This window comes from Haliotis rubra, unplaced genomic scaffold (assembly GCF_003918875.1).
Source record: "Haliotis rubra isolate DU_JTF1 unplaced genomic scaffold, ASM391887v1 Scf1172, whole genome shotgun sequence".
In the NCBI taxonomy this organism is placed as follows: Eukaryota; Metazoa; Mollusca; class Gastropoda; order Lepetellida; family Haliotidae; genus Haliotis; species Haliotis rubra.
In genome coordinates, this window is record NW_025765084.1 from 1 (window position 1) to 144,179 (window position 144,179).

Below are 144,179 nucleotides of genomic sequence, written 5' to 3' on the forward strand. Positions count from 1 at the left end.
TGCGTCGATGGAGACCTTGTTTATAAGTCCACGTTACTACAGTAGGGAGAGGGAGTGGCACAGAGACGCACGTGATGTTGACGCCGTGTATGGGACAAAGGGGTGTGTTTGACTGTGTAAAGGATGGTATGTGGTCAGGTGTTGATAATAGGGGGCAACACCATGCTTCATATAGCCAGTCACGACGAGAAAGGTGACATAATGGAATATAACTAGAGACATCTTGGGACAATGCATGAGAAATATTCCATTTTATACTGTTGTAGTATTTTTTCAGTTTGTCATTTTGGAAACATTCTCAAGGATGTTGTATGTTTCATGAATAATCCTGACCTTTGAATATAGTTACTCAATGCATCTGAAGACTCATTGTTGATTTTAAAGTGTGTTTAAAGAAATAAAAAATGAAACATTTATGGCATCAACAATAAATGTGTGAAAAAAGATATTCAAAGTTTTATGTGTAACAGAAACCTAATGGTTACCAAAGACTACAAATGGCACATATACTATTTCTAAATCAAATAGATATTTGTTGAAATATTAGCACATTTCTGTTTGCCTTCAACGTGCAGTTACATTGGGTCATTGCACACAATAATCAGCAAAAGGCCATTTGTACCGGTAATGCATTTAGTGAAAATGTTAACACAATCAGTACTCTGTTATATGTCGAAGTACATTTAGTTGATTGTTAATACAGTATAGTGAATGTTCCAAGACATACTTTCCATGTTCTGTGCTCTTGCTGTACATTTACAAACACACAGAGTATGTACAGCATCTAAATTCAATTAAACACAAACTGGCATTGCCAGGGTAACAGAATATAGTGGAGTGAGTTAGTTCAGTTTTACGCCACTGTTAAACATATTCCAGCTATATCACGGCGGGGGACACCAGAAATGGGCTTCACACATAGTACCCAGGTGGGGAATCGAACCCGGGTCTTCGGCGTGACGAGCGAACGCTTTAACCACTAGGCTACCCCACCGCCCGGTATACAGAGTATAATTTGGTACAATTATTTGCAACTCTAATGTAGTAACAAGAACAGTAAGAACAGTCAGATGTCACCAAAGAGCATAATTTGTATTACAATAGAACTATAAAGATCGTTCACTGTTAATTCCTGAGACCCGGTTCTACATGATATTCACTTTATAAAATGCAATTCATAGACAATATAGATGGTGACATGCATTGTTCGCAGAAAACAGTGACATTAATTAATGTATGTTTGGTTGTACGTGAGCCATTGTCCTTTATACCAAAATAAACTGAAAGAAATTAACTCTAAAGTATTTGTGAAAAAAGCAAAGAATGAGGCAGTTACCACCTACAATCACTTCGTGTATATATTAGTTTAATATGATTTGATATGATATGATACCAGTATTTTCAAATAATTTCCACACAACACATTTCAGGAGCTTTTCAAACAGATCCAAAGAGAGTAGCTAACAGTGTTTTTTACACAGTTACACTCAGTATATTTCATTTCAACTGGAACATATTTATTTAACACACGGGCAATATCAACTCCGGTCCAGTGTATGAATAAAACAATATAACGCAAACAATTTATAATATTTAAGTATTTCTTTCTGGTTTTCAGACAATATATAAAAATATTTGGCAAACATGTTTAAGCGAAATTCTTTACGTATGATATAATCACGTTACTGGCCAATATATGTTTTTATGTTGGTTAACCAGCCATATTTGAATGTCTTTTACAAAGCAAAGAAGCACTTCACAAATATGTGACAGCATTTCCGATAACCTGTTCACCAGTCCAGTTACATATGCATCTATTGGAAGGTGAAGATCCTCTGTCTTCATCAAATCACCATGTTTAACAGATCGCCAGCATTCATTTTGATGTTTTGAAAGAAATAGTATGGTTTGATATTTTTTTCCTTTGGGTAAATTTGTAGCTGAGATTTACTGCCCTTGAATTAACATGTAGGGCTATCATAATTTATATCATATTATCTTATTGGTTTCAACTTAAGGTAGTGAAAGGTTACAGTCGTGAGCGCCCGAACCTTTCATCCCAACAGTGGTTGCCTGACTTTGGTGGATGGCGCTCTCGTGCTTGTCAAGCGTTTGTGTGTGTAGTGAAATATTTTCGTGTTTCATACTAGAGTTAAACATAAATATGTGACAGTGTACTTATGTAACTGTGCTTTCTGTCACGACTAGGTTAAAAACCCGCCAGTGGCTTTACATTAGTAACTCACTCCAGTGTTACACCGGTATTTCACAGAAAGAAGACCTGTTCCAGTTGCAATAATAGGTCCCTATGGACCCATGATACAGGAGTCACCATCCATCAATTTCTATTCCAGTTTGTCCATGGAGATAAGTTGAACCGTCCGTCCAGGTGACTGCTCCACCCACCCTTTGCAGACCAATATGCGCTGTAATGAATGAAGAAACGACATGAGAAAAGTCAGTTCAAAATAGATAACCAAACCGGCAACAGCCTTGCCACTAACAATTCTAGAAACTACAGATTATTTGCCCCAATTGTCTACAGATCCCCACTGACAGGGTGTGGAAAGAGACTAACTATTCGTACACAAAATTAGCAAGTCCCCTATAAAATAGAACCTTCAAAATGAACTGATCCATTATCTATGGACGAAATCCAAAAAGGGAAATGCTGATAATCGTTTTCCAACAAAACTGAGCCCATTCTGAAAACAACCGAGCAAATTCTGAATACATCGGAACCCATTCTGAATACAACCCAGCTCATTCAGGAACAGTGCTCTCTTCGATCTATGGAGCAGCACAGGCGAACGGACGTTGGTGAGGTTTCTGTTAACACGACTCTCAAAAGAGGCAGACATAAAGACCAACAGGTACGTATCCGTCAGCTGGATCCTGTAGGCTTACACAAGTTGTCAGCAATATCAAATCAAATACCTTCAGTTGCTGGCGATCAATAGCCCATTTTACCTATCAGCCCACCTATCAGACTACCTATCAGCCTAACAATCAGCCTCACAATCAGCCTACCTATCAGCCTCACAATCAGGTTACCTATCAGGCCGACAATCAGCCTACCTATCAGCCTCACAATCAGCCCCACAATCAGTCTACCTTTCAGCCTCACAATCAGCCTACCTATCAGCCTCACAATCAACCTACCTATCAGCCCCACAATCAGCCTACCTATCAGCCTCACAATCAGTCTACCTATCAGCCCCACAATCAGCCTACCTATCAGCCTCAAAATCAACCTACCTATCAGCCTCACAATCAGCCTACCTATCAGCCCCACAATCAGCCTACCTATCAGCCCCACAATCAGCCTACCTGTCAGCCCCACAATCAGCCTTCCTATCAGCCCCACAATCAGCCTACCTATCAGCCCCACAATCAGCCTACCTATCAGCCCAACAATCAGCCTACCTATCAGCCTCACAATCAGCCTACCTATCAGCCCAACAATCAGCCTACCTATCAGCCCCACAATCAGCCTACATATCAGCCCAACAATCAGCCTTCCTATCAGCCCCACAATCAGCCTACCTATCAGCCTCACAATCAGCCTATCTATCAGCCCCACAATCAGTCTACCTATCAGCCTCACAATCAGCCTACCTATCAGCCCCACAATCAGCCTACCTATCAGCCCCACAATCAGCCTACCTATCAGCCTCACAATCAGCCTACCTATCAGCCCCACAATCAGCCTACCTATCGGCCTCACAATCAGGCTACCTATCAGCCTTACAATCAGCCTACATATCAGCCCCACAATCAGCATACCTATCGGCCTCACAATCAGCCTACCTATCAGCCTCACAATCAGCCTACCTATCAGCCCCACAATCATCCTACCTATCAGCCCCACAATCAGCCTCACAATCAGCCTACCTATCAGCCTACATATCAGCCTACATACCTGCGCAAATTGGGATTTTTTAACGTTAATGAACGTGTATGATCCCTTTTTTATCATTGTTTCGTTGAAAGCGTTTAAATTTTTTTTTAACCGCTATCGGTCTCTGGTTAACAAATCTCGTTCAGAAAACGTTGTTTTAATTGCGGGTAAAATAGTAGTTACCTTTAACAATCTGTCGTATCTTATGAAAAAAGAGTTTTGAAATTATCTATGAAGATTTTGTCTGATCCAGATCATGTGTTACACAGTGAATTTGGCAGGCTTCCTTCTGGAAGGAGATATTTATTACATCGTTTTAAAACCAATAGAGGTCAAAATACATTGATTCCTTTCGGCCTTCGTCTTTTAAATGATCATTAAACATACTTATCTTACCTCGCACATAAATATCGCTTTCTGATTGGCTGAGCGCTCTTATATTATTTTCAATGTACCCCGCTGACAAGCTAGTAACATTTCAATGTACCCCGCTGTCAATGGTAACTCATTTGTTAATTCGTGGTAGTAATTCTTTATCTCGAATTACATTGAATCACGTATATGATGTACGGAAATTACCGATGTTTTGCGAATGCAAATCGATGGAAGGGAGATAACTCTAAATCTGTTTTCTTGTCAGCAAAATCTAGCGATGGCTACAAAAAGATTTGTACCCGTGCTTCAAACAATTCAAAATTAATATTGAGGTGTTCGGTAAGATAAATACGTTGTTCACTGGTCCCTCGGGGCCCATGGGTTGATGTTCCCTCGATGTTTGTTATGTTCCCCTCGCCCTTCGAGCTCAGGGAACATAGACAAACATCGAGGGTACATAAACCTATGCCCTCATCGAGACCAGTAAACAACTTATAATGTATGCATCGAGTGCGCTTGTGTCATGTATTACTTGTGGTGTTGCTTTTCCTTATTTCTTTTGTACAATAGCGCTGTACTAATGCAAAATGAATTCCTTTCTACGTAATAAAGTATTAAGTGTTACCGATTAAGATGAAAATGAAGCAGAGAGGGATCGGGTGATCCTGGCACAGTCAGGCTGGTAAGGCTCATCGTCAGCTCAGGACCCTTGCCCCCTCTACACGCAGCCCAGACAGCGAATGAGACTTCTCCTAGGAAACGCTGCCTAGTCGAACCTACCAAAAACTTTCCGGAGAATATGTAGCTATTTTAAAAAGCTTTTCGCTTGATTTCACCTTGTTCCATGTAGTGTCACATCAGCCATTCGTGAAGGGTTAATTCATCACCAATTAAACCATTTCTGCAGACCTTCCCTCCAAGATGGAAACTGGAAGACAAAAGGTAAAATCAAAAACATTGAGGATAAATTATTCAGAAAACTATTATCATAATAACCCTTTATTTGCATAATTATATGTTAACGTGCCATTGCTACTATAATAACAAACTATTTCAAATTATATATATTTTTGTGTGTGGGTTTTTAGAATACATTTCTTTGTAGGAAATTGTAGCTCAGTCCAGTCCATAGTTCACTAAAGAGTACTTGGTCACTCTCAATAGAGCATTAATGTCTTCTATTTTGGAAATGCCCTCCCGAACTACCATAAAATCTTTTGAAAGTTTTACCATAGATATTTTTAGAACTTTTTTTTTCAAAACGTTACATATTATATTTTTGCGTGATTTTAAATACATTTCTTTGTTGGAAATTGTAGCTCAGTCCGGTCCATAGTTTTCACAAAAGAAATACTTGCGAATTGCCAACTCACAATAGGACAGTGAAGGGAAATGTCCTCCCGAACAATTATATAATCTTTTGAAAGTTTTACTATCGAAATTATTTCACGTTGTTCCTTGAAAGGTCACATCAACCATTTTAATTAATGTTTAATTACTTTTTTTTGCAAAATTTTACATATTATATTTTTTCGTGTCTTTTTTATAGATTTCTTTGTTGGAAATTGTAGCTCAGTCCGGTCAATAGTTTACAAAAAATACCTGCCAACTCACAATAGGGCAGTGAAATTAGTGAAGGGAAATAACTAACAACTTTAAAATCTTTTGAAAAGTTTTCTATCGAAAACTTACATCTTACACCATTGATCAAACATCCTGATCCAAATATGTTTCGGAAAAATCAGCTATTAATACTATTTCATAAGCATTACAGAAGCCGTGAATTTTGTAGCCGCGATCAAGTTATTGTTACGGTGCAAAACGTCTGCTTAGATATTTTCATAAAGTTTTACTTAGGCTTCGAATGTGATAAAATTCTATCAACTTTCGAACATTATTTGTATGATGCTTGAACATTGGCTTATAATATCATAGCATAAAAATCTGTGTCATATCCATGAAACATGTGTTCTTTGTGTCCATGGTAAAGGATATGGATTATTTCTGAATTTCTGAAGATTTTGAATAACTCACATATGTTTCAGCATACACGATTTGGTGTAAAGCCGGTCGCCTTTGCTTGAAATACCGAGGTATTACACATACGTCCGCATATGACATCGACAAGTAAAATGTGTAAAGGGAAGTTGTTGTCAGAAAGCACAGTGTAAATAAATAAAATATAATAAACGTTATCTGTGAGCTCTTCAATACATTTGATATGATATATCGGGTCTCGGCAATATATTTAATACGTTATCTGTGAGTTCACCAACATATTTCAACGTTATATGTCAGCTCTTCAATATATTTGATATGATATTTGTGAGTTCGTCAATATATTCGATTCGTTATCTTTGGGTTCGTCAGTATATTTGATATGTCATCTGCGAAACTCATGTATTAGACATTTTCTCTGTTAGCACGTGTATATGCTTTATACATTTTCTCTGTGACCAAACATACCAGCATGACAATGAGCAACATCAATTCTTGGGCTATGAAAATGATGGGGTTTTAATTTCTCATCATATCTGTACAAGTGAAAACTGAGAACATGCCACAACTGAGAGAAGCTCAACGTAACAACACCATCGGCTGACTGCAGGCGAGTGCGAGTGAGTTTAGTTTTACGCCACACTTAGCTATATTCCAGCTATATGGGGGCGGTCTGTAAATAATCGAGTCTGGACCAGACAATCCAGTGATCAACAGCATGAGCATCGATCTGGGCAATTGGGAACCGATGACATGTGTCAAGCAAGTCAGCGAGCCTGACCACCCGATCCCGTTAGTCGCCTCTTACGACAAGCATGGTTTACTGAAGGCTCATTCTAACCCGGACCTTCACGGGTGCCGACTGCAAGCAGGCGACTCGCCTGCGGCCATAGCTTGGTATTATAGCAGCTTTATGTGCACAGTTAAAAAAATGTGACACAACGGCTTCGGTTGTGATTCAGTTTTTTCGATGATCGAGTAAATACTTGTATGCATTCTGTGAGTGCTGCATTCTGTGAGTGACTCTCTGTGGTGAATGAGGTTCAAGTGATGGTTAAAATGCATGCAAGCAAAGAAGAACAAAAGGGTCAGCCACTCAACCAGAACATTGGTCCTGGGTGAAACAAAGGAAGTGACAGGGTAGTGACTGACCCAAGCATAGCCAAATTAAATTTTTTAAGGTGAAGCATCAAATAGTGATATTAATACTAATACTTGTAACTTATACTAATACACTATTATCAAGTGCTACCCGTGAAGGTCCGGGTTAGAATGAATCTTCAGTAACCCATTTTTTTCGTAAGAGGTAACTAACGGGATCGGGTGGTCAGGCTCCCTGGCTTGGTTGACCAACATGTCAACGTATCCCGATTGTGAAGATCGATGCTCATGCTGCTGATCACTGCATTGTCTGGACCAGACTTGATTTTTTTATAGACCGGCTGGAATATTGCTTACAACTAACTTCACTCACTCATTATAACCAAGTGCTAATATTAATACTGAAACTAATAACTAAGCTAATATTGAAACTAATTATAGGATGTTTATATATCCTTTACATATCCACGCAACATGCTAAAGGCGCTGGTATTTATTCCTTGATCATTGGATGTCAATCACTACGGCACATCGTATCATCAACCTCAACACATCATGGATCATACAACTCTTGCAGCCACTAGGCGCACCAAGTTATTGCAGCTTTCTAATCCTTACGAGGTACTCATTCACAGCTGGGTGGACTCGGACACGTAGTCACAGTACTTTATCCAAGTTTACTGCACGCTGCTGTACCCGCAACTAGGTGTTTGCACGTATCCCTTGTGGGCTTACGATCTGGTCATATACCAACGGGTTCGTGGGTTCTTTTGAGTGCACAGGGTTGTGTACTGTACACTATGGATTGTGACAACACTGAAAGAGTCTGCACACAAAGTTGACTGCAAAGTTTTTACACACGGTCACAGGTGGGTTCGATCCCGACACCTCAAGCTCGCTGGATCACTAGCCTGGCACCTTAGCCAACTCACCAACCATGCCACCGTGTAAACTTTAACAACTTACATGATGGCATTAGTATATTCACAAAGTTTCTACTGGACATAGATTTTTTGGAATAGTTAAATAGTCCTCTGAAGTTTAGCATAATTTTAGTATATTTGATAAAACATTCTCAAAACATATCGCGAAATGTTCCAGGAATGGGCAGTGTTTACAGTGTTTATCATCGGATTTTCCATCAGATTGGCAACGGATGAAAAGAACACAATATTTGATAAACATGTACTAATAATAATGACAAAAAAAATGTTGATCACTTGCTGCTAAGCTGGCAGAATCAACGTCAGACACATTCAAAGAATTTTCTTTTGTCCAAATTCATACAATCAAAGCTTTTTCTTTTGTCCGAATCTACACACATCTATTCGTCGTAACGATGACCAAACACAAAGCACCAGTGACACTGATCCCGACACACCAAGGAACATTCGCTTCCTGGATGATTCCATTAAACGCCTATACACATTTGTAAAGCCACATTTCATTAAAGCTTTCACCCTGACCTATTTCCATCAACAACCACGTTCAGTTTTGTAAAGGTTTGTAAACAGTACATTCAACTCAACGTTTCATGTCACTACCCACCTTGTCGCTGTGTATCACTTCCGGGTTTGCTGTTATGTCGTCTCCGTGAAGGTTGTGTCTGTTGGGCTTGGCTGGAGAACTGGAAATATAGGTGGATTATTTCATAACACGGTACGTTAACTACACAAAACAACACAAGGGCCACAACACAAAAATTGTCCTGTGTGTCCTTCTTTTACACGGCGATATTGCTGATCTGCTCTACGTTCTGTCACTTCCGTATCTTCTCCTGCGAATAAAATAAATGTAACCACAATATCACTCATACATTTTTTCTTCAACATATATAGTGATGTCAACTTGTGTAAGATGTTAATGCCCGTTTTCATCGATGATGTTCCTCACATGATTATGTTCCTATATTGTATTTTCACAGATACCATCTGTTCGCCGTTTGTCACCGGTTGTCATGATGTGGTTGGCTGTGGTGCTTTTGTGTGCGAGTTTTGGGACGTCAGGTCAGTGGCTAGCATACGAGTGAACTATATTGAGTTCCGAATGATCAATGTAGAAGTACATAACATTTTATGATGCAATGATACATGTTCCAGCGCCTGCCACTATACATCTGACGATCTACCCGCAATCTGCCGTGGATGGAGCCGAGGTCACACTGTCTTGTACAACCACAAATAGCGGTGGGTTGATAAGTGTCAACTGGTACAGAAACAATGTTGAAATGTTCAGCACAAGCAGTGATGCCGACGTATCTACTTCCATATTCAACCCCACCACCAGCTCCAATGAGTCCCGCGCTGTGGCAGGACGTGTCACTGTCAGCTCCTCCCTCCAACAACACAACGTGACACTCAGGATCAACTCTACACTCGACCAGGGCTCTGTGTGGAAGCGCCAGAATGGGAATCGTTTCAGCAATAACGTCACTGTGGAGATTACAGACAACACTGAAGGTACAAGCGAAATAATACGTGATGCATCTTTTAGAAATGGCAGCTTCAAATACATACAATACCCACATTCTTGTTGATTCATTTCCCGACTTATGTAACTCGTTTTGTCGTAAGGCCGTACTCAGCAATATTTCACCTGTATAAGGGATCGTAAAGGATTCTGGACGAGGAACATAGTATCCAATAGTATGAATCATGTGACTCCACTTAAGGATAGAAAGTCTTGAAAGAGTGTGGTTGACAACCCTCCAACAGACAAATTCTCCTTATTTCGGATATATTCCAGCACGTAAACATTTGTCATCTACTTTCACAACTTTTGAGATACCTTAGAACATGCTTAATTTCATCTTTAGTCAGAGCTTCATACTACTCTTACTCAAAGATGATGGGATAATCGTATTCACTGCTTCAGGAAAGCTTACAAGATGCTTTATGATAGACAGGTGGAACATTTTTCCAGACTCGATGACTCCAAAATCTTTCCAATGTAATTCCTATTTTGACTTCCAATGATTTTCAGGTGAAAAATTCACTTAACCTGCACCATTCCTAACGTATCATACATCATACACATCCTCATGATCGTATGTAATACGTTGTTGCTTTGAGTAGTGGCAGTAGTCGTAGTCTTTGTTGAGGTAGTCATAGTCGTAGCCGTAGCATTGGTTGTACTAATAGCAGTAGTAATACTATTCCACGTCGCAGCGGTGGTAGTGGAAGAAATAGCAGCAGTCTACAGTCCAAAGTCCAAACTGCAAAATGTCCCAAATTCGAAATCTACCAGCCGAAGTACACTTACTATTGTACAGTCACTTATACTTAGGATATATCTTATCATGACTTTTGTGAGTTGAATCTTCGCAATTTGACCATATGTTGATTCATTGTGATTTGAAACAAGCATATCTATCACTCAACAACTACTCTCTATTCTTTGTTAAAATCATGAATAATCTGTTTGGAGATGTGGCGTGGGCCGACACTTCCAGCAATAACATCACTATTGGCACCAAGATTTAATTCAAGCCAGTTCACTTGGAAAATATCACAGTGGACTTTCCTGTGGAAACAATAAGTCAAAACGGAAACAATAAGTCAATCCAGAAATCTGTTTGCAAACTAATTCAAACAAAAATTAATAAAATGTTAGACGATGAATCATTAGTATTCTAAACTTATCCAGCTTTTCAAATCAATACTTTTGTTGGTAAAGTGTTCACAACGACGGTAAACAATAGATCCCGAGTTGTCCAGGAATGTCCACTCTGTGCCGAGTCGGCCAATAGCTGTTCTGGCAGATCGAAGATTACACTTGAAACCGAAAGCTAAAAAGTATAATAAAATCTATACAACTGTTTACATGAGACAGTAACGCATTCCTGACAACTAGTTATTGTTAAGGCACAATGTTACGAACTTCGACTGCATCTTATTAAGCACTACAATTACAACAAAACTGAGACTTCAGTATACCATGGATCCTCCTAAAGTAGTAGAGTGGGGGTGTACAAAAACATGACTGAAGAAGATCTTGCAAACTAGCAAAAGATAACAGTGTTATATCTTGGAATATATGTGTGTGCAGCAGTATATCATTTGTAAATAATAGTCCATTTTCAGCTTCTACCTCAGTGAAAGCAACACGAAATCCAGTCAAAGGTGGACAGATCCTAACACTGACTTGCGAAAGTACAAAAGACATCAAGGAAACTGTCTGGTCCAGAAACTCAGTGAACATATTCAAGACCATTCTACAAACGTCCATGTTGGTGTACGATACCACCTCCCCCCCCAGTACCAGTCTGTTGCAGGACGTGTCACTGTCAACTCCACCCTCAAACAACACAACGTCAGTCTCAGGATCAACTCTACACTCGACCAGGGCTCTGTGTGGAGATGTCAAACTGGAGACCTGTTCAGTAATAACGTCACGCTTGACGTGGTGGAATATATACGGGGTAAATAAACCTTCCGTGTATAAGAGTGTTATGAAGATTAGACTGAGACATTAAACTCAGTGATGTCATAATGTATAACACATTGCTTTCATTACACTAAGTCTGTAATTTCATAATATATATAACACATTGATTTCATAACATGTAACGCAGGGATTTCATAACATGTAACACAGTGATTTCATAACAGTTAATACATCGATTTTATAACATAGAACAGTGATTTCATAACATTTAACTCAATGATTTCCTTGCATTAACTCAGTGATTTCATACATATAACTCAGTGATTTCATAACATATAACTTAGTGAATTCATAAAATTTATTCTGTAATTTCATAACATCAAAATCAGTGATTGTCTGTCTGCAGGGGATAGTAACCACTATTAGAACCTCTGAAGGTATGCCATTACATTTGCTCATGACGATATCATGTGATAAAAGGATTGTGATTTGTGACTTAACTCCTCGTTGTAGGTATTTTATCTTTTTATCTATTATCAAACATACCACCCACGATCATTATGGTGATATTTTTCTTTGTAAGATAACGCAACGACTTACGACCTTTAACGCATAGTCTACAGTTTAAAACTTTCCGAAATATCTTCACGCATGAGAGAAATATTGCCGATGTAACGTTGTATCACCCACCCTTCTTCTGTCTTTGAAAAGAGATGTATGCTTCTCCAGGTTTGATGTTTCAGCAACTGATTCAACGTAAAAAATCGTTGGCAACATTTTACCAACGCCGCACTGAACAATATTCCTCTATGACGGCGGTCTGTAAATAATCGAGTCTGGATCAGACAATCCAGTTATCAACGGAATGGGCATCGATCTCAGCAGCCGATGACATGTGGCAGCCTCTTACGACAAGCAATTGTTGAAGAGCTCGGATCTTCACGGGTCACCCAGACTGTTGGGGGAATTATTTTTATAACGGGTGTATTCAAGAGATAAATATCTCCTCAGAGTTAAATATCCGAGGACCAGGTCAACAGTAAATGTTTACGTCTATATTGGACAGAGTCATAGCTGAAGACGGTAGATTCATTCTATATTTCACTAACAACTCCAAGCTTCATATTTCTGGAAGGTCAATGACGTCATTCATTGCTTATTGACAGTACCATCATTTCATAATACATTTGGTTAACTTTGAAGTATATGTTACGAATATCATACGGAGAAACAGATTTTAACTGGAACGTGTTCAAACACAGATTCAGAAGTACGCAGCTGTAACACATATTTGGGATTATACCTTCTCAGTAAAGTACAGATAGCATTTTTTTTGGTGTGTGTGTGTGTGTGTGTGTGTGTGTGTGTGTGTGTGTGTGTGTTTGAGTCCCACCTGGGATTTGAACCCACACCCTCAGAGTCAGGCACCTAATCGCCAGCACACAATGTCAGACGCCTAGATCGCTCAGCCACAGCCACTCAGTCAGTATAAGCGTCTGACTTTGTGTGCTGGCAATTAGGTGCCTGACTCTGAGGGGATGGGACTCAACCAGATGGGACTCAAACACCCCCACCCCCACCCACTAAAAGTCCTAAATTTAAGTGGGAAAGTGTAATCCCAAATTTACATGTTGCATCACTTTCTAAAATGGCATTGTGCATTTCATACTCCAGCTGTACCCTTGATGCAGAAAACTGAATGTCATGGCAACAATGACTGATACAAACATTCAAATGTAGTTGACAGTGTGAACTGCGTTTCAGATGGAAGTATTTTACCCCTCACCGCTGCAGTTGCCAGCATCATCGTCGTCATCGTCATCATCGTCGCCAGTTTTATCTCTGTGTTACTGGTCAGGAAGTATAAGAAGGGTACGTGATTTCTTTTCGTAATACACGAGGCTCTTTCTGTCCAAATTCGCATTCCACCATGGCATTGTGCCATTGTGTATGATAAGAGGTGATACACCGAATGTTTGCTGAATACATTAAACAGGGGATAGAATTTCTGACATATTTGGACATATATTGAAACAAATAGATCGTTTGAATATATGAAGTTAAAAAGAAACTTATAATTGAAGTGGTTTGCTCTCTGACATATAAATAAGCAACACTTCTTAAAAAGGGATTATTTCATTACGTGTCATATTATGTATTGATTTTTTTAATTGTTTGTACAACATGTTTCTGACCTTTCAATAACTACGAACTATTTTCACATTCGGCGGTCGTAATGGATAAAGAATATTCTGTAGATCATTCCTCTGTATTACTCATTAGTGGTTCTAAACGTTTTCTTCTGTGCATGGGGTATATTTCATCATCACCGACAAAGTCACATGTTGTTCCAGACGTCGCAGAAAGCAACAGTCAGATGTACAGCACCATGTCACGTGACCCTGACACTGACAACAATTACTCTGAGTTGGGTCCTGGACTCACAAGTAAGAGGCTTCCGGCTTCTCAGCCTGTCACCACAGAAGAGTCCGTGGCCTACTACAACACAGTATCCGCTGACAGCCAGTATGAAAACCCACCAGCTTCTACTGAGAAACCGGATTCTTCATACAGTGAGTGAGTGAGGATCTGAGTTTAGTTTTACGCCGCTTTTAGCAATATTCCAGAGATATCACGATCTAGGACACCAGAAATGGGCTCCACACATTGTACCCATGTGCGGAATCGAACACAAGAGAGCAGTGACCCCACCGCATGTCTTCATACAGAATGATACAGTCATCTTACACAGTCATTTTACACAGATGATGCATTCAATGTTGTTTCAACCAACTGATTGAGGGTTCGAGTCACTGGCCAAGTCATACCAAATTACGTGAAAAGATGTATTTAATGTGGCCCTGCCTGGTGTTCGGATTGAAGAGGATAAAACTGGGGCCAAATTTAAATATTGCTAATAAATGTGACACCTGTTACCTAGCTTGGGGTTCGACAAGGGAGTAATACAAGGACCATTCAGCTGGGACTTACAACATTATATCTGACTCTGGTATCCATGGTAACATGCGGCATGACATCTCTGGGAGTACGCATGAGTAATGCCAGCATTAGTCAGAACTGTTAATCATGTATCTATTGCTATTTAAACGTGATAATCTGAAGGTGACGTGACGTAGCGTTCATCTCTCCGAATACCCATCGTGATGTTCACCACGGCTCTCTTGTGTTGGGCCTATGATACAGTTGACATATACAATTTAGATTACGACATTGATCATAAACATTTGAGTTTCATATTGATCTCATTTTGAATATCTCATTGAGATAGATAGCTGTTCGACGCTGTACATTACTATTTTGTGACATAAAAATTGCCTGAATGGTGAAGTGGGCCTCTGTAGACTGATTGTAGCTTCTGTGCAGATATAGAGTTCTGGCTTGATTATACTTATCACAAAACAAAAATACATGGTTCTCATCTTCATTAAGGTTATGATTACAAAGTTCACAGATGGGGTTGATTGCCGTTGTATCTTTATTGGTTCTTAGCTTGTTTATCTTAAAGTTTGTTAGCGAAGCTCTAAATTTGAAGTAGACTCTTATTAGTTGTTTGTTCCTCATGTTCGTGATATATGATTCTCTTTCCAGTGAAAACTTGAATGAAGCGTAGTGGGTAAGGAAACTTGAACTGTTTATCTCATAATGCCAGTTTTGGTGTGATATATCTTTGAGGCGCTGTTTTAAACATGATAAGAAATTATTTACATCTCCGACATCCTGTGCGATCCATACATGTGAGAATCTATCTTGGACAATGTTTCTCTAATATTAGAGGTCCAGTTTCTTTTCCTACATCATCGAGTGATTTAAGCATTCGGTAACACTGGTGTGCGTGGCGATCGGTTGTCATTCGTAGAACTTTTATCCAGTACTTGATGGCCTTTACTTGTGTTGATATATAAATCAAATGACTTCCAGTGTCTCCAAGAATTGCCTTGTTTGAAGCAAATTTTCGAACTTTGAGAAGGTGTTTAAAGTAGTTTAACTGAACTTTTTCAATTGAAGCTGAATACTTGCATCCCCACACTTCTGCTCCATAGAGGAGTATTGGTAAAACTTTAGTGTCGAATATCGAACGTGCAGTTGAAAACGTTACTTCTTTATTTTTCTGTATGAATCTATTTATTGCGAGGCATGCCTTACTAGCTTGTTGTGCGAGAGTGTCACATGCTTTTGTCCATACCAGTCGTGATGAGAAGATAAGTCCAAGGTATTTGTAATAGGTGACGGTTTCGATAGGCAGTCCTTTATAAGTCCATTTTTCATTCTGTGCCAGTTTTCCACCATTTCTAAAAACTATAATCTTGGATTTATTAAAATTCAGTTGTAGTCCTGATTCTGAGCAGTAGGATTCCAGTGTGTTTAGCTGTCTCTGTAAGCCGATGATAGTAAATGAAAATAACACAACGTCATCCGCAAAAAGTAGGAGCATCAAGTCTTCAATATCTTGACGAATATTCCACTTGTACATGATCTATACATGGCTGTTACAAGTTCATTTATATATAATATAAATAACACTGGGCTGAGAATGCAGCCTTGTCGAACCCCTGCAGATGTTGAGAATATTTCAGTTGAATTTCCTTGCACCTTCACACACGCCTTGATCGATGAATACATGTTCTTGAGAAGAGTAATGACTTTTCCATGACATCCTTTTTGAAGCAGTAGAGTTAACATTCTTTTCCTGTCCACAAGATCGAAGGCCTTTCGGAAGTCTATAAAACAACAATAAAATCTACCCTTTGGTTTACAAAGATATTTTGAGCATAGTGACTGAAGCGTGAATAGGTGATCTGCTGTAGAATATCCGGGACGGAATCCAGCTTGACTCTCTGAAATAAGTTCGTTTGTTTCAACCCATCGTCTTAACCTTTTTTCGATAATATCAGAAAATATTTTAACCATAACGTTGAGAAGTGAGATACCCCTATAGTTGTTTGGATCCTTTGGGTCTCCTGATTTGAAGATGGGGATGACCATTCCATTGTTCCATTCTTCTGGGAAAGTTCCACTGTCAAGTACTTTATTGAAAAGCTTTTTCAGATATTTGAGGAAAAAATCACTAGTCATTTTGAACAGTTCTGGGGGTATACCATCTTGACCTGGTGATTTACCGTTGACAAGGCCGTGGATTGACTGTTTGATTTCTTCTTCCTTGATTTCATCCTCTAGAAAGGCATCGCTATCAGCTAAGCCATCACAGTCTTCGCATGAGTGTTGGTCTATGAAGTGGTTTATAGCACTTGGGGATTTGTCTCCTGTCGTAACATCGGGGTTCAGTAAGTTCCTGAAATAAATCTGCCATTCGCTTGTGTTTATTGTATTACTTGAAAAAGAGTCGAATTGACGTTTCAGTTACAGTTCTTGGCAGCGTTTTCTACTTCGTCTGCTACTTTTCTGTCATGAAGTGTCTTTTTGAGTTTACATCACTGTTTGAAATTTCGTTTTGCTGCTAAGTATTGGTCAGTATTAAAGGCGCACTTATATCGTCTCATTTTATGTAGCAGTCTGTATTTTTCCGATTTCAAATTCTGGCAATCCACATCAAACCACGCAGGTTGCATCCGTTTCTGAGTTGACTGCAGGCCAGGATAAATGGGTTTCCCAAACGTTGACACAATATCCGTAAGCTTACCTACCGCTTTATTAACATCATATTCAAGAAGATTCACAAATTCACTGAGCATATCCTGAGCATGTTTCTTCCTTCTCATACAGTGATTAATTATTTTCCTTGAAGAAATTTGTTTTGATTTTTTGTAATGTTGTTGACGGTCGTTAAACTCTGCCTTCAATACAGTCAAATGATGATATATGTTTTGACGGATATATCGATGTATTCGTACTTTGCGTTTGTTTTTCTTGAAGACAGTTGCTTGTAGCAAAGTTGTGTACGGCCATTATACTCTGTCTTCAATACAGTCAGCTGATGATGTGTCTTGACGTTTTGTTTATAGCCCACAACACGAGGACTAAAATCGTGACCAACCATAGGAAGTGATACTTTCTTATTGTTACATTACGGCGTACTACGGCCCAGCAAGCAAAATGTTCATTTTCCTGCTTTGAATCAAAACCACGCAGGTCCATTCAGATAAAGACAATGGTCGTGAGGAAAATACCTCGCCTTGATAATTAAACGCACTGTGCAGTTTTTTCTTTTAAAAACACAACTGTCAATGCAAATATGTTGTGAGTAGGGGTGTTGACATTTCTTGCAGTTTCAGATTTGCACAGTTTTTCATGTTAATAACTCAAACTGTCAATAACAATATATGTAAATAGGGGTATTGGTATGTCTAGTAGTTGGTATATTTTCAAATTTAAATGACAAAACTATAGTGAAAGGTGTGCCGTTACAAACTCATGATATTGTTTGTGTCCTTGTTATTCAACGCCGCACTTAGCAATATTTCAGCTATATGCCTGTGATCCCTAAACCCCTCTGCCCTTCCGAACTACCATAAAATCTTTTGAACGTTTTACTATCGAAATTATTTTTAAAAGCTTTATCAGCCTACCTATCAGTATATCTATCAGCCCCACAATCAGCCTCACAATCAGCCTATCTATGAGCCCCACAATCAGCCTACCTATCAGCCTCACAATCAGCCTACCTATCAGCCTCACAATCAGTCTACCTACCAGCCCCACAATCAGCCTACCTATGAGCCTACCTATCAGCCTACCTATGAGCCTACCAATCAGCCTTACAATAGGCCTACCTATCAGCCCCACAATAAGCCTGCCACCTATCAGCCCCACAATCAGCCTACCTATCAGCCCTACAATCAGCCTACCTATCAGCCCCACAATCAGCCTATCTATCAGCCCTACAATCAGCCTCACAATCAGCCTACCTATCAGCCTCACAATCAGCCTACCTATCAGCCCCACAATCAGCCTACCTATCAGCACCACAATCAGCCTACCTATCAGCACCACAATCAGCCTCACAATCAGCCTACCTATCAGCCCCACAATCATCCTACCTATCAGCCCCACAATCAGCCTACCTATCAGCCCCACAATCATCCTACCTATCAGCCCCACAATCAGACTACCTATCAGCCCCACAATCAGCCTACCTATCAGCCTACCTATCAGCCCCACAATCAGCCTTACAATCAACCTACCTATCAGCCCCACAATCAGCCTCACAATCAGCCTACCTATTAGCCTCACAATCAGTTTACCTATTAGCCTCACAATCAGCCTACCTATCAGTCCCACAACCAGCCTACATATCAGCCCCATAATCAACCTACCTATCAGCCCCACAATCAGCCTCACAATCAGCCCCACAATAAGCCTGCCTATCAGCCCCACAATCAGCCTCGCAATCAGCCTACCTATCAGCCCCACAATCAGCCTCACAATCAGCCTACCTATCAGCCCCACAATCAGCCTACCTATCAGCCTCATTATCAGCCTACCTATCAGCCCCACAATCAGCCTACCTATCAGCCCCACAATCAGCCTACCTATTAGCCTCACAATCAGTCTACCTATCAGCCTCACAATCAGCCTACCTATCAGCCCCACAATCAGCCTACATATCAGCCCCACAATCAGCCTACCTATCAGCCTCACAATCAGCCCCACAATCAGCCTACCTATCAGCCTCGTTATCAGCCTACATATCAGCCCCACAATCACCGTACCTATCAGCCTCACAATCAGCCTACCTATCAGCCCCACAATCAGCCTACCTATCAGCCTCACAATCAGCCTACCTATCAGCCCAACAATCAGCCTACCTATCAGCCTGAAATCAGCCCCACAATCAGCCTACCTATCAGCCTCACAATCAGTCTACCTATCAGCCTCACAATCAGCCTACCTATCAGCCTCACAATCAGCCTACCTATCAGCCCCACATATCAGCCTCCACCTATCAGCCTCACAATCAGCCTCACAATCATCAGCCCACAATCAGCCTACCTATCAGCCTACCACAATCAGCCCTACAATCAGCCTACCTATCAGCCCTACAATCAGCCTCACAATCAGCCTACACCTATCAGCCTACAATCAGCCTACCATCAGCCTCGTTATCAGCCTACCTATCAGCCCTACAATCACCTACCAGCCCCACAATCAGCCTACACAATCAGCCTCCTACAATCAGCCTACCTATCAGCCTCACAATCAGGCTACCTATCAGCCCCACAATCAGCCTTACATATCAGCCCCAATGCCTCAGCCTACCTATCAGCCTCATAATCTCACAATCAGCCCCACAATCAGCCTACCTATCAGCCTCATTATCAGCCTACATATCAGCCCCACAATCAACCTACCTATCAGCCTCACAATCAGCCTACCTATCAGCCCAACAATCAGCCTACCTATCAGCCTGAAATCAGCCCCACAATCAGCCTACCTATCAGCCTCACAATCAGCCTACCTATCAGCCCCACAATCAGCCTACATACCTGCGCAAGTTGGGAACTATTGACGTTACTGAACGTGTATTATCCCTTTCTTATCATTGTTTCGTTGAAACCGTTTTAATTTGTTTTAAAACTTTTTTGTGCCAATGTTGGTTCGGCTCCTTATCTCTGGTTAAGAAATCTCGTTTAGAAAACGTTGTTATAATAGCGGGTAAAACAGCCGGAGTTTCCTTTAACAATCTGTCGTATCTTTATGATATAAGAGTTTTGAAATTATCTGTGAAACGTTTGTTCGATCCAGATCATGTGTTACACAGTTGGTGAACCTTGGGTGAACAGAACGAAGCAGAGTAAAGATGATTCCATTCTGTGTTACATGTACGTGTATCCTGTACTTTTCAAATACACCGTATACTTTTTATGAAAAACAAATCATTGATCAATCAGACATACGTATCCAGCTAACACAAAACTGTGAAAAAACCATTCCCATTTCGCGAAACGTTCCAGGAATGGGCAGTGTTTACAGTGTTTATCATCGGATTTCCCATCAGATTGGCAACGGATGAAAAGAACACAATATTTAATAAACATGTACTAATAATATTGACAAAAAATATGTTGATCACTTGCTGATAAGCTGACGGAATCAACGTCAGAAACATTCAAAGCATTTTCTTTTGTCCAAATTCATACAATCAAAGCTTTTTCTTTTGTCCGAATTCATACAATTAAAGCTTTTTCTTTTGTCCGAATCTACACACATCTATTCGTCGTAACGATGACCAAACATAAAGCACCAGTGACACTGATACCGACACACCAAGGAACATTGGCGTCCTGGATGATTCCATTAAACGCCTATACACATTTGTATTGCAACACTACATTGAAGCTTTCACCCTGACCTATTTCCATCAACAACAACGTTAAGTTTTGTAAAGGTTTGTAAGCAGTACATTCAACTCAATGTTCCATGTCACTACCCACCCTGTCGCTGTGTATCACTTCCGGGTTTGCTGTTATGTCGTCTCCGTGAAGGTTGTGTCTGTTCGGCTTGGCTGGAGAACTCGAAATATAGGCGGATTATTTCATAACACGGTACGTAAACGAAACAAAACAACACAAGGGCCACAAAACAAAAATTGTCCTGTGTGTCCTTATCTTACACGGCGCTATTGCTGATCTGCTCTACGTTCTGTCACTTCAGTATCTTCTCCAACGAATAACTTCTTGCTGGTCTCAGTAAATGTACCCACAATACCACTCATACATTTTTCTTCAGCATTTATAGTGATGTTAACTTGTGTAAGATGTTAATGCCCGTGTTCATCGAAGATGTTCCTCACATGATTATCTTCCTATTTTGTATTTTCACAGATACCATCTGTTCGCCATTTGTCACTTGTTGTCATGGTGTGGTTGGCTGTGGTGCTTTTGTGTGCGAGTTGTGGGACGTCAGGTCAGTGTCAAGCATAGGAGTGAACTATAATGAGTTCCAAATGATCAATGTAGAAGTACATAACATTTTATGATGCAATGAGACATATCCCAGCGCCTGCCACTATACATCTGACGAGCTACCCGCAAGCTGCCGTGGATGGAGCCGAGGTCACACTGTCTTGTACAACCACACAGAGCGGTGGGTTGATAAGTGTCAGCTGGTACAGAAACGATGTTGAAATATTCAAGACAAGCAGTGATGCCGACGTCTCTACTTCCATGCAGAAACCCAACACCACTTTATCAGAATACCGCGCTGTGGCAGGACGTGTCACTGTCAACTCCTCCCTCCAACAACACAACGTGACACTCAGGATCAACTCTACACTCGACCAGGGCTCTGTGTGGAAGTGCAAGAATGGGAAACGTTTCAGCAATAACGTCACTGTGGAGATTACAGACAACTCTGAAGGTACAAGCGAAATAATACGTGATGCATGTTTTAGAAATGGCAGCTTCAAATAAATACAATTCCTAGATTCTTGTTGATTCATTTCCCGACTTATGTAACTCGTTTTGTCGTAAGGCCGTACTCAGCAATATTTCACCTGTATAAGGGATCGTAAAGGATTCTGGACGAGGAACATAGTATCCAATAGTATGAATCATTACTCCACTTTAGGATAGAAAGTCTTTAAAGAGTGTGGTTGACAACCCTCCAACAGACAAATTCTCCTTATTTCGGATACATTCCAGCACGTAAACATTTGTCATCTACTTTCACAACTTTTGAGATACCTTAGAACATGCTTAATTTCATCTTTAGTCAGAGCTTCATACGAATCTTGCTCAAAGGTGTTGGGATCATTGCATTCACTGCTTCAGGAAAGCTTACAAGATGCTTTATGATAGACAGGTGGAGCATATTTCCAGACTCGATGACTCCAAAATCTTTCCAATGTAATTCCTGTTTTTGACTTCCAATGATTTTCAGAGGTGCAAAATTAACTTAACCTGCACCATTCCTAACGTATCATACATCATACACATCCTGCCATGATCGTGTGTAATACTTTGTTGCTTTGAGGTAGTGGCAGGTAGTCGTAGTCTTTGTTGAGGTAGTCATAGTCGTCAGCCGTAGCACTGGTTGTACTAGTAGCAGTAGTACTACTATTCTACGTCGCAGTGGTGGCAGTGGAGGAAATAGCAGCAGTCCACATTCCAAAGTGTCCCAAAATCGAAATCTACCAGCCGAAGCACACTTACTATTGTACACGTAACTTATACTTAGGATATATCTTATCATGACTTTTGTGTGTTGACTGTTCGCCATTTGATTATATGTTGATTCAATGTGATTTGAAACAAGCATATCTACCACTCAACAACTACTCTCTACTCTGTTAAAATCATGAATAATCTGTTTGGAGATGTGGCGTGGGCCGACACTTCCAGCAATAACATCACTATTGGCAACAAAGATTTAACTCAAGCCAGTTCACTTGGAAAATATCACAGTGGACTTTCCTGTGGAAACAATAATTCCAAAAGGAAACAATAAGTCAATCCAGAAATCTGTTTGCAAAATAATTCAAAGCAAAAAATATATAAAATGTTAGACGATGAATCATTAGTATTCTAACCTTATCCAGCTTTTCAAATCAATACATTTGCTAGTAAAGTGTTCACAACGACGGTAAATAATAGATCCCTAGTTGTCCACGAGTGTCCACTCTGTGCCGAGTCGGCCAATAGCTGTTCTGGCAGATCGAAGATTACACTTGACTCCGAAAGCAAACAAGTATAATAAAATCTATACAACTGCTTACATAAGACAGAAACTAGTTATTGTTGAGGCACAATGTTATAAACTTCGACTGAATCTTAATAACTACAATTACAACAAAAGTGATGCACCCATGGAGCTATCATGAGGAATTAAATTTGATCTGATATTACCAGCTGACTAAACACAACTATGTTATATCTTGGAATACATGTGCGTGCACGTTATTAACCTACTGTTTTGTGTACTAACAGTACAATCGAACAATCGCCTCGGATTTTAGAAGATATTTTAATGAGTGTGGTTAGGAATTTCTGGGTATATCTCTTGGCCATTATTTATATTTTATGATGATTGATTACAGTTATAGCTCAAGCTGAATAGTTTACACTTACAACACATGGTTTCCCACCTTATTAAGAGGACTTATATTATGTATTCTACCATTACTTGAGTAAATGCTGGATTGTGATTGGTTAATTTAAGTCATTCAGAGGCATATAATCACGTTATATGCCCCTGATTTTCTAACACGGTATGCATTTTAAACAAAATTCTTAATAACGCGTTCGGTTTTCAATCAATTTTAGAGCTATTATAATTTCGTTATATATCTCTGATTTTCCAGCACAGTATGTTTATCTCTGAAGTGTAGCCTTTGACACGCACTTTCAGCGTCCATCTCAGTAAAAGCAACAAGAAATCCAGTCAAAGATGGACAGATCCTAACACTGACTTGCGAAAGTACAAATGACATCACAGAAACTGTCTGGTCCAGAAACTCAGTGAAGATATTCAAGACCATCATACCGACGTCCATGTTGGTGCACGACACCACCTCCCCCCAGTACTAGTCTGTGGCAGGACGTGTCACTGTCAGCTCCTCCCTCCTACAGCACAACGTCAGTCTCAGGATCAACTCTACACTCGACCGGGGCTCTGTGTGGAGATGTCAAACTGGAAACGTGTTCAGCAATAACGTCACGCTTGATGTGGTGGAACATATACGGGGTAAACCTTTCGTGTATAAGAGCGGTATATTTAATGAAGATTAAACTGACACATTTCATAACATAGAACTGAGTGATTTCATAACATAGAACTGAGTGATTTCATAACATAGAACAGTGATTTCATAACATTTAACTCAATTATTTCCTTGCATTAACTCAGTGATTTCATACATATAACTCAGTGATTTCATAACATAACTCAGTTATCTCATACATATAACTCGGTGATTTCATAACATATAACTTAGTGATTTCATAACATATAACTAAGTGATTTCATAAGATATAACTCAGTTATTTCATACATATAACTCGGTGATTTCATAACATAAAACTCAGTGATTGTCTGTCTGCAGGGGATGCTGTAACCACTATTGCAACTGTTGATTCACCATCAACCTCTGGAGGTATGCCATTACATTACTCATGACGATATCATGTGTGAAAATGATTGTGATATGTGACGTAATCCCTCGTTGTAGTATTTTATCTTTTTCAAACATAATTCATTATGGTGATATGTCTGTACGCAACAGAATAGGGTGCAATTGAATACCTATGATGTGTATCAGGTTGATAAGAGATGGTTACTCGGAATGTTTAAACTGATTCAACCAACACTTGCAACATTTTACCAATTGAAAACCCTCTAATATGAAATGTTTTAAGATAACTACCACCCACGATGGTTTGGGTTTAAAGTGATGACATATGGCTGGAACGTATGGCTTGTAAGATAATTAAAGACCTAATATATTTCAGTCGACTTACGACCTTTAACGCATAGTCTACAGTTAAAAACGATATGAGTGAAATATTGCCGATGTGACGTTAAGTCTTAAATCACCAACCCTTCTTCAGTCCTTGATAAATGCTAATATGCATATCTTCTCCTGCAAGTTTGATAAAGTAGCCATTCCAAGTACCCAACGTAAATCCAAATCGTTGGTAGCTTGGTCAGTTTGTTTATCAACGCCGCACTCAGCAATATTCCAGCTATGTGGGGGCGGTCTGTAAATAATCGAGTCTGGACAAGACTCTTACTGCAAGCATGGGTTGTTGAAGACCAATTCGGATCTGATCTTCATGGGTCACCCAGACTGTTGGGGGATTATTTTTATAACGGGTGTATTCAAGAGATAAATATCTCCTCGGAGTTAAATATCCGAGGACCAGGTTAACAGTAGCTATGTTTACGTCTATATTGGACAGTGTCATAGCTGAATGTAGATAGAAGGTAGATTAATTCTCAAGTACACTTTGAAATATTTCACAAACAACTCCAAGCTTCATATTTCGTTAAGGTCAATGACGTCATTCAATGATTATTGACAGTACCAGCTTTTCATAATACATATGGTTAACTTTGAAGTATATGTTACGAATATCATACGGAGAAACAGATTTCAACTGGAAGGTGTTCAAACACAGATTCAGAACTAGCCAGCTGAAACACATGTTAAAATTTGGGATTACACTTTCTCAGTAAAGTACAGATTCTAGTACTCTTTTGAGGGGTGGGGGTGGGGACGGAGATGGGGGTGGGGGTGGTGTGGTGGTGGTTGGAGTCCCATCCCTGATTCGAACCCACACCCTCAGAGTCGAGCACCTAATCGCCAGCACACAATGTCAGACGCCTAGACCGCTCAGCCACAGCCACTCAGTCTAGGCCACCGACTTTGTGTGCTGGCGATTAGGTGTCTGACTTCTGAGGGCGTGGGTTCGAATCCGGATGGGACTCAACCAACCCAAAAAAAAATAAAAAATTAAAAAAATACCCCCAAAAATAAAATATAGTACTACAATCTGTACTTTACTGAGAAAGTGTAATCCCAAATTTAACATGAGTTACATTTGACCACTTTCTAAAATGGCATTGTGCATTTCATACTTAGCTGTACACTTGATGTACAGAAAACTGAATGTCATGGCAACATTGACTGATACGAACATTCAAATGTAGTTGCCTCTGTGAACTGTGTTTCAGAAGGAAGTATTTTACCCCTCACCGCTGCAGTTGCCAGCATCATCGTCGTCATCGTCATCGTCGTCGCGAGTTTTATCTCTGTGTTACTGGTCAGGAAATATAAGAAGGGTACGTGATTCTTTTCGTAATACACGAGGCTCTTTCTATCCAAATTCGCATTCCACCATGGCATTTTGCCATTGTCTATGATAAGAGGCGATACATTAAACAGGGGATAGAGTTTCGGACATATTTGGACATATACTGAAACAAATAGGTCGTTTGAATATGTGAAGTTTTAAAGGCAATTATAATTGAAACGGGTTTCTGTGACATATAAATAAGCAACACCCCTTATTCAAAAGGGAATATTTCATAACGTGTCATATCATGTATTGAGTTTTTAAATTGTTTGTACAACATGAGTCTGACCTTTCAATTACTACGAACTATTTTCATATTCGGCGGTCGTAATGGATAAAAATTATTCTGTAGATCATTTCTCTGTATTACGCATGAGTGGTGCTAAACGTTTTGTTCTGTGCATGTGATATATTTCATCATCACTGACAAAGTCACATGTTGTTCCAGACGTCGCAGAAAGCAACAGCCAGATGTACAGCACCATGTCACGTGACCCTGACACCGACAGCAACTACTCTGATTTGGGACCTGGACTCACAAGAAAAAGGCTTCCGGCTTCTCAGCCTGTCACCACAGAGGAGTCCGTGGCCTACTACAACACAGTGCCCGCTGACAGCCAGTATGAAAACCCACCAGCTTCTACTAAGAAGCCGGATTCTTCATACAGTGAGTGAGTGAGGGCCTGAGTTTAGTTTTACGCCGCTTTTAACAATATTCCAGTGATATCACGACCTAGGACACCAGATATGGGCTCCACACATTGTACCCATGAGGGGAAGCGAACCCGGGTCTTCAGCGTGACCCTAGGCTACTCCACCGCCCTCTTCATACAGAATGATACAGCCATGTTTCAAATGCTCTGGCTTTACACAGATGATGCGTTCAATGTTGTTTCAACCAAGCGATTGATGGTGCGATTCACTGGCCACGTCATACAAAATTACCTTAAAAGATGTATTTAATGTTGCCCTGCCTGGTGTTCGGATTGAAGAGGATAAAACTGGGGCAAAGTTAAATAATGTTAATGAATGTAGACATTGTTACCTTGCCTGGGGTTCGACAAGGGAGTTATTAAAGGACCATTCGGTTGGGACTTACAACATTATATCTGACTCTGGTATCCATGGTAACATGCGGCATGACATCTCTGGGATTTAGCATGAGTAATGCCAGCATTAGTCAGAACTGTTAATCATACAAACAATATCTATTACTATTTAAACGTAATAATCTCAAGGTGACGTGACATAACGTTTAACTCTCCGACATTCATCGAATACCCATGACAAATGTTCATCATTGATCTCTTGTATATAGTTTAGACGCGGATATCCCGATGTATTTGTCTTTGGACTGTTTGATCACTTCCTTAGTTTAAGTTTTCTTCATTCTCATACAATGAATCCATTGGTTTCTTGAACAAATCTGCTTTTTGTAATGTTGTTTACGGTCTTTAAACTCTGTCTTCAATGCAATGACATATGTCTTGACGGATATCTCGATGTATTTGTCTTGGGCACTGTTTGATAACTTCCTTTGTTTCTGTTTGCTTCATTCTCATTCAATGACTCCATTGTTTTCTTGAATTCTTTTTCGTAATGTTGTATACGGTCGCTATAATCTGTCTTCAATTCAGTCAACTGATGATATATGTCTTGACGGATATCCCGATGTATTTGTCGCTGTTTGATAATTTTTTTTTCTTTCTTTAACATATTTGAACTTGTTCAGCTTGTTGAACTCTCGATGTACAATATGTGACTGTTTCATATATAAAATGCTATTGTCATACCATGACGCAATTGTTTTTCTTGAAGAAATTTGCTTGTAGCAAAGTTGTGTACGGCCATTATTCTCTGTCTTCAATACAGTCAGTTGATGATGTGTCTTGTTTATAACCCACAACACGACCAACCATAGTGATGCTTTCTCGGTGTTAAATTACGGCGTATTACGGCCCAGCAAACACAATGTCCATTTTCCTGCTGTAAATAAAAAAACGCAAGTCAATTCAGATAAAGACTATGGTCGTGAGGAAAATACCTCGCCTTGATCATCCAACTCACTACAGTTTTCCTTTTAAATAACAAAACTTTCAATGAAGAAACATGTGAGTAGTGGTATTGGCATGCCAAGCAATTTCAGACTTGTACAGTTTTTCATGTTAATTACACAACTGTCAATGCAAATATATGCAGGGGTATAGGTATGTCTAGTAGTTTCAGATTGGTATCTTCTTTTATTTAAGTTTTCTTTTAAACAACAAAAACTGTCAATAAAAATATAATTAAATAGGGGTATTGATATGTCTAGTAGTGTCAGATTTGTAGCTGATCTACTCCAGGCATTAATATTCCTCCCTCTGACTGTGGATACCGATATAGCCACATACACACATAACGCCAGATTCTATGTGACACTGTATGTGTACGGTGAATCATGGCAGTCAACACGTTACATTCAGCCACATTGTATACATGTATGTGCAACACAGGATACACTTCCACACGATGAAAGGAGCACTGATGAATATAGATAGAATTGTCAGGTCTCAGGAAAGTGCACATCCACTGACAATAAGTGATGTGTTTGTGTAAATTCTGTTTGTAGCGGTTGGAAATAACCAACCTGGTTTAGACAGGAAAGTTGTGTTATCAGTGTTATTTCCTGTCAATACGAGGTCTACTCGGCTGTATTACCGGCGGTAGAGATTCACACATGATCCCACAACAATTCAGCTTTATTTGTTTGGTGTAACCCATCGAGTACACATTATGTCAATATCTATGTACCTGTTGTCGCTCTGTTGTACCGTGTAAGAGACGACTAACAGGATCGGGTGGTCAGGCTCGCTGACTTGGTTGACACGTGTCATCGGTTCCCGATTGCGTAGATCGATGCTCATGCTGTTTATCACTGGATTGTCTGGTCCAGACGCGATTATTTAGAAACCGCCGCCATATAGCTGGACCGCTGAGTGCGGCGTAAAACTAAACTCACTCACTCACTGTTGTACCGTCATACATTTGTCCCCTCGCTGTTCAATCCCTGAAGCAGCATCGTAAATATTTAATCGGAAGTGAGTTGTTCTCCTTGATTCAATGAAGTTCGAATGATGATGTGAAATATTGATAAAATAGACAAATAACAACATAGGGGAAAAACCCGAACAAAATGAGTGAAGCATGGGTGGCACGGTGACAGCCGTGTTGAACCACACATCTGACTCTGCCATATTCGAGAGCTAGGATAACAGGAAGGGCTTATTTGCAATTTAACATAACAGCTTTGTGATTGAATAACACATACATAAAGCACAATGTGCAGCCAGCAGGTAGACATGCTCTATTTAGGTCTTGTGAACAAAACACTGCACACAAACAGGCCTGTATTGCCTACCCGCACTGTCACAGCATATCACGTCCTGGTGTGGTGTCCATGATGAGTGTACCTGTATATCTCACTTGATATATATTTGATCACACACTCACTCGGGCGACAGAATTCACACATTCCATATATTTAGGCATCTATATATATTTCATATCCCCAAATCACGGGTTAATATCTTTTATATGACGAGGCTAGTTGCCTGTGAATAAAACACACACTGTCATTTTTACTATATTATTATATGTAGCTTTATTTAGCTTCTACGACCACACAACTCAAACAGGTTCTGTGTTGCCTACCCGAGCAGTCACTTGAAACAGTTCCTGGTGTGGTGTTACAGGCGGGACTGTGTCTCCATGATGGCTGTGTCTGTACGTCTGGGCTGAGTATTGGATATGAATTTATGACCATGGGCAGTTTGGTTATTCACAAGGTAAGTTAACGTGACGGTCGTACCTATACGTATGACCCGTTAGGGTTAGAAACTACCGAGTTCATAAAATCGAATCTGTACTTGCGCAGATTTTACCTCAACGTGCCCACACATATTTTAATGTCATCCGTCGGTATTGTGGACGTCAGTTGCATCTTATTGTGATGTTGGCTTGAAATAACGTTACACTGGTGTTTCATGTAGATTCCCACATGAAGTATATTTTACAATATATTGTATTCAAAAGTGAACACTACCGTTAACCCCGCGATCGGGTGGGCAGGCTCGCTGACTCGGTTTACACATGTTATCGTATCCAAAATATGTAGGTCGAAGCTCATGCTGTTGATTACTGGATTGTCCAGTCCAGACTCGATTATTTACAGACCGTCGCCATATAGCTGAAATATTGCTGACTGCGTCGTAAAACTAAACTCGCTCACTCACTGAGTTAAAGTTAATTTCTAAGAGACATAGGACACCGCCTTCATTGCCAGTACTTTAAATAACTACCATGTCATTGTACGTTTCCACATCAAATGACTGTACTTACGTAAATTTCATAAGAATGACTCGATACTTACCTTTTGTCGGTTACTATATATCACGTCGATGTCTGCCATGTTGTCCTTACTTACATGGATATATCCTGAAGTGCACGAAGTCGCTGTCGTTTGGAATATTTAAATAATTCCTGGCTGGTGTTTGTCAACTTGATCATTATGTTTCTATTTTACTATCCTCAGGTGTCACCCTCTCGCCGTTCCAATGAGATAAGAACATCACTGGTGGCAATGTCGTTGTTGGCTGGAGTATTTTCTTGTGCAGGTGATGGGGTGTCAGGTAAGTGTCTGAAATATGGGTGAAGCACAATGGGTTCCACTTGTTGTGGTCAAGTGATCATACTGTACAAGAATTTAAGATGTTACAATAAGGTCAAACAATATATATGTTCCAGTATCTGTCTGTCTGACAAGCTACCCGCAAACTGAAGGAGTCGATGTTTCATTGTCCTGTACAACCACAGAGAGGGGAAACTTTATAAGTGCCATCTGGTACAGAAACAATGTTGAAATGTTCACGACAAGCAGTGATGCCGACGTATCTACTTCCATACTCAACCCAACCACCACATTCAATGAGTCCCGCGCTGTGGCAGGACGTGTCACTGTCAGCTCCTCCCCCCTACAACACAACGTGACACTCAGGATCAACTCTACTCTCGACCAGGACTCTGTGTGGAAGTGCAGGAGTGGGAGTCGTTTCAGCAATAACGTCACTGTGGAGATTACAGAAAACACTGGAGGTACAAGCGAAATAATACTTAACACCATAACGTGAGAAGACCTTTAGAAATAGTATGTACTCTTAAAATAGATTCTGTTTGATTCATTTCCCGCCGTATGACACTCGTTTTTTCTTAACGTCGTTCTCAGCAATAAAACATGTGTATGTAAACGGATCGTAAAGGATCGATTATGGACGAGGAAAATCGGGGTTTAATAGTAAGATCATGTGACACGGCTTTAGGGTTCAATGACATGTGCAAAGCCCAGAAAGAGTTTGAAGACAAAGTCGAGAAATATTCTTTTAGGAACGTTAGGATATGCCCTGTTTTTCGGAGACCTTGCACAGGCTCTTGTCAAAGGCGCTGGCATCGTTGGATTCAATGCCTCAGGGAAGTTACAGGATGCTTTATGGTAGACAGGTTGACTTTATTTCCCGATTTGATTACTCAAAATTGTTCTGGGATGCAATTCGAGTTTTGACTTCCAGTTGAGTTCATGGCCCCGTTCCACAAGCAATCGTAGTGTTTCGACTGTGGTAACTTAAAGTATAGAAGATTTGACCTGTATCATTCCAATTGATTCCATATTTGATTTGTTTGCTTTGTTGCTTTGGGTAGTGGCAGGAGAAGTTGAAGTCTTGGTTGTAGTCGTAGTCATAGACGTTGCCGTAGCGGTTATACTAGTAGGAGTGCACCAATTCTCACAGAGAATGCCCAATTTGAAAGACACAAATCGTAAAATAACATACACAATATTTCTGTCACTTGTTGTTGCTGTTTTACTGAAGAAAGTGTCACGAACTAAAATCAGAAATTGTAGCACTCAAAGCGAGCTTGTAAAACTTCCATCACATCTCATACAATACCACCCTGCACGATCGTTGTAATCTACGTGACTGTTCTTTATGATGGCTGCATAACACATTGAAGGGAGATATCATTCACAAAGTTCAGTCGTTAATCCCAAAGTTGTGTTTCGTTAAGGAAACAGCATTACATATAACATCCTCTCCACTCAGTTGAGTTTCCTATCATTATAACAATAAAGTTGATCAAGTCAAAGCTCTTGACAATATAACTTTATGTTATATTGTTAGATGCAGTTCTTTACGCAAAAGGAGTCGACAAAAAGAATCGACATCTGAGAGGTAATATCATGAACTTCACTGACAATACAACAGCATTTATGAAAGGTAATATTATTGATCAGGTTGTGAATGAATGCCTTTGTAACGTTGATTACAGATTTGCACAAAAACACTTGTTCACATGAATAACATTCATTCCTTCTTTCTCCCTATTCCCTTGTCTGTAATCTCGCTGGATCTCGGCATGCGTCTTGCTCATTGTCAGAATTCAACAATGATATTTTTGTAATCTACGTTACCAAACTGTAATCTACGTTACCTTACAAACTATTTCATTGGGCGTAATAATCGTCCTCATATAGACTGATTTTACAACAACTTACCATATATGAAAGTCATTATTGTTACTTGATTAGCAATAGATAAAATATTCATAACAGCTACCGGAACATGTGATACTTATGAAGGTATCACTTTATTCATTGCAATCTACGTTACCATACTTTGAGGATCGAGTACAAAACTGAGGTGAAAGATATATTGCAGTTTTCTTAAGAGATCGAAATATCATACGTTTAGGGTCAATATCAATATGTCTAAAAATATATGTGATATTAACAGAACTGATATAAGCTTTACGGAATACAACTTTTGTCAAACTTTTGAAATGATGGCTAACCACACCCAAATATAGTGATTATTTCCAAATGCTTCTACCGAAGAAATTCTCAACAGTAGAACAATTGTTTTGAAATATTGTGAAACTATATCCCTATAATAAAGTTAATTAACAAGCATTCTTACCTGTTTCACAGGGAATTTCCCGAATAAAGATGAAGTTTCCCTTCCAAATTTGAATTTCGTGAAATTTCACTGAAGTGCTGCGATCACGTGACAGCAACCGGTGGCAACTGTTGTAGGTTATCAAATTATATGCCTGGGTTCTCTGACAATGCTACGAAGCGAAATCTTCTATCTCCAGTAATATTTTGTAAGATTCCATATCAGGTGGTAACGTAGATTTCATAATGTAGATTACTTTCACTGTTTGCAAACTACCATGATCTTGACTGGAAGCATATTGCACTCCCTTTTCGGTTTTATTACTCTATGAAAACACAAAGCATTCATTCTAATCACTTTTATAGGTAGCTATTATTCATGTTTCCATACAGTAATGGTAACCTAGCTTTCATGCTTAACACAACTACTAATATTCTTTGTATACGGTTTTATATGGTACGATGTGTTCCAAGATGACACTTTTTCTACATATAATATATCCAGTAAAAACTTGAGAGCTTTCAAAACTAATGTTTGTCAATATGTATGCTTTTTACACTGCAACTTACGTTCGGTAACGTGGATTACCGCTATTGTGGCGACATATTTCGTAGTGTCACATTTGTTTTGTTTATTATGATAATCCCTTCATTTTTTCATAGGTTTTACATTCATGTACGTACAGCCTATGGGAAGTGATTTTAAACGTCTATGATGGTAAACATACTAATTGTATCCATTTGTTTAAACACTACAGCTTTGCCGACACCAAGAATGAATAAATTGTGATACATGTTTTGATTGTTACAAACAAAATAGTGATTTCCAGTTGATTTCTACGAATTATGCCATGTTTACTTGGTAGTGCTGGATGCGTATTTGACTTTAATTCGTGTTTATTCGTCTGCTAAACAAGTACAAATCAAAACGACAGAAGAAATAGGTAATTGGGCATTCTCTCTGAGAATTGGTGAGTGGTAGTACTGTTCGTCGTCGCAGTGGAAGTGGTGGTAGTAGTAGCAGTAGTAGATGTGGTGGAGGTGTTCGTTGTAGAAGTAGTAGCATTCATCGTCTTAACGGTAGTAGTATAAGTAGTTGCAATCGCAGTAGTAGTGTGTGAATGAGTTTGTAGCAATATTCCAGCAATATCACCGAAGGGACACCAGAAATTGGCTTTACAAAAGGTGCATGTGTGGGGAATCGAACCCGGGTCTTCGGCGTGACGAGCGAACGCTTTAACCACTAGGCTACCCTACCGCCCCACAGTAGTAGAATAGTAGTTGTAGCTGTAGAAGTAGTTGTGGTAGGAGTAGTAGAAGTAGTAGTAGTAGTAGTAGTAGAAGTAGTAGTTGTAATAGTAGAAGTAGTAGTAGTAGTAGTAGTAGTAGTAGAAGTAGTAGTAGTAGGAGGAGTAGTAGCAGTAGTAAATGTAGTAGAAGTAGTAGTAGTAGTAAGAGTAGTAGTAGTAGTAGTAGTAGTAGTAGTAGTAGTAGTAGTAGTAGTAGTAGGAGTAGTGAGTGAGTGAGTGAGTGAGTTAAGATTTTAAGTCACATCGGCAATATTTCAGCCATTTCGTGACTACAAACAAGCTATAATTTTACAATAAATAAAGGTAAATTATAAAAAAATCTGTCAGCGAAAGACAGTTAAAACTACTTGGTTGTCACAGATTTCAACTTAAAACTAATACTTAACACTAAAACATTTTAACATTTCAACAGTCGAGAGCGCCACAGAGTCCAGCTCTGCGATCTATAGTACAACACTGACGACTGGAGTACGACATACAGGTGTGTTTGTTTAGACAATCTTTTGCAACGTATTATGCGTCTTTCACTGACCACTTAACTCTCTGCAGTGTCATGGCCAATTGCGCTCCTTTGATTGATTTGAACTCAAGCATAAGCAATATATAATCATACACCTGTCATAACATTTATGTGATTTGATTCTATCTATGTTTTGATTGTTACAAACAAAATAGTGATTTCCAGTTGATTTCTACGAATTATACCATGTTTACTTGGTAGTGCTGGATGCGCATTTGACTTTTATTCGTGTTTATTCGTCTGCTAAACAAGTACAAATCAAAACGACAGAAGAAATAGGTAATTGGGAATTCTCTCTGAGAATTGATGAGTGGTAGTACTGTTCGTCGTCGCAGTGGTAGTGGTGGTAGTAGTAGCAGTCGTAGATGTGGTGGTGGTGTTCGTTGTAGAAGTAGTAGCATTCATCGTCTTTAACGGTAGTAGTATAAGTAGTTGCAATCGCAGTAGTAGTGTGTGAATGAGTTTGTAGCAATATTCCAGCAAAATCTCCGAAGGGACACCAGAAATTGGCTTTACAAAAGGTGCATGTGTGGGGAATCGAACCCGGGTCTTCGGCGTGACGAGCGAACGCTTTAACCACTAGGCTACCCTACCGCCCCACAGTAGTAGAATAGTAGTTGTAGCTGTAGAAGTAGTTGTGGTAGGAGTAGTAGAAGTAGTAGTAGTAGTAGTAGTAGTAGAAGTAGTAGTAGTAGTAGAAGTAGTAGTAGTAGTAGTAGTAGTAGTAGTAGTAGTAGTAGTAGTAGTAGTAGTAGAAGTAGTAGAAGTAGTAGTGGGAGTAGTAGCAGTAGTAAATGTAGTAGCAGTAGTAGACTGACTGACTGACTGAGTTTGGTTTTACGCCGCTTTTAACAATATTCCAGCAACATCACGGCGAGGGACACCAGAAATAGGTTTCACACAATGTACCCATGTGGGGATTCGAACCCGGGTCTTCGGCGTGACGAGACAACGCTTTAACCACTAGGCTACCCCACCGCCCCAGCAGTAGTAGAAGTAGTAGTAGTAGTAAGAGTAGTAGTAGTAGTAGTAGTAGTAGTAGAAGTAGTAGTAGTAGTAGTAGGAGTAGTGAGTGAGTGAGTGAGTGAGTGAGTGAGTTAAGATTTTAAGTCACATCGGCAATATTTCAGCCATTTCGTGACTACAAACAAGTTATAATTTTACAATAAATAAAGGTAAATTATAAGAAAAAAAAAAAAAATTGTCAGCGAAAGACAGTAAAACTACTTGGTTGTCACAGATTTCAACTTAAAACTAATACTTAACACTAAAACATTTTAACATTTCAACAGTCGAGAGCGCCACAGATTCCAACTCTGCGATCTATAGTACAACATTGACGACTGGAGTACGACATACAGGTGTGTTTGTTTAGACAATCCTTTGCAACGTATTATGCGTCTTTCACTGACCACTTAACTCTCTACAGTGTCATGGCCAATTGTGCTCCTTTGATTGATTTGAACTCAAGCATAAGCAATATATAATCATACACCTGTCATATCGTATGTGATTTGATTTTATCACACTTAGATAATATCAATCGTACGGATACCGAAGCGTAGTAGGGCCACGGTGAAAAAAAATGTTGGTCTAACTATCTCCTTCGTAGTACTTAATATATCCTACGTAGGACTTCGTATCTCCTACGTAGGAGTTAGAATCTCCTACGTAGGATTTAGTATCTCCTACGTAGGACATAGTCTCTCCTACGTAGGACTTAGTATCTCCTACGTAGGACTTACTATCTCCTACGTAGGACATAGTATCTCCTACGTAGGACTTACTATCTCCTACGTAGGACATAGTTTCTCACCTACGTAGGACTTAGTATCTCCTACGTAGGATTTACTATCTCCTACGTAGGTCTTAGTATCTCCTACGTAGGAGTTAGTATCTCTTAAGTGGGTATCCCCTACGTAGGACTTAGTATCTCCTACGTAGGACATAGTATCTCCTACGTAGTACTTAATATTTCCTGTAGGAAATGATCGATATACGTGTATATGGATTAATCTGAAACGGTCGACTTAAAGCCCCCACACACACACAATCTCCTGTTTCACTGTTTCAGTCACTGTAAGAGTCTACAGTCATTCGTTTCATTCACTATTAGAGTCTACAGTTATGTGTTTCATTTACTGTTAGAGTCTACTATCATGTGTTTCAATTTACTATTAGAGTCTACTGTTTCCTTCACCATTAGAGTCATGTGTTCAACTAATTGTTGCACATTAGTACTGTGTTGGACCGACTGTTATACTTTACTGCCTTGCGTTCAGTTTGCTCTACGATTATGCGTTGCAGTTAGTTCACTGTTATATGTTGCACTTTGTTACACTTTACTATTATGCATTGGATATTTCAGAGGTCGTTGCACATGAATCATAATCTGCGTGTACAGACGTGTCTTAGACTATCGGTGGCAATCTATGTGTACGTATCCCCTTATATTTATACAAATAACTATAATGACAATTCTTTGCCTTTTTGAATTTCGTATTGTTTTACGCAGCACTCAACACTTGTCAGCCCCAGTCAAGTCAACCTGTAAACAATTACGAATAAAACCGCAAACGAGCGTTGCATCCGATCCAACCTAGCCCCATCAAGACAAGCAACAACTTGCGGAGGTCGTGTTATAACCCGAGTTTCATATCACAACCTCACCCAAACCATCCCACCCACCTCTGTGTGTGTGTGTGTGTGTTTGTGTGTGTGAATAGATGTATGTATGATAGATTAAACATAACCATACCCAAACCTCCATAGCTGCAATTAGAACAGGGTCCACGTCACCCTAACGTAATATACACACAATAACACTGTATAGTAACACTGCGTTAGTGTCATGAATATTCACTGACTCACATTTCGACTATCTAACGTCCTGCATAGCCAAACATTTCTCAACTAAATAACCATCCTTAAAAAGGAAATATTAAGTACTACGTAGGATATATTATGCCCTACGTAGGAGATAGTAAGTCCTACGTAGGATATACTAAGTCCTACGTAGGAGATACTAAGTTCTACGTAGGGGATACTAAGTTCTACCTAGGATACACTAAGTCCTACGTAGGAGATACTAAGTCCTACGTAGGAGATACTAAGTCCTACGTAGGAGATACTAAGTCCTACGTAGGAGATAGTTAATCTACGTAGGAGATACTAAGTCCTACGTAGGAAACATTAAGTCCTACGTAGGAGATAGTGAGCCCCAAATGAGGTGAGCTTCCGTACAACCGCGCAGTATTGTTTGATTTAGTGAATTCAAAATTAGTGTGGCACTCACACACTACGACTTTATACATACAGAATTCTATAGTGAAATACTTACTCCTGTATGTCTCAAGGTTCCATCACGACAGTTTCGATGACATCGGCCCAGACGGAGTCTATAAAACGTAGGTATCAACTATAAAGTAATGCAGTCTGTATAATCCGATCGAGACATCCCGTATACAAGGCTTTGGGAATCAATGAAATATTGTTATCGTAGAATGACTACAATGATTTATTGATCAATGGCATAAATCGTGATTAACTTGCTTTTCGTATGAATTTTCGTCACGAAATAAACAAGGGTCATCGTACTTTCTGTCACTTATACAGGTGAAATTATCTACGCTGTCGCTGGCTCCGTGGGTGGTGTGGTGGTCGTCGTTGTCATCATCTTCGTTGTACTATTGTGCACACTATGCAGAAGAAGAGGTAAATATTAATAATAAATTATAAAATGCACACCAACATTCTTCTACTCCATATTTTATATAAGGCTCATAGCTTTTTGGTGAAATCTAAGCGCAATCCCACCTCAACTCACTCATTGGCGATGTGTGTATGAACTGAACACAATCAAGATTGCATCTTTAATTGTTAATTTTTTTCCAGAAAATGCAAAGGAAGAAAAACACGGGTAAGTGATTGTTGTTATATTTCTCGACACTAACCTGAATGCATAGTATTACCTATATGTGGTAGTTGGAATCAGCAACGTCAAGCAAGACACGGTGGTGACCTATTCGTAAACATGAATCAAGCTAGATACGGTATAGGACGCTTGCTCCATCTTTGTCTCTGTAAAAGATTTGAGTGAGTGCGTGAGTGATTTTCGTTTCATGCCGCTTTTAGCAATATTCCAGCAACATGACGGCGGGGGACACCAGAAATGGGCTTCACACATTTTACCAATGTAGGGAATCGAATCCGGGTTTTCGGCGTGACTTGCTTTAACTACACTGTAACTACTAGGCTACCCCACAGCCCCTTAAAGGATTAGAGACGAAACAGGACAATCGTGTCTCTGCATGGGTCTGTGATAGGTGCCACCTTTGGCAAAGGAAACGCCCACCTGTCGCGAATGAACGAGTATCATTCATTAACAGTGATACATAAACACATGCTTCTGATACAGTCAGAATGGTAAACACATTTAAAGACATATTGCCATATCCCATACATCCACGGTATTACAACTGGACCTTTTTGCTTTTTGACCGAGATAACATATTTGTGATTATTCTGTTCCTTGAATATTCCAGCAAAGAAGGGAGATTCAATGAGGATTCTAAAAGAGAGACGGTCGGTATGATTATTTTTTATCAGAACCATTTATGAGTCAATACATACTTTATATCTAGATTTATTTCTCAATGATATTGTTTCGTAAATTTATTTATGATCTGGCAAATCTCAATAGACTATTAGTGCATTTGTTCTCTCTTCAAGTGATGGAAGATAACGATCTCTACAGACAATATGCCGACAAGGGTGTCGACGGAAGTGAACACCAGGTGTCAACAGAGAAACAAGAGGTGCCAGGTAGGCTACAGTGTGTAATGTTGAAGTGTTTTATATAGAGATCCATTACAGTAACATGTTTGTGTAGGGAGGTGGGGATAGCCTAGTGGTTAAAGCGTTCGCTCGTCACGCCTTAGACCCAGGTTCGATTCCCCACATCGGACACAATGTGTGAAGCCCATTCCCGGTGTCCACCGCTGTGATATTACTGGAATATTCACTCAATGTTTTTGTATCGATATTTTGTACATGACGTCACTATCGCGTATGATAAAGTTACGTGTCACCCACGTTATTTGACAGTATGGTAAAGCAATTATATAGTGTATTTATATGCATGAAAAATGTTAGTCTGTTTGAAATTCGAATAATTCAATAATAATTACATCAGCACCTGCGTATATAACATGATTATGTATTGCAATGTATTTTTAAAACACACAATCATACAGTCTAAGACTGATCCAAGCCATATGTTTATTCCTATATTCCGTATATTTCCTATGTTCAGTGATGGAAGATAATGTCGTGTACCACGGATTTGTGAAAACTGAAAGTCAGAAACCCGCAGAGAAGCAGCAGGTGCCAGGTTAGTTATACCTTGTGATGGATTTCCTTTGATAAGATGTGGCTAGTGACAATGTTTATCTACATTACCTGTGATTGGATTACCCGGTAACTATGTACGTAACCCCGCCCCCGTTCATGGCCCTGGACTGGCATTTCAACATGACAACGCTACAACCATATTGTAGTTAGCAACTTCTCCTGTAACGCCTGTGATGATGTCATGACAGTTCCCGAGATTTGAACCCGATCGAACACGTCTGGGAAGAGATTGGAGACGAGTGATAGCAGATTAGTCAACCTTTCAAGACCTTGGGCAAGCCCTCGTTGACGAATCCGCCATCCCATAAGGACGGCTACGGCCGTTGTAGGGGTCACACTAAGTCTTGTTTTTGACTGCTTCTGTTTAAGAGTTCGCGTTGGAGGATGGGACAATCATGTGCAGTTCGTTTCTACTGTTACATGGATGAAAGCAGTGTGATACACTTCTGTATTCACACAATGCACTTATTCGTGTGTGTGTATGTGTGTGTGCGTGTGCGTATGCTTGCGTGCGTGTGCCAACTATGATAGTATCACCCACAACATTTGTATGTACAGTAACTGTTTTATTTTACTCTGACGTGTTTTCTCATCAACATAGACGAAATAACAATATTTGAATATATGCCTAAGATGCATTCGGAGACGAGAACTAAAATGACCTTTGTTCTCCATTTAAGACGTGTATACAAAGGTCAACAAGGTGAAGAAAAGCAACAATGCAACAGAAGTACAGATCACTCTGAGTATTGAAGACCTGTATGCAAAACCCAACAAACCAGCAAACGGAAGGAGTAAACGTAAGCCCACACATAAAATATGTTCTCAAGTGTCATCTGTATTGATAAATATTTATCAACAAGGTTGTACACAAAATAGTTTGCACAGCATAAAAACTGCTCACGTCAGAGTAATTTAACCTATACCATGGCATTGCAAATCTCCTAGCCATTTATGTAACATTGAGTACAAATCTTACAACAGAAGTGACAATCTCCCATCAATCATGTAACATTATCATACCAAAAGACGTTAAAATGTGGTACCTGTTGTTCCCTGCCTTCGTTTAGCATTACCATGGAATGGTCGGCTCGGAGTATAATGTGTCTGAGTTGGGTAATCATGCCTAACTGCGGAATGGTGTCTCAGTGAGCTAGCACTATAAAACCAGCTTACGTCTGGGCTCGTACAAGCAATACCTCACCTCACCTCACCTCACCTCACCTCACCTCACCTCACCTCACCTCACCTCACCTCACCTCACCTCACCTCACCTCACCTCACCTCACCTCACCTCACCTCACCTCACCTCACCTCACCTCACCTCACCTCACCTCACCTCACCTCACCTCACCTCACCTCACCTCACCTCACCTCACCTCACCTCACCTCACCTCACCTCACCTCACCTCACCTCACCACCTCACCTCACCTCACCTCACCTCACCTCACCTCACCTCACCTCACCTCACCTCACCTCACCTCACCTCACTCCTCACCTCACCTCACCTCACCTCACCTCACCTCACCTCACCTCACCTCACCTCACCTCACCTCCCACCTCACCTCACCTCACCTCACCACCTCACCTCACCTCACCTCACCTCACCTCACCTCACCTCACCTCACCTCACCTCACCTCACCTCACCTCACCATTGAGTACTAGTCCTACCCTGACACAGACAATCTGTTATGTTAGATGTATCGGCATGATAAATACCTTAAAATGTGAGCAGGCGCAGAAGCGAGGGACACACCCTATGATTGTCAGGATGGAGGATAATGTTAGCTATACCTACGGTCTATGGCAAAACGTATTTGTTGACGTGTCTATGACGTTTTCACCACAGTAGCACTGAAGTATGGCATCATCGTAGCCATGGTGACAGGGTACAGCACATCCTACCAAGGTTTGCTGAGACCCAACTGCTTATTCTTTCAGCGTCATCCTAAGTGTCATCCTACCAGAACATGGACGTCAGCACCCCAGACTGACCGACACACGTCATCAGAAGCAGTGGTCGTTGTGGACTTCCAATCCAGCGATGCTGCAAGGGAATCTTCCATATGATACGCCGTCATTACACCAACACCAACGTGAAATATACACACAGTCATACATCTTAATGCACCCTTATGTATTGTCACTAAAACCCAAGTTATTCAAGCTGTATGACGGTTTCCTGTGAGGACATCCAGTGATGTATTGAGATCAGCGATTTGCCCCTGATACCATGACGCTCACATTTGTAGGCTCACACGACCCAAGTCGCTTGGGATGTATTTCAACAGGAATGTTTTTGTTGAGTACAATCTGATACAGTTTACTAACATGTTATGATGATTTTGTTATTACTCACTGTTTCACTTTGCATCATTGTTGTGAATGCTGTATATCCCCATAGAATGACTTTTGCCATTTTCTCCCCAAAATGCACAGTGAGAAATGACCGTCTCAAACTCACAATAAGCGGAGAATAGAATGGACTAACTTAAAACATACCCTAATTCATGAAATACTATTAGATACATCGGGGAACAGAAATGAACCAAGCATTGTTGAGTATGAAAGGAAAAACATGATTTTGGAACAGAGGTTAGGGGAGCGAATAGATGTAAATAAGTTACTATCGTGTCTCTATTACACTTATGATATTTTTTGTATTAAAATCATTGTGTAGTAAAACTATATGTAAGCCTGTAAAAGGCTCTTCTGTGCCTGTTATGGTTTCAAGAAAGCCACTGACTTTGTGTGAAGGGTACCAATTCACGTACATATCTTTTAGAGTCATCATTAGATGTTTGCCAAGGTTGCATTCTGAATCCCTTGTTATTTACTTTCGTTATTGATGAATTGGTTAAACTGTGATCAGTGAATATTTGTCATTGAGCACATCAATATACTGCTAAATTTGTTTGCTGATGATTTCCATATAAAGTGTCAACTCTACAAAAACAATTGATTATTTTAGAAATGTTTCGTAACACATTACAACCACACTTTACCATGGGTGAGTCTAAGCTAATGTATTTGAATAATGCTTGTTTCGTTTGTATACATGAAAAACGGGTCTTCTGTTATAAACTGACGGGCAAAAGTTAGTATAACGTTTTCAATTTGGTTTGGGGAAATTGAGCATGTCTAAATTCCAATGAAACATCCAAAGCAAACATTGTCAAAGTCACGAGAATATTGCAGAATGGTAGTGATGTCAGTAGATGTAGCACGAGAAAAAGGTATAACATGTAATCTTTGAAAATCACGAACATGCACGTGCACCACACACTGCCAGAGAGACTCGCTACTTTCTGCAACAGAACAATGTTGACGTCCTGCCCTGGCCAGCGTGCTCACCGGATATGAACCCGATCAAGCACCTCTGGGATCATCTGGACAGGAAGATCAGAGGTCGGCAACAAGTTCCACAGAACAGGCAACAGCTAGAGCAAGCACTCAGAGAGGAATGGAACCGCATTCCCAATGACGTCATTCGACGTTTGACGACGTCAATGAGGAGACGTGTGAGGGCATGCATTGACGCAGCAGGGGGTCACACACGATACTAATGTGCACAAGATCCTGTATTCAAGGAATGCCCCTGCTACTGACTCATAAACTCAGATTGTGATAATCGATTTATGCAAAATTCCACCCCTTGCGTGTTTACTTGACAGCGGCTCACAAACTCCTTGAATGAAATTGTTGATTTTTTGTGATTTACAGCTCAAGTGTTTTTTCATTATGATGCATTAAATATTTTTGGGAAATTTCGGTGTATGTCTTTGTTACAGGACGTTCAAAACGTCATATACTAACTTTTTCCCGTCAGTTTAGGAACATTGAAGTTTAGGCTTACAACAAATATCAAACTAACAAGTTTTCATGTTGATGTACATGTAACTTGTGAAAAGTTTGGATACGTAATTTATTACATTTAAACAATATAAATATAATCGGTATTCCCCAAAAGTATTGCTCCTCCAAATTTATGTAAACAACAACTTTTCAATATTGCACAGTGCACGTAGCAACATAAAATCACAGCTGTTGCAACATGCTGTCAAATGTGACTTCAGCATGAAACTTTGCAATTATTTAAAGCTTTGTCTTGTAGGCTTTTCATTTTTGCTTGTAGAGTGTTCATAACTGGAAGCTGAAGACACTGCCTGGTACTTATACGCTTGGCCATTTGCCTCATTGCTAATTTCAATTTCAATTCTTTATTCTCATAAACCACCTTGGTGGTACAAGAGCATATATTGTAAACATATATACAAATACAAATTCAAATTCAAGATGGCAGTTAACAACATATTAACATTTTTTCTGACAAGAGATGATAGATGTAGGATATATTTTGATAGATTTACTATGTCTCGAGATGTTTTTACAGATAATATTTTCGTGAACTTTGTTTCATTGGGAAAAGAGGTTAGGTGGGAGGGTAAATATTCTTTCCTCAAAGTATCTAATGCTTTGCAATGAAAAAATATAGTGGTATTCATCTGCGATGCTTTTAGAAGTACATAGTTGACACGTTCTCTCGTCCCTTGGAATATTATACCAGCGGCCCGTCTCAATAGGTAAACTATGGTTACATGTTCTAAATCTCAATAATGGTAAAGAAATGCGTTTTGGAAGGAGGAGATATACATCAAAATTGGGAAATGGCTTTAGGTGCTGATAGTGTATACCCTTAGGACTAGAAATAATGTCATTGTGCCAGTTTTGGATAAATTGATCTTTAAGAATATGTTCAACTTTTGAGACCAGCCACTGGGTAGTACAAATTGAGGGATTTTCAAAAACATACGAGAGTCCAGTATTGTCTAATATATTTTTAACGTGCGAGAGCCAGGGATTATCTTTTTTATCTATTGATCTTTGAAGTGATAAATACTTGTAAATTAAGTTCGTAAGCTTAAAACACCTTCTTGGTAAGTTAACTTGTGCCAAAAGTTTAATAAACGTTTATAAATCATAATTCTAATTGGGAATCTTCCTAGTTCCCCATACAGCATGAAACGAGGGGTTGAATTTCTTAATCCTGTAATGAGTCTTAAGAATTTTAAATGAATTTTCTCCAAAATTTCAAGGTTTTCGAAAGACCAGACTTCTGCACCATAGGTCAAGACAGGTACTACCATTAAGTCAAATGCTAACAATAAACAGTCTAAAGGCAAGTCTAATTTTCTAGCTTTTTTCACTAAACGATACATTGCTTTTGAGGCACTATTGCTTACAGTTTTAATACTTGATACGAGTTTTCTATTTCTATGGAGCGTTATACCGAGGTAGGTATAACTATCAACTATTTCAAGTAATTTTCCATCCAAATGAAATTTATTTTTTGTGCTTTTTGATGGTCCTGCCCTGAATATTACTATTTTAGTTTTGTTTATATTCACTTTTAGCTTCCATGAATCACAATAGTCCTTAAATGAGTTCAAAGCATCTTGTAGTCCCTTTGACGATTCATCAAATAATATTGTATCATCTGCATATAATAAAATAAACAACTTTACAAATATCACCAAATCTTCGTCTTCAATATAGTTTAGATTTACACTATTACAGTCTGAAGTAAGTAAATGAGTTTCAATATCATTTATGAAAATGGAGAATAGTAAAGGTGACAGATTTTCCCCTTGTCTGACGCCGTTGTGACATGAGAAGTAGTTTGATACATCATTATTACATTGTACAAGTGATTTGATATTGCTATACAATGATTTGACAAGATTCAGAATTTTCCCTCTATACCAATCGTTTGCCTTTTTTTCCCTAATCCCATTCGCCAAACAGTATCGAAAGCTTTTGTAAAATCTATAAAGGCACAATAGAGTTTTTGTTTCCTATCTTTCAAAATTTGCATCAGATTATAAATTATAAATACATTGTCAACAGTGGAGAATGATTTTCTAAACCCGGCTTTGGCAGGTGTTAAAACATTATTAGTATCTAATGAAACATGTCCGTTTGTTGGAGCAGTTTTTCACGTGCCAAAGAGCTACACCAAATTACTATCTTATATTCTACTGATGTATCATATGTTATGTAACAAGTGTTTAATAAATGATAACTGAATTATTCGCCTAGGTGTAGTTATTGGCAGTACGTATTTTTTACTGCCTTATCAGAATTGGTATCAAACGGTTATGTGGTTGTCCACAACTGTGGGAATGACTCGGGATGTAAATACAGCTACGTAATATACGCGGTAGAAACGTACGTTGTCTTTACACTCTGTTTAACGTTAGACCCGTGAAGATCCGCGTTGGAATTGATGTTCAGTAACCCATGCTTGTCGTAGAAGGCGACTAACGGGATCGGGTGGTCAGGCTCGCTGACTTGGTTGACACGTGTCATCGTATCCCGACATCGTAGATCGATGTTCATGATGCTGATCACTGGATTATCTGGTTCAGACTCAAAATATTTACAGACCGCCACCATAACAGCTGGAACACTGCTGAGCGCGTTAACCAACAACAAATCAATCAAACAAAACGTTAATGGTTAAATAGTTATGTAGTGTACATAAGAAACAAAGCAGATATTCACTGCAATGTTTACTCGTCAATTTACATGTTGTTTTTGGTTTTGTGTTTAATCAAGTTGTAGCTGAGTAGTGAGGAAAAATATTATACAGAAAACTCTATCGTGACATCAAGTTATAAGAAACACTGTCCTAACGTCGTTGTGAAGACCCAAAAGAATAACGTTTCACAACGTAAATTTGCAACGGTGTTATTACCTTGTGAAATAACATTGCACAGTGTTTACATTCCCACAATGCATATAAGTTGTAGAATGAATGAATTCACGTGTTTGTTAAGAATGAACAAGTAGTTCCGTCACAACGTGACCTAACTGAGAGGCCATCGGTTATCAAATCAAATCCTTACAATCTCAGGTCAAGTCGTTACGACACAGGTCAACGCGAAACGACACTCGTGTGACGTACGATATTAGTATGCAACTACCCATGCGTTAAAAGCGTGGGTAATAAAGGTTTGTATTGCCTACCCGAAATGTCACAGCATATCACGTCTTGGTGTGGTGTCCGTCATGGATGTACCTGTATATCTCACCTGAGATATTTGATCACACACACACACTCGGGCGACAGAATTCATACATTCCATATATTTATGCATCTATATTTATATTTGATATATCCAAATCACGGGTTAATATCTTTTATATGACGAAGTTGGTTGCCTGTGAATTAAACTGTCATCTGTACTGCGTTATGAAATGTAGCTGTGATCACACAGCTAAACCGGTTTTGTATTGTCTACCCGACCTGTCACTTGAATCACTTCCTGGTGTGGTGTTACAGGCGGGAGTGTCTCTATGATGGCTGTGTCTGTACGTCTGGGTTGAGTATTGGATATGCATTTATGACCATGAGCAGTTTTGTTCTTGACAAGGTAAGTTAACGTGGCAATGTGACGGTCGAAAGTAATGTAGGGGTCATGTACAAACATACATACACGATTTCATATTCCACTGCGAGTCAGGGAGGCCTGTGTTTATTCCTGTAGGTTGCACACCGTTTGCTTCTTTACGAAAGATAGTGCTGAATTAAAGTTAACTTCTAAGAGACATAGGACACCGTCTCCATTGCCAGTACTTTCATTGACTACCATGCTATTATACGTTTCCACATCAAATGATTGTACGTCCTTAAACAATGACATGTTACTTCCGATTTGTCGGTTACTATATATCACGTCGATGTCTTCCATGTTGTCCTTACTAACATGGGTATATCCTGAAGTGCATGAAGTCGCTGTCATTTGGTATATTCTAATGATTCCTGACTGGTGGCTGTGAACGCGATCTTTAGGTTCCTATCTTACTGTTCTCAGGGACCGCCTCCGCGGTGTAGTGGTTAGAGCGTCCGCCCGGAGAGCGGAAGGTCGTGGGTTCCATCCCCGGCCGCGTCATACCCTTAGACGTTAAAATGGGTACTTGTTGGTCCCTGCCTGGCGTATAAGAAGAACTGGTCGGCTCGGAGTCAGTATAATGTTTCTAAGTGGGGTATTCATGTTTAACTGGTATCTCAGTGGGCTAGCACTATAAAACCAGCTTAAGTCTGGGCTAGTAGAAGCAGCCACACATATACACACACATGCACGTCGTCAAATGAGCGAAACTTTCTTAATTACGACGTTTTACCCATTTCACCTCACCTCACCTACCATTCTCAGGTGTCACCAATTCGCCGTCCACTTGAGATGAGAACATCACTGGTCGCCATGGCGTTTTTGGCTGGAGTACTTTCTTGTGCGGGTCATTGGGCGTCAGGTAAGTGTCTGATATGTGAGCGAAGAAAAATTAGTTCCACTTGTAGTGGTCAAGTGGAAATACTGTACAAGAACATAAGCTGTTACCAAAAGGGTCAAATCTATGTTCCAGCATCTGTCATTGTCTGTCTGACAAGTTACCCGCAGTCTGCCACAGAAGGAGTCGAGTTCACACTGTCCTGTACAGCAACACAGAGCGATGGGTTGATAAGTGTCAGCTGGTACAGAAACAATGTTGAAATGTTCATGACAAGCAGTGATGCCAACATATCTTCTTCCATACTGAAACCCAACACCACTTTATCAGAATACCGCGCTGTGGTAGGACGTGTCACTGTCAGCTCCTCCCTCCAACAACACAACGTGACACTCAGGATCAACTCTACACTCGACCAGGGCTCTGTGTGGAAGTGCAGGAGTGGGATGCGTTTCAGCAATAACGTCACTGTGGAGATTACAGACAAATCTGAAGGTACAAGCGAAATAATACGTGATGCATCTTTTAGAAATGGTAGCTTCAAATAAATACAATACCCAGATTCTTGCTGATTCATTTCCCGACTTATGTTACTCGTTTTGTCGTAAAGCCGTACTCAGCAATATTTCACCTGTATAAGGGATCGTAAAGGTTTCTGGACGAGGACCATAGTGTCCAATAGTATGAATCACGTGACTCCACTTTAGGATAGAAAGTCTCGAAAGAGTGTGGTTGACAACCATCCAACAGACAAATTCTCCCTATTTCGGATATATTCCAGAACGTAAACATTTGTCATCTACTTTCACAACTTTTGAGATACCTTAGAACATGCTTAGTTTCATCTTTAGTCAGAGCTTTATACGACTCTTACTCAAAGATGTTGGGATAATCGCATTCACTGCTTCAGGAAAGCTTACAAGATGCTTTATGGTAGACAGGTCGCGCATATTTCCAGATTCGATGATTCCAAAATGTTTCCAATGTAATTCCTTTTTTGACTTCCAATGATTTTCAGGTGCAAAATTCACTTAACCTGCACCATTCCTAACGTATCATACAGCATACACACCCTCGTAATCGTATGTAATACTTTGTTGCTTTGAGTAGTGTCAGTAGTTGTTGTCTTTGTTGTAGAGGTAGTCACAGTCGTAGCCGTAGCACTGGTTGTACTAATGGCAGGAATGCCCACTCTGTGCCGAGTCTGCAAATAGCTGTTCTGGCAGATCGAAGATTACACTTGATTCCGAAAGCAAACAAGTATAATAAAACTATACAACTGTTGACACAAGACAGTAACGCATTCATGACAACGAGTTATTGTTTGGGAAACTTCGACTGAATCTTAATAACTACAATTACAACACAAATGATGCATCCATATAGGAGCTATCATGACGAATTTAATTGGATCTGATATTGCCAGCTGACTAAACACTACTATGTTATATCTTGGAATACATGTGCGTGCACGTTATTAACCCTAATGTTTTGTGTACTAACAGTACAATCGAACAGCCGCCTCGGATTTTAGCAGATATTTCTAATGAATGTGGCTAGGAATTTCTTGGTATATTTTCTTTCTCCATAATTTATATTTTATGGTCATTGATTACAGCTCAAGCTGAATAGTTTACACTTACAACACATGGTATCTCACCTTATTAAGAGGACTTATATTATGTATTCTACCATGACTTGATTAAATGCTGGATTGTGATTGGTTCATTAAAGTCAATCAGAGGTATATAATCAGGTTATATGCCTCTGATTTTCTAACACGGTATGCATTTTTAAAAAAAGATATTATAACGCGTTCGGTTTTAAATCAATTTTAGAGCTATATAGAATTATTATTTCGTTATATACCTCTGATTTTCCAGCACAGTATGTTTATCTCCTAAGTGTAACCTTTGACACGCACTTTCAGCGTCCATCTCAGTAAAAGCAACAAGAAATCCAGTCAATGGTGGACAGATCCTAACACTGACTTGCGAAAGTACAAATGACATCACAGAAACTGTCTGGTCCAGAAACTCAGTGAACATATTCAAGACCATCATACCGAGGTCCATGTTGGTGTACGACACCAACTCCCCCCAGTACCAGTCTGTGGCAGGACGTGTCACTGTCATGTCCTCCCTCCTTCAACACAACGTCAGTCTCAGGATCAACTCTACTCTCGACCAAGGCTCTGTGTGGAGATGTCAAAGTGGAAACGTGTTCAGCAATAACGTCACGCTTGATGTGGTGGAACATATACGGGGTAAATAAACCTTTCGTGTATAAGAGTGTTATATCTAATGAAGATTAAATGGACACATTTCACTATGATGTCATATGTATAACATTGCAGTATATTTTGATTTCATAAAAAGCCGTGATTTCATAACATGTAAAGCCGTGATTTCATAACATATAACACAGTGATTTCATAACAAAGAACTGAGTGATTTCATAACATTTATCTCAATGATTTCCTTGCATTAACTCAGTGATTTCATAACATATAACTCAGTGATTTCATAACATGTAACACAGTAATTTCATAACATTTATTCTGTGATTTCATATTATATATTACACAGTGATTTCATAACATAGAACTGAGTTATTTCATAACAGGTATGAACATTACTGATTTCATAACATATGTGTTCAGTTGTGATTCATACATATAACTCGGTGATTTCTTAACATATAACATTTGGTGATTTCATAACATCAGACTGGAGTGATTTCATAACATTTAACTCAATGATTTAATAAGAGAATGAACTCAGAAGTGATTTCAAAACATATAACCCTCTAGGTGAAGTGTTTTAACATAAACCCTCAGTCTGGATTGTCTGTCTGCAGGGGATGCTTGTAAGATAACCACTAATATTGCAAGCAATTGACTCGCCATCAACCTCTGAAGGTATACCATTACATTTGCTCATGACGATATCATGTGTGAAAATGATTGCGATATGTGACGTAATCCCTCGTTGTAGGAGTTTATCTTTTTCAAACATAAGTCATTATGGCGATATTTATGTACGCAACAGAATAGGGTGCGATTGCATAACTATGGTGTATATCAACATCATAAGAGATGGTGACTCGGAATGTTTCAACTGATTCAACCAACACTTGCAACATTTTACCAATTGAAAACCCTCTAATGATTTGTTTTAACATAACTACCACCCACGATGGTTTGGGTTTAAAGTGAGGATATTTAGCTTTAACGCATAGCTTGTAAGATAATTAAAGGCATGCTATATTTCAATCGACTTACGACCTTTAACGCATAGTCTACAGTTAAATACTTTCCGAAATATCTTCACGATATGAGTGAAATATTGTCGATGTGACGTTAAGTGTTAAATCACCCACCCTTCTTCTGTCCTTGATAAATGCTAATATGTATATCTTCTTCTCCAAGTTTGATAAAATAGCAATTCCAAGTACCAAACGTAAATCCAAATGGTTGGTAGCTTGGTTAGTTTGTCTTTCAACGCCGCACTCAGCAATATTCCAGCTATGTGGCGGCGGTCTGTAAATAATCGAGTCTGGATCAGACAATTCAGATATCAACGGAATGGGCATCGATTTCAACAGCCGGGATGCGATGACATGTATGGGTTGTTGAAGACCAATTCTAACTCGGATCTTCATGGGTCACCCAGACTGTTGGGGAAATTATTTTTATAACGGGTGTATTCAAGAGAAATATCTCCTCGGAAACATCCGAGGACCAGGTCAACAGTAGCTATATTTACGTCTTCAATGGACAGTGTCATAGCCGAAGGTAGAAAGAAGGTAGATTCATTCTCGACGACTTTTTGAAAATATTTCACAAACAACTACAAGCTTCCTATTTCGTTAAGGTCAATGACGTCATTCAATGTTTATTGACAGTACGAGCTTTTCATAATACATTTGGTTAACTTTGAAGTATATGTTACGAATATCATAAGGAGAAACAGATTTCAACTGGAAGGTGTTCAAACATAGATTCAGAACTACTCAGCTGAAGACTCGGTATACAGAAAACTGGATATCATGGCAACACTGACTGATACAAACATTCAAATGTAGTTGACTGTGTAAACTGTGTTTCAGATGGAAGTATTTTACCCCTCACCGCTGCAGTTGCCAGCATCATCGTCGTCATCGTCATCGTCGTCGCCAGTTTTATCTCTGTGTTACTGGTCAGGAAGTATAAGAAGGGTACGTGATTTCTTTTAGTAATACACGAGGCTCTTTCTGTCCAAATTCGCATTCCACCATGGCACTTTGCCATTGTGTATGACAAGAGAGGATACACCGAATGTTTGCTGAATACATTAAACAGGGGATAGAATTTCTGACATATTTGGACATATATTGAAACAAATAGATCGTTTGAATGTATGAAGTTATAAAGAAACTTATAATTGAAGTGGTTTGCTCTCTGACATATAAATAAGCAACACTTCTTAAAAAGGGATTATTTCATTACCTGTCATATTATGTATTGATTTTTTAAGTGTTTGTACAACATGTTTCTGACCTTTCAATAACTACAAACTACTTTCACATTCGGTGGTCGTAATGGATAAAGAATATTCTGCAGATCATTTCTCACTATCATGCATGAATGGTGCTGAACGTTTTGTTCTGTGCATGTGACATACATGTATTTCAGCATCACCGACAAAGTCACATGTTGTTCCAGACGTCGCAGAAAGCCACAGTCAGATGTACAGCACCATGTCACGTGACCCTGACACTGACAACAATTACTCTGAGTTGGGTCCTGGACTCACAAATAAGAGGCTTCCGAATTCCAAGCCTGCCACCACAGGGGAGTCCGTGGCCTACTACAACACTGTTCCCGCTGACAGCCAGTATGAAAACCCACCATCTTCTACTAAGAAACCGGATTCTTCATACGAATGAGGGCCTGAGTTTAGGTTTACACCGCTTTTAGCAATATTCCAGTGATATCACGATCTAGGACACCAGATATGGACTCCACACATTGTACCCATGTGGGGAATCGAACCCCGGGTCTTCAGCATGACGAGCGAACGCTTTAACCTCTAGGCTACTCCACCGCCCTCTTCATACAGAATCATACAGTCATCTTTTAAATGCTCTGGCTTTACACAGATGATGCGTTCACTGTTGTTTCAACCAACTGATTGATGGTGCCATTCACTGGCCATGTCATACAAAATTACGTTAAAAGATGTATTTAATGTTGCCCTGTCTGGTGTTCGGATTGAAGAGGATAAAACTGGGGCAAAGTTAAATAATGTTAATAAATGTAGACATTGTTACCTTGCCTGGGGTTCGACAAGGGAGTATTACAAGGACCATTCGGTTGGGACTTACAACATTATATCTGACTCTGGTATCCATGGTAACATGCGGCATGACATCTCAGGGAGTTAGCATGAGTAATGCCAGCATTAGTCAGAACTCTTAATCATACAAACAATATCTATTGCTATTTAAACGTAATAATCTCAAGGTGACGTGACATAACGTTTAACTCTCTTACATTCAGCGAAAACCCATGACAATGTTCATCATTGCTCTCTTATATTTAGTTTAGACGCGGATATCCCGGTGTATTTGTCTTTTGGACTGTTTGATCACTTCCTTAGTTTAAGTTTTCTTTATTCTCATACAATGAATCCATTGGTTTCTTGAACAAATCTGCTTTTTATAATGTTGTTTACGGCCATTAAACTCTGTCTTCAATGCAATGACATATGTCTTGACGGATATCCCGGTGTATTTGTCGCTGTTTGATAACTTCTTTTCTTTGTTTGATAACGTGTTCCTCGATGTACAATGTTGACTGTTTCATTCTCATACAATGACTCCATTGTTTTTCTTGACGAATTGCTTGTCGCAAATGTTGCCCATTATACTCTCGTTTTGACGTTTTGTTTATAACCCACAACACGAAGACTAAATCGTGACCAACCATGATGATATTTTCTTATTGTTACATTACGGCGTACTACGGCCCGGATGTTATTTCCTGCTTTGAATAAAAACAACGCATCAATACAGATCGACTGGTTTGGAAAATACCTCGCCTTGATAATCCAACGCACTGTTCTTTTCTTTTACAATCAATTGAACGTGTTGAGTTTATTGAATTCTCGATTGCAATATGTGATTTGTTTCATATATAAAAATGATATTCTCATACCATGACGCAAATGTTTTTCTTGACGAAATTTGCTTGTAGCAAAGTTGTGTACGGCCATTATACTCTGTCTTCAATACAGTCAGTTGATGATGTGTCTTGACATCTTGTTTATAACCCACAACACGACCAACCATAGGAAGTGATGCTTTCTCGGTGTCAATTCTGATAAAGACAATGGTCGTGAGGAAAATACCTCGCCTTGATCATCCAACTCACTACAGTTTTTCTTTTAAATAACAAAACTTTCAATGAAGAAATATGTGAGTAGTGGTATTGGCATGCCAAAGCAATTGTAGACTTGTACAGATTTTCATGTTAATCACATGCAAATATATTGTGAGTTGTGGTATTGACTTTTCTAGTAGTTTCAGATTTGTACAGTATTTCATGTTAATAACACAAACTGTCAATAAATATGTGTAAATAGGGGTATTGGTATGTCTAGTAGTTTCAGATTGGTATGTTCTTTAATTTAAGTTTTCTTTTAAACAACAAAAACTGTCAATAAAATAGGGTATTAAATATGTAATGTCTAGTAGTGTCAGATTTGTAGCTGATCTAATCCAGGCATTAATATTCCTCCCTCTGACTGTGTGATACCGATATAGACTCATACACACATAACGCCAGATTCTATGTGACACTGTATGTGTACGGTGAATCACGGTTGTCAACACGTTACATTCAGCCACATTGTATACATGTATGTGTAACACAGAAAACACTTACACACGATGAAAGGATCACAGATGAATATAGATAGAATTGTCAGGTCTCAGGAAAGTGCACATCCACTCACAATAAGTGATGTGTTTATGTAAATTCTGTTTGTAGCGGTTGGAAATAACCAACCTGGTTTTGACAGGAAAGTCGTGTTATCAGTGTTACTTCCTGTCAATACTGAAGCTCTGAGGTCTACTAGGCTGTATTACCGGCGGTAGAGATTCAATACTGCACACACGATCCCACAACAATTCAGCTTTATTTGTTGGGTGTAAACCCATCGAGTACACATTATGTCAATATCATCGAACATGTACCTGTTGTCGCTCTGTTGTACCGTGTAAGAGACGACTAATGGGATCGGGTGGTCAGGCTCGTTGACTTGGTTGACACATGTCATCGGTTCCCAATTGCGCAGATCGTGCTCATACAGTTTATCACTGGATTGTCCAGTCCAGACTCGATTATTTAGAGACCGCCACCATATAGCTGGACTATTACTGAGTGCGGCGTAAAACTAAACTCACTCACTCACTGTTGTACCGTCATACATTTGTCCACTCGCTGTTCAATCCCTGAAACAGCATCGTAAATATTTAATCTGAAGTGAGTCGTTCTCCTTGATTCAATGAAGTGTGAATGATAATGTGAAATATTGATAAAATAGACAAATAACAACATAGTCAGTTTGAGAAAGTCAAACTTATGTTTCAAGTAATGGCAACGCATATGAGCATTGGTGACACGTGTAAGTATAGAATATATACTATCTAAATCAATGAATCAATGACTCATCTATGCCACCTGGTAAAATGGACAGCATACAAGCAGTTGTAATTTAGACATTCTAAGATTTCCCAGTGTGTCTTTACAAGCATAAAACTATAGTGTGAATACATAATGCCTTAAAGAAGATAACTGATTTGGTGACTTTTATATTTGGTTGTGGAAATATACTTCGGTGAGTGGCTTAGATCGCTGACTTTGTGTGGTGGCGATTCTGTGCCTCACTCTGACAATCTGGGTTCGAATCCCGGATCGGACTAGAATCTACACTTGACTTAGAATCTGTGATTACACATCTATAGTATGTTATATTTATATGTAGGAATACAAACTAATCGTTACCCAGCAATGACGAATTATTTGTGAATATCCAAATATGTTATGTCCACAGGTTGTGCAAAGAATACCCAACGAAGAGGAAAAACCCGGACAAAATGAGTGAAGCATGAGTGGCACGGTGACAGCCGTGTTGAACCACACATCTGACACTGCCATATTCGAGAGCTAGGATAACAGGAAGGGCTGATTTGCAATTTAACATAACAGCTTTGTGATCGAATGACACATACATAAAGCACAATGTGCAGCCAGCAGGTAGACATGCTCTATTTAGGTCCTGTGAACAAAACACTGCACACAAACAGGCCTGTATTGCCTACCCGAACTGTCACAGCATATCACGTCCTGGTGTGGTGTCCGTGATGAGTGTACCTGTATATCTCACCTGAGATATTTGATCACTCACTCGGGCGACAGAATTCATACATTCCATATATTTAGGCATCTATATATATTTCATATCCCCAAATCACGGGTTAATATCTTTTATATGACGAAGTTGGTTGCCTGTGAATAAAACACACACTGTCACTTTTTACTACATTATGAGATGCAGCTTTATTTAGCTTCTACGACCACACAACTCAAACCGGTTTTGCATTGCCTACCCAAGCTGTCACTTGAAACACTTCCTGGTGTGGTGTTACAGGCGGGACTGTGTCTCCATGATGGCTGTGGTTGTACCTCTGGGCTGAGTATTAGATATGCATTTATGACCATGAGCAGTTTAGTTCTTGACAAGGTAAGTTAACGTGGCAAAATGACGGTCGAAGGTAATGTAGGGGTAATGTACAAATAAACATACACGATTTTTATTTATTACGTTTTGTTGGTTTGAATGGTTTAATATGTGACGTTTGGGAGGAATTAAGTGACCTCAAATGCACCAATTGTTTGAGAGAAGCACGAGTTACGAATAGCAACTTCTTGTTGTGAAGGATCAAGCATACACTCCTGAAACGTCGTGTTATTCACAATAAAGAAGCTGACGTCCATAAATCTTGCTTTTCTTATGCATTCCACTTCTAAATGCCCTTCTAAGATTTGACCAGTCTTTTATTTGGACCTATTAGTAGAGCCTCTGGCTCTGAGTGACCATTTCACATTATTTTGTTATTTTTGTTAGTTTCATAATGGGAAATATGCTATCATAAAGGTCAAAGTCTTATACATTTTGTAGGACTGTATAATGACAATCTAGTCAAGGATCTTAGTTACTGGAGGTCACATGAGATTTTAAGCTCAAGTAGTTCACCTAAATCATGTAAAACCACTCACTTTTTGTTTTCATTTTACAACAGTTCATGTTAACACATGTTAATACTCGGAAGTTGAATCTGAATGAATCACTGACATACAGTAACAATAATTACATACTGCATTGAAGTGCATTCTGTTGAAGCAAACAACACTGACCATGAAAATCATGTTATACTATTACCTGTATCATTATGTTCGGAAAACTTTGTTGCATTACAGTACTTCAGTTAAACATTCTACTTTAAAGCTCTATACTATTTTATTTATCTGTAAACCATTGGCATACATTCATACACAATGGGGACGGGTAGCCTGAAAGTATGGTGTAACAGCAACTAAGAAGATGATGTCGCACACAGAGAGCTATTATGAATTCATGATGTACGCACTTGGACAGAAACATTCCAGTCAATATATCACAATATGTATTGCAATATCTCTTAAATGATTGCAATATATCGCGATATGAGAATCAGCGCAATATCCAGCCTTAGTTCTCAGGGACACCACCCGTGGTGTAGTGGTTAGAGCGCCCACCCGGAGAGCAGAAGTTCGTGGGTTCCATCCCCGGCCGCGTCAAACCGAAAGATGTTAAAATATGGTACTTGTTTGTCCCTGCCTGGCGTACAATAAGAACTGGTCCGTTCGGGAGTCAGTTTGTTTCGAAGTGGGGTATTCATGTTTAACTGGTATCTCAGTGGGCTAGCACTATAAAACCAGCTTAAGTCTGGGCTAGTACAAGCAGCCACACATACACACACATGCACGTCGTCAAATGAGCGAAACTTTCTTAATTACACCTCACCTACCATTCTCAGGTGTCACCCATTCGCCGTCCACTTGAGATGAGAACATCACTGGTCGCCATGGCGTTTTTGGCTGGAGTACTTTCTTGTGCGGGTCATTGGGCGTCAGGTAAGTGTCTGATATGTGAGCGAAGAACAATCAGTTCCACTTGTAGTGGTCAAGTGGAAATACTGTACAAGAACATAAGATGTTACCAAAAGGGTCAAATCTATGTTCCAGCATCTGTCATTGTCGGTCTGACAAGTTACCCGCAGTCTGCCACAGAAGGAGTCGAATTCACACTGTCCTGTACACCCACATATAGGGGTGATTTGATAGGTGTCAACTGGTACAGAAACAATGTTGAAATATTCAAGACAAGCAGTGATGCCGACGTATCTACTTCAATACAGAATCCCAACACCATTTCATCTGAATACCGCGCTGTGGCAGGACGTGTCACTGTCAGCTCCTCCCTCCAACAACACAACGTGACACTCAGGATCAACTCTACACTCGACCAGGGCTCTGTGTGGAAGTGCAAGAGTGGGAAGCGTTTCAGCAATAACGTCACTGTGGAGATTACAGACAACACTGAAGGTACAAGCAAAATAATACTTAACACCATAACGTGAGAAGACCTTTAGAAATAGTACTTACTCTTAAAATAGATTCTGGTTGATTCATTTCCCGACGTATGACACTCGTTTTTTCTTAACGTCGTTCTCAGCAATAAAATACGTGTATGAAAACGGATCGTAAAGGATCGAATATGGACGAGGAAAATCGGGGTTTAATAGTATGATCATGTGACACGGCTTTAGGGTTCAATGACATGTGCAAAGTCCAGAAAGAGTTTGAAGACAAACTCTATGTCGAGAAATATTCTTTTAGGAACGTTAGAATATGCCCTGTTGTTCGGAGACCTTGCGCAGGCTCTTGTCAAAGGTGTTAGCATCGTTGGATTCAATGCCCCAGGGAAGGTTACAGGATTCTTTATGGTAGACAGGTTGACTTATTTCCCCATTTGATGACTCGAAATTGTTCTCGGATGCAATTCGATTTTTTGGCTTCCAGTTAAGTTCAGGGCCCCGTTTCACAAGCTGTCGTAGTGTTTCGACTGTGGTAACTTTATGTTAAAGTATAGGAGGTTTGACCTCTATCATTCCAATTGACGCAGACACATACTTATAGTTGATTTGTTTGCTTTGTTGCTTTGAGTGGCAGGAGAAGTTGATGTCTTGGTTGTAGTCGTAGTCATAGACGTAGCCGTAGCGGTTATACTAGTAGCAGTGGTAGTACTGTTCGTCGTCGCAGTTGTGGTGGTGGTAGTAGGAGCAGTAGTAATTGTGGTGGTGGTGTTCGCTGTAGAAGTAGTAGTATTCATCGTCTTAACGGTAGTAGTATTAGTAGTTGCAATCGCAGTAGTAGTGTGTGAGTGAGTTTTTGGCAATATTCCAGCAATATCACTGCGGGGACACAAGAAATTGGCTTGACAGAAGGTGCCTATGTGGGGAATTAAACCCGGGTCATCAGTGTGACGAGCGAACGCTTTAACCAATAGGCTACCCCACCGATCCACAGTAGTAGAATAGTAGTTGTAGTTGTAGAAGTAGTTGTGGTAGGAGTAGTAGTAGTAGTAGTAGTAAATGTAGTAGCAGTAGTAGAAGTTGTAGTCGTAGTAGTAGTAGTAGTAGTAGTAAATGTAGTAGCAGTAGTAGTAGTAGTAGCAGTAGTAGAAGAAGTAGTAGTAGTAGTAGTGGAAGTAGTAGTAGTAGGAGTAGTAGTAGGAATAGTAGTAGTAGTAGTAGTAGTAGTAGGAGGAGTAGTGAGTGAGTGAGTTAAGATTTTAAGTCACATCGGCAATATTTCAACAATTTCGTGACTACAAACAAGCTTTAATTTTACAATAAATAAAGGTAAATTATAAACAAAACTGTCTGCAAAGGACAGTAAAACTACTAGTTTTGTCACAGATTTCAATGTAAAACTAGTAATTAACACTAAAACATTTTAACATTTTAGCAGTCAACGTCACAAAGCCCAAATCTGCGATCTATAGTACAACACTGACGACTAGAGTACGACATACAGGTGTGTTTGTGTAGACGATCTCTTGCAATGTATTATACGTCTTTCACTGACCACTTAACTCTCTACAGTGTCATGGCCAATTGTGCTCCTTTAAAAGATTTGAGTGAGTGAGTTAATATTTAACGTCACATCGGCAATATTTCAGCCATATCGTGACGAGAACTTTTGATATTGAAATGAAATATATGTATATTATAAAAAACCTGCCGACGAAGGACAGTAAAACAACTAGAATATCACAGATATGTATGTAAAACTAGTAATTAAATCTAAAACGTTTTAACTATAGAGGAAAAACAATACATTATAAAAATGGGCTATAAATCGCCAATAACTGAAGGTAGATCACCATACCAGGGACCATGGGGACTTACATTACTTTTGCTACCTGCATGGACCCTAGTTGGATTTATACCATCCCTTCAAACATTGGCGACAGAAGAGAAATCTAGCCATAAATGAAAAGCACACATATTCTACGATTAAAAACGTGGCAAGCCTAAATTTACTCTAAATGTTTTGGGACTTACGTATGATTGTTTTGAACTCAAGCATAAGCAATATATAATCTTACACCTGTCATAACGTATGTGATTTGATTTTATCACACTTAGATCATATCAATCTTGCAGTATTGTTTGATTTAGTGAATTCAAAATTATTGTGGCACACACACCTACCACACACGCACGCGGGCACGCATGCACATACACACACACACTACGACTTCAGACATACGGAATTCTATAGTGAAATACTTACTCCTGTATGTCTTAAGGTTTCAGCACGACAGCCCCGATGGAGTCTATAAAACGTAGGTATCAACTATAAAGTAATGCAGTTTGTATAATCTGATCGAGACATCCCGCATACAAGGCTTGGGAATCAATGATATATTAATTATCGTAGAATGACTACAATGGTTTATTGATCGATGGCATAAATTGTGATTAACTTGCTTTTCGTATGAATTTTCGTCACGAAATAAACAGGATCTTCGTACTTTCTGTCACTTATGCAGATGAAATTATCTACGCTGTCGCTGGCTCCGTGGGTGGTGTGGTGGTCGTCGTTGTCATCATCATCGTTGTACTATTGTGCACACTATGCAGAAGAAGAGGTATATATTAATAATAAATTATAAAATGCACACCATCATTCTTCTACTCCATATTTTATATAAGGCTCATAGCTTTTTGGTGAAATCTAAGCGCATTCCACCTCAACTTACTCATTGGCGATGTGTGTATGAACTGAACACGATCAAGATTGCATCTTTAATTGTTAATTTTTTTTCAGAAAATGCAAAGGAAGAAAAACACGGGTAAGTGATTGTTGTTATATTTCTCGACACTAACCTGAATGCATAGTATTACCTATATGTGGTAGTTGGAATCAGCAACGTCAAGCAAGACAGGGTGGTGTAAACATGAATCAAGCTAGATACGGTATAGGACGCTTGCTCCATCTTTGTCTCTGTAAATGATTTGAGTGACTGCGTGAGTGATTTTCGTTTTATGCCGCTTTTAGTAATATTCCAGCAACATGACGGCGGGGGACACCAGAAATTGGCTTCACACATTTTACACATGTGGTGAATCGAATCCGGGTTTTCGGAGTGACGAGCTTTAAATACACTTTAACTACTAGGCTATCCCACCGCCCCTTAAAGGATTAGAGAAGATGTACAACGAAACAGGACAATCGTGTCTCTGCATGGGTCTGTGATAGGTGCCACCTTTGGCAAAGGAAACGCCCACCTGTCGCGAATGATCGAGTATCATAATTCATTAACAGTGATACATATACACATGCTCCTGATACAGTCGGAATGGTAAAAACATTTAAAGACATATTGCCATATCCCATAAATCCACGGTATTTTTGACCGAGATAACATATTTGTGATTATTCTGTTCCTTGAATATTCCAGCAAAGAAGGGAGATTCAATGAGGATTCTAAAAGAGAGACAATCCGTATGTTTATTTTTTATCTTAACCATTTATGAGTCTCTCTTATATATAATTTATATCTCAGATACTTTTTGTCAATGATACCTGAACGCCGGGTGTTATTTACGATCTTACAAATCTCAATAGTTACATTCAAATTGCATTTTGTTCTCTCTTCAAGTGATGGAAGATAACGATCTCTACAGACAATATGCCGACAAGGGTGTCGACGGAACTGAACACCAGGTGTCAACAGAGAAACAGGAGGTGATAGGTAGGCTATATAGGCTATATTGTTCAATGCTAAAGTGATGTATATAAAGATCCATTACAATGCTACAGTAACATGTTTTTGTAGGGAGGTAGGGAATCCTAGTGGCGAAAGCGTTCGCCCGTCACGCCTTAGACCAAGGTTCGATTCCCCACATCGGACACAATGTGTGAAGCCCATGGTGTCCCCCACCGTGATATTGCTGGAATATTCACTCACTGTTTTTGTATCGATATTTTGTGCATGGCGTCAATATCACGTATCATAAAGCTACGTGTCACTCATGTTATTTGACGGTATGATGAGGCAGTGTAATGTATTTGTAGGCATGAAAAATGTAATTCTGCTTACAAAAACCGAACAAGTCAATAGTTACATCTGCACCTGCGTATATAACATGATTAGGTAATGCAATAGAAAACACTCATTTAGACAGTCCAAGACAGATCGAAGCCATATGTTTATTCATATAGTCCGTCTACTTTCTGTGTTCAGTGATGGAAGATAATGACGAGTATCACGGATTTGTGAAAGCTGAAAGTCAGAAGCCAGCAGAAAAGCAGCAGGTGCCAGGTAAGTTATTCCTTGTTCTGGAACCTGGATTTTCTTTGATAAGATGTGGTTGGTAACAATATTTATGTACATTAACCGTGGTTTCATTATCCGGTAACTATTTATGTACCCCCGTCCCCTTTCATGGTCTTGGACTGGCAGTTCAACATGACAACGCTACATCCATATCGTAGTTAGCAACTTCTTCTGTAACGCCTGTGATGATGCCATGGCCATAAGGAGACGCGTTGTTGCCGCTACGGCCGTTGTAGGGGTCACACTAAGTCTTGTTCTTGACTTCTGTTCGCGTTGGAGGATGGGACAATCATCTGCAGTTCGTTTGTACTGTTACATGGATGAAAGCAGTGTGTTACACTTCTGTATTCATATCAATGCACTTATTCGTGTGTGTGTGCGTGTGCGTATGCTTGCGTGCGTGTGCCAACTATGATAGTATCACCCACAACATTTGTATGTACAGTAACTGTTTTATTTTATACTGACGTGTTTTCTCATCAACATAGACGAAATAAGAATATTTGTATATATACCTAAGATGCATTCTAAGACGAGAACTAAATGACCTTTGTTCTCCATTTAAGATGTGTATTCAAAGGTCAACAAGGTGAAGAAAACCAACAATGCAACAGAAGTACAGATCACTCTGAATATTGAAGACCTGTATGCGAAGCCCATCAAACCAGCAAACAGAAGGAGTGAATGTAAGCCCAAACAAAACTATGTTCTCAAGTGTCATCTGTATTGATAGATATTTATCAACAAGGTTATACATAAAATAGTTTGCACAGCATAAGAACTGCTCACGTCAGAGTAATTTAACCTATACCGTGGCATTGACAATCTCCTAGACATTTATGTAACATTGAGTACAAATCTTACAACAGAAGTGACATTCTCCCATCAATCATGTAACATTATCATATCAAAAGACGTTAAATATGGTTCCCTGCCTGATCGTCTTGGAGTATAATGTGTCTATACATATACACCTCACCTCATGTAACATGGAATACACGTCTTACCATGACACTGACAATCTCTAAATCATTCATGTAACACTGGATATGTTAGATGTATCGGCATGATTAATAGCTTAAAGTGTGAGCAGGCGCAGAAGCGAAGGACACACCCTTTGATTGTCAGGATGGAGGATAATGTTAGCTATACCTACGGTCTATGACAAAACGTATTTGTTGACGTGTCTATGACGTTTTCACCACTGTAGCGCTGAAGGGTGGCATCACCGTAGCCATGGTGACAGGGTACAGCACATCCAACCAAGGTTTGCTGAGACCCAACTGCTTATTGCTTATTCTTTCAGCGTCATCCTAAGTGTCATCCTACCAGAACGTGGACGTCAGCACCCTAGACTGACCAACATACGTCATCAGAAGCAGTGGTCGTTGTGGACTTCTAATACAGTGATGCTGAAAGGGAATCTTCCATATGACACGCCGTCATTACACCAACACCAACGAGAAATATATACATAATCATACATCGTAATGCACCATTATTTATTGTCACCATAACCCAAGTTATTCAAGCTTTATGACGGTTTCCTGAGAGGAAATCCAGTGATGTATTGAGATCAACGATTTGCCCCTTCGGGATACTATGACGCTCACATTTGCAGGCTCACACGACCCAAGTCGCTTGGGATGTATTTCAACTCGGTATCCCAACAGGAATGTTTTTGTTGAGTACAATCTGATACAGTTTACTAACATGTTATGATGATTTTGTTATTATTCTCTGTTTTACGTTGCATCATTGTTCTGAATGCTGTATATCCACAAAAAACGACTTTTGCCATTTTCTCCCCAAAATGCACAGTGAAAAATCACCGTCTCAAACTCACAATTAGCGGAGAATAAAATGGATTAACATAAAAAATACCCTAATTCATGAAATACTATTAGATACGTCGGTGAACAGAAATGAACCAAGCGTTGTTGAGTATGAAAGGAAAAACATGATTTTGGAACAGAGGTTAGGGGAGTGAATAGATATAAATAAGTTACTATCTTGTTTCTATTATACTTACGACATTTTTTTATTAAAATCATTATGTAGTAAAACTATATGCGAGTCTGTAAAAGGCTCTTCTGTGCCTGTTTTGGTTTCTGTTTTGGTGCCTGTTTTGGTTTCAAGTAAGCCGCTTACTTTGCGTGAAGGGTACCAATTCACGTATATATCTTTTAGAGTCATCATTAGATGTTTGCCAAAGTAGCATTCTGAATCCCTTGTTATTTACTTTCGTTATTGATGAATTGGTTAAACTGTGATCAGTGAATATTTGTCATTGAGCACATCAATATACTGCTAAATTTGTTTGCTGATGATTTCCATATAAAGTGTCAAGTCTGCAAAAACAATTGATTATTTTAGAAATGTTTCGTAACACATTACAACCTCGAGTTACCATGGGTGAGTCTAAGTTAATGTATTTGAGTAATGCTTGTCTCGTTTGCATACATGAAAAATGGGTCTTCTGTAATAGGAAAAAAAAGATATCAAACTAAGACGCTTTCATGTTGATGTACTTGTAACCTGTGAAAAATAAGGATCCGTAACTTATCACATTTAAACAATATAAATATAATCGGTATTCCCCAAAAGTATTGCTCCTCCAAATTAATATAAACAACAACTTGTAAATATTGCAAAGTGCACGAAAGCAACATAAAATCACAGCTGTTGCAACATGCTGTCAAATGTGACTTCAGCATGAAACGTTGCAATGATTTAAAGTCTTGTAGGTTTTACATTTTTGCTTGTAGAGTGTTCATAACTGGAAGCTGAAGACACTGCCTGGTACTTATACGTTTGGCCATTTGCCTCATTGCTAATGAAACATGTCAGTCTGTTGGAGCAGTTTTTCACGTGCCAAAGAGCTACACCAAATTACTATCTTATATTCTACTGATGTATCATATGTTATGTAACAAGTGCTTAATAAATGATCGCCTACATGTAGTTATTGGCAGTACGTATGTTTTACTGCCTTGTGAGATTTGGTATCAAACAGTTATGTGGTTGTCCACAACTGTTGGAATGACACGGGATGTAAAGGTACAGCTACGTAATATACGCGGTAGCAACGTACGTTGTCTTTACGTTCTGTTTAACGTTAGACCCGCGAAGATCCGGGTTAGAATTGATGTTCAGTAACCCATGCTTGTCGTAGGAGGCGACTAACGGGATCGGGTGGTCAGGCTCGCTGACTAGGTTGACACATGTCATCGTATACCGACATCGAAGATCGATGTTCATGCTGCTGATCACTGGAATGTGTAATTTAATCACACACTGACCGCGAAAAGAACCAGGTGTTGGCGAAAAGGCCTGAGCCTGCCAGTACATCCCGCACCCTTGCTGGCCTCCATCAAAGACACATGCTGAGGCAGTGTATGAAATAAACAAAAAAAACCAAGCCAGACATCATAGATTCGTATGTACATTTTGTTATTCCATGTAGAACTGCAAAGTTAACCGTTACGGTATCGATGCTTTTATTTACGTACAGGGGCCGCGGGCTGATCACACAGGTACAGATGTGTACAAACATGACAAATTAAATATGGTACAGGAAGAATAATACAATCTATACACGATGCTGCAGGTTTTTCTTGGAAAAAGGAATTATGTTGTTTTTTTCAAAGCGAGAAATACTTATTTTGCAAGTTTATTGCAGACACATTAACTTTGTTACTTGAAAATAATATTGTGGAATAAGACTGGAGCGCAAATCTGAGTAAAATGGGCACACTGGCAAAAATGGAATTCATCTTCAACTTTGGGATAACACACAACCGTAACTGACCCCATCCTTACAGACCTATTGAATGAAGGAGATTCAAAACAGTCTGTTGTATGTTTTCTTTTACGGAATTCGAAACTCAAATCAATGCTCTTAATAGTTCTGGAATTTGTGTGACGTCTATAAAATGCGAAAAATGGTTATAAATTTGACTGCAGCTGTTCTGTGTTCGTTCAACTGTGAAAATCCAAAAGTGTAAGATATAAATATTCATGAAGTTATTGTAGGAATTCATTGTACGAATTGATTTTAAACAAAATCTTGTGAAAATATATTTTCCAATGTATGTGTTAGGATGTAAAACCGATGGAATGAGGCACATAGATGTGACAATTCAGGTTACAGGTATCCAGCAACACATGCTTGTTATAGAGGTGCCTTGCGGGATAGCGACCCATGCTTGTTATAGAGGTGCCTTGCGGGATAGCAACCCAGGCTTGTTATAGAGGTGCCTTGCGGGATAGCAACCCATGCTTGTTATAGAGATGCCTTGCGGGATAGCAACCCAGGCTTGTTATAGAGGTGCCTTGCGGGATAGCAACCCAGGCTTGTTATAGAGGTGCCTTGCGGGATAGCAACCCATGCTTGTTATAGAGGTGCCTTGCGGGATAGCAACTCATGCTTGTTATAGAGGTGCCTTGCGGGATAGCGACCGATGCTTATTATAGAGGTGCCTTGCGGGATAGCAACCCATGCCTGTTATAGAGGTGCCTTGCGGGATAGCAACCCATGCTTGTTATAGAGGTGCCTTGCGGGATAGCAACCCATGCTTGTTATAGAGGTGCCTTGCGGGATAGCAACCCATGCTTGTTATAGAGGTGCCTTGCGGGATAGCGACCCAGGCTTGTTACAGAGGTGCCTTGCGGGATAGCAACCCATGCTTGTTATAGAGGTGCCTTGCGGGATAGCAACCCAGGCTTGTTATAGAGGCGCCTTGCGGGATAGCAACCCGTGCTTGTTATAGAGGTGCCTTGCGGGATAGCAACCCATGCTTGTTATAGAGGTGCCTTGCGGGATAGCAACCCAGGCTTGTTATAGAGGTGCCTTGCGGGATAGCAACCCAGGCTTGTTATAGAGGTGCCTTGCGGGATAGCAACCCAGGCTTGTTATAGAGGTGCCTTGCGGGATAGCAACCCATGCTTGTTCTAGAGGTGCCTTGCGGGATAGCAACCCATGCTTGTTATAGAGGTGCCTTGCGGGATAGCAACCCATGCTTGTTATAGAGGTGCCTTGCGGGATAGCAACCCATGCTTGTTATAGAGGTGCCTTGCGGGATAACAACCCATGCTTGTTATAGAGGTGCCTTGCGGGATAACAACCCATGCTTGTTATAGAGGTGCCTTGCGGGATGGCAACCCATGCTTGTTATAGAGGTGCCTTGCGGGATAGCAACCCATGCTTGTTATAGAGGTGCCTTGTTGGATAGCAACCCATGCTTGTTATAGAGGTGCCTTGTTGGATAGCAACCCATGCTTGTTATAGAGGTGCCTTGCGGGATAGCAACCAATGCCTGTTACAGAGGTGCCTTGCGGGATAGCAACCCATGCTTGTTATAGAGGTGCCTTGTGGGATAGCAACCCATGCTTGTTATAGAGATGCCTTGCGGGATAGCAACCCAGGCTTGTTGTAGAGGTGCCTTGCGGGATAGCAACCCATGCCTGTTATAGAGATGCCTTGCGGGATAGCAACTCATGCTTGTTATAGAGGTGCCTTGCGGGATAGCAACCCATGCTTGTTATAGAGGTGCCTTGCGGGATAGCAACCCATGCTTGTTATAGAGGTGCCTTGCGGGATAGCCAGCCAGGCTTGTTATAGAGGTGCCTTGCGGGATAGCAACCCATGCCTGTTATAGAGGTGCCTTGGGGGATAGCAACCCATGCTTGTTATAGAGGTGCCTTGCGGGATAGCAACCCATACTTGTTATAGAGGTGCCTTGCAGGATAGCAACCCAGGCTTGTTATAGAGGTGCCTTGCGGGATAGCAACCCAGGCTTGTTATAGAGGTGCCTTGCGGGATAGCAACACACACGCTTGTTATAGAGGTGCCTTGCGGGATAGCAACCCATGCTTGCATTGTTATAGAGGTGCCTTGCGGGATCGCAATCCATGCTTGTTGTAGAGGTGCCTTGCAGGATAGCAACCCATGCTTGTTATAGAGGTGCCTTGCGGGATGACAACCCATGCTTGTTATAGAGGTGCCTTGCCGGATGGCAACCCATGCTTGTTATAGAGGTGCCTTGCGGGATAGCAGCCCAGGCTTGTTATAGAGGGGCCTTGCGGGATAGCAACCCAGGCTTGTTATAGAGGTGCCTTGCGGGATAACAACCCATGCTTGCATTGTTTTAGAGGTGCCTTGCGGGATAGCAACCCATGCTTGTTATAGAGGTGCCTTGCGGGATAGCGACCCATGCTTGTTATAGAGGTGCCTTCCGGGATAGCAACCCAGGCTTGTTATAGAGGTGCCTTGCGGGATAGCAACCCATGCCTGTTATAGAGATGCGTTGCGGGATGGCAACCCATGCTTGTTATAGAGGTGCCTTGCGGGATAGCAACCCATGCTTGTTATAGAGGTGCCTTGCAGTGCTGTTGATCTCGCTCTCATCATATACAGTGATACCGTGTTCTGTTATATGACTTCCATATTACAATTGCCAGAAGACGTGCATTGGTCCGCCTTGGTTGTGGAAATCTGGAGTCGTGTATCCGCACTCTACAGTGTGTGGTCGACACTTAAGTCTGAGGTGATCTTCTGTAAAGACTTGTGATCCTCTATAAACACTTGTGATGGACTATACAGACCTTTCATCATCTGTGGAGACTGGTAGGCCTTTATAAACAGTTATGACACCCATACGTTCAATGGTTGCCTGTAATCTGCTTCTGCTATCAAACTTTGTTCACTCAGTGTCCGAAGTTCCCACATCTAGGGAAAGAGGATGTGAAGGCCAAAGTCACAGTCAAAGTCAAAGCGTTTATTGCATGAAAGGCCATTGGCCTATATACAAATCATAGATACAATATGTAAACATATTCGTTCTGCTGTAATCATTCATTCAATTATTTAAACCATGGATGTTAGCATTCAGTGAGCTGGTAGAATAATCATACAATAGAATTTCTTAGTTTCAGTGCGTGATGTACATACAAAGCAAGATCAGACAAAATTGCTTCATTGTTTGTAGCCAAGAGCTTAGTAAAAACGGGAAAACTGACATGGTTAGGACAATAATGTTCGCCAAGATTTTTTTTGCAGTAACTTAAAAGTTGGGCACAAAAATATAAAATGGAATTCATCTTCAATTCCAGATCTACACAAAGGGCATAATCGTAAAGACGTTTCTAAATCATATTTTCTACCTTCATTGATCATTAGATTTGTAAGACCAAGTCTAAATCGAACAAATGTGTTTCTAATATTTTTAGCATGAAGACAGGATAAATATTTTTCAGGTTCTAAGGTATCCTTAAAATAGACATAGGAGGTATAACGTGATCAGTCACTTAAAGTTGACATCCAGCCTTGCAGAAAGTTATCAATCAAACGTTGTCGAAAATCGGTGATAAACATATTTACATTTTCCACAGATTTTGACAGCCATATATACTACCCATCAAAAGTTTAGACTCACTAGTGTAAATGTAGCCACTTACTTGTCCACTGTTCTAAACTAGCTTTTTTGCAAAATATTCAATACTGTTTAAAGGTACTGTTTAGTTATGAACTGGTGTATTGTAAAACATATTCGTAACATTGAAAAGATTATTGTCATGAGTTCAGTAAATGATTAAAATCTGTGAAAATTGGCGAATTCTTAACAAAACTTTACACCAAAACGAATCTGTTCACATGCACGACATTTGCTCATGCCTTTCGCAATTTGAAGCATCATCCTTGTGCAATTCATCTGCATGAATCTGTAACCACATACATATACATAACATATAGTGAGTGCTTTAAGTGAGTCTAAACTTTTGATGGGTAGTATATATCAAAAACCAAGAGAGAAAAGTAACATACGGATGTGAGAAGCCCATGTGACTTTGCCAAGATTATCATAGTGCAATAGCATGTTGTAAGCAAGTTTGGGTAGGCGATGTGCTGGCATTCTTACAATTCTAATCCAGAATCGAATACATTTTACGTTAGTAAAACTACAGAGAAGGCAGCAAAGAGCATTATAAAAGAAAATATTGGCACCAGGTTGTGCCAGTCAAGATGTATTGAAACTGGCGGTTGTTTGAGAATTGAATTCAGTTATGAAACATTAACCTGCCGTCTTCAACTTGGGGAATCAAAACCAAGTGCGATGAATGAAGGATTCGTTGTTTTTGATAAGAACAATCCAGATGTAAGTTGGATATATGTTTAAATATGTATATGTTATTTAGCATTGCAGGTGAAAGATTTAGACCATTATAATGTACAGAAGAAAAGCCGCTTTTTTTTACAAATGTATACCGTTTTTTTCTTCTTGCATTAGTCTCAGTATGTGAATTGTAGTCTATGCAACGTTTGGCATAGTCTTTCCATACACCCGAACAAGGGAACGAGATATCAGCTTCACACATTGTAATCAAATGGAGAATGAAAATAGGGTTGCTAGATAAACTTTTAACTTGAGTCAAGATATTTCAAATCAGGAACATTGTGTCAAGAAATGAACACTTCTTGTGTCTAGAAACGAACTCTTCTGGTGTCAAGAAATGAACACTTCTTGAAAAAACGCATTTGTTCTCCTGGGACATACGGTCAAAGTTACTCAAGGGATCACAAAAAAATATGTTGACTCTGTGAGCTTTTTGTGAGGAGTTGCCTACACACACCCAGTTCACAATTTGTTTCCATTGCCAGGTACCACCTGGTCTCTGCTCAGCCATGTCTTGTAGTGTCAATGATAGATGTCTTGAGAGCCGGTCTAGAAATGCTGTTTGTGTTAAAGGTAATTTCAGTCCTGATTAGTCTAATTATCTTGAAATGAAGTCAAGTGTCCCTTTTGTCATAAATATTCGAAAAAAAGGAGATCAAATTTTAAAATGTTTACAAATGAGAAAACCTATATTTATTTGAAAAAAATGCACTCATTAAAACTCTTGCTTTATAAAAACTCAGAGAAAGACTCAGAATGATAAACATGAATGTTATTCAATTTCTAAAGCTCTTCGTTTTGAAAAAGGTATGTTTTAAAAGTTGAATGTTTCAAGTTCTTTACATGTTTAGCGAGCAAATATGTTTACCATTACTATTTTACAAAGGTTGAGACACCTTTATTTAAAGAATTTCTCTTTATTTGGGGAAGATTCTCAAGAAAACATACAAACAGTGATCAGATATGTGACCTTATTATGTCAGAAGCTTCCTCGTGTAATGATCCAACTGTTATCCAAGAAAGATAATAGGGGAATGAAATATATTTTGCAAAAAGATATTGAAATTCAAGGTATCTCTTTGGGTTGTGCTAGGTTAAAGCGCCCAAACCCTTTCCATATTGATACGAAATCTCTCATAATGGCATTATCGATTGCACAATCACAAGTATGTGTAACACAAAGGGTTTTTTAAAGATTATATTAGCATATTCCCAGCAATCGAAACATACCCACAACATAATTCACTCTTTATAAGTGAGTTATCGTAATCTTGATTAAATAATCAAAGGTCCATTATAAACAAATGTATTTACAGATGGAGAGTTCTATGTTTCAAGTTCACAACAACGTGGACGAGATCGGAACAGAAAGTATGGAGATTGCGTCGATGGAGACCGTGTTATAAGTCCACGTTAATACAGTAGGGAGAGGGAGTGCAGGGAGACGCAAGTGATATTGACGCCGCGTATGGGACAAAGGGGTGTGTTTGATTGTGTAAAGGATGGCATGTGTCAGGTGTTGATAATAGGGGCAGTCACGACGAACAAGGTGACATAATGGAATATAACTAGAGACATCTTGGGACAATGCATGAGAAATATTCCATTTTATACTGTTGTAGTATTTTTTCAGTTTGTCATTTTTTTTCGAAACATTCGCAAGGATGTTGTATGTTTCATGACTAATCCTGACCTTTGAATATAGTTACTAAATGCATCTGAAGACTCATTGTTGATTTTAAAGTGTGTTTAAAGAAATAAAAAATGAAACATTTATGGCATCAACAATAAATGTGATAAAAGATATTCAAAGGTTTCTGTGTGACACAAACCTAATGGTTACCAAAGACAACAAATGGTACATGTACTATTTCTAAATCAGATAGATTTTTGTTGAAATATTAGCACATTTCTGTTTGCCTTCAACATCCAGTTACATTGGGTCATTGCACACAATAATCAGCAAAAGCCATCTTGTACCGGTAATGCATTTAGTGAAAATGTTAACACAATCAGCACTCTGTCAAATGTCGAAGTACATTTAGTTAATTGTTAATAAAGTATAATGAATGTTCCAAGGCATACTTCCCATGTTCTGTGGTCTTGCTGTACATTTACAAACACACACAGTATGTACAACACCTAAATCCATTTAAGCACAAACTGTTGCCAGGGTATCAGAATATAGTGAGTGAGTTAGTTCAGTTTTACGCCACTTTTAACCATATTCCAGCTATATCACGGCGGGGGGACACCAGAAATGGGCTTCACACATTGTACCCATGTTGGGAATCGAACCCGGGTCTTCGGCGTGACGAGCGAACACTTTAACCACTAGGCTACTCCACCGCCCGGTATACAGAATATAATTTGGTACAATTATTTGCAACTCTAATGTAGCAACAAGAACAGTAAGAACAGCCAGATGTCTCCAAATAGCATAATTTGTATAACAATAGAACTATAAAGATCGTTCACTGTTAATTCCAGCCGCCGTGATATTGCTGGAATATTGCTAAAAGCGGCGTAAAACAAAACTAAACTCAGTCAGTCAGTTAATTCCAGAGACCCGGTTCTACATGATATTCACTTTATAAAATTCATAGACAATATAGATGACGACATGTATTGTTCGCAGAAAACACTGACACATCGCTGACTTTTGAATGTAAATGCTTTTATATTTGGCCTTTTAATTACCAACGTACCTGTACGTAAATATAGGTCCAAGATCGCCATTTTTGTATGTTATTCATTGTTGTCATACCAAATTATCCTCAAACCCGTTCAAGTACGCACCCCATAGGAACAAGTAATGCAATATGCTGTATATCCCCTGCAGTGTCAGATAGATGTTAACACGAATTTCTTGTCACCTTGGTATTGGTAATAAATTAATTAAAGCATGTTTGGTTGAACGTGAGCCATTGTCCTTTATACCAAAATAAACTGAAAGAAATTAACTCTAAAGCATTTGTGTAAAAAGCAAGGAATGAGGCAGTTACCACCTACAGTCACTTCCTGTATATATAAGTTTAATAATATTTGATATGATACCAGTATTTTCAAATAATTTCCACACAACACATTTCAGGAGCTTTTCAAACAGATCCAAAGAGAGTAGCCAACAGTTTTGTTTACACAGTTACACTCAGTATATTTAATTTCAACTGGAAAATATTTATCTAACACACGGGCAATATCAACTACAATATAACGCAAACAATTTATACTATTTCAGTATTTCGTTCTGGTTTTCAGACAACATATAATACTATTTTGCAAACATGTTTAAACGAAATTATTTACGTATGATATAATCACGTTACTGGCCAATATGTGTTTTTTTATGTTGGTTAACCAGCCATTTTTGAATGTCTTTTACATAAGCAAAAGAAGCACTTCACAAATATGTGACAGCATTTCCGATAACCTGTTCACCAGTCCAGTTACATATGCATCTGTTGAAAGGTGAAGATCCTCTGTCTTCATCAAATCACCATGTTTAACAGATCGGCAGCATTAATTTTGATGTTTAGAAAGAAATAGTATGGTTTGATATTTTTTTCCTTTGGGTAAATTTGTAGCTGAGATTTACTGCCCTGGAATTAACATGTAGGGCTAACATAATTTTAATCATATTATCTTTATTGGTTTCAACTGAAGGTAGTAAAAGTTTACAGTCGTGAGCGTCCGAAGGGATTGGAGTCATGCAAGGGAACCTAACATCCCAACAGTGGTGGCCTGACTTTGGTGGATGGCGCTCTCTTGCTTGTCAAGCATTTGTGTGTAGTGAAATATTTTTGTGTTTCATACTATATGTAAACATAAATGTGCGATAGTGTACTTATGTAACTGTCCTTTCTGTCACGACTAGGTTAAAAACCTGTCAGTGACTTTACATTAGTAACTCACTCCAGTGTTACACCGGTATTTCACAGAAAGAAGACCTGTTCCAGTTGCAATAATAGGTCCCTATGGACCCATGATACAGGAGTCCACATCCATCAATTTCTATTCCAGTTTGTCCAGGGAGATAAGTTGAACCGTCCGTCCAGGTGACTGCTCCACCCACCCTTTGCAGACCAATATGCGCTGTAATGAATGAAGAAACGACATGAGAAAAGTCAAACCAAACTGGCAACAGCCTTACCACTAACAATTCTAGAAACTACAGATTATATGTCCACAATTGTCTACAGATCCCCACTGACAGGGCGTTGAGAGCGACTAACTATACGTACACAAAATTAGCAAGTCCCCCTTTGTACCCTAGAAAATAGAACCTTCAATAATGAACTGATCCATTATCTATGGACGAAATCCAGAAAAGGAAATGCAGATCAGCCCATTCTCAAAACAACCAAGCGACTTCTGAATACAACGGAACCTATTCTGAATACAACCCAGCTCATTCAGGAACAATGCTTTTCGATCTATGGAGCAGCACAGGCGAACGGACGTTGGTGACGTTTCTGTTAAACGCGACTCTCAAAAGAGTTCCTGCATTATAAAGACAGACATAAAGACCCAAAGGTCAGCTGGATCCTGTAGGCTTACACAAGTTGTCAGAAATATCAAATCAAATACCATCAGTTGCTGGCCATCAATAGCCCATTTTTTACATTGTATTGTGCAACAAAATACTGAACATCATTGAAAATGCACCACCTGTAAATTTTGAAATATGGTAATCTGATTGTTTTGAGAGTGAAAATGAACGTTGGAAATGTTGCTGATAACAGAAGAACGGATTGCCCGAACACATGATGGAACACATCACATGACAACAACAAAATTCATGCACAACACACCCGAAAAGCACAAATTGCATGCGTAAAACATGCTGATAATTGACCGTCGGCAAAAAACCGTTCTCATTTTAGCTGTACCTCCGCAAGTAAAGTTTATTTTGCAATGCCAAGATTGTCACCAGAGGAACGAGAACGGGCGTTGGGCATGTTGCAGGTTGGCACATCAAGCATGATTATTGCCAGACGATTTGGTTGCCATCATTCCACCATCTTAAGACTTGCCAACAGGTACCAACAAACAGGAACCATCAGGGACCGCCAACGTCCTGGCCAGGTACGTGTTACCACCCTTCGCCATTGATCGACGCCCTTATGTTGGACCCATCCTGACTGATGGACATCGCGGTGAACGCCGACGACGGTCGGAACAGCATCGTGTGTGGTTGTTACGACGTGGGCATGGTGTTGTGTTCTCCGATGAGTCACGTTTTCACTTGCGAAATGCTGACGGGCGTCTACGGGTATGGTGTCGACGGGGAGAACGTTACCATCAGGACTGTGTTGTGCAAATAGATCGGTGGGGAGGGGGTAGCATTAAGGTGTTGGGAGGGATCAGTTATCATCGCAAAACCACTCTGGTAGTTTGTCGTGGCAGAGTGAATGCCCTAGAGTGAATTACTACCGTGACACCATTCTTCAGAACAACGTCGTTCAGTTCTTTAACCAACATCGAGATCTGCACACATTCCAGCAGGACAATGATCGAGCGCACACTGCACGTGTTGCAACACAGTTTCTGGCAAACAACAACAACATTCCTCTACTTCCATGGCCTGCATTGTCACCAGATTTGTTTCCCACTGAACACTTGTGGGATTACATCGGCCAACGCCTCTCACGTCGCCCACAGATCAACAACCTTGGGGAACTTGAGAATGCCTTGCAACAAGAGTGGAATGCATTGCCTCAAAACATTATTCAGAGACTTATCAGTTCAATGAAGAGACGTTGCCCAGCGTGTGTTGTTGCTAACGGTGGTCATACACGTTACTGTCTTTCCAATTTGACCCCATCTTTCTTTCATGGTCAGCTGAATTAAAACTTCACTGTTTTGCTGGATTAGTTCTTGTTTCCTTTCTTTACCAGCCATTGGACTACAAGCGTATGTCAAATTTACACCTATTGCTCATTTATGCTCTTGGAAATCCAAACTAATACAGGTGGTGCGTTTTCATTGATGTTCAGTATAATTTTCTACTTTTAAAGATATATGCTAGCTAGTTTTTACTCATTTTGTCATAATCTAATAATTTTACTGTCCTTCGTTGACAGGGTTTTATGTGTTATATGTATGTATTATTTAGAACTAGTTTTAGTCACGATATGGCTGAAATATTGCCGATGTGACTTTAAATCTGAACTCACTCACTATGTTTGTAGTGGAGTGAGTGAGTGAGTGAGTTAAGTTTTACGCCGCTTTTAGCAATATGCCAGCAATACCACGGCGGGGGACACAGAAATGGCTTCACACATTGTCACCATGTGGGGAATCGAACCAGGGTCTTCGGCGTGACGAGCAAACGCTTTGACCACTAGGCTACCCCACCTCCCCGTTTGTAGTGGAAATACTTTCAACATCAGCTGTGTATTATCACTGTAGTCAGCAGCATTTCAGTTTGTTGCTGTGCCCATGGAATCACACGTCTTACATATCACATGTGTTCACGTTTGTGATAAATTCCATGAGCAGTTTTCTAAACAAACAAAAGGCCAGTCTTGTAGAAACAATGAATCTAAGATCAATCCCAGGACTCATGTGGAACATGACACAAACAAATCAAAGAAAAAAGGTTTAAAAACTGCTGTTCATCATCTGGAGATCATTTACTTTCTCATAAACGTGACATTACAAATAAAGCTCCACACTGCACTGAGATTTGAAGATGTCATTATGCGACCATTGGCCATTGGTCATTCTCGTTGTACACACATTAACACTTGTTGAAAGCTTAGAATCCTCTTTTCTGTATCTCCCTTGATGAGAGAATCACTCAGGCTTATTTTGCTTGTCTGTGTAGATTTCTCTCTCACACGGGATGTGTGTTATTATTCCTACTTTAAAGGACCTTTTAGTAATGCCATTGCTAATTTACGTCTTGGATTTTCAAGAAAAATTTAACTTAAGATATGTGTTTCGAAATTAGACAAATGTTGAGATCAACTGAGATCATAGATCGGGATGATAAAGAGTTAAAGTAATATACAAATATCATCCTTCTGACAGGGAAACGTCCATTGCTGATCAAAGTTTCGGGTTTTTGAATTTCTGTTAATTTGTGTCTGTTGAATGTTGGAAGGCAAAACCTACAACCACTGATAACCAAAGGGATGGCGTAAATGTTGGAAGAAAAAACACTGTAAGTCCTCGTGATCCCCAAGAAGGTGGCCAAACTTTGGTCGTTAGTGATAAATAGCCAAGTTTAACTGATAAGAATGAATCTATTGGCTAATTTTCTATCTTCATTTTCATTAAGCTGATTTTATTTCAAAACTGTGATATTCCAAACTAGTTTACTGTCCTTTGTTTTAAAAGAATAAAGGTATTCATCGCTGCATTGCTGTAATATAGCCGACGCGATGTAAACATTTCACTCACTCACTCGCTCCATATCATTTTAACAGGCAGACCTAGCATTATAGTAAGTCGTGGCGGTTTACTAGAAAAGTGTTATAATTCTACTTCACCAGTGGGAAAGAGGAAAGAATGAACTGAGGAAAATCGGGACCAAAGTCCCTCATTGATGTTTAGGACTGGCGTATGTGGCTAACAAGTATTGCAAATGAATCAGGACATACCGAGATTCAAACCCAGAGTTATACGTTCGTGCCACGTCGATGGGTCATTCTTCAAACAGGACGTTACCATAGATACACGAGGTTACTAAGACCTACAGTCTCAAACATTGATAAAATGGTGTCTGACGAACATCATTTCAATATCAAATGTTCTCGTCACGATATGGCTGAAATATTGCCGATGTGACGTTAAATATTAACTCACTCACTCACTCTGACGAACAGGTTCGAGACCACACCGAGGACATTTAAGCTTTCGATCACATCATTATGCAGGAAACATACTTAAAAAATAAAGAAAAGTTTCCTCATCCGGAAAAAATAGCGCGGCCAGATAATGTGACGTCATAGGGAACTTACGATATATCAACTGATCACCCAATGTGGCAACAATGTGGTCACGTTTCTCCATGGTATTCAGGATGATCAGGCGGCCGCCCTCACTCTCACATTGTTCTTGGCTGGCTGTCCAATACATTTGATCCTTTTGGTATTTGAAACACAGGTCTGCTAACGGGACTGATGTGTAGCCTTGAGACTCGGGACAATAACCTGGATTTCACAAAGACAAACGAGATATAAATGATTAAGGCCTTACGATATTTTACAAAGCAACTTTTCACAGTGACCGTGCTTTCAATTCAAATGCAACATGTATATTTGATGTCATTACACTGTGATATATCATGTGAATCATTATTTTTAAAATGCAAGCTTAATTAAGAGTATAATTTCCATTTCTGGGGATGCTATCGAAACATCTTTACATCTCTAAGGTTACGATTTGCACAATAAAAAAATGTAGTGATCTGTTGTTATACAGAAGTATGTATGTCGTCTTATGACTATTTGTCTGTTCTCATGATCATAGTTGCGCATTAACACATAACACAAAGGTCATTTGGGAGGTTATCCGGCCTACTGCATACTACTCTCACATACTGGCACCCACAACACAAACGTCAATGATATTTTTTAATCTAGCTTAGCGATATATACTAAGTAGCAAAAGAAACGTCAGTTTGAAATTTTCCTTCGCAGAAACGGATAACTGTAAACTCATTTCATGTTTTGATTTTATAACATCTCCAACTTTACCTGAGCAAAGACATTCTTTCCCAAAATCATTATTGAACCCAGGATCTCGGAGATGGTCGCGGTCTCGGAGATGGTCGCGGTTTGCTCCATGTTTTTTAATGCAACTCATGCTGCACGTGCTGTTCACAAGGACCAGCCCTATAAACTGCACCCCCAAACCTGGTTGAAACATTCACATTACAACGTCAGCAGTTTGCCGCGACTCACGCCAGCTCAGAGGAACCAGGCGCTAGGAAGATTTGAAGCTGGCCACACTGCACAAGCCGTTGCCAATCACTTCCAGGTCAACGTTCGGACCATCTACAGGCTGCAACAACGTTTCCCGTCCACCAACACCACAAATGATCGCCCCCGTACTAACAGACTAAGGGTGACCACAAGACGACAAGACCGCCATGTTGTGCGACAGCATGTACATAATCCCTTTATCAGGAAACAGCACGCCAGACAGTGGGGACACACGGAAGACCAATCAGTACTGATACAGAACGCCGACGTCTTAACAGCGGGCACCTCTGTTGCCGTACACCTTACCGTGGACCTATCCTCACCCCTCGTCATCGGCGTGAACGTCTACAGTTTACCCTACAACACCAAAACTGGCGATACAGGCAATGGAGAAGTGTTCTGCTCACAGATGATAGTCGGTACTGCGTATCAACTGCAGATGGCAGAACAAGATTATGGCGCCGACGTGGCCAGCGTTACTTAGACCAATGTGTTATGGAAAGAGACTCATGGGGAGGTGCAAACATCATGGTATGGGATGGAATAGGCCTGAACCAGAGAGTGGGTCCTGTGGTGTTCCAGAACCTTGGTCCAGAGAGATGAGGCGGCATCACAGCGGTGCGCTACATCGACCAAGCTCTCAGACCCCACGTGATACCACATTTCGCACGTCACCGGAACGACATTTTTCAGCATGATAACGCCCGGGCCCATACTGCCAAAGCGGTACGTCCTACATCAGAACGGTGTCAAAATTATGCAGTGGCAAGCCCTTAGTCCTGATTTAAACCCAATTGAACATCCTTGGGATGAAATTCAGAGGAGACTGAATAATGTCATACCAAGGCCGAGCTTAGCCGATTTATTGCGCCAGGCCTTTCTCAGAGTGTGGTTCGAGGTGCCAGTGGACTTCATCAATCCACTGGCCCACTCCATGCATAGACGCTGTGCTGCAGTTATTGCCGATCGTGGTGGTCACACTAGATACTGAAGTCAAGAGTCTGAATGGACTGCAAACGTTCACGTAATGTCTTGAAACTGTGCCGAGTTATTCATTAATGTGTCAAGATATTGTACACAAAAATGTTTTTGATCCGCTTATTATGTCCATTTCTGTAATGATTTGATGGGAGTGCCTATCTAATTTTGGATTGGTTCTCACACTTTTTTGGGGCTGCTGAATATATTAATACTCTACATCCATAAACGTTTGACACGAATGAAAGTAAGGTCGCCGACACAATGAATATAAAAACAATAACAAAAGTAGTATTAATGACCTAAGGCCTCATCGCTGTGGAGCAGCCAATCACGGAACTAGAATTGGATGTAAACACATATACTCACGAGTGAGTAAAAAGAAAGCTAAATAACAAACAAATGGTGTTAATCGTTATATGACATGAAAATTGCACACACACCCCATGTAACTAATTAAAATATATAAATAAATAAAAGATATAAACAAATATAAATAAATGGATATGAATATAATATGAAATAAAAACAACCTGAAAACAACATGGATACTGACAATGCTAACCAGATCCTAATCTGAACCTTCAGACATATATCTTTCTATGTATTCATTTGATGCATTTCCTCATGACTAACCTTGTTTGATGAAGGTTCTTGCACCTGGAGCTTGAACATCAGATGGTAACACCGATGAATTGTAGAGCAAACACTGTCCCTCAAGATGCGTCAAGGAAGCGCAGGTGTCATCCTGGGCACAGTGTAACCCACATCCCAGCTGACTCTCCATGTGCAGGACGTTGGACGGGGTCTCTACTGGCTTTTTATTATTCAGTTTGTTCTGTCTCACAAAGTAATGTATCAGAGTGCACTCCTGGGCAATAACTACTGACATGAAGAGAGAGAGGACAATCACCAGCTTCTTCATCATTTTTCAGAGACGTTTAAGCAGCTGTGGATATATTTACAGTATCAGTCCTGAAACAGTTCTTCTGCTACTGATATATGAGACATACATTACATAGAAGCTCCTGATCCTTTCTCCATCACTAATTGGATGCATCAAACATCCCTTGAATGGCACTATGTAAGAAGAATGATGAATCAATAATACTGAGTACTGAGAGTGCATGCATTTAAAACTGATCCAATAATGTCAGGTAAATGGTTGCCATCGGCATAAACACTGCATCAACAAAAGTTGCCAAACCCTGCATATACAGCATTCACTCACATTGCAGAGTCCCTGCCATGCCACAGCGACCAGTAAACAAATCAGACTTTCGAATGCACGATGGACTGGAAAATCTAATTGTATATATTAAATTACGACTACCATATGTCCCGAAATTCAGTTGCTGACAAATACAGACAATTGTATATTTTAAATTACGACTACCATAAGTCCCGAAATTCAATTGCTGACAAAGAAAGACAACAAATCAGACTTTCGAATGCACGATGGACCGGAACATCTAATTGTATATATTAAATTACGACTACTATAAGTCCCGAAATTCGGTTGCTGACAAATAAAGACAATTGTATATTTTAAATTACAACTACCATAAGTCCCGAAATTCGGTTGCTGACAAATAAAGACAATAATTTTTTATTAGATCGGTTTTAAAACAGGACGGGGACCAGTGTTACTGCTTTGGACCAAGCATTTCTTTTCAGTTGACTCACCATAGATTTTTCATGGCGCAAACTTATGAAGCAACGTTTGATAAGGATTATCAGCAGACAGTTCTTATTTAAACGAATATACGATAAGAAGGTTTTAGTTATCTTAAGGAGTGAGTGATGGAGTATTCGATTCTATTCGATTTTGTCACTGTAATCCTTTGTGTTTAGCTATTCGCTCAGTCGCCCCGGATTCGATTTCCCACATGGACCCAACCAAACTACATAAAAAGAATTTATTCCACAAAATATTTTTGCAACGTTTGATACATCTGAGATCACACTAGTTACTTCTATTACAGATATCGAACGATCGTTTCGCGAGGGATTGTGTCGGCAAATACTTCACAATGCCTATATTGAGTGAAATTTAACAAAAATATTTAACGAGCCCAGAGCGTACAAGCTAATGGCATGGGATGAAGTTCTGAATGCAGCTAATATAGGACAGTCGATCGTACTGGTATGTTTCGTTAAACAATTTAGATCTTGATCGTTATCGAATGCAAAAAAAGCAACATTTCCAATAGCAACGTTAAAAGCTTGAAAAACCTTTGAGGACATGAAATTAATGAATCAATAAATTTACTTCAGTTAAACAGCTACGTAACAAATAATACTTTGCATTCTGAAAGGAATATGTTTTTCAGGGCGAGAATGCCCACATACAATCTTACGAAATTATGTGTCGAATTTCAGTTTTAAAAAAACTGTTAACAAATGATTGATAAACAACTAAACGGTGTACTTTTACTAAGCAAGCACAACCATCGGCGAGAGAGAACACTGAATGAAATTAAAATACAAACTCTTATCGTTTATCATCGGATTATCTTTTGCCCTGGCGTATCTTAAAAATTGAATTTACTACTTAAACACATTATAATCGCAAGACATATGCTGCAATAAAGTATACATGAATAAAACCAAAGTGTTATTCAATTCTGGGGCGATACTATTTGGGAACCAATTTGTATATGGGTTTTAGATATGGATTTGCGAGTAGAACATGATTATTCCGTTCACAACGTGTTATGAAGTTCTTGCAAACACGAGCTCTTAAAGGTTAACTGTCAGTAATTTCTATATTACAATCACGATATCGACAGCAAAATAACACTGATGATAGACGTCGATCTGGTCTATCAAGGGCGACAACTGGCGCAAAAGACCGTTTGATCAGGATGAAACCGTGGTCAAAGTGATTCTCAGATTAGGTGTAAGAGTAAGTGGACAGACAGTTTATAATCGGTTACACACATGGAACCTACATGCCCGACGTGCACGTCTTATCCCCCCGAGTGATGGACGGTCACATTAATCTTTGATTATCTGGCAACTAATATAAATGTGTGAGATGTCCCTGTGAAACTATTTATGTCATTAAAGATATAAAATATGAAAACTTGTGACACCTTTTTATTGAATACCCCCCACCTTTTAGCAGTAATATGTGCACCTATTAAACTCCTAAAATTATTTTCACACCGGCAGAATAAGGCGTTATAATATACGGCCCCACACAGCAATTATGCGTGTGTATGTGTATGTGCGGCTGCTTGTACTAGCCCAGACTTAGGCTGGTTTTATAGTGCTAGCCCACTGAGATACCATGCCGCAGTGAAAAATGAATACCCCACTCAGACACATTATACTGACTCCGAGCCGACCAGTCCTTGTTGTGCCCATTAATGCCGAGCGCCAGGCAGGGACCAACGAGTACCATATCTTAACGTCTTTTGGTATGACGCGGTCAGGGATCGAATCCGCGACCTTCCGCTCTCCGGGCGGACGCTCTAACCACTACACCACGGAGGCGGTCCAGGAGAGAAGGGTAGATAATGATATATGAAGAAATAATTTAGTAAAATTGATTTTGACAATCGATGATGCACAATGGTTTACCGTTACATTTAATACGAATACACGAAAAAGCAATACGTAGTCACGTTTTGAAGACTTGGAGTATATAAGAACCAGATAAGAAGCCGTGTGGCAATACTGTTGTTACAAACTGGAAAGAAAGATAATGACATTGACTGTATCAATAGTTTAGGAAGCACTATGGATTCTTAACGGTTTGTTATCTCGGGCTGATTCGTTTCTTTCGTGGAGTTCTGGTACGAACAATATGTAATTGGAATTACATATTGATTTAAAGATTATAGCATACTTGCATTCTTCCTTGTACCATGAACATGGGTATACCTATCATTCGGGATACGAGGGTCATATTCTGTAAAGTGAAAGTATGGCATTAGTTCAGACATGTAAGACAGTAAAAAGTAGATATGTATATATGGAGACATATTGGAGTTAAATTGATTTTGACAATAGAAAGTGAACGACGGTTTACCGCTATTAAGTAGTTGAGTGAGTGAGTTATTTGTTAACGTCACATCAGCAATATTTCAGCCATATCGTGACGAGAACATTTGACATTGAAATATAATATATATATAGATATTATAAAAACCTGCCGACGAAGGACAGTAAAAATACTAGATAATCACAGATATCAATATAAAACTAGCGAACAAAGCTAAAATATTCCAATTAAAGAAGACAATACAATGTAAAAATGGGCTATAGATCGCCAACAACTGAAGGTAGATCACCATACTAAGGCCCATGGGGATTTACATTACTTTTGCTACCTGCATGGACCCTAGCTGGATTTACACCATCCCTTCAGCCATTGGCGTTTATACTGAGATTTAGCCAGACATTAAAATGACAAAAAATACTACGACTAAAAACCTGGTAGACTGAAATTTACTTGAAATGTTTTGGGACTTACGTACCCTCTCAGGAGGACAATAATTTTACGGTACTTTAACCCCCTTTGAGGGCACAGCCACTAACAATCTAAGTTAACAATCTAAACTACCAATCATTAAAATACATCTACTTACAGAGCATATTAATCAAAAATCAGTAATCAAATCAAGTTCTTTTAAAAAACCAAGAATTAAATGAACATGAACAGTGTTAAAAAGATCCTTAACAGTTTTAACATTAAAATATTTATCCCTTATGATGGAGAATTCGACACAGTCAAGCAGGAGATGCTTGACTGTGACTCTTTCATCACAAGGGATACGGAGGATCTTCACCTTTCAACAAGTAGTTGTGAGTATACTTTTTATGGCCAATGCGACATCGTCGCATAATGACCTCTTCAAATCTGGACTGACAACCCAAGTGAGTGTAACCAATATAAGGTTTTATTTCATGTAGTTTATTAATACCTACTTGGGTGTCCCACTTCTTCTGCATCAGATCGCGGATGTAAGTTCTAATGCTAGCTTTGTAATCAGAGTATGGGATAAGAAGTGGTGTCACAGATTTGTTGAGTGCTGCCTTAGCAGCAATATCAGCCATTGTGTTCCCAGATATGCCAACGTGGCTGGGTAACCAACAAAAGACGATGTCGCATTGGCCAGTAGCAAGTTCATTATTCAATTCAATAATTTCTAATAAAAGTGGATGTTTACAAGAAAGATTTTTAATAGCCTGAAGACAAGAAAGAGAGCCAGAAAATATTATATATTGTTTATGTTTGGGATGTCGTTGAATATATTTAAGAGCCGTTAATATGGCGTTTGCTTCTGCTGTAAAAATGGAGCTGTTATCTGGTATTGTAGAAGATATTATTCTGGATCCAATGACCGTGGCACATGACACTGCGCCACCGTCCTTGGACCCATCTGTAAATAAGAATTTGTGTGTATTATATTTAGTTTAGTTGATTATATTCTTGTTTATATTGTAATTCATTAGTTTCCGATTTCTTAAACTTTGTCAAAGTTAGGTCAACTTCAGGCCTAACCAGTTGCCAAGGAGGAGAAGAAAGAAGACGGGAAGGAGCTATATTTCCCAGCTCAATGCCGGCAGCGGACAGGAATGGCTTAATTCTGTGCCCAAGAGGCGGAACAAGAGAAGGTTTTTTGTTGTATAAATCCTCATAGAGAGGGGATGAAAGACACAGTTATATGCAGGGTTAGACTCATTAGAATATAGTTTAGTAATGTATTGTAAAGATAATTTTATACGGCGTTGTGCAAGAGATGGCTCATCTGCCTCAACGTAGAGACTGTCAACAGGAGAAGTTCGAAAGGACCCAAGACAAAGTCTCAGGCCTTGGTGGTGGACAGAATCTAAAAATTGTAGGTTGCCTTTGCAGGCTCCACCATATACGATGGAGCCATAATCAAGTTTGGAACGGACCAATGATCGATACAGATGTAAGAGGGTAGCTTGATCCCCTCCCCACTTAGAATTTGAAACGACTTTCATCAAGTCAAGTGCCTTTAGGCATTTATTTTTAAGGGCTTTAATATGTGGTAGAAACGTTAAGTGTGAGTCGAAAATAATACCCAAGAACTTGGCCTCCTTCACAACTTTGATGGGAGTGCCATTTAGAGATAGTTTCGGGTCTTTATGCGGTTTGTATTTACGGCAGAAATGTATACAATTAGTTTTGGATTTAGAAAACTTAAAGCAATTTTCGAGACACCATTTATCTATCTTGTTTAAGCACAACTGCAGTTGTCGTTCAATAGTATGCATATTCTTACCACGACAAGAAATATTAAAATCATCCACAAAAAGTGATCCATCTATTGAATCATTTAAAACCTCGGATAAACTGTTTATCTTAATGCTAAACAGTGTGACAGACAAAATACTGCCTTGAGGGACACCCTGATCCTGATTATAATGGTCAGACAGGGTAGAACCCACTCGGACTTGAAATTGTCTGTCATGTAAAAAGTTGGATATAAATTGAGGCAAACGGCCTCGTAATCCAAAATCATGTAAATCTCTTAAGATACCATGTTTCCACGTAGTATCGTATGCTTTTTCTAGATCGAAAAAGATCGACACTGCATGTTGTTTATTAATTATGGCATTTTTCACAAAAGATTCCAAACGCACTAAATGATCAATTGTACTTCTGTTTTTACGGAAACCACACTGTATATCAGTTTTTAAGTTGTTGGTTTCCAAGTACCAAACTAATCAATTATTGATCATGCGTTCCATGGTTTTGCAAACGCAGCTAGTGAGTGAAATTGGTCGATAATTAGAAGGATCTGTATGATCACGTCCAGGTTTTGGAATTGGAACAATTATTGCATCACGCCATGAAGAAGGAAATCCACCAGACGTCCAAATACTATCAAAGATATGTAAAAGTGTCTCTAAACAGGATTCTGGTAAGTGCTTCAGGAGTTGATAATGTATGTTATCAGCTCCTGCAGCAGTATCGTGAGCTTGGTCAAGAGCTTTATGAAGCTCATGAATAGAAAATAATTAATTATAGTCTTCCCCATTATCCGTGTTGAAATTAATAGGTTTCTTTTCTTGTTGCTGTTGATAGTTTTGAAATGTTGGTACATAGTTAGAGGAGGAAGAGTGCTTAGCCAAAGTTTCACCTAGTTTATTTGCAATATCTGAAGTATCTGTTAATAATTCATGTCCATTTTTAAGATGGCGGATGCCAGTTTTAGAGCCTTTACCTTTGATTTTGTGTACCATATTCCATACCTTGGACATGGGCGTACGTGAATTGATGTTTGATACATAATTTCTCCAGGATTGACGTTTACTTTGTTTAAAAGTACGCCTAGCTTTGGCATTTAAGATCTTAAATTTATTGAGATTATGGACCATAGGATGGCGACGGAAATAGTGTTCAGCTTTTTTCCGTGCCTTCCTTGCTTGTTTGCAGTTGTCATCAAACCATGGTTTTCGTATGTGAGCATCAGCAGAGGACTTGGGAATACATTCATCAGCTATTATATTTAGTTCATCAGAGAAACATTTTATAGGATCAGGGGTGTCCATGAAAAGCTCAGGTTTCAATTTTTGTTAGTGCAAAGAGTGTCATATAAATGCCAGTCAGCTTTTTTAAAATTCCATCGTGATGACGGAGGAACATCAGATGGGGTTTCAAAATAATTGGAAAGTGGTCACTTCCACACATGTCATCGTGGACTGACCATGTGAATTCACTCAACAAAGTTGAATCTGCAAGTGACAGATCTAGTGATGAATATGCACCTGTACCAGGATGTAAGTACGTTTTTGAGTCATCATTAAAGATGCAAAGGTCGTTATCAGATATGAAATCTTCGACCACTTTTCCTTTTGATTAATATTTGAACTTCCCCATAACGGATTATGTCCATTTAGGTCACCCATGATGATAAAGGGTTTAGGGAGCTGGTCGCACAATTTTTGGAGTTCAAGCTTCTGAATATTTGAAGAAGGTGGAAGGTATAAGGAACAAAGTGTGAACGTAATTTGCAGTGTAAGACGAACTGCTACAGCTTGGAGGTTTGTGGTCAGGGGAACAGGACTGTGAATAACACCCTGTCGCACCAGAACAGAAGCACCCCCGGTAGCCTTAGCACCCGGTGGAGAAAAAGAATGAAAAGAATTAAAGCGTCTTACATTACACTTATCGGTATGTTTAAGGTACGTTTCCTGTAAACAAATAGCTGATGGGTTTATATCTGTTGTTAGTAACTGCAGTTCATGGAAATTATGTCTAAGTCCTCTGCAGTTCCATTGAAGAAGACTGGAATGGTGGGTCTATAGGTGATCGCTCACCTGAACGTGAAGAATAGTTATTACTACTCATACGTTCTGAAGATGGAGTAAAATCCATCTCGAGAGGGTAAAAAAAGTTGTGTAGATCCACTGACGTTTCAGTAGGGGTGGCAATCTTAGTTTTAATTTTCTTATTTTGTTTTTTTCTTTTAATGTTTTGACACTTCGCTTGATACTTGTATTGGAGCTGTTGTTGCAGTAGCTGGTGTAGACTGAGACGTTGGAGAAGTGGCACATTGTTGACTGTCTGAATGATTCGTCTGACTGTTAGAGGCTTTGGTAATAGGCTCAGGGTGTTCCGTTTTCGCCAATGTCAAGTCAGCTTGGCATTCAATTGATCTAGTAGAGGAAGTGCGGGAAACAGCAGCAGCATAGGTTTGTGTTGAGGGTGGTATCCGGCTAGCGACAACCTTTTTAGCATCTTGAAAAGAAATATTGTTTTGACATTTTACAGTCAAAACATCCTTTTCATATATCCAGGAAGGACAAGATTTGGAAGATGCGTCGTGTTGACCCTTACAATTAACACAGTACAGTTCTGCTTTGCAACAAGAGCCTTCATGGTTCCCTCCACAACGATGGCATAGAGATGGACGATTGCAGAATTTGGAACCATGTCCAAATTTCTGACAATTGTAACACCGGAGTGGATTGGGGACATACACCTCCACTCCGATGTTAAAATAGCCTGCCTTAATGGATTTGGGGATAGCAGTCAGCGAAAAAGTGAACAAATAAGTATTTGTTGGGATATTGTTGGGATAATTACATCTCCATCTTTTCTCATGAAACGTTTCACTGAGGTCACATGTTGCCCAGAAAGTTCTTTCAGTATTTATTCCTCAGTCATTTCCGCGAGACAACGGGCTCTGTCGCGGATGATCCCTCGACTGGAATTTAGAGTTCGGTGTACTGAGACAGTGACTTCAGTATTGACAAAAGTGGTACATTTCAAAAGATTAACAGCCTGTGGTCGTCGGGCACACTCTACCAAAAGAGAGCCGCCTCGGAGCCGTGAAACATTTGTTACTTCGCCACAAATGCCTTCAATTGCTTTGCTAATAGCAAAAGGGTTGATTTGCAAAGGGAGTCCATCTTTTGAGTCAGCGACAATAAATCGTGCCCAGGAATTTGAATTTTGAGGAAGAGAAACATCATCATCAGAGGACAATATCTCAGCTTCCAAACGTCTCTTCTTTTCACTGCGAATAGAACCAGAATGATTGTGAGCCATGGTGATATAAAATTGATTCGACAGCCCTGGTCCCCACCCACCATGGAGTGTCAACGAGGACGGTGTCTAACTGCATCGGGCCTCCAGCATGCAAACACCAGGGATACAGGGATGTTATACTCAAGCAAATATGACTTGAATAGCTATATTTGTCTACTAAGTTAATTGTTAGGGTGGTTCTGCCCATAACAATAACTTAGAGACATACATTATACAGCAGTCAACATCGCCAGATTGGCCCATGAGCCACCGCCTTCTGGCATAGGACTCTAGGCAAGTAAATATATCAATAATTTTGTACACTAGACGTCAAAATGACCAATACCCAATAATTCAAAAGTGCAAGAATACTTTCTACGCACAGGGCATGGCGTGACCAGCCGATTGATAGAATCGGGCCGATTCTACCACCCATCTAGGTGAAGTAAGGGCCGAAGTGGTGTGTTGGGCAATAGGAACACGGTTCCAGGCTCCTACTGCCCTCAACCACCAGACTCCCGTCCTCCACCGACACAGGGGCGCAACCCACGGCAAACGGGTTGGTGGACCAAATATCCCCCCCCGGGTCCTTAACGGGGGGTTGAAAGGCGCTTAGCGTTACCCAGCACCCACCACGAGGAGGTGGCCCTTCATGGGTGCCTATTAAGTAGGAATGCATCATGAAATCAATACGTAATCAATATTTTGTAACACATGAAGCATACATATTTAACTTGCCCCTGATGAAAGACATTGTGTGAACCAGATAGGAACCTTTGTGTCAGTGCTGTTGTTAACAAAGTGGACAGAAAAATAATGACACTGGTGCGGTTTCAATCTTCACTCGTGAAATATTCATGATGCATTCTGATTGACATGGCCAACTAGAAATATTAACTCTTATTGTGCTAAATAAGACAGGATAAGATGATGCTTTATTATACGGAAGGAAATTTGCTTTACACGGTTCACATTGAAAACACATACAATACAACAGAAGATGCATACACATAAGACCACAAAAACATCCATACATTGGTTAAATAATGCTAAAATACCTGGCAACAACGTCCAATATCTGAGGTAAAGATAAATAATGAATAAATACTAATACATTTAAGATTTAAAGCTATAGTGGCGACGTTAAAATCTCTGTGAAGGAACATTAGCACTAAAAGTATATTAATGTAACAGTTTGAAACAATTGATAAAGTATCATAAAATGATTAACAAACATTAATATAATTCATTTAAAACACTGATGCCTGCTGAGGTGAAAGTATTATGAGCTCTGTTTTTCTGAATATCGGCGTGCGCAGTCGTCGGCCAGAAGGAAGAAGTTGAAATTCAGGAAATAGGACACGAGTGCTGTTATTTAAAAAAAGTCACAGCAAAAATAACTTAGTTTCCATTCTTGCGGAAACCTAATGGATACTGGGTAATGTAGGTTTCCGCTAGGTTTCAGTATCCGGAAACAGACAATGCGAGTTTCCGCATAGTTTACAAAACTAAAACTAACAAATCTAGGTTTCCGTCAGATTTCTACAACTGAAACTGTCTTTATGAGTTTCCATTTAGTTTCAGGTCGCTGAAACATTCATAGCAAAATGACTTAGTTTCCGTCGTTGTGGAAACCTATTGGATACTGGGTAATGTAGGTTTCAGCTAGGTTTCTGTACCCGGAAACTGACAAGTCTAATGGCAAACTTAGCTTTGTGCTGTTCCATTGGGGGACTATATTTATTTACTGTTACACTTGCAAAATAATTTCTATGTACAAAATCCAGCTAGGGTCCATGCAGGGAGCAAAAGCAATAGCCCATTTTTATACTGTACTGTTAAAGTGTTTATGGTTATATGCTAGTTTTTAGTGTACATTTGTGATAGACTAGTTATTTTACTGTCCTTCGCAGACAGATAAGTATATAAGTTTGTTTTTTTATATGATGCACACAGGTTAGTTTCAGCGACTGGAAACTACCGGAACCCAACAAAGTTAGTTTCCAGAAATGGAAATTTACAGTAAAGTATCATTGGTAGTTTCCATTGCATAAAGCAGCTGGAAACCATCATTGATGGGAACGCGAATGAAACGAACGTAGAGGAAATTACTCCATATATACCAGTATATACAGCATATATCTAGAAACCTACATTAACCTACGCTAAACTGTCTATGTATTCCATGTATATAAGTTTCAGTTTAGTGATCTCAGCGTTTTTGTACACCAGAATTCAAATAAAAGATACTGTCACATGAAACAAGATAAATTTCAGGAAAAGTTAAAACCATATTACGGATTCTACTTTGTCTCCTTTACGTTTTGTTAGGTACACACACAGATGCCTTAAACTTATAAATTACTGAAGAACCAGTAAGGCTCCATTAGGTTTCAGTTACCCATTGGCTTTCCATTTGTAACTTTTTCTCAAAGTGATACATACTAATACAACTAACTGGGAGCGGTTATGCACATTACACATAACTGTACTAAAAAGGACAATAGTATTGTAATTGTTGAATAAAGAACATAATACAGGCCACAACAAATAACACAGTGGACTTACAGAATTAAAATATTTTTAAGTTTAACTTCATCTGCCAGTGGTGAAAAATGTTAGGATTGAAAGAAAATGAAGTCAATGAACGTTTTGCCTTTTAATTATAGCGTTATCATTATTGATCCATTATCATATTTATAAGCACTTTGGAACCTCATAAAATTATAAAATGGCTTTCTAGATGTGTCATAGAGTACCTAAAATATAAGGGAATCAGTTTACAACCTGAAAAAACTAAGAGATCTTGTTGGGTACGCCCCTGGATTGCCAGAAGAGGAGAGGTGGGGGCTTATAAATCATTAGTACATGTTTGTGGAAAGATTTGTTGAATGCTGCAAGAAAAATAAAAACAAAAAACAGATATCAAACTTAAAACCAAATAACGTTATAACAAAACTAATGGGCTATTACCTTGTTCGAGAAAAGTATCCATCAGTATCCACATAATGGAACGATATGCCATTCATCTGCAGCTGCCCCAAAAAACTGTTCCATGTCACGTGACCGGGTTTCATTGGACAAGTTTTTACATAATGTCCACAAACTGGATTATATAATATCATTTGTACCGGTTTATACACTTCCTGATACCAGTTTAAGACACCCTGAGTCACCTAACTGACATGATGTGCTTCATATTATCACATCGCTATATACCTGTAATAGAATAACTTTCCTTATCGCATGTCATTACCTATCACCGTAATGTGCCATTATCTAATTAGAACAAGTGCCGCTCTCAAGTATAATTGTTGGACATAACTTTCTCAGTGCAAGAACTTCATTTTTTCCCCCAGAAACTCTAACAGCGACTGAAGAATCTAGCTGGACAGAGAAAAGAACACAGAAGGTGGCTGCACTCCTAACCCCAGAATTGACATCGCCAGTGGTGTCTGACGCTCCAGAGGCAAAAATACAGAACTCGCTACACCGTCCAACAAGATGCTTTCCAACCACCTAAGGGTCTTAGGGATAGGATGGAATGTCTAAATGTACATTCATTTATCTCCTGTAGTCACCCTGTTTATGAAAGAACATCTACATTTGTTGTTTCTGAGACTAAGATTAAAAAGAAATTAATGTCCCTCATATTAAAAAATGCCAACCCCTCCATAATATTTATTTGAACAAACTACTACTCAGACAAAATTTCAAATCCATAGGGCCTGTGATGACACCATTCTCTCTCTCTCTCTCTGTGATTTGTGACAATGTTTAATTGTAACATTGAAACATAGACATTATATGTTTATGATGAATAAAGAGAAATCGACTGACTGTCTGATTTTGTATTTATTTATTTCTATGTCCATGTGGTGCTGAGGTAATTGTAGTTGAAATGAGTTTATTTTATATTTGAATGTATTATGAATAAAATATATGACATAATACATTCAAATATATAATACACTCATTTCAACTACAGTTAATATAGTTGAATAATCATAATTTAATATTGACATATGGTAATCACTGAATACTAATAATTGAAACCAAATGGAGCCATACAGATTCTGATTTACTGAAACTTATGGAACATGGTTAATGTGATTAATAGAAACGAAAATCACAGGGAATAAATGAAAACATCTGAAAGTAGAGGATAAGGGAAACCCAATGGAACCTCATAGGAATCTGCGTAACGGAAACTCACTGGAGCCACACAGGAATCTGGGTAACGGAAACGCACTGGAACCCTACAGGAAACTAGGTAGCGGAAACGCACTGGAGCCTTACTGGAATCTGGGTAACGGAAACGCACCAGAGCCTTACTGGAATCTGGGTAACGGAAACGCACTGGAGCCTTACTGGAAACTAGGTAACGTAAAAGGAATGGAGCCATACTGGAAACTGGGTAACGGAAACGCACTGGAGGCATATTGGAAACTGGGTAATTTGTAAGTTTCCGTTTTCCGGAAACTTGAAGGAATGTAGAGAAACAGTCCGGAAACCTAATGGAAACTTAAGTTTCCATTTTGTTTCCGTTAGGTTTCCGGTGTCCGGAAACCAAGTTATTTTTGCTGTGATTATGTGCTTTCCTTTCAATTTGCTGCTTGTAAATAGTACCAATATCTTACATTTTAAGTCCAGAAATTTTACTTACTGTGTTAACAATTTTGGAAAGAATACCTTGATTTTGAACAGACAGACCCCCATACCAGCAATGTACATTGAAAATTAAACTACTTTGAATATAAGACTTGTAGAACAACGACAATATGGTTGTGTCAATCTCAAAATAACGAAAGCGACGTAAAGAGTACAGCCGCGACAGTTCTGTCTTGTGTATGTCATCATTATTATTGTCCCAGGTGAGCATTGGATCTATCACTGTGCCAAGATACTTATATTCCTCAACTCTATCTATGGTTTCGCTAACAATGGCAATTGGCAACAGGTCACTTTTACTTTTCAGAAAATCAATAACCATCTCTTTTGTTTTCTTAACATTTAATTTAAGGAAGTATATTTTACATCAATCAAGAAATTTTGTGATTTCAGAGCCATAGTCATTCGCCGAGTGCTTTATAAATCCAGCGAATGCGGCGTCATCTGCGAACTTTACAGTTAAACGTTGTGAAAACTTACTGATACAGATATATAAAAAAACGGGGAAAGAACATGACCTTGCGGGGCACCAGTGGATATGAATGTTGTTTCTGATTGGGTGTTATTAACAGTTACAAACTGTGTCTGTTTACAAGAAAAGATTCTATCCATTTTATAACACATGAGTTGATTGACATATTACAAAGCTTTTGCATTTAAATATGAATTTGGATGGTATTAACAGCTGAAGAGAAGTCGGCAAACAGAGTTTGTATGTAGGAATGGGAAAGTTCTAAAGTTTGTAAATATTGTTTGATAAAGTGATGGTAGCGTCCTCGACAACTCGCCCAGCCTGTGGGCAAACTGAAGAGGGTCGAGAAGGTTCTCTGTTTCTTGCAGGAGTAAACGCTTTCAATTCTTTCCAAAAATTTCGTAGGTATAGGCGTCAAAGCAACTGGACGGAAGTTATTATCAACGGTGGGCGTGGGGATATTAGGTACTGGGGATTTTAGGTACTAGCCTATCTAGTCCAACCCTACATTCAACTGTGTGTTAGACCTCTTTATGAGGATCTGTAAAACAATAAGCATTCTCTTTTCTGTCCATTGTTATCTCTCCTTGACAATTGGTTAGGCCAGAAGTCGACCTAACATTAACATCTTTTAAAACAATCAGAAACTAATGAATTACAATATAAACAAGAATTGAAATCCTTATTTACAGATGGGCCCACGGATGGTGGCGCAGTGCCTTGTGCCACTGTCACTGGATCCAGAATAATATCTTCTAGAATACCGGATAACAGGTAAATGTTTACACAAGAAGCCAAAGCCATATTAACAACCCTAAAATATATTAATAAACACCTTAAATATAAACAATATATAATCTTTTCTGACTCTCTTTCTTGCCTTCAGGCTATTAAAAATCTTTCTTGCAAACATCCACTTTTAATAGAATATATTGAATTAGATAATGATCTTGCAACTGGTAAGTACAACATCCTCTTTTGTTGGTTACCCAGCCACGTTGGCATTTCTGGTAACACAATGGCCGATTTTGCTGTTAGGGCAGCACTCAACAAATCTGTGACTCCACTTCTTATTCAATATTCTGATCACAAAGCTATCATTAGATCTTATATCCGTGATCTGATGCAGGAGAAGGGGGGACACCCAGGTACATGTAGGTATCAATAAATTACATCAAATTAGACCAACTCTCGATTACACCTACTTGGGTTTTCAGTCAAGATTTGGCGAGGTCATTATGCGACGATGTCGCATTTACCATACTAGATATACTCATGAGCATTTGTTCAAAAGGCGAAGATCCTCCATTTTGTATCCTTGTGATGAAAGAATCACGGCCAAGCATGTCCTGCTTGACTGTATTGAGTTTCCCATCACAAGGTATAAATATTTCAGTGTCCAAACAATTAAGGATATTTTTTATAACGTAAATTATCTTTAAATAATTGACTTTTTTTTAAAGAAATAGAATTATTAGATAACTTCTGATAATGTGTTTTGTGAATGGATATTGGTATTTAAATATGTAGATTAAATTCGTAACTGAGATTTGTAGGTACTATATCCTCGAAAGGGATTAAAGTAGTGTAAAATTAATGTCCCCACGAGAAGATATGTAGGACCAATTCTTCCAAAGTATATTTAATCTCACCACATTTTTAATCGTAGAATAAATGTTTTTTATTGTATGGCTAGATTTGTCGAAATTGTTAGCAGCTGAAGGAATGATGTAAATCCAGCTAGGGTCCATGCAGGTAACGCATGGTCCCTAGTATAGTGATCTACCTTCAGTTGTTGGCGATTACTAGCCAATTTTTACATTTTCAATATATACCCTGTTTTTATGTTGTCTTGTGATAAATAATTAAAATGTTATAGATAATATTACTAGTTTCACATTTATATCTGTTATATTCTGGTTGTTCTACTTCCTTAGTTGACAGAATTTTATAATTTACCTTTAATTATTATTACTCTATACCTTGATTGAGTCACGATAGGACTGAAGTATTGCTAAAGTGACTTTAAATTTTAACTCACTCACTCACCCCCACTGTTATCTATAACTATGTATGTGTTCCTATCAATACTGTCAAACAGTCCGATCTTCCGACTGTCTGTGCAAGGACGACTGCGAGCAGGATAAAGCCACTCTTAGGAAACGCCTTGAGGATAAAACATTGTTCCTCGATAGGGTCAGTTCCACTGAAACAAAGACAGTCTGAAGTGGCCTCCACACATCTGGCTACTGTTTCCTACACATGGAGTATTGCAGTCCCCTTCGTTCTGGACAGTGTACTTAACATCGTCATTGGAGTTTCCACAGAAACAATGCCTAGTAGCCTGAAAGAAAATGTTCGTATGTTACTGTGTTGACTTGCGTATAAAATAAAAATAGCATTTCACATTCATCATAGTGGCAAGTGACAAGTTTATTTGCATTTAAGGCCACTTGGCTCATAGTGCTACACACGAAATACATGCACAACGTGCGCTGCTTCTACAGTTGTATAATTTGTCAGTTTATCTTGGAAGATTCCTTGTCAAATACAAAGATACATTTTTGATAACTGAATGATTTGTGAATGACATAAGCTGTTATCAGTGGAGATATCACTATAGTAGATTAATGCCAATTTGCAAGTAATCTCTTGATATTTTCTAGTCTCTTTCTGGTACTGATCATCCACAGTCTAAATATGCATTTTATTGAATGCCAAGTACTTCACCACGAATCCAGTCTATAGTAACAGCTTCATATATACCATTCACAGCTTGTAAAGGATCAAATCATTGATTGAACAGGAAAATGTGATGTGGGGTTTAATTTGGTTTAGATATCTAAGCTTATTGTAAGCATGGATCCGATATTTCAGTATGTGACTGCATCTGGTAGATCCTTTACCTGCTATCGACAGATGTTGTGTACTTGTCCATGACCTGTGTCATGATTTGCAAAATTGTTGATTGGTGCCATGAAAACCATTTTTACGCTTACTCATGTATCAAGTGCATAAGGTTAGAATAAAGTGGCTGTTTGCCAAAAGAAGGGTTACCATATTATTATTTATCCAGTTTTAATGAATACAATTTCATGTTTAAATACAGTTAATATGCTTTCCAGTCATTGACCCAAGCCATATTGCCTTAGCTTTATCTGAATTCTAAATTGTAGTAAAAGGTTTCAGAAGTGTTTACTGCAGCTCTTAGGCTTCTTTTCTGAGCTATCCAAAATAGCTGTGTATCATCGGTATACTGTCTTAATTTATGTTCTGTATTTTTTAAATAAATGCCTTTAATCTTAGTTTTGTCTCTAATCATAGTAGCAAGTATTTGTGCAGCAAAAAAGAAATAAATATGGGGAGATAGTGCCCCCTGTCTACAGTCTCCACCGTTGTCAAAGAATGAAGAACGATGGCCGTTTTGTATGACACAAGAGGTTGCATTGCTTATCAAAATGTCTACTCACTTTATCATCTCAGGACCAAAGCCAAACCTTTCCAGAATTTTAAGCTTAGCGTTTTTCGACACAGAATCAAAGGCTTTTCAAAGTCTATAGAAAGTAACATACCCTTTCTTCTTAAAATTTGTTTCCAGGATATTGTCATATATTATTCTTATGTTACTTATGTTAACTGCTAAAGAACTCCCTGGAATAAATCCTGTTTGATTTGTATGTATCAGAGAGTCCCAAAACAGTCTTAGTTGTATGTAAGTCTATAATCAGTCAACTAAACGAAATAATAATAATTGTTATTATGTAATATTTATATAGCGCACATATCCAGGCAACTAGTGAATGCTCAAGACCGTTTATGGCTCACGTCACTCAAGCGAGGCCCTCCCTGTGCATGAACATTTTATGCGTTTGATACACAAGATGTAGTGACGGTTTTGTGCACTGATAGAACTAACCACTCGCATAGTTCGTTTTGCTTAAACCGGGATGTGTCCCGTGATGGTTAGATATTGCCACTGCAATGCAAAGCTGATTTCTCTCTCGCTTGCAATTGATTTGTGTTGTGCCAGGTGTTATTGGTTAAATATCGCAAAGTCGATCTGTTTTGTTTTGTTGGTTAGAGATGGCCACCGCAATGGAAATGTGTTTCCCTCTCCATTCAACTGGGGTGTATAACATTATATTAGTTAAAGGCAGCGACTACACTGCAAAACGGTCTTTTGTATTCCCAGGTGATGTGGGGTAGTGACTCCTACGAAATACCGATCAGAATTCCCTGGGTCTTGACAGATTAGATATACTTTCCGGGGAGAGTTACGTTCAGTGTCAGCGTCCAGGGTACAGAGTACTGACCTCTAGTCCTGCAAGAAGATAGTTGCCCTGTCTGCAGTGAGTCAGACACAACTCGTAAGTCATGGAGTCGTCCACGATGTGTTCGTCGTTGATCAGTCTGTCCAAGTCATCCAGGTAGCATCCCAGGTACACATACCCTGCAAACAGATCAGCGTTGGGTGACATGTAGCGCTTACTTCTTACATACTGAAACAAATGGAAGCTTCTATTCTTAGCGTGGTGTTTATTCCCGCATATATTCAACAATATGTCCACTAAATGACAAGAGCTAGTAAATAATCGGATCTGGAACAAACAGTCCATGATCTCGCCTCTTACAACACGTGGCTAACATCCCAAAGTCATTATGCAAGTTATGAGCTATTTAATATATAATATGATATGAGGTGAGGTGAGGTGAAATTGGGTTTTACGTCGTGCTTGAGAATATTTCGCTCATATGACGACTTGCATGCGTGTGTATGTGTATGTGCGGCTGCTTGTACTAGCCCAGACTTAAGCTGGTTCTATAGTGCTAGCCCACTGAGATACCATGTCGCAGTGAAGCATGAATACCCCACTCAGACACATTATAACCCCAGACTCCGAGCCGACCAGTCCTTGTTGTTCCCATTAATGCCGAGCACCAGGCAGGGATCAACAAGTACCATATTTTAACGTCTTTTGGTATGACGCGGTCGGGGATCGAACCGCGACCTTCCGCTCTCTTGGCGTACGCTCTAACCACTACACCACGGAGACGGTCGATAATATGATATGATGGTTACAGTGTGTTAACTAGCAGATTAGCTGAATGACTATTATGATAGGGTGGTTATAGTGTATTAACTTGTAGAACTGGAATTCGATCCACCACACAGATTTCACACTATTTATCTCAGTCGTGTTTCTCACTCATAGGTGAGTGAAAAAACTATATGCAAGAATAGAGGTTGGCAATCGTGATTTGACATGAAATGTATCCAGAAAACACATCTACAAAGACAATAATATATTTACATTCTAACAAGATTCTTATCTGAACCGTAAGAAATATATTACTTAATGAATTAATGAGGTGCATTTCCTTATGACTAACCGTGTTTGGTGAAGGTTCTTGCACCGGGAGCTGGAACATCAGATGTTGACACCGATGAATTGTAGAGGAGGCACTGCCCTACATGATGTGTCAAAGAAGCGCATGTGTAATCCTGGGCACAGAGTATCCCACAACCCAGCTGACTCTCCATGTGAAGGACGGTGGATGGGGTCTCTCCAGACTTTTTATCATTCAGAGTGTTTTGTCTCACAAAGTAATGCCTCAGAGCATCCCCCTGCGCGATGAGGACTGAAATGAAGAGAGAGGGGACAATCACCAGCTTCTTCAGCATTTTGCACAGAAGTGTAACCAGCTATGGATGTATTTACAACAACCGGTATCAGTCCTGAAACGGTTTCTCTTCTACTGATATATGAGACTGGTCATAGATTACATGGATGCTCCCAACCCTTTCTCCATCACTAATTGGATGTATCAACCAATCCCTGATCAGCACAATGGACCGTGGCGCATCGATCTATACACACAGAACTTAATTAAGCGCCCCTGTATTTTTATAATGATACTTTTTCAACACGTACATAAAACTTCTCGTGTTGACCACGATGGAGCTCTTCAGTCTCGTATGATCCTTTGACTCATAAAAAACGACAAAATGTTTGTAATCCATGGTAATTTTATGATGATAATTGCTCATTAAAAGAAACCCACTTATTTTCATACAAAACAATGCCTGTGAAGGTATGACCCTGGAATGTTTAATGTTGACTATATTGGTGAATGTAATCATTCAAAATATCATTTTGCGTGTCTTACATGATTCAAGGTCAATACGAGTGTAACCTCCATGTGACTGTATGACAGCCAGCACTCTCCTCCTCATACCCCCTGTCAGCCACCTGATCCTCTTAAGGGACAGTCTACGCCATCCCGCGTGTAAAGCAGCTTCCAACTGGGCCAGGTTCTGTACAGGAGGATCCTTTTTTTGCACACAATCATGCCCCATATATGCTCCAAAGTGTTAAGATCGGTGCTCAATTAATCGTGAGATCTGTCCGGGCGTGCTTACCTACGTTCTTTGTGAATATAGGTGAAAGCATAGATGAGTCTATTATGAAAAACCCCGCAAGAGTACATATATTTAAAGCTGAGATAACAGTAAGTAAAATATTAACGATCCGACAATGTCATAAAGATCACTGCTATGGTCACAAAAACTGCACATCTCTCAAGTGAGATATGTTACAATATGTGTACCTCTGAAGGATATTGTTGATATGTTATGGAGTGATTAAGTGAGTTAAAAATTAACATTTCAGCCATATAGTTACAGATATGTTAAATATAAGAAATATTGGCCACAAAGAACAGTAAAACATTAGCAAGATATCACAATTTGAGTACAAAAATTAACCATTTCAAACAGTAAAACATTTTGTTAACACAAAGACCATTATGGCGTTTAATACCATTACTATACGAGCTATAGACCACATCACCGGGGGGTAAGGGGACTTACTGTACTTCGGCTTCATGCATGAACCCACAGCAGGATTTAAACCACCAATTTGGTAAATGGTAGTCGTAGATAATTAATGCGTTATTGACAACTACAACTAATACAAATCTAGTTACCGCCCAGTAGAGAGAGAAAAAAAGATATAATTACAGAGATATGCAGAGCCCCTTAAATGCTTGGGGCTAAATAACAGTGACCTACATCCAGCTACCAGTGTTATGATATGGCAAAGAATGATTCTGAAAACCAGTTTTTATGGGTGTGAACCATTGTTTGACATTAAAGGGCAGCAATTTTGTTTGCTAGAAAACACACAGCGGTACTTTGCCTGCACTGTCCAGGGACTAGATAAGAGATCTCCGTCTGAATCCACTATTGCAAACTTAGGACTGTGGACCATGATTGGCTCCAGTTTTTTGCAACACTAGTTGTGACAATCTCATACAACATCTCATGATTATGTACTTCCATGGCTAATACGCCCCGAAAATCAAGTATTTGTGGAGGTCTTCATTCTGTTTTCTGCAAATACAACCTGTCTTCTGCAAACTACTTATATACTTACTTATACAGTGGTTCATTGCCCCCCAAACACCAGTGGAGACGAATTATAAACAAACACGTACAAGAATATGAAGAACACATGTTGCGTAACAAAGTATCACTTAATGCAGGACTGTCTCGTTACCTGCGAGCTCATACATTACTATCATATCACATAACATGACATAATAATGTTTGAAAATTCCATCTGAAAATAAAATATCAAAAGAATGTTTGCTTTGTAACAAGCACACTTATCATTATGACAACCATGTGATACCACACAGTAAAAAAATATTACCCCTCCAAAATAACTTTTTCTCATTCTGATTGATCTAGTTGATGTTGAAACCTATGTACATTTTGAATCGTTGGAAGGCGACGAAATGCTGTCAACTCTCCAAGGTGCAGATACACAGTTCACACGATCCCTAGTGCGGGACACATACCATGATGTTATTATAAACTTAGCAAAATATATCTATCATTTGAAACCATATCTTGAGTTTGTATTTTAATGGAAACAATCTGTGTACATGTGGCGCTATCCCTTTGTGAATGCTTGCTTATATTTCTGTACATATCAATTTTCAACTAATTTATGAAAGACATTGTCGTGTATGTAAATACTAATGTGTTTTACGTTTGACTGAATTCATGTATCAATAATCTTCGGATTGATTTCTGGAGCAAATAAAGAATCTTTCTCTCTCTCAAACTTAGTTTCCGCCCAGAAGAGAGAGAGAAAAAAGATATAATTACAGAGATATGCAGAGGTGAAAGAAATACCTGTAATGTTGGTTCAGATGCTAAGTGAGTTTAAACTTAACGTGGTATCGGCAGTATTCCAGCTTTATCGTTACAACAGAAGCTCACACACGAGGAATAAATGCGTTCATACTATTGTGAAACAGTTGTTAAAGAACCAGATTGTCACATATTTGTAAAACTAGTTTTTGAGCATTTATAATGTTGAGCACTCACTTTAATGAACACGAGATAAAAGGGGTCCAGAGAAATATTTGAAATATGCTAGACTGCGATTCTTTCATCACAAGGGATACAAAACGTTGTATCCTCGCCTTTCAATAAAATATTCATGAGTACATCTCGAGTGGCCAATATGACATGGCCGCATGATGACCTCTTCAAATCTAGACTGACAATCCAAGTAAAAAATGGTTGTAAAAATACAATTTCGTGTAATTTGTTCACAACTACTTGGGTGTCACACTTCTTTTGCAAGAGATCCCCCATGAAGCATCTCGATTTTTGATAACCGTTTTACTGTAGCATCAGCTCTTGGGTTAGCCAGTGGCAAGATGATGTCCAGGTTGGATCCATTGAGTGAGACATTGCCAGCTTTGAACATTATGGCAAGACATAGCCACAAACGATTCCGGTAACAAGGCATGTTCAAACTGGATCCTTATAAAAAAGACTGCCAAAATGAATCTCTGCAATAAAGGATAACCACATTAGATCCAAATAATAAAAGATGACTAGATTGGACTCCTATAATAAAATATGTCCAAATTGGATCCCAATAGTAAAAGATGGCTAGATTGGATCCCTATAATAAAAGATTGCCAGATTGACCCCTATAATAAAAGAGACAACTCTCAGCAAATCAAGACCTGTCAGGCATTCATTTTAAAAATATTTAAAATGGGGTCGAAAGGTCAAATACTCATAAAATATTAAACCTAAGAATTTCGCTTCCTTGCATCTTCTTCCTATGGCATAAAAGTATTAAAATCATCCACGAAAAGTGATCCATCAATTGAATCATTTAAACTTTTGATAAAGTGTTAGTCCTAATAATAAACAATGTGACAGACAAAATAGTGCCTTGAGGGACACCCTGAACCTGTTTAGAATGATCAGACAGGGTCTGGCATTCCATCGATCTGCAGGATGAAGCTCGAGAGACAGCTGAAGTGTATGTTGAAATATCCTGCTTTTTATGGATTATGTAAGATCGCAAGAGAAAAAGTGAACACATAGGTGTTGGTTGGAAAAATATGTTCTCCATTCGTTTGACGGAAATGACATGTTGTTCTGCAAGTTCTTTCAATATTCCATCTTCTGACATTTCCCGACAGCGGGTTTTGTCGCGGATGATTCCCGACTTGAAGTCAGAAAGCAGTGCATTTTAACAGCTTGCTGTCTCCGTGAACACTCAACCAATGGAGAGGCGTCACGGAGTCTTGAAACATTCTTCACCTCACGACAGATGCCTTCAATAGCTTGCAGATAGCAAAGGGATTTAATTCCAACGAATGGTTATTTTTGGATTCAACTACCCGAAAAATCACATGAGAAACTTAGCTTCCAACGTTGTTTTCTTTTCATCACGAGTTATAACAGAATTAGTTGGAGCCATGGTAATGTCAGTGTGATTCAACAACGTTAACTCTGTTCCCCACCCACCAGGGACAGCGTTACAGTGAACCGGACCTGTGAAGATCCGGGGTAGAATAGCTCTTCAGCAACCCATGTGCTTGCCATAAAAGGCGACTATGCTTGTCGTAAGAGGCGACTAACGGGATCAGCTGGTCAGTTTCGCTGACTTGGTTGACACATGTCATCGGTTCCCAATTGCGCAGATCGATGCTCATGCTGTTGATCACTGGATTGTCTGGTCCAGACTCGATTATTTACAGACCGCCTCCATAAAGCTGGGATATTGCTGAGTGCGGCGTAAAACTAAACTCACTCACTACAGTGAACCGGATCTCCATGATGCGAACACAAGGGATACAGGATTGTTATACTTCAGCTGGCATGACACAAATATGCAATATTTCTGCACCAATTTCAGTGTCAAGTTAATTGTGCCCCATGACGCGATATATATTGAATTTGGAGGTTAACGTCACCAGCTTGCAAAATTGTCATGTATGAGATTAATAACTACTTAATTCAATGGTGCAAAAGATTGGAACATAAATGTACTACATGCACAGGGCATGTCAGGACTAGCCGATTGACTGAAACAGGCCCATTCTACCATCCGTCTAGGTTAAGTAAGGGTCCACTTTCTTGCATGTGTCTTTCATGTGCCCCTGACCATGGATGGATGAATTTTGAAATTTCCAATGAAAGATGTCAGTGTGACTGTTGTTATCAGTGGTAAAAACGGACAGATAGTTGTTCTGACATTGTGTTTGGCGATCTATAGCCTGTTTTTATATTGTATTGTCCAAAAAGTGCTATAGGTTTTAACTCTCCACACTAGTTTTAGTTGTAATTGTGATATTCTAGTTGTTTTACTGTCCTTCGTCGACAGGTTTTTATAACGTACATATATTCCATTTCAATGTCAAATGTTCTCATTGTATAAATTGTTTTCGTTACGATATGGCTGAGATATTGCCGATGTGACGTTAAATATTAACTCACTCACTCACACCCTGACATTGTGTTAGGCTCAATCAAAGATTAGTCTTGTCAGGTATAATACAAGCAATTTGCATGGTGGAAAAAAATGGAACATGACATACCATTGTGGCACGAGCTCTTAAAGTTTGACAGTCAGTAATATCACAATCAGGATATCGACAGAAAAATACCAGAGATGACAAACGACAGACATACATGTCCGACTTCCTCGAGTTACACCACGACTGCTGGACAGTCACGTTAATCTGAAGCTTTTTTTATATGTAGTATAGGTCCGTCTCCTATTCTCGCCGGTTTCCTATTCTCGCGGTAAACACGTTTTCTGCCGAAATCGCAGATGCGCGACACTTAGCGGTTGTTTACATCAAAGACTGGTAACTAGGAAGTGGACCTAGTTTGTTAGTGATCAAAATCTTGCAGTGTCACGAATATTGGGGTGTTTATACCACCTTGGACATATCATTACTTTTTCTCGCCCTTTCCGGCAGGATTGCTCTTACATACACTCAATAACGTTAATTCCTGGTAATACCGCGAGAATGGGAGAAGCCTCGTTTCGTCAATGGCGGATGGCATTGTTTATCACCGGGCTCACGAGTGGTAATTCACCTGATGGATCTGGCAGCTGATAGAAGTAGATGATAGAGGAGAAGGACCTTCATTTAATAACAACAAGCATCCATACGATAAGAATTGCTTACGTTATTTTTTCAGCCGATACCCGGAAGTACCGCGAGAATAGGAAACGCCTTCCTACCTGTACCTATTAAACTTCTTGTTTTTACAGAGACCAAATAAGGCGCAGTATTACATGGCCCTACACAGTAATGAGAACAGTTAAAGGAGGGTGTGACTGCAATCATTTCACAAGCACTGTGAATTCTGAATCCGATATTGTGTTAAATATACATGTAGTATATGGGCATTCGTTTCTTATCATGTTGAAGGTTATACCTATCATTCTGAATAGAAAACGTGTGTGTATGCGTATGTAATTATGCTTATACCTATCTTTCTGAATACAAACAGTGAGTCTGTGTGTGTGTAATCAAGGTTAAACCTATCATTCTGAATGCAAAATGTTTGGAGAAATAATTTAGTTAAATTGATTTCGGCAATCGATGATGCACGACGGATTACCATTCCATGTAGTACGAATGCATAAAAGAAATCAATATGTCAATATTCGAGTGTTGAAGACATGGAGCATATAGGAACCAGAAAAGAACCTTTGTGTCAAGTCTGTTGTTAGCACGCTGGAAACAAGGATAATGACACGGGCTGTAGCAATGGTTTCTCATCTCGGGGGCGATGGGGTAGCCTAGTGGTTAAAACGTTCGCTCACCACGCCAAAAACCCGGGTTCGATTCCCCACATGGGTACAATGTGTGAAGCCCATTTCTGGTGTCCCCCGCCGTGATATTGATGGAATATTGCTAAAAGCGGCTTAAAACCATACTCACTCACTCACTCTCATCTCGGGCTGATTTCTTCTTGAATGTGTTCAGGTAAACAAATATGTGATTGAAAGAGTATAACATATGTACATTCTTATTTTTGCCATGAACATGGATATACCTATCATTCTGAATACATAATGATACGGGGGTCATATTGTGTTAGGTGAAAGGATGACATACGTTCAGACACGGTAGACAGTAGAAAGTTGGTATGGAGACATATTGGAGTTAAATTGATTTTGACAATCGATGATGTACAACGGTTTACCGCTATTACGTAGGAATACATAATGAAATCAATACGTAATCAATATTTTGTGACACATGAAGCGTACATATTTAACTTGCCCCTGATGAAAGACATTGTGTGAACCAGATAGGAACCTTTGTGTCAGTGGACAGAAAAATAATGACACTGATGCGGTTTCAATCTTCACTCGTGAAATATTAATGATGCATTCTGATCGATATAACCCTTGGCCAGCTAGAAACATTAATGATGCATTCTGATCTATATAATCCTTGGCCAGCTAGAAATATTAATGATGCATTCTGATCTATATAACCCTTGGCCAGCTAGAAATATTAATGATGCATTCTGATTTATATGACCCTTGGCCAGCTAGAAACATTAATGATGCATTCTATTCTATATAACCCTTGGCCAGCTAGAAACATTAACATTTTTTGTGCTAAATATCGTGCGGTCATGTTGAAACATTAAACTTTGCTGGGGAACTGACTATTGACTGTATATAACATGACAAAAAATGAAACGACATTATTATTTTGAACTTGACTGACAATGATAGGGGGAATGTTGTGCAGGTTAGCTTCTGTAATACATGAACCGTGGTTTTACGGACTGTAATTTGGTCAGGTGTGATGTAAATGATAGAACATGATATTCATAAAAAAATTCCCCTTCACTTCTAAATGCCATTCAAAGATTTGGTTTATGAACAGTGAGTGAGTGAGTGAGTGAGTATGGTTTAACGCCGCTTTTAGCAATATTCCAGCAATATCACGACGGGGGGGACACAGCAATGGGCTTCACACATTGTACCCATGTGGGGAATCGAACCCGGGTCTTCGGCGTGACGAGCGAACGCTTTAACCACTAGGCTACCCCACCGCCCCGTTTATGAACAGTTACACCAATGATGTTTGTTAAAGTCAATTCAAGAACAAAGGTGTTTCTCCATTTAGAAGACTGACTGACTGACTGAGTTTAGTTTTACGCCGCTTTTAGCAATATTCCAGCAATATCACGGCGGGGGACACCAGAAATGGGCTTAACACATTGTGCCCATGTGAGGAATCGAACCCGGGTCTTCGGCGTGACGAGCCAACGTTTTAACCACTAGGCTACCCCACCGCCCCCCCATTTAGAAGAGGATACCGCTCCTATACGTAGAAGACGTGCTGGACACAAGGAAAACTCGTCTCACTGACTTCCTCCAAAATTAGTCTAATAGTGGCTTTCCACTTTGCTGAGTGCGGCGTTAAACATCAAAACAACCAACAAAGATATTTTCCAAATTATTTCATCTTTTAAATTGAGGTACTCATCTGATCTCATGCATTTAGTGGGGACCCGATTTGTTACAATATTCGGCACTGCTTTTGTCTGGGTGACATGAATCAGATCATGAAGGGCGTTTGATTGCCCTCATTGTTTCATTGCGAGGACACAGCACCATACACACGGAAGTCATTAGTTTGTTGACCCGATTCATTGGTGTAGTGGACTGAACTCTTGTCTAGACAAACGACGGTCGTGGTTCGATTCCGAATGGGTCTTTAACAAGAGAAAACCCCTGTTGTTGCCTTACTTGGCGCTTGACAGTATAAAACAGTGGGCAGGAAAATATATATGCAGCGTTATGGGTGAAAGATTAGGTCGCAGCAACAGAAAATCAATTATTTATTTACCATGAAACAGGGGGGTGTCGTACTCTGAGTTGTCGATCTGAAGGTGTACCCGAAGTAAATGCTGGGTCCATGCGTATCTAATTTTAGTTATTAATTTATGGGTGAATCGAACCTCGGCTAACTATAGTTTACTAAAATTTACGACGTCTCTGCTCCAGTTGGAAAACACCATGCGATGACATACGCACTTTTATGGAATATATCACACCAAGTCATTGATTTTACTCGCGCTTTGTACAATTAATAATCTGGTAGTGTGGGCATTTAGAACCATTTGCTGATTCGAGTCATCCACGAATCACGGACGACGTGCAAGAGGATGGTTAACAGAATGTGGCACGATAATGGGATCCAGAACACCCATGCCCATTGCAGTCACTCGAAATACAGTCATGTCAGGACTGATGGAAATCTGATGGTTTATACATAACGAGGGAGAACCAAAACCAAGAAGGGCAGGTTGATTGATGTATGCAAGTCAAACGGTAAGAACATGATATAAGCAATACACGTGTATCAACATTTTCGTAAAATTGATGAATGATACGTCCCGAAATATTTCGTGTATTTTTCTCAAATACATTTTGAATTATAACACGTGTCATCAGTTACGTTTGAGCTTTTTAAAGATGATTAAATAAAGGATTAGATCCTCTCGTTGACGATCCCATTATGCAATAATCTCTCTGAGATGATTAACGTTAAATGCTGGAACGTTCAACCAAAACAAGTGTTTTTAAATCAAAACTTAAACAAATAAGTTCGTTCATGTCAACGCGGAAGTTTTGTCCTTGGTAGTGTTCAGTGATGAACGAATGGTGTCGACATTTGTGTTGCAAACCAGCAATATACCCCAGTTATTGATCACAATCATTGAGAACATCCCATTGTCCATTGGAACTGTGACCCTAGGTGAACCATCAGCTGCAGTTGATAAGCGAATAGGATCGCTGACTGTGATTCCTTGCCAATGCCACACATGCTTCTGTCAACGCTTAAGGCCGTAGACGCAATCTCGAATCTAGGAGAGACATGGAAATGGGATTAAAACACCTGACATGAACATCCATCATGAAGCACATTACATTACCTGTTGTTTGGGAAAAATACTGAGAGCCAATTGAGGTATAATGGTCATTGTGACTTCTTGGGTATTGCTAAGATCTTAGTTCGTTATAACCATGGCTCTTTGTATGCATTTCGACTGAAATACTAGTATACAGCAAGAGACCTGGCGGAAGGTAACCATAAACAATTCGTTTTATCCGTCAGTTCGTTATAAGCGGTGTTATTATGAAGGTGGTTTGCGGCAGTCCTTAAAGCGGCGTAAAACCCTCTCGATAAGGCTTGTGTCAACTAGTGGTGGTCCGATTAATTGAAATAATCGAAAATTGGTCGCAGTGACTAAACGACCAAGCAATCGATCATGTGTTCTCATAATCGAATGCAAACAATTCTGGAACACCTTTTGCATTACCAATTTTTTTCACAAGGTTGGTTTTGTCTGTTACATTTCATGAGCACTACAAGCACGGTCCAAGTCATGATTGAATTTATCTTAAAGACTCCAAGAAATTTATGTTCCTAACATACTAGTCATCCTTTAAAGATGTGAAATGTTTTTTCATTATGTTTTTGTGCAAACAGGAAAATTTCATAAATGACGCTAACCAATTATTTTCGATGATTGATTGGTTGTAATGAACCAATCATCAATTATGAGATTTTAACCAATTCCCAACACTAGTGTCAACACTGACTGTTTGGTTGTTGTCTAACGAAACATTGTGCCTAGAATTGTCTCCGCATGCGTCTGTTATGTCTGGCGTGCTATACATACCTCGAATTGTGTGTGCACGTGTCGTTATCTGACCCAAGTGCTGAATATGAATAGAATTGTCTCTACATATGTCTGTGTTGATGTGCCTGACGCACGTGCTGTACATGACTCGCTTTGTCTCTACATATGTCTGCGTTGATGTGCCTGACGCACGTGCTGTACATGACTCGCTTTGTCTCTACATGTGTCTGTGTTGATGTGTCTGATCCAAGTGCTGTACATTACTCAATTTGTCTCTACATGTGTCTGTGTTAATGTGCCTGACGCACGTGCTGTACATAACTCGCTTTGTCTCTACATGTGTCTGTGTTGATGTGCCTGACGCACGTGCTGTACATGACTCAATTTGTCTCTACATATGTTTGTGTTAATGTGCCTGACGCACGTGCTGTACATGACTCGCTTTGTCTCTACATGTGTCTGTGTTGATGTGCCTGACGCACATGCTGTACATGACTCGCTTTGTCTCTACATGTGTCTGTGTTGATGTGCCTGACGCACGTGCTGTACATAACTCGCTTAGTCTCTACATATGTCTGCGTTGATGTGCCTGACGCACGTGCTGTACATAACTCGCTTTGTCTCTACATATGTATGCGTTGATGTGCCTGACGCACGTGCTGTACATGACTCGCTTTGTCTCTACATGTGTCTGTGTCATGCCTCACGTGCTGTACATGCCTAGATTAAATCATGCCATGCCGCACGTGTTGAACATGCCTAGAATTGAATCATGTCATGTCGCACGTCCTGAACGTGCTTAGAATTGTCCCTACATGTGTCTGTGTGGATGTGCGTGTCGCACGTGCTATACATGCCTTGGGGTACCTCTACCTATGTCTGTGTCGTATCTCACGCGTTGAACACTCCTAGAATAGTATGTACATGTGTCGTTGTCTGTGACCCACGCGCTAAATATATAAATAGAATTGTCCCTACACGTGTCTGTGTTGATATGCGTGAAGAACGTGCTGTACATGCCTTGGAGTACATGCTGTACATGACTCGCCTTGTCTCTAGATGTGTCTGTGTCATGTCGCACATGCTTAGAATTGTATGTACAAGCGCCTGTGTTCATGTGCGTGACGCACGTGCTGTACATGCTTTTGGGATCCTCTACATGTGTCAGTGTCATGGTCACGTGCTGAGCATGCCTAGAGTTGTCTCTGCATGTGTGTTTCAAGTCTCACGTGCGGTACTTATACGTTTACCATTTAGTTAAGCCCACGAACACGGGAATGATGCTGCCCAACCAAGAGAAATAATAGGCTGGAACCGGGATTAGAAACTTCATTAATACGTATCATGCTTGCACAACTGCACAGCAAATTGCGGTTCCGTAGACGACTCAGTCCCCACGCCCTCGCGCCCGTAATGCACGTATTTTTGTCTCTCGTTAACAAGATGTGCGTTCTCTGTAAAAATATAGTTATGGGGTGGGGCCTAGTGGTTACAGCCTTCGCTCATAAAGCAAAGGACCCGGGTTTGATACCACAAATGGTTAAAACAAAAGCGAAATAGACATTTCTATTGACACCACCCCCCAACCCCCACCCCCACTGTTATATTGCTGGAATATTGTAAATCCATATTCACACTCTCATACTTAAGCAGTCCACTTAGGTGTTGATTATAAGTCATTGGGATATGTATAACTGTATTTACAGGAATCATCGCAGTGCAAGAACAATTGCCAGACATACTGCCCCGTTCTATAGTGATGCATTTCCTCCCTCCGTGTTTGGTTCGCAGACATGTCTCTCCCTTCTTGCATTTGACCCTCGGACACTGCATCCAAAGCATCTGCGACATCAAAGGGAAATGGAAATAGAAAAATGTAAAGCAATTATATAAATAAAGTTAAACATATTTTAACGGCAGTACCATACGTCAGTGTTGGTTGTACAAGAGAACACAGAGGTAAAATATGTGTCATGATGGATCTCTGAAAATCAGTCATGACGTTCCCCATTTCCTGTAGACCCGTGAAGATCCGGGTTAGAATTGATCTTCATGCTCAGCCCATGCTTGTCATGAGAGGCGACTAACGGGATCGGGTGGTCAGGCTCGCTGACTTGGTCAAGCCAAGTGGTTAAAGCGTGATTCACGCCGAAACCCAGGATTAATTCCTTACATGGGTACAATGTGTGAAGCCCATTTCTGGTGTCCCCAGTCGTGATATGGCTGGAATAGTGCTACAATTTTTTGGACAGACCAACTATGACTCTATTTGTCAGTGTTTCTAAATGCCTATCAACAATGAATGAGAACGAACCACGAGGACGTCTCTGGCAGCTCGACTGTTTCAGTGAGAAGTTGATATTGTGATTGGAATAGTGCTACAATTTCTTGGACAGACCAATCACGAGTATTTTCTAAATCTAATGTTAAAAAACCTAATACTACTTTCCACAGACCGAACTGCTACTGATGTGTGAGAGTAGGAGGTTCATTTGTCAATGTCAATCCGTTTCCTCTTTTAGTTCAACTCTTTAGGGTATTTTATCGCATTGTCCAAAATGAAAGTCTTGTGAAAGACTATACAAGACAACGGTTAGAGGCGTGAGACAGTTTGAAGAATCTACAATTGATATTTCCAGGAATAAATACATATTTTCATAGCAGAACAATCACACATGATATCGACAATCTCTATCACCTTAAAAATATGTTATTGATCTGAAATATTTTAACTCTCCATCGCAGATGTTGTTTGCACCACTGCAGTCGTAGACGTTGGTGACGTAATGCCATAAATTTGTCATTTAAACAATGATTTAGGTGAGAATGATTTAGAGCACACTTTTTTTAAAGGGCACGTTTTAAGCCTTTTTTCCACGGGCGGTGGGGTAGTCTAGTGGTTAAAGCGTTCGCTCGTCACCCTGGAGACCCGGGTTCGATTCCCAACATGGATACAATGTGTGAAGACCATTTATGGTGTTCCCCGCCGTGATATTGGTGGAATATTGCTAAAAGCTAAAAGCCTAAAACAAAACTCACGAACCTTTTCAGCACGAAAAACGCATGCAAAGCAAAAAATAACGACAGGATCCTTTTTGTGTTACGGATTAAGTGTGTTAAAGGAATATTAAAATGCTGGGTGAAAGTCATGGAGTGGGGAATATCAAAACTTTATGAGCCAAAATCATGGAGTGGGGAACATCTAAACTGCAGGGTCAAAGTCTTGGAGTGGGGAACATCTGTACTTTATGGGCCAAAGTCATGGAGCGGGGAACATCTGAACTCTATGGGCCAAAGTCTTGGAGTGGGGAACATCTGTACTTTATGGGCCAAAGTCATGGAGCGGGGAACATCTGAACTTTTTGTATAAAAGTCATAGAATACAGAACATCTTAACTTCTGGGCCAAAGTCATGGTGTGGGGAACATCTGTACTTTATGGGCCAAAGTCATGGTGTGGGGAACATCTGTACTTTATGGGCCAAAGTCATGGAGTGGGGAACATCTGTACTTTATGGGCCAAAGTCATGGTGTGGGGAACATCTGAACTTTATGGGCCAAAGTCATGGAATGGGGAACATCTGAACTTTATGGGCCAAAGCCATGGTGTGGGGAACATCTGAACTCTATGGGCCAAAGTCATAGAGTGGGGAACATCTAAACTTCTGGGCCAAAGTCATGGAGTGGAGAACATCTAAACTGCTAGGCCAAAGCCATGTAGGTGGAAACATCAGAACTTTAAAAGCCAAAGTCATGGAATGGGGAACATGTAAACTCTATGGGCCGAAGTCATGGAATGGGGAACATCTAAACTCTATGGGCCGAAGTCATGGAGTGGGGAATATCTAAACTGCTGGGTCAAAGTCATGGAATTGGGAAAACCTGAACTTTATGGGCCAAAGTCGTGGAGTGGGGAACATCTAGACTTTATAGGCCAAAGTAATGGAACGGGGAATATCTACATTTTAATGGCCAAAGTCATGTAGAGGGGAACATCTGAACTTTATGGCCCAAAGTCATAGAGTGGGGAACATCTGAACTTTATGGGCCAAAGTCATAGAGTGGGGAACATCTGAACTTTATGGGCCAAAGTCATAGAGTGGGGAACATCTAAACTCTATGGGCCAAAGTCATGGAATGGGTAACATCTGAACTGCTGTGTCAAAGCATGGAGTTGGGAACACCTAACAAAGTGACATTGACAAAGTAATTCTGATGTTTCCCAACATCAGGCCATTTACCAGGTTGTTGTGATATCCCGCATAACACGACTTCCAACCAGTATGGTAATATCACACACCACCAGGGACTGGTGACCATGTCGTAAAAGGCTAAATGTTAATTCAACCTACCTCTGAAGATGATATGTGTCGGAATCGACGATCCGTACGTAATGGGTCATGAACCAGTCCACAGTTTAAGGTGTCCTTGGTAAAAGTGTACGCTTTGCAACATGCTGTCTCCTTACAAAGATTGGCACACATTTCAATTCCAATTTGATGTTCCCAGTATAGTTTGCGAAAGGCCTTGCAAGCATCGTGAATGGCCGGCTGTCTTTGTATCGAACTAGTGCCGGAAACTGTTTTAAAAGAAATACCGCTTTCTGAATGGTTTAGAAATATCAAAGAAATTAGACCAAAGCAGAGTAAATATGCAACCTCCATCGCGGATCAGCTTGTTTCTCAAAGTAACATTACACGTACTGCGGTTAGCGGGGGCATCTCAATATTCATAACATATTCAACATCCATCGCGGATCAGCTTGTTTCTCAAAGTAATATTACACGTACTGCGGTTAGCGGGGGCATCTCAATATTCACAACATATTCAACAGCTATCCGGGGGCATCCCAAAATTCATAACATGTTCAACAGTGAGTGTGTGAGTTAAAATTTAAAGTCACATCGTCAGTATTTCAGCCATATCGTGACTATGGCAGTTGTAAATTTGCACATACATGAAATAAAACAAACTTATATACTTACCTGTCTGCGAAGGACAGTAAAGTAACGTGTTAATCACAGATGTACACTTAAAACTAAAATATATCCATAAAACACATCAAATTTTAACAGTTCAATATAAAAATGGGCTACAGATTGCCAACAACTGAACGTAGATCACCACAGATGTTCAACAGCTATTTGGGGATATCTCAAATCACAATATATTCAAGAGCTATTCGATGGCATCTTAAAGTTCATAACGCATTTAGCAGCTATCCGGGGACATCTCAAAGTTCATAACACATTCAACAGCTATCCGGGCACATCAAAGTTCATAAGACATTCAACGGCTATCCGGGGGCAGTTAAATGTAAAATTAAGTTGCAAAACGTAATGCAATGAGCCCTCTTCCGCAGAGCGGTCTTGTAGCTACTCCCATAATCTAACCTAGACTTACGGTAGTCGTGTAACGTTCATTTGGGTGAGTGGGCCCTGTTCGGTTTGTTGCATTGGACCCTTTTCATTGCGGATTAATGTGAAGGTCGAGGGTACATAAATCCATGGGACCCGAGGGACTAGTGAACAACGTATTTATCTTACCGAACACCTTAATGTTAATTTTGAATTGTTTGAAGCACGGGTAGAAATCCTTTTGTAGCCATCGCTAGATTTTGCTGACAAGAAAAACATATTTAGAGTTATCTTCCTTCCATCGATTTGCATTCGCAAAACATCGGTAATTTCCGTACATACTACGTGATTCAGTGAGTGAGTGAGTTATTATATAATCGGCAATATTTCAGTCATATCGTGACGTGAACATATGTGACATCGAAATGGAATATATATATATATATATATATATATATATATTATAAAAACCTGTCTGCAAAGGGCAGTAAAACAACTAGAATATCACAATTACAACTAAAACAAGTATGGAAATTTTATAAATAATAGCACTATCTTGACAAAACAATATAAAAACTGGCTATAGATCGCCAACAACTGAAGGTATATCACCATACTACGGACCATGTTTCGGGACTTACGTACCCTCTCAGGAGGACAATAATTTTACGTTACATCAACCCCCCTTTGAGGGTACAACCACTAACAATCTCATTTACTAATTTAAACCACCAATAATAAAATATGTATCTATTTACAAATCATTTAACAAATCTAATTCTTTTTAAAATTCAATAATTAAATGAGAACTTATATTACTAAAAAGATCCTTCATAGTTCGTGATTTGAAATAGTTATCCCTTGTACGTGATTCAGTGTTATTCGAGATAAAGAATTACTACCACGAAGTACCAAATGAGTTGCCATTGGCAGCGGGGTACATTGACATGTTACTCGCTTGTAAGTGGGGTACATTGAAAATAATAGAAGAACGCTCAGCCAATCAGAAAGCGACATTTATGTGTGAGCTAAGATAATGGATCGATATAACTGATGTGTCTGTCAACGTTTCATCGTACGCTTGGAGCTGAGGTTTAAAGGAGGTTTCAAGTCGTATTATATGGAGTTAAACAACATGTGCCTTCATGGGTCGGCGTGGACAACGACTTCTGCTTTTTTGTTGTGCCAGCACAGTACAATATGCAGCCGGGGTTTGGTAGTCGATTCAGTCACAGTATACTGACTCTGACCCGAGCAGTGCTTGTTCCATCCTCTTGGTGCAGGGAGGCAGGCAGGTGACAACAAGTACCACCTCTTAACGCCTTTTGATATGATGTGACCTTGGATCGAATCAAATATTTTCTGCTTTTAGGACAGATAAGCGGCCTTTTGTGAGGATGGAGCCGAGAGGGGATGGGTGGGACCGAACTGGAATTTTTGGAACTGAAAATATACCAGGATGGAAGGAACCGAGTTGTGTGTGCGATCAAAACATAAAGAATCAAAACCGGAGAACTACATGTTCAAATCATTCACACACAACGCCATCGATGACTTTATTTGCTGATGCCTGTCAAGATCTCGGACTGTACGAGAAAATAGCAAAATACCTGACTATACGTCCCATTCACAAACGGACAAATGGGTGACTGTGTTTGGCTGTGTGCAGACCATGTGTTTATCAACAATTCATGGACTTGTTATCAAGGATCTAGTGTTACAGAATGAACCTATTCCGAGCGAGCACAACACAGAGATAACACTGCTTGCATTGTGGAATAATCCTTTATAGCGTGAGGACATTGTTGTGGTTGAAAATGTAATGATGAAATGATACAATAAACAATACCAGTTGCAATAAACAATGTTTATCTGCTTGGAATATCCCATTAATCAATAATCCTGCTTAGTTAATGAAGTCGAAAAGCAGTGCGGTCGCTGTATATTAAGGATGTCTGGTGTTGGTGGATTTCTTCACCCTGGGGTAGACTGATCTCTCTGTCTGTCTCTGTTTGTGTGTCTCTCCCTTTCTGTCTCTCTGTGTGTCTCTCTCAATCTCAGTGTCTCTATCTCGGTGTCTCTATCTCGATGTCTCTCTCTGTGTCTCTCTCTTTCTCTCTGTGTGTCTGCCTCTGTGTGTCACTCTCAGTTTCTCTCCCTCTTTCTGTTTCTCTCAATCTGTGTGTGTCTCTCTCTCTGTATCTCTCCTGCTCTCTCTCTCTATGCCTCCCTCTCAATCTCTCTATCGCTGTCTCTCTCCCTTTCTCTCTTTTTCGCTCACTCTCTCCACGTGTTCGTCTGTGTCTGCGTTAGTGTATTTCTTTACCTTCGGGGAGAATGATCTCTCTCTCTCTCTCTCTGTGTGTCTGTCTTTCTCTCTCTCTGTCTGTCTCTCTCTCTCTTTCTCGCTCCGTCTGTGTTTGTGTATTTCTTTACGGGTGTCCACTCGGGAAAACCACATTTGGAAAATACCAATTGCCGCTAAAGCCACGTTTCAAGTACAAATTTCGGTGCCACGAATCGATGCGAAAGCCACAATGAGTAAAGGAGTCGATATTGTTTTTTGAAATAATCTCTTTACGTTCGGGTAGAATGGTCTCTCTCTCTATCTCACACTCTCTCAATGCCCCCCCCCCTCCTCTCTCTTTCTCTCTCTCCCTCCCTCTTTCTCTCTCTCCCTCCCTCTTTCTCTCTCTCGCTCACTCTGCGTGTGCATCTGTGTTTGTGTAGTCCTTTACCTTCAGGTAGAATGATCTATTTCGTTCTCTCTCTCTCCCTCCTACTCTCTCTCATTCTCCCTTTCTATCTCATACTCTGCGTGTGTGTCTGTTTGTGAGTCTGTGTGAATGGATGTGTGTTGGGGGAAGGGGATCGAGAGTGTGTGTGTGTGTATGTACAGTTTCTGGTACAGAAATATGCCAGAGCGCCACTGTTTAGGCGCCTGTTTGATTGTGACTGAAAAGTTTAACATGAAACAAAAAAATGACACGTGTATGTGAGTGAGTGAGAGTTAATATTTAACTTCACATCGGCCATATCTCAGCCATATCGTGACGAGAACATATTTGGCATTGAAATGGAACATGTGGATATTATATAAACTTGTCGTCAAAGGGCAGTAAAACAACTAGAATATCACAATTAGAATTAAAACTAGTGTGGAAAGTTAAAACTAATAGTACTATTTGGACATTACAATATAAAAACAGGCTATATTTCGCCAACAACTGGAGTAGATCACCGTACTAGGGACCATGGGGACTTACAGTACCTGTGCTACCTGCATGGACCCAAGTTGGCTTGACCCAACCTCTTCAGCTGCTAGCGATTGTAAGAAATGTTAGACAAAATTGAAATAACAAGAATACAACTTTTAAAAATCCTGGTAAGTTTGAATAGACTTTGAAAGTTTTGGGAAATGACACGTGTTTGTTTGTGTGTTTCCTTGATTGTGTGTGTGTGTTTGTGAGTGAGTGTGTGTATGTTTATTTGAGTGCTTGTCTTTATGGGTGTAGAGGACGGTGTGTTTTGTGCTTGTGTGTGTGTGTTTTGTGTGTGTGTGAACGTGAGTGTCAGTGTCTCAGTGTGAGAATGTGTGAATGATTGCAAGCGTCCATACATGCCTCTATATAGGTGTCCTACCCCCCTGGATGCCGTGTCTTCTTTCAGACGCACATTTTCATAAAATCGGAAAAGTGAACGTTGTACAAGAATTTCGTTCGCCCGGCACTGGATCTGAAAACAGCTATACAATTACACATAACTGTAGTATATTAAATTTACTATCCAACGGTGTGAACGTAAGTGCAAATAATTCGACGGTCTAAAGAATAGACACTGCTAAATGTTGTCCGACATTTTGCTATGCTTTAAATACGTCTCCTCTCTTTATCGTGCACCGGTAAAGACACTGTCCAATTTTATATCTTTAGGGAAGTGTGAGCGAACAGAACCCGATATCTGAACGACATCAGTACATATGAAATTGCTTTTTGTGCTTATGCATAACATTATACAGTCAATTTAGGTTCATCGGCAACGTTTCGGTGAGTGAGTGAGTTAAGATTTAAAGTCACATCGGCAATATTTCAACCATATCGTGACTAAAACTAGTTCTAAATTTATAATACATACATAAAACCAGCTAGCATATATCTTTAAAAGTAGAAAATTATTTTTGGACAATACAATGTAAAATTGGGCTATAGATCGCCAGCAACTGAAGGTAGATCACCATACTAGGGACCATGGGGACTAACGTTTTGGAATCATCATAAGTGATTTCATGAAAACTGGTACCAGTGATCATTAATATGTTATTTTTTAATTTCAATATTCCAAGTAATTATCCGATTTTTAAACTTCAAAACATACGCCAGATAACACTGTGAATCGCGATTTCGGAATGTGTAAAAAAATGACGACATTTACGATGAAGCCTATTTTGACAGATCATCTTCAGCACTTTAGCTTTGTCCAAGATAATGGTGGATGGTATCAAAACACAATAAATGTCCCATATCATGGTCTTATTTGCTCCGTTAAGCAATATCTTCAAAGGATCAATACAGATTTCAAAACAATACAACGCAAACCAAACCCTGTTCTACCCCTATATATGCAACATCTCTTTAAGAATGTAAAAGGGACACAATACTTGTACAAAACTCTAATTTCAGGTCTAGGTTTAAAAAACCAACATGCATCGAAATGGGAACTTAACATTTTATACGACGACATTATATCTAATGATTGGCCACTTTACAATACTATTCCCTTTAGATGTACGAAAGATACTAGATTACAATGGTTCCAATACAGACTTTTACACCATATCTTGCCAACAAACATTTTTTTAGAAAAGATAGGATATAAAGACACTAGTAATTGTAGGTTTTGCTCCGAAGATATAAAAACAACTATCCACTTATTCTGGTCTTGCAGAAAGGTAAACCATATATGGAAAAAACTTGAGAACTGGCTACAGGCTAAAGCACAAATATAACTCAAAATTGAAAAGAAACATGTAATGCTTGGTTACCCAAATAAAAACAATGATCCAATAAATATCATCTTAATTCTCTTCAAGGAACTAATTTTTCGAAATAAGTTTAACAACATTATGCCATCTTTTCAAGTTTATCAACATAAACTGTTTGAATATTATATGTTAACAAAGTGTTCGTCAATAATTAGTTGTAATATCAATTCTTTCTACACGTTCTGGTCGTCATGCCATGATTCATTCTGCTAAAACTATTTGATTTTTCATCATGTATACTGGAATATCACTGTTATTTGTTTGTATAAAATATTGAAAAGTGCAACAAAATAAAAAACTGTAAAAAAAAAAAATAATTGTCCCACAGAATTCGAAACTGTGAAGTGTATTTGTGCACATGATATATTTAGATTTTAATTGGACTTCAAAGTGAGGGTTGAGGAGGAAGGACATATTTTTTCTCTGGCATCCAGGGTGTTGAAGCGTGTCACTGTGCATGTCTTAGTACATCTACCCAGCAGTTGACCTGTATTCGCGAATTGTGTGTCTCTCGTCATCATCCTCAACTGTCATTAACTCCTAGAAGATACCAGGGTATAAGTCATCTTAATGGTTTCTTCAGGTGATAGTTTTCAAGTTTTAGTTAATCAGAACCTTGAACGTACTCTGCATGAAGCTACTGGACAAATGATTTGAAACGATCTTTTGTGTCGTGAAATTAAAATGTTTAAGGTACAACACTAAACTGTGATAAAAAAAATATTAAACTGGTCACTGAAAATCAGCGATGACATCATGTCTTCTCAAATAGGGTAAACGTGCCTTTCAGTTGAGCAACAGTTACTGGAGGCAACTACTACATCAAATGTTCACATAGCCTGACGTACCATAATAATTAATGTCATCTTCTCAGTAACAAGTCAAAATGTCGTTCTTTGTTTCATTTTTGATCAATATGCTGGTGCTCGGCGATAAGGCTTTCAAATCGGTATTCTTCTAAGCCTGGAAAGTGGCTATTTTCTTTTTGAAAGGTCGTATTACTTATTTAAATTGCAACAATGGGTAATTCTGTTATTGTATATAACCACACGGATACGGTATAAATATTACTGAGTCGTTTATTGATAATTGGTCAAAAGGCAAACAAGGTAAATGAGCCATATGTCATCAGCGTCCCCAAGGACGTATGTATGGACGTGTGATGATTTTTATGTAGAAGCATGTACCCCCCAATATATATACAAAGTAATAGCCTTAAATTATTATTAGTCCCTAACGATACGTCGCTCTCACTGAATGAATGACCCCTACCCACTCCATCAGTAATAGCCATAAATTATGATTGGTCCCTAACGGTTTTAGAACCGACTCCGATACGTCGCTCTCACTGAATGAATGACCCCTACCCACTCCATCAGTAATAGCCATAAATAATGACTGGTCCCTAACGGTTTTAGAACAGACTCCGATACGTAGCTCTCACTGAATGAATGACCCCTACCCACTCCATCAGTAATAGCCATAAATTATGATTGGTCCCTAACGGTTTTAGAACCTACTCCGATACGTCGCTCTCACTGTAATAAAGACGTTGTTCGTCCCATTATCGTTATCCTTCCTTACTCTTCCAACTTCTAATTGCCTCACATAGATGTTAAAGGTCCATCTTAAACTTCGGCCAGTGCTACCGCTCGTAATAGCAGCTGGCTTCTGATTATATCATCTGATGTGGCCAGTGGGATTAGAAATTATACAAGAACCTAACGAGTGAGCAGTCTGTCATTCCCAACATTCGACTGATTGGGAAAAACTAATTTTCAGCTCACAACTGGTTAATAAACATTCTCTGCTGAATATTCCAACCAAAAGTCTGAAGGTTGGTTTTACCAACATGTATACATAGTCCCTGTTTGATTTCCCTACAGAGCTCAAGTTTGAAATCCCACTCGATAGCTCTGCGATGTGACGGTGTTCATCACTTACTGACCAGGTGGAACTGGATTTGAGTGAGTGAGTATGGTTTTACACCGCTTTAAGCAATATACCAGCAATGTCACAGAGGGGGACACCAGAAAAAAGGCTTAACACATTGTATTCATGTGGGGAATCGAACCCGGAATAATTTAACCACTGGATAACCCAACCACCACTCAGGTATTTGCTCGGAGTTACATAACTCGTCGGAAGTACATTCTGGAGGAAATGCAATAATTCAATCATTCACCCGCTCTTGGGATTTCATTCCTCGTGTGTAATGTAAATCAAAACAAACAAAATATTCTGAAAGTTACATTTATCTACAGAAGTTTTCCAACAACGAGTGCGACAGATGTCACGTGACCACCATCTCCATCAAAGGTCGCTGTATATTAAGGATGTCTGGTGTTAGTGGATTTCTTTACCCTGAGATAGACTAATCTCTCTGTCTCTCTCTGTTTGTGTGTCTCTCCCTTTCTGTCTTTATCAATGTGTCTCTCTGTGTGTCTCTCTCAATCTCAGTGTCTATTCGGTGTCTCTCTCTCTGTATCTTTCTGTGTCTCTCTCAATCTCAGTGTCTCTATCTCGGTGTCTCTATCTCGATGTCTCTCTATCTGTCTCTCTTTTTCTCTCTGTGTCTGCCTCTGTGTGTCACTCTCAGTTTCTCTCCCTCTTTCTCTGTTTCTCCCAATCTCTGTGTGTGTGTCTCTCTCTCTCTGTATCTCTCCGTCTCTCTCTCTATGCCTCCCTCTCAATCTCTCTATCGCTGTCTCTCTCCCTTTCTTTCTTTTTCGCTCACTCTCTCCGCGTGTGCGTCTGTGTCTGCGTTAGTTTATTTCTTTGCCTTCGGGGAGAATCTCTCTCTCTCTCTCTCTCTCTCTCTCTCTCTCTGTGTGTGTCTTACTCTCTGTCTGTCTCTCTCTCTCTGCGTGTGCATCTGTGTATGACTATATTTTTACCTTCGGTTAGAATGGTCTTTCTCTCTCACTCTATCTCAACTATTTATCTATATCTCAATATCCCTGTCTATCTCTCTCTGTCTGTCTCTCTCTCTCTGTCTCTCTCTGTCTCTCTCTCTCTCTCTCTCTCTCTCTCTCCACAATGAGTAAGGGAATCAATGTTTTTTTTGCAAATAACCTCTTTACGTTCGGGTAGAATGGTCTCTCTCTCTCTATCTCACACTCTCTCAATGCCCCCCCTCTCTCTCTCTCTCTCTCTTTATCTCTCTCCCTCCCTCCTCTCTTTTCTCTCTCTCTCTTTCGCTCACTCTGCGTGTGCATCTGTGTTTGTGTATTCCTTTACCGTAAGGTAGAATGATCTCTGCCTTTCTCTCTCTCTCCCTCCTTCTGTCTCTTATTCTCCCTTTCTATCTCACACTCTGCGTGTGTGTCTGTTTGTGTGTCTGTGTGAATAGATGTGTGTTGGGGGAAGGGGATCGAGTGTGTGTGTGTGTGTATGTATATGTACAGTTTCTGGTACAGAAATATGCCAGAGCGCCACTGTATAGGCGCATGTTTGATTGTGACTGAAAAGTTTAACATGAAACAAAAAAATGACACGTGTATGTGAGTGAGTGAGTTAATATTTAACTTCACATCGGCCATATCTCAGCCATATCGTGACGAGAACATATTTGACATTGAAATGGAACATGTGGATATTATATAAACCGGTTGTCAAAGGGCAGTAAAACAACTAGAATATCACAATTAGAATTAAAACTAGTGTGGAAAGTTAAAACTAATAGTACTATTTGGACATTACAATATAAAAAACAGGCTATATATCGCCAACAACTGCAGTAGATCACCATACTAGGGACCATGGGGACTTTGCTACCTGCATGGACCCTTGTTGGATTTACCCAACCTCTTCAGCTGCTAGCGATTGTAAGAAATGTTAGACAAAATTAAAATAACAAGAATACAACGTTTAAAAAAAATCCTGGTAAGTTTGAATTGACTTTGAAAGTTTTGGGAAATGACACATGTGTGTTTGTGTATGTTTACTTGATTGTATGTGTGTGTTTGTGAGTGAGTGTGTGTATGTTTATTTGAGTGCTTGTCTTTGAGCGCGTATTTGTGGGTACAACAAGGACTGGTCGGCTCGGAGTCAGTATAATGGGGGTGGCATTGCCGTCATTTATAGGAAATCTCTTTCTGTTGAGAAAGTCTGTCTTAAAGACGATCTCAATAAATCCTTTGAGAAACTTGTTCTGAAAGTGGTTATCTCAGAAACAGCACTTACAGCTGTGTGCATTTATCGACCGCCTTATTCAAAGCAGAATAATTACACAACACTCGACTTTCACACAGACTTTTCTCATCTGTGTTCGTCTAAGACAAAAGCCAACTCTATATTTCTGGGTGACTTTAACATCCACTTCAATGGAAAGGATAAACCTGATGTGAAAAAGTTCGTATCTCTCCTGCATACGCATGGTCTTCAGCAACACGTTGATAAGGCAACTCACAAATCAGGAAACATTCTCGACTGGATTTTGTCTCGTGATGACTCTAACATCATCACCAGCTAGTCAGTAGAAGACAGACTAATGTCAGATCACCACCTTGTACTTGTTAACACCAACCTTCATAAACCAAAACCCGAACACAAATATGTGCTGTGTAGAAATTCGAAGAGCATTGACATGGATGCTTTTCGGGCAGACCTAGAATATTCAGACTTGTTGACTAAAGATACTCCCCAGGATGTTAACGAGCTTGTACAGTTGTACAACCTGACACTACATGCGCTGCTCGATAAACATGCCCCTCCCATGGAGAAGAAAATAACTCAGCGTCAAGGTCTTCCATGGTATAAAGAGCAGGTACAGGAAGCGAAATCTCTACGAAGAACGGCTGAACGAAAATGGCGTAAGTCCCGTCTTGAAGTTCATAGGCAACTCTACTGTCAGGCCAGAAACAACACAACTAAAGCTATATCCCAAGCTAAACGGGAGCACTGTCTGAATACCCTTCAGAATTCAAAACGAGACCCCAGGAAAATGCACAAGTTCATGAAATCACTGCTGGGCAAGAACAGCGATAGTAGACTCCCTTCTTGCTCAGACCAGAAAGCCCTAGCTGAGTCATTCAATGTCTTCTTCATAACCAAGATAGACAAGATAAGAAATACACTCCAAACTGACTCACAAGCTGAACACAGTCTCATATCATCACAGAATTTCAGTGGTGAACCACTTACTAACTTTCATCCGTTCTCCTCTAATGAGATTTCTGACCTCATAACTGCTTCCAAGCCTACAACGTGTGACCTTGACCCGATCCCAACAGCGATTCTGTTGCAGCTACTAGATCAGCTGCTTCCTGTCATAACAGAAATTGTCAACATGAGCCTGGAATCTGGAATATTTCCTTCTCACTTTAAACAGGCAGTTGTGAGACCTCACCTCAAAAAGCCGAACTTGGATCCTAATGACCCTAAGAACTTCCGACCTGTGTCCAACCTTTCCTTCTTGTCCAAGCTACTAGAAAGAGCTGTCAACACCAGGCTAAAGGTCCATCTATCTGTCAATGCTATCCTTGACAAGTTCCAATCCGCATACCGCCAATATTACAGCACCGAAACAGCCCTGATACGTGTCCTCAATGACCTACTGTCTGCACTGGATGATGGCTTCATGGCTTCCCCTTGTCATGCTCGATCTGTCAGCGGCATTCGATACCATCGACCATGAAGTTCTCCTAAGCCGTCTTTTAGTTGAATCTGGCATCCGTGGTAACTGCCACAAGTGGTTTTCATCCTACTTGGAAGATCGTAGACAAGCAGTCATCATCGGCAATGAAAAATCCGATTTCGTCAAACTACACTGTGGTGTTCCACAAGGATCTGTTTTAGGTCCGATACTCTTCACGCTGTACACGGCAAATCTGGCTAACATCATCCAACACTTCAAGCTTCTTCACCATGGATATGCTGACGATACACAAATGATGGACAAATTCAAACTCAATAACCTTCAGGTTTCCTTCCAACGCATATCTGATTGTACGGCAAGAACAAAGTCATGGATGACAGCAAATAAGCTGAAACTGAACGAAGAAAAAAACAGAGGTGATGCTGATTGGCACTAAGCAACAGTTGTCCAGAGTAGAAGAACAATCCATTCTGATAGCGGACACGGAAATAGTTCTCAGTGACCACCTTAAAGATCTGGGAGTATTTCTGGACTCACACCTCTCCATGGAGAAACAGGTTACCCACATCAGTAGAACCTGTTATTATCATCTCCGATCCATCAGCAACATTCGACACTTAATAACCGCAGAAGCTGCAAAGGTACTCGCCCATGGTCTAATAACATCAAGACTAGATTACTGCAACAGTTTGCTTCAGGGCATCAGTGGTAAACTGCTATCTAAGCTACAGGTGCTGCAAAATTCTGCAGCACGGGTCATCACAAGAACACCAAGACACGTGCACATGACACCAGTGCTCAGAGACCTCCACTGGTTGCCAGTAAAAGCTAGAATAGAGTTCAAGCTTCTCTGTATCACATATCGATGCCTCCATAACACCAGCCCTGACTATCTATCTGAACTCTTGACTCCACATACTCCAGCACGTAAACTCCGATCAAGTGACCAAAATCTCCTCCAAGTTCCTAAATATCGACTGAAGACATTTGGCTCCAGATCCTTCTCCAGCACTGCCCCTATCCTCTGGAACTCACTTCCATCAGAGTTGAAACTGTGTCCAACCTTTGAGAAATTCAAATCAAGACTAAAGACCCATATGTTCTCCAAGTATCATAGTGACATTTAACTCCACTCAACACTCCCTGACTTTTATCTTTATACATTCCCATTGTAGCGCCTTGAGCAGGCATATCTGTCTGGATTGCGCGCATTATAAATGCACATTTATTATTATCTGTGTAAATCCATGTACTGTCCAAGTTTGACGGAGAGATATGTTATGGTTTTTAAGATCTTCACAACGCATCTAAAAGCAGAATTGTTGGTATGGAAACAAGAGTTCAACACAATAGACCTCCCAAGATGGTAAAGAAAAATTTACAGTTTTCTGCATTGGCAACGAACCGCGACTTCGTTGTGCAGGGGATAAAACACAACACCTATAAAACGTCCTTCTCTCCTGTCTGGAAATTGAGACTTCTCACGATCTGTCGAGTTTTCTATTTTAGGCAATTTTATCGATGTACATATTATTCGTCTTTCAGCTCTGGCAAATGTCAGTTAATGCTTTATTTTCATTCAGTAGCATTTCTTCATTTCATCAAAAATTTATGAAACAAAACATACTGCCTTATAAGTAATTGCCACAATATTCAATCCTTCACGAGCAGTCACTTTTGATCTCCAGAATGAACAAGATGCGCGCTCTCAAAATGCTGCATTTTGGACTACTTGTCCAAATTGTAGAGCTAAAAACGGACGACAGGCCAAGATACACAATACGCCCATTTGGCCCAAAAATGAGTGAAGAATTGTGTCGCCTTACCGGTGGATGCACGCACTACACATTGTCTTCTGACATGACCTGCGATCTTGGAACCGACAACAGCTTGGTGACTGAGGGGAAGCAGATGTTCCATGTCAAGGTGAGATTAAATGGAATGGGTTTCAAGTGAACAATTGACTTGCCTGTGCATGTGTTTCTGATGGGCGCAAACCACTCGGTAGGGTGTTTCACCTTTTTGCATGATTCATGAACACTTTGTTACGATCTAATTGGAATCGTACAATCGCCTAAAGCAGAGATTCGCCATAGCAGTGGTTTTGTTGCTTCTATTAAAACGGCTGACAAAATTATTGCACCGATTTGTCTAAAACTAAAACCTTTCTATGTACAAGCGCATATGTAATAATGTGGTTCTAAGCAAAATTTACTGAAAAAAAACCGTTTACTGATTCTAAACCAATTTCCATTGTTTGAAGGAATACAATAAGGAGCAAAATAGAAAACTCATTATGATAAATACTGTTACCATTTGATAAGTCAAATGCCTTTCATTTTGGGAGAGGTCGTAAGTTCCGTTCTATTCAGAAAAAGGTTACTTTCCCTGAGAAGTCTACATGCACGGAACATGTAAGGTGAACATGGGATTCAAACTTACACTCATGGGATTCTGGCACACTCAGTGGACGCACTTACAACCATCTGTGACCTTACATGCCTGCGCCTCACTGATCTGAAAAGCCATTTGGATGAAGCAAATCAGTGAATTATATATATACAAAGAGAGAGAGGGGGATATAGTCAGTGAATTTTGTTAGCGGACCACAACTCCAATACCATGAGACACTTTTCATCCAAACCTGGTACATTTGGGGATGTTTACGAAAATGAATTACTTTACTGTTTCAGTGGCAACTAGATTGACTTTGACACTCTTCATAGTGGTGTGTTTTTATGGCTACAAGTTTGCTTCATTATCATGAAAATGTAAAACGGGTATGATAATTAATGGATGGTTCACTGAAAATCAGCAATGTTTCAAGGTACTTGCACAAAACAGTAAACATGCCCTTCTCAACAGAAAGCACCCGTCATTTTCACAACTGGCTTAAAACGTAGGTATCTATTGGGTGACGCCCTACAGCAGCAGTATTCCTAAACCGTATACTTGCGTGAATTAAGTTTTACGCCGCACACAGCAATGTTCCAGCTATACGGTGGTGGTATGTAAAAAATCGAGTCTGGACCATACAATCCAGTGATCAACAGCATGAGCATCGAGAGCATGCGCAATTTGGGAACCGATGACATGTGTCAACCAAGTCAGCGAGCCTGACCACCCGATCCCGTTAGTCGCCTATTACGACAAGCATGCGCTACTGAAGATCAAGCTTCTAACCCGGACCTTCAAGGTAGCCTGTATATTAAGCAGGGTTATGGCTGGATCACACAATCCAGTAACATGATGGTTCTCCTGATTGTGTTGAAAGTAAGAAGCAGGGTATGATAATTTTGAATTACATCCAGTGTCTTGACATACTGGCAATGTGCTGAACACGTTTAACTGAAAACGGCGTGACGACAATGTGGCATTCTCGTATGTCATGTTGCATTGAGGCATAGCGATAGCCCGACAGTTCGCGGTGCATGCCAAAAGCCCATGAAGCGCCATTTCAGACATATAGCGACGAGACGAGTACACACAAGTTCACACAACAAAAACAAGCCATATTTCCAGTCACATTTGTCACACATATTGTTACATAAAATAGTATTTTATGACCCATGCCTGTCGTAATCTGTTCGGTTGTCAGGCTCGCTGACTCATCTAATCGTATCCAGATCGCGTAGACAGATCGATGTTCATGCTATTGATCACTAGATTGTTTGGTCAAGACCGATAATTTATGGACTTCCGCCATACAGTAGAAATATTGCTCGTGCAGCTTTAAACAAATTTCTCATTCCTATTTTTAATGGAATGAGGTCCGTACTTTTTAGTTTCTGAAATTTAGAATTCTGCAAGACTTTTGTTTTCTTTGAGAAAGCTACTTAAAATAGAAAAAGATTAACCCCAACAATTTCCATGTTTTCAAATTTTAAATTTACGAGATGCGGTCATTTCTTTCTAATTGAGTTTAGTCAGTGTTTTGTACAACTGTATTTTTCTAATCGGGTAACGTATAGTTGATCAGTGTTCTGAATTTCAATGTTTCTCAAGTAGTCATATTGATTTATCATTGTTCTGTATATTTTGTTTATCATAAAAGGACAAACACCCATTGAACCAATGTGCAGGCGACTCTCAACTGATAATCAGCAGAGCAGGAAAACCGAAGTGTATGAAATGTAAGTTTGGTCCATCATTTGCAGCAACACTACCGCTGGTGTTGGTCTAATTTCATATATATTTCATAGGACATTGAAACAAATATACTCAGTCCAGCCTATGCATGTCTAGAATATGTCGTAACTCCAGATTAGCGCAGTCTAAACATAAAAAATGTCTCTGAGTATATTTTTATTATATTTTATAATGATGATTTAGGAATTTTGTGTGAGTGAAATCAGTTCATTTCAGAGACTAAATGTTAGTCTTCGTGCATCATTATAGACCAATGAATATATTTATTAGATGTGACTGTGGCAGTGAGATTATACGTGTAGTAGAATGGTCTAAGGTGGCACATATCACTGTAGTATGTCGCCGAGTTGTCAAGAACAGATGGTCCAGGTTTGAGTCCAGTTATATGAGGACATCATCATGGCACTGTTCATATTCTACAAAATGTCCGGCATGAGGTTTTACTTTCTCTCCAGTATAGACATATTATAAGTGGATTAAAGAATGGGTTGCACCTTTATTGTAAGGTAATGCGATGTACTGTAACGTAACGTAACTTACTGTGACGCAAAGCAACATAAGATGCGATGTACTTTATTTTTAAAGCCGCAATCACCGTCATGTATGAACAGTCATTAAAGACACAGAATCTTGCCCACCAGCAACATCTACAAAATCAATCCATTCAGAAAGGTAAAAACATTTTACAACATGGAAAACATTGTCCATCAGTGTAACCTGTTTCATGGTTCCGTTATCCAATGATAACTATACTGGCCACATAAAGAAACTGTGCACACAGAAAATATAAGGATAGGCAGACAGCGTCTTTATACATAAATAAAGGTGTGAACATAGCAAGTATTGGAGACAATCAAACGCTCATGCAGGTGCCAGGCGACGTGACGTCATTGATGGTGGCCTATGGGGCTTGCAATGTGTTACTGCACGTGCAGCCTGTGCAGCTGCACACAACATGTGAAACTCAGAAATTGCTGTCACTGTCGAAAGCTTGATCTTTGGTCATTCAAACGTTCACAAATTCACATGAGAAGTCACATGCACATCATGCCAAGATTAACGTCTGCTCAACGTCATGAAGCCATTGGAATGGTTCGAGCAGGAATGAGCCAACAACAGGTGGCAGCACATTTCCAATGGCATCGTAACACGATATCTCCATTGGTCCGGCGTTAGGGAAACAGTAATGACGTCGCCGACCACCCACGTTCTGGGCGTCCCCGAGTAACGACGCCAAGACAGGACAGATGGATTCGGGTGACTCATCTCAGACACAGGTTCCAAACGGCAGTGACCACGTCGCAAACCATTCCCCAGGCCTTCATTTGCAAAATTTGGTAGCCTCTATGCGTCGGCGATGCACTGCTGTGCTTCACGCGCATGATGGTCATACCCGTTATTGACTTTGTGACTTCGACGTGTGACTCAATTTTGAACTTCTGACGTCATCGTTACGGATATTGTTCATGTTCTTTTGACAGGTTGTTGAGGCCCGATACTTCAGGTTATAAAGTGTCTACATCATGTCGTCTTTTCTGTGTTGTATTCCAATTCTGAAGGAATTTTCTGTGCGCACAGTTTCTTTATGTGGCTAGTATATATACTAAACATAATCCAGTTGTAAGCACGTACTGTGCCTACAAAATCTACACTATCAATCCATTTAGTAAAGGTAACAACTTTGGCAACATGGAAGAGATAATTGTCCATCAGTTTAACATGTTTCATGGTTCCGTTATCCAAGGATAAACTAAGCATAATCTATTTGTAAACACGTTTCCATACCAGTTCAAATGTTGTCTTCTGTATTGCCATGCTTCATTACCGTTTGGTATTAACGTACGACACAGGGAACAAGGTGACAACAAGAGCCCAGCCGATTCGGTCGCATCTTCTGGCAGTACCAAGTAAACCACCAAAACCCATTTCTCATCTGAAACTCTACAACCACTCAGTACAAACATACCCTAATATGGGCATCCAGGGTATCAATGTTGTGTGCTTCGTCCCTTCTACAAGGGAAAAACTGGTAGGAGCAAACTTGGGTTTATACTCTGCACCCTTGTATAGACAAAAACACAGAATTATAAAAAGGGGTGTCCATACTTACTTTGTTGTGGTGGATGATGAGGAAGGCTTATTCTTCATCAGCAGTAAAAGCGACATGTACAGCAGTGCAATAAAACCCGTTCAACTAAAAAAGATACATACGATTACAAATGAATTTAAACTTCAACTTGCTGTTGACACGCAACAGAGAAGCGTCTTATATATCATGATCTTTATTAAACTCATGTCATTTTCCTACACTGGTTCGCTTCTTGGCATATTGCATGAAGAAACGGATATGCTCTCTTTAACAGTCGACCCTGTCACAAATATACTTTACTTCAACGTACAGACCGATATATTGATGATATCATTGACAAGCACCAAAATCAGCGTATTGTTCAAGACACATCGTGACTTCTCACAGAGGATCACAGCTTATGACAACAGACTCTATGTGATAGACTGGAAAGGGGTGGTGGTTTATGTCAACAACAGTTCGATTCCATTGATTACAGGGAAAGTTGACCCCGTGAAATGTATGTGTCTTTTACCTTAGATAATGGCATCAAAGAACAGGAACTGTTCCTGGTAGTAACACTGCATTCCAATGCAGCAAATAGCAAAGATACTCTGGACGAATGATAACATCGTCGCTGCAACGCCGCTGACGTCGTACTCAAGAAAATGTAAACTAACAATAGCTGTTGGAACTATAGTTTGTTGTTTGTTTCTTGATGTGACCTAACAACATTCCAGTTTTAAAACGGCAGCCTGTATTACAGTAAATGATCGATTCTTAATCAGAAAACCCAGAGATTAATATGATACGGTTGGTCTACGCACCGAGAAACAATTACATATGTCAACCAAGTCAGCAAGCCTGACCATCCGCCCTGCAGGTGGCCTCCTACGGCAAGAATGAGCTGCTGAAGACCATTTCTAAACCGGATATTCAAGGGAATATGTAGAACTATAGATATCAAATGGATGCACAACTAACTATGTTGAAATAAATATCCTTTGATTTCCTGTCAAGTAAGCTGGCAGGGGGTCACATATCGTTTACCGTGTCTAAATAAAAACGATACAAGTAATTTCTTTAATCACAATGGCTGTCAGAAAAACACAGTCCTGTCGAGTTCGTATGCGTTCTTTTCCTGGGATTTAGTCCCATAAGGGAGGGGTGGGCTTCGTTTCCGGGGCACAACTCGAAAACCGTTCAATATCTTTCAACAAAACTTGGAAGATATATCAAACCTAACGTTGTGCCTTTTGCTATTTACAGATAATTTGTCATTTTTATTTTTGTTGGTTCATGTAGACGTTTTTGACTTAGTCTGAGAAAGAAGGGGCGGTCTTCGTTTCCGGATCACAACTCGAAAACCGTTCAATACCTTTCTACAAGACTTCACAGATTCAAGTGGTGCGCTTGCTTTTTGCTATTTGCAGATTTGTGGCATTTATATTTTTCACAATTTGCATGAAAACGATTTGGGCGTAGTCCCCCCCAAAAAATCAACTGTGAGATGATTTGTTCTTTTAAATTTGTGGGGGCCGGGGAAGGGATATGTCATATTCAGATGACTCTTGTTGATGCTGCTTCTAAATTCTCGGTTTGATTATGTGATTCAAATCACCTCCAATCCCATGCAGAAAGAGGGCGCAAGGGCAAAACAATTTATATAATTCTAAAATAAATAAGAAATTATTTATGCTACTTATTTTTGAGATTTCAAAATTTATATCACTTGTCAAACATCTTAAATTAATGTGTGACGTAGGTGGAGTCACTTTGTTTCGAAACATTTACTTTAGTTTACTTTAGAATTAACTGAAAAAATATGTGAATAATATGTTTTTGCAAATGAATGCATTACATTGTTGTCCTCTTGAGAGTAACAAAACTTTCAAAGTAAATTTTAGTCTACCAAACTTTTAATTGTAATATATTTGTTTTAAATAACGGTTTAATCTCAGTACCATCGCCAGTGGCTGAAGGAATGGCTTAAATCCAGCTAGGGTCCATGCAGGTTGCAAAAGTACTGTAAGTCCCCATGGTCCCTAGTATGATGATCTTTCAGTAGTATCAAGGCCTTTATGGCGTCAAAATCTATTTTTAGCTATGGGGCTTTATAGGGTCAAAATCTATTGTTAGACTTCACATAGTCTATTTTTAGATGATGAGTCACTGCTCTCTATTGTATTTTGAGATCTATGGTGTGAACACCTGGTGTGTCTATTTTTAGACTCGGGTGGCAAATAAAAGGTCCCCCCTGAACAGCCCTCCATACACAGTTTCAGTCACTACACCTAGTGATTACACATTGTGGATATACTACCAGTGTTCCTTGTGCAACCCTAGTGACTACAGTTACTGGGTGTAAAGCCATTCTTGGTTTAGACACTGTACTGTGTGGACGTGTTACCATTGGTCTGGGATATCATGGATGTGTGTGGACATTACCCATTCGACAAGACTGTCGTTGCCGATTGCTGTGCAATCAAGACTGAATGGACTTCATTCCAGAAAAGACTCGATTCGCTTAAAGACTGGCCAGTGCAGATGAAACAGAGTCCTAGTCAAATGGCTCAGGCAGGATTTGTGTACTTAATCAGAGGGGACGCTTGCAAGTGTTTTCAATGTGGTCTCGTTCTAAAGAACTGGGAAGTAGATGATGATCCCTGGACCGAACATGAAAAATGGTCTCCAGATTGTCCGTATTTGGCCCTGGTGGGAGTACCTCAGAAAGAGGCGACCCGTTGGGTTAGTCATGTGGATTTGCAACCAAGAGTGTGATGTAAAATGTGTGACTATTGGAAATAAATCAATGTTAAGAGTATGTCTGCCTTGGTTGTCTATGTATAGTATAACAGAGCATCGGCTTAGTATGTTTGGTACACCCGGTTTAGTTTGTCATAGTAGTGCATCCGAACCATCCTGGCAGTGATGTTGAAAGCTATACCAAGCCCAAGGTCAATGAAGATATCTATATAACAGGCCACAAGGACTATCTAACTTCATTTAGCCGTGGACCAGTGACAGTGAAGCATCACCCCATACCACTCCCGTTTTCATCATGAATAATCCACGATACAAACTCTTCGTACCGGATGCCGAAAAATGGACACGGTATTACATGCTCAGGGCTGAAGGGAAAGGAGACCCTTATCATTCTATAACACGTGGAGGAGAAAAATCTGCCATGTTGTCTGTCGATCGATATTTGGAACTGTATGATCCAGAGTGGAAGAAAGACAAACAAAAACCAGAAACCACAGAGCAACCTAAGATTAATTTCGTTACCCCTACTCAACAAGTGGTCGAACAAGCCAAGGCTCTTATTCAGATGCAGAAGAAAGGGGAATCTAAAGTTGGAAGTTCCTCCCAGTTTCCCATGATAAAAGCAGTCTAGGACATGGTTCCCTGTCATTTAGACTAGGACCACCATGCAGTCAACAACGTGTCCCGTGTGCTATCAGACGTTTTCCAGAAGGGATGCCATGCTTAGACATCTCAGGAATCAACACAGACAAGCAATGCAGCCCCCACAACCTCCACCTCCACCTCCACCACCTCCACCACCTCCACCTCCACCTCCACCTCCACCTCCACCACCTCCACCTCCACCTCCACCACCTCCACCTCCACCTCCACCACCACCACCACCTCATGGACTTCCTCTTTCATTAATGCCAACTTGGCAACATCAGCATCAGCATCAGCAACTACAGCATCAGCATCAGCAGCAGCAGCAACCAGTGCAACCACATGTGGGTGCTTTGGAAGAATGTAGACTGATTCACCCCTTCACCATGATTGTCTCAGGGCCCACCTCCTGTGGGAAAACCTACTTAGTGAAACAGATTCTAGAAAGGATGAACATTAAACCTTATCCTGAACGTATTATATGGCTCTACAAACGATGGCAGCCCTTGTATAATGCCATTCAAACCCATGTTTATCCCTATGTGGAATTTCATCAAGGCATTCCTTCTGATCTCGAAAAGGATGCATTTCTGGACCCCAGTGTGGTGAACGTGGTTATCCTCGATGACTTAATGTCTACTGCCAGCAAAGATCCACGCATTACAGATCTGTTTACGGAAGGAAGTCATCATCGTAATCTCTCAGTGATCGCCTTGAACCAGAATTTGTATTTCAGTAAGGATCCCACACAACGAAGAAACTGTCATTATCTGCTTCTGTTCAACAACCCTATCGATCAACAACCCATCATGACTTTGGCGAGGCAAATGTATCCAGGTAACACAGACCATTTCATGGAGCCGTTTCAAAGGGCTACCCAGAAGCCTTATGGCTACTTGTTGGTTGATCTAAAACCCCAAACACCTCCCCATAGGCGACTTTGTCCCAATGCATTCAGTTTAAAAGGACACCTCCAAGCCAGGGCAATTCAGTCCGAGTTAGATGTTCAGCGTGAGCAGACGTGTGAAGAAAACCTCTCAACCATGCCAACTTGTGATGCCTGTGGACTCGTGTTTCAAGATGTGCAAGATTTGCAAAAACACAGAAGAAACTGGTGTCCCGAAAAGTCTTCAGTGGGTCCTCCTGGGATACCCCAAGTGAAAAGGCAGTGGGAGGAAGACAACAACTTCTCACCTGTGAAGAGACCACGTCCTCTGTCGGATTGTGACTATTGTGGTCAAGTGTTTAGCACTAACCATAACTTACAAAGACATTTACACGATAAACAATGTCCTGAAATGGAAAATGAGGACGATGATGTTGAATCATTAAGCGATGTCACACACAACAGGAAAAATAAGATGGTTGATCTCGAAGAGCAAGGTATAAGACAAATGTATTCACGTACGCGTGAGCTGAATAAAGACTTTTTGGATGAGAAACGACAGCTGTACATAAAAAGAGGTTTAAACGAAGACATGATTCAAGCCAAACTGAACAAATTGATCTGGAGCACATTTAAAGAGACGTATGCCCGATTTATTACTTATCTGTACCATATGCAGCATGGTCCAAAGACACAAGGAATACTGAAACAAGTAAAAGACACAAATAATATGTATCATGAAGTGATTTCAAAATTGTACCAATATAAGTCTTGGGTCGAAGGCATGACTGAAGATGAAGACATAACATCTGATGAAGAGAGTGAAGGACAGGTGGATGAGGAAGGGTAATAAGACAACAGATGTAAAGTAGGCATTTGGGAGAGCTCCTATCCTAATGTCTACTCATTTGAAACGGAGCTAATAAACAATGAAATCTGTATATCTCTCTTGTTTCTTAATGTATTGTATCTCTGAAAGTCTGGGTTACCCTTCAGTAACCCATGCTTGCCATAAGAGGCGACTAACGGGATCGGGATGGTCAGGCTCGCTGGTTGACACATGGCACATGGTGTAGAATGACGCTCATGCTGTTGATCACTGGATTGTCTGGGCAATTATGTACAGACCACCGCCATAGCGCTGCTAAGAGTGTACTAAACTCACTGAATGTATTGCTGGATGATTGACATAAGACAACTGTTGTACAATTCTTGGTTTTTATAATACCAATTTCAACCCTATTTCACTGAATCCACAGAAATGTTTAACCTCCTCATACTATTATCAGACATACAAGTTTCAGTTTAAACGTCATTCCTGTTGATTGTATTGAAGATAACAACTGTTACAGTTCATTGTATTGAATACAACAACAATTTTAATGATCTGTAATCAATATATTTTTATATATATATAAACGGGTTATAAATACATAAGCTATTACACTTGTGTTGTAAGCCGGTCTACAAGGCCGTTTTGGACATGTAGCCATTTTGAGTCAGAACCGTTTGCGAACCGGTTTGATAGACCCTTTTGCGATCCAGTTTGACAGAACCGGTTTTAGGCAGGGGCTGTTGGCGCCAAGCTTGAATGCTCTTTGTTCACTGCCATGTGCAGCCGGTATGTTGTGTTGTGCGTGTTAAGGTATTCTGGCGGTTTCATGACCGTTTAAAACAGCACAGTAGGTGTGGAATTTATGTGATGGATCATTCTCTATTCTAATTTGTGAGTATTTTTGCGTATGAACGTATTGTGTGAATAATGTTGTTGACGACAGTATCGGGAGTACACATGTCTATGAGAGTACATCTACACACTAAATTTGGTTTTATGCAAGCTATAGTTTAGAAAAAAACGATGAATCTAGGGAAAGGTTCTGATTATGATTGGACTGTGTTTATTGTGTTGAGATTTAAAGATTCATGGCATATAGGAGTAATGTGTAATCAACTTTCTATCGATCGTATCCTGTGTGTGTATCGGGCTGTGTTTATTCATGTGATTGTGTGTGAGTTTTAAAGTAGGCTCATGGCATATGTGAGTCATGTGTAATCAACTATCTATAGGTTGTATTCTGTGTGTGTATCGGGCTGTATTTATTCATATGATTATGTGGGATTTTAAAGTAAGTTCATGGTGACTCGTTCTACATTGGATATTTTGGTGAGAAGCATGCTGTGTGTGATTTCGCTATGAGTTTCAACATTTTACTCAGTTTTTTTCATCGGCGGGCATGGCTAGGACTTTGTTATTTGTTTAAATCTCTTTATTTATCATTTTTTTTCAAAATGGCGGCGGGGGACGCGATCAATGACCTGGTTTCTTCAATGGGCGTGAAAGCCGTCATACTTCTCGGTTCATTGAACGTAGGGAGAGGCAATGTTATGGTAGAATGAACATGGCACACCTCACTCGGAGGCGGTCGCAAATTAAAAGAAAGTATTAACATGGACACTCGGTAACATGTATTTGAAGTTATTTATTTTTCACTCCATTATACGCTTGTTTTCTTAATCTTCATGCTTGGGTGGGAGAGGGGATTCCCTTCCCGTAAACATAGCTTTGAATGGCTGTAGGTCGGACTTACGGGTGGGCAAATGAGTCATTCATTGTTGGAGTACAGTATGAATCAATCTGTTTCTTCACATGAATGGGTTACTTGTTCCAACCCCTCTAAACATCTAGATTTACCATCACTGTTTGCCTCAACAATGGATATGATGAACAGAGGTAAGTTGACTTCATGTACACTAGTCTTTATCCCCAACACTCGTTCAATCTGATGATGATGTAAATCTTAATCTGTGTTACAATGTATTCTGTGTTACAAGATATGGACTGAAGGTAGGACGTTGTATACATTTGAATTTCACATTTTTAATAGTTATAGTTAGTCAGACGGGAATTGATACTGCGATAATGGGCGCTCACTTTGAGATAAAAGAGAAATACACTGGTAGTATGTGTAGTCACTCCATTGTATAATGCAAAGATGTTTTGTAATCAAGTGAGAAATATCCACAATGTTTAATCACTCCAGAGATGTGTAGTTGAGAGGCTGATGAAAATATATATCCAGTACACAGTATAATCCAAAGTTGTTTAGTAATCCAATAAGAAATACACTGGTATATCCACAATGTGTAATCACTAGGCGTAGTGACTGAAACTGTGTATGGAGGGCTGTTCAGGGGGACCTTTTATTACCCACCCGAGTCTAAAAATAGACACACCAGGTGTTCACACCATAGATCTCAAAATACAATAGAGAGCAGTGACTCATCATCTAAAAATAGACTATGTGAAGTCTAACAATAGATTTTGACCCTATAAAGCCCCATAGCTAAAAATAGATTTTGACGCCATAAAGGCCTTGATACTACTTCTTTCTTCATTTTCTCCCGATCTATCGGCCGTTTTCACATTGTATTGACATGTTTATGGTTACAGGCTAGTGTTATATATTCTCTATCTGTGATCATCTAGTTATTTCACCGTCCCTTGTTGACAGGTTGTGAAATGCGAATGCAGTGAACTACAGCTATGACGAACTGAAAGTTATAACCGCCGTTCGTTTTAACCGGAGTTCGTTATTATAACTGTAGTTTGTTATAACTGCAGGTCGTTATAACTTTAGGTCGTTATAACCGTATATGAGTATAACTGTAGGTTGTTATGACTAGTTCCTTATAAATAGTTTGCTATAACTGTAGTTCATTATAACTGTAGTTCGTTATTGCTGTAGTTCCTTATTACCGTAGTTCGTTATAGCCGTAGCTCGTTATAACTGTAGTTCGTTATAACCATAGCTCATTATAACCGTAGTTTGTTGTAACTGTAGTTCGTTATAACTGTAGTTCGTTATAGCCGTAGCCCGTTATAGCCGTAGCTGGTTATAACTGTACTTCGTTATTGCTGTAGTTCGTTATAGCCGTAGCTCGTTTTAACTGTAGGTCGTTATAACTGTAGCTCGTTATAGCCGTAGCACGTTACAACTGTAGTTCGTTATAACCGTAGCTCGTTATAACTGTAGTTCGTTATAGCCGTAGTTCGTTATAACGTAGTTTGCTATAGCCGTATTTCGTTATAACTGTAGTTCGTTATAACCATAGTTCGTTATAACTATAGTTCGTTATAACCGTAGATTGTTAAACCGTATTTCGTTATAACCGTAGCTCGTAGTAACTATAGTTCGTTAAAACCGTAGCTCGTTATAACCGTAGCTGAGTATAACTACTTTGTTATAACTATAGTTTCTTATAACTAGCTCGTTATAACTAGTTACGTTATAACTGTAGTTCGTTATAATTTTAGCTCGTTTTAACTTAGTTCGTTATAACCGTAGCTGAGTATAACTAGTTTGTTATAACTGTAGTTCCTTATAAATGTAGTTATGTTATAACAGTAGTTCGTTATAGCCTTTTCGTTATAACTATAGTTAGGGGATAACTGTACTGTCTTTGACGAATTGGGGACGTGTACCGGTGGTTATATAGCCGCAAATTTACCGTTATATCGGCTCGGCTTCCGCGTCGCCGATATAACTAAATTTGCGGCTATATAACCACCGGTATACGTCCCCAATTCGTCAAACACATTACAGTTATCTCCATTCTAATTCAACTCGTTTTAAGCTGTTTTTCGTGCAAGAAATTCATTATTTAAACCAGGTCAAAGTTCCTCTAGGTCAAAGGTTAATCATATCACTCCTTGAACTTGCACTATCGCCAGAAAAAGTAGTTCCCTTTTTTAACCTTCAACAAATTGAATAACAAGTCAACTGATCACGATAAACACGTTTATTATGTGCACACTGACTCAATCTGACAGTGATGAATACATTATAGTGTTAC

General features: G+C 39.6%; 4 protein-coding genes and 1 long non-coding RNA gene across 7 annotated transcripts; 2 read left to right on the forward strand and 3 right to left on the reverse strand.

The window, feature by feature from the left end:
* The first annotated feature begins 8,934 nt into the window (after positions 1 to 8,934).
* LOC124258335 lies at positions 8,935 to 67,016 on the forward strand. Its single transcript, XM_046692429.1, has 15 exons — positions 8,935 to 9,034; positions 9,300 to 9,381; positions 9,475 to 9,834; positions 21,737 to 22,096; positions 35,240 to 35,308; positions 36,640 to 36,708; positions 61,181 to 61,240; positions 62,019 to 62,054; positions 62,262 to 62,360; positions 62,540 to 62,564; positions 63,174 to 63,217; positions 63,375 to 63,467; positions 63,960 to 64,037; positions 64,619 to 64,738; positions 65,359 to 67,016. The coding sequence occupies exons 2-15, from the start codon at positions 9,333 to 9,335 to the stop codon at positions 65,367 to 65,369; spliced, it is 1,473 nt and encodes a 490-aa protein (XP_046548385.1). The 5' UTR covers positions 8,935 to 9,034; positions 9,300 to 9,332; the 3' UTR covers positions 65,370 to 67,016.
* LOC124258356 lies at positions 19,205 to 20,439 on the reverse strand. 3 transcript variants are annotated; one of them, XR_006893577.1, is made up of 5 exons: positions 20,172 to 20,439; positions 20,065 to 20,112; positions 19,581 to 19,652; positions 19,450 to 19,521; positions 19,205 to 19,365 (listed from the first exon to the last, which is right to left on the reverse strand). It is a non-coding gene; the product is annotated as an uncharacterized LOC124258356 (long non-coding RNA). The 3 variants fall into 3 exon arrangements; XR_006893574.1 differs by having other exon boundaries at positions 20,065 to 20,136; XR_006893579.1 differs by lacking the exons at positions 19,581 to 19,652; positions 20,172 to 20,439 and adding an exon at positions 19,680 to 19,699 and having other exon boundaries at positions 20,085 to 20,101.
* Positions 48,094 to 54,063, forward strand: LOC124258346. Its single transcript, XM_046692439.1, has 6 exons — positions 48,094 to 48,197; positions 48,981 to 49,077; positions 49,189 to 49,548; positions 50,984 to 51,319; positions 53,164 to 53,271; positions 53,759 to 54,063. The coding sequence occupies exons 1-6, from the start codon at positions 48,168 to 48,170 to the stop codon at positions 53,980 to 53,982; spliced, it is 1,155 nt and encodes a 384-aa protein (XP_046548395.1). The 5' UTR covers positions 48,094 to 48,167; the 3' UTR covers positions 53,983 to 54,063.
* Positions 67,017 to 76,148: 9,132 nt separating the features above from the next.
* On the reverse strand, positions 76,149 to 83,165 carry LOC124258392. Its single transcript, XM_046692492.1, has 3 exons — positions 82,777 to 83,165; positions 80,197 to 80,388; positions 76,149 to 76,321 (listed from the first exon to the last, which is right to left on the reverse strand). The coding sequence occupies exons 1-3, from the start codon at positions 83,066 to 83,068 to the stop codon at positions 76,149 to 76,151; spliced, it is 657 nt and encodes a 218-aa protein (XP_046548448.1). The 5' UTR covers positions 83,069 to 83,165.
* Positions 83,166 to 98,632: 15,467 nt separating this feature from the next.
* LOC124258420 (putative fungistatic metabolite) lies at positions 98,633 to 102,550 on the reverse strand. Its single transcript, XM_046692520.1, has 3 exons — positions 102,192 to 102,550; positions 101,114 to 101,250; positions 98,633 to 99,144 (listed from the first exon to the last, which is right to left on the reverse strand). Exons 1-3 carry the CDS (start codon positions 102,481 to 102,483, stop codon positions 98,998 to 99,000), a joined length of 576 nt encoding a protein of 191 aa, XP_046548476.1. The 5' UTR covers positions 102,484 to 102,550; the 3' UTR covers positions 98,633 to 98,997.
* Between the last annotated feature and the right edge of the window lie 41,629 nt (positions 102,551 to 144,179).

Bases quoted from the DNA above. Each gene is read 5' to 3' on its own strand.
- LOC124258335 (XM_046692429.1), top strand. From the start codon at position 9,333: ATGATGTGGTTGGCTGTGGTGCTTTTGTGTGCGAGTTTTGGGACGTCA. The intron at 35,309-36,639 runs GTGTGTTTGTTT...ACATTTCAACAG, and splicing joins GACTGGAGTACGACATACAG to TCGAGAGCGCCACAGATTCC. The intron at 63,468-63,959 runs GTAGGCTATATA...TTCTGTGTTCAG, and splicing joins AGAGAAACAGGAGGTGATAG to TGATGGAAGATAATGACGAG.
- LOC124258346 (XM_046692439.1), top strand. From the start codon at position 48,168: ATGACCATGAGCAGTTTTGTTCTTGACAAG. The intron at 49,549-50,983 runs GTACAAGCGAAA...ACGCACTTTCAG, and splicing joins GATTACAGACAAATCTGAAG to CGTCCATCTCAGTAAAAGCA. The intron at 53,272-53,758 runs GTACGTGATTTC...ATGTTGTTCCAG, and splicing joins GGTCAGGAAGTATAAGAAGG to ACGTCGCAGAAAGCCACAGT.
- LOC124258392 (XM_046692492.1), bottom strand. From the start codon at position 83,068: ATGATGAAGAAGCTGGTGATTGTCCTCTCTCTCTTCATGTCAGTAGTT. The intron at 80,389-82,776 runs GTTAGTCATGAG...TGTGAAATCCAG, and splicing joins AAGAACCTTCATCAAACAAG to GTTATTGTCCCGAGTCTCAA. The intron at 76,322-80,196 runs GTAAGTTCCCTA...CATTCATTACAG, and splicing joins GGGTGATCAGTTGATATATC to CGCATATTGGTCTGCAAAGG.
- LOC124258420 (XM_046692520.1), bottom strand. From the start codon at position 102,483: ATGCTGAAGAAGCTGGTGATTGTCCCCTCTCTCTTCATTTCAGTCCTC. The intron at 101,251-102,191 runs GTTAGTCATAAG...ATCTGTTTGCAG, and splicing joins AAGAACCTTCACCAAACACG to GGTATGTGTACCTGGGATGC. The intron at 99,145-101,113 runs GTCAGTACTCTG...ATTTTCTTTCAG, and splicing joins ATCTTCTTGCAGGACTAGAG to GCTACTAGGCATTGTTTCTG.